Raw genomic sequence first — 111,081 nt, forward strand, 5'->3', positions numbered from 1 at the left:
ATAGCTTAGGGCCCCACTCTCATGAGAGCCTGCCCAAAAATTAAAGGAAAAAACAAACTGGATGTACATTTCCAAATTATAAGTACCAAATAAAATTATAAGAACCAAATAAAATAAAACCTACATACAGCAACAGTGTTTTGTGTTTTGTAGGCTCCTATGATGTAAGTCAGGGGTAGGCAAACTAAGGCCCGGGGCCGGATCCGGCCCAATCGCCTTCTAAATCCGGCCTGCGGTAGGTCCGGGAATCTGTGTTTTTACATGAGTAGAATGTGTGCTTTTGTTTAATTTTTTTCCCAATTTTTTAAAGTGTGGTGGAGTCTCCTTCTTTCGAGGTCTTTAAGCAGAGGCTTGACAACCATATGTCAGGAGTGCTCTGATGGTGTTTCCTGCTTGGCAGGGGGTTGGACTCGATGGCCCTTGTGGTCTCTTCCAACTCTGTGATTCTATGATATCATATCATATCATATCATATCTCCTCTCAGTCTCCTCTTTTCCAGACTAAATACACCCAGCTCCTTCAACTGCTCCTCATACTGTAGGAGGTGAGGACAGGTGACCCCGCCTAGGCCCGAAGTCGTCCCCCCCCCAACCAGGCCTCAAAACGGTCCAAAATTCCTTTTGTCTTCTAAAAATCCACAGCTGAAGCTTTCCTCTGCTTATTCTCGCAAGATGCTGTTGCAAGGCAAAATGTTACTTTTAAAGGCTAATGAATAGACTCTGTCAATGCCAGGAATACTCAGGCCTGAGAACTGAATCTTATCTCACTCTAGTTGCAACATCTTTGGACACGCTGAACCACAAGGCTCCTCAACCCACCCCCCTTTGGCTTCTCACCCCTTTCCTGGGAAGGATGTCAAGAGTCCACAATAGTCCCAAGACAGCTTTCTGTTCATGCTCAGAGGAACTCATGGGCAGGACTCGTGAGGGAGGAGAAAGGGGAGGAAACTAGAAGGGGAATATATACTCTGTGCACATGACTGTGAACTCGTGCATGCTTTTTGTGAACTATCACACTTGCTCCTTCTACCAGTTCATGGATGGTAGAAATAAAAGCTTTTTCTCCGAAACTATTCCTTGAGTGTCTGTTGACTCCCATTTTCCCTTTCCCGGGCTCAATATTTTTCCCACCCGAGGGCAAAGCCTCATAAGGCTACAATATGGCTTGAAGCACTGAAGGGATCCTGGTTCCTTCCAATTGTATGACTTTTACTGGTATGATCTGATGATCGCTCACTGGCGTGCGGCGAAATTTTCCATAGGGGAACAGTTAGAGACAGAAGCATCAGCTTGAGAGGACGGTCAGGGTGGGGTGGTGGTTTGTGGGTGGGGTGTTACAACATCCCACAGGTAAGTATTGTGCCTCCCTCCCTAAACCAGGCAGAAGCTTCCTGGGCTTTGGGAAGGCAGAGTCAGGCCCCTGACAGGATGCTGGATTCAAGCAGAAGTCAAGCATGGCTCTCACACTCTGACTTCTACCTGCTTCCAGCCCAGTTCTCACACACATCTCTCGATTTTGTCTTTGCCCCACCCATTTGCCTTCTAGCATAGAGCAACCATTGCTAGAGCCAGGACCCCAGGGATTAGAAGGGACTCATACACCCCCTCACAACTGCATTGTATTGTCTATTTATTGAAATAACAGCCAAATAAAGCTTTTGATAAAATACTGTTGTACTGTTGTCCATCTGATTCTAGTATGTTTTATATATTAGACAGAGAGTTTTATCACTTGTTTGCTAACCAGGGCTCCTTGGGGACTGGCAGGATATTGAATAGATGACATAATAATAATAATAATAATAATAATAATAATAATAATAATAATAATAATAATAATAATAAAGAGCAAGTCATATGAAGTACTGGTTATGCAGTTAGGGACTGGCGATTAGCTACGTAGTCCAAGCAAAAGGTACAAACAGAATACGGGAGATCTTGGATCTATTTCTCTTTCAGTGTAGGAAAAGACTTGCTGGATAGAACCAAAGTCCATATGTAGTCCAACCAGTCACCAAATAGATGCCTTTGAGAAGCCCTCTGTCTTAGGTGGATTCCCTGCAGGGAGAAAAGGGTTGCCTTGCCTAAGTGTTAAGAGTTAGGGAGAGTTAGGGAGGGTTTTTTTTTATTTCTCAGCAAAAGGATGGTTGGGTGGTTTTGTGGCGTAGCTCTCTCTTGGGAAATGAGCGTGGCATAAGTAGTACAGTACATGGGTTATCTCACAGGAACAAATTTGACTCTGGATGCTTCCCTTTCCTAATCTTTTGTAACTAGAACTCTGCCCGCCTGCCCTACCCGCAAGACTGATGTTTCCTTCTGGAGAGACTTGGTAAGAAAAACAGGTGACAAATCTTTCTTCTTTTTCCTGACCTACAGATCACGGCTGGCACCATGACTAATTATTATAAATGTTTTGTATTGTGCTCAGTTATTGTTTGTGTGGAGTTTGTATACACACATAAAACTCAATAAAATATACTTTACAAACAAAGATAACGAAGGCATTGATGATCCCATTATGAGGGCTATAATAATTGCATTAAGAGTTATGAATCTTGTTTAGTGGAGCTGCCACAAACATTCATTACGTTATTACAGGCATGTCCAACAGGTCGACCACGATATACTGGTTGATTGTGGGATGTCCTTTGTGATCTCCACCCAAGAGGGGGGAAAGCCTGCCCCCCCCAAAAAAAGCTCAATAACTCTGGCTCCCTAAAAAAAGCTGAACAACTCTGGGTAGATCACTGCCAGTTTTTTTTTTATACTGTGAGTAGATCGCAGTCTCTTGGGAGCTGGAATAAAGCATAATGAGTCTTTAAAATCTTATACTAATTTGCAACTTGATGCTATACAAAGTTTGCTCCTTATATTTCTATCATGCCCAATTCAGCAGGTTTCTTCTGTTTCAACTTTTAAACGCCTGCTGAATTTTTTCCTATCCTACCAGGCCTATTCAGGCAATTAATAACACTTCTTTCCAAAATGGTTAATGGATGTCTGATTTAAATAGTTTTATATGGTTTTTTACTGTATGGTTTTATGTACTAGTAAACTTTTGATATATTTTCTTAGAATCATAGAGCTGTAGAGTTGGAAGGGACCCCCAGGCTTATCAAGTCCAACCTCCTGCAACGCAGGAATGTCAGCTAAAGCATCCCTGACAGATGGCCATCCAACCTCTGCTTAAAAACCTCCAAGGAAGGAGAGTCTACCACCTTCTGAGGGAGTCCATTCCACTGTTGAACAGCTCAGTTCTTCGTGAAGTTTCGTCAGAATCTCCTTTCTTGTAAATTGAATCCATTGTTTCGGGTCCTAGCCTCCAGAGCTTGCTCCATCTTCCATGTAGCAGCCTTTTAGATATTTAGATATTTGAAGATGGCTATCTCCTCTCAGTCTCCTTTTTTCCAGGCTAAACATACCCAGCTACCTCAGTCTTGGTTTCCAGACCCTTGATTATCTTGGTTGCCCTCCTCTGGACATTTTCCAGCTTGCCAATATCCTTCTTAAATTGTGGTGCCTATAACTGATTTATGAAATTGTGGTTTATAAATATTTTAATGAATAAATAAATATGGTTTTTTTCCTTAGTTTAAATACTTTGTTTAAAGTATTTCTTAAATGCTGTTCATTTAAAAGTTTTAAGGTGGTGTACCAAAGTATTACCAAAATTATTCACAATCATGTAAGCGTAATAGAGAAAACAGCAACAAATAACTTTAATCATAAGCAACAAGAGGCAGGCTAAAAAAGAGCAGAGTAAAGGCTGTTCCAACTAAAATGTCATCTAAAAATGCCTGGGCAAACAGGAAAGTCAACCAGGATTTTAAAAGACTATGTTGGTGGCACCAGATGCATCTCTTGCAGGAGGGCATTCTGAAACAGTTTAAAAGGGCAAACATGGTTTTTTCTCCACCCCAATTTTATTCCCACAATACCCCTGTGAGGTAGGTTAGGTTGAGAGGCAATGACTGGCCAGAGTCTTGTTACAAATTAATGGTTTACTGAATGGGGTTTTTCATTAGAGTTTCCCAAGTTGTCTAACCACTATGCCAATCTAGGTTGGGTTTGATTGCAGAGAAGTGAAGTGTAGGCATCTGACAACGCAGACCAGAGAGGAAATTCTGAACATTGTTTTCTACTATGAAGTTTTTTGACTTCTGCAATTATGTTTTTGTAGTTTTGAAAGCAGGTAAGTAGTACATACAATCAGGAGAGAATATATGTTAAGTCAAGTCCCATTGCAGAAGCAGTGGATACATCTGGAATACTTGGCTTCACCCCAGATTTGTGGCTGGGGCAAAAAAGGCATCTACTTACACCTTTGGTGGGAATGCCTGTGCAGGAGTTTTGATCAAAGGTATGTCATGAATTTTAATATAATTAGAGGCCCTGTTATGATTATATTTACCCTCTTTGAGGTGGTAAACATGAATATAAAATGTACAGGCTTTTAAAAAATTTCTGTTGGCTGTACCGCAGCCAAACTCTCCATCACACAGAAAGGGGAAGCATCACATATGAAGCATATGGAATATGGAACATTGCTATTTCTAATAAGCACGATTGAAATGTTTTGAAAGGTACAGAAAGACCCAGAGACTTTTTAGTGGAACTTTATTCCATATGTAAAGACTTGCAGTGGCAACAACATCATGCAAAATCTGGAATCCCTGGCAATGCTTCTGGAATAACATCTTTTACTGTTAATTTCAGGTACATCAATATGAATGGTATAAATCTTCACTTATTTATGGGCATCTGGAATACCCTATGAATTTTCTGATTTTGGTATTAACCATTGTTGTAGTACTTTTGTTATTTTAAATTCTTAATACGTTTTTACTTATAATAAAAAAGATGGAGTGGACACAAAGAGCTTAGAGGAAGCTGTCTGAGGCTGAACTCTCATGTGTGATGCCATCACCAAGAAGAGAGTTACTCTGAGCATGTGTTGGGTACTTTGCTTTACTAATGAGTAGCAAAAGCCAGTCCTCCAAAAGCGAGGATTAGAGGAAACAGCACTTCCCAGGTCAGATGTTTCCAGGTCACTGATTTCTCAGTGGACCTGTGCGTTAGTATTGCTTTTTAAAGACATTAATTGCTGTCAAGCCACAAAATGCATTCCCTCACAGTCCACACAGCATATGCTTACTGCTTTTCCTTGTTGTCTTTTTGATTCATACTTTGTGCCCTGTATTTATCTACAGTGGACTGCTTGTTTTGTTCTTTTAAAAAAAGGAAGAGTCATTTAATAGCAGTTAGCAATTGACCCTCAAAGTGTGTGTTTGTTGGGAAGGGCAATCACATGTAGTCAGACAACCTGATGACTATGAATGTTTTGCTCCATGCAGTCTTGCAAGAAAATTTAAGGTTTTTTTAGCAGCCCTAGAATACCCTCTCTCCCGACAGACTTGCCTGGTTTCCTATGTTGCAGACTTTTCAGCACCAGAGAAAGACCATTTTTATTTATAAAGTTTCCTGCATCTCAGTGGCGTAGCGTGGGGGGTGCAGGGGGGCCGGCCGCACCGGGCGCAACACCTGGGGGTTAGGGTTAGGGGGCGCAAATCCACGGGTTAGGGGGCGCAAATTACTTGCCTTGCCCCGGGTGCTGACAACCCACGCTACGCCACTGCTGCATCTAGAATTTGGCACTATTCTCCTATGCTGGATTAAGGCTGGTTCTCTGCTCATTTTATGTTGTTTCTGTGCTAGTTTTTACAAGGACATTGACTTGCTTTTCTGCTGATTTCAGTTTTATTTTTATGTATTAATGTGCTTGAAGTATGCATTTGTGATGTGGCTTAATTGTGCTTTTATACAGTGTTGTAAACTGCTCAAATGACTGTGCTGAATGAGCAGTATAAAAATAAGTAGTGTGCCTGTCTACTGAGAAGTAAATGCCACTGGGTCTCATTCCAAAAAGCCTAACTTCACATATACGTTGGAAAAGATGAGTCTCAAAATCTAACCGTTGGAAACAAAGGCATTGCTTGGAATGAAGCGAAGTTTTGTATGCCATTCTTCAATGTTTATGCTTGTTATCATTTTCTCTTCAGTTTTGATTCAGTTATTTAATCAGGACAATTTTTTTGAATTGCTCTACACGATGGGTATAGATTTTTCTTGGTACTTACTGACATTATTATGGAAATGTGGCATACAAATAAAACATGACGTGAAAGGGCTTCTCCACACAGTACATAGTTACATACCTTGTAGAATTTGCTACAAGATGTCGTGGCGGTTGCCCACTTCTGTAGATTTAGACCACTGATGGCCAAACTTGGCCCTCCAGCTGTTTTGGGACTACAACTCCCATCATTCCTAGCTAACAGGACCAGTGGTCAGGGATGATGGGAATTGTAGTCCCAAAGCAGCTGGAGGGCCAAGTTTGGCCATCACTGATTTAGACAAATCCATAGAAGATGCAGGTGCCCATAGCAGCCTGCCTGTGAATGTTATTGTGGAGCAATACATCCAATATATGTTTATTGTCGGTGTGGTTTTCTTTTACTGAAATGGATGTCAGGTGCTTTATGGGGAGCAATTCTCATGTGGCATCTAACACAAATCAACAAGATGCTGAGGAGATAGTATGGCATACATTTTCCAGAATGAAATTACAGTGAACCAGGCAGAAGGCCTTTTTCGGTGGCCACACCTTGTACTGTGACTTCCCTGCAAGATGCCCAAGAGTTAAAACAACTACACAATTTTTCGCCAATGTCTGAAGGCAGCCCTGTTTGGGGAAGCTTGCACTGTTTGATGCCGTATTTTGTTGGAAGCCGCCCAAAGAAGCTGGGGCAACCTAGTCGGATGCGCGGGGTAAGAGAAATTAATTGTTATTCTTCTCTAGCAAACTCTTGCCACAAACCGCGCGCTACTTGCCCCCAAACCCCTTTTGCCACACCCAAGATGGAGGCGCCCAACCACTCCCTTTCTGAAGGCGAGCAAAGCGAGGAAGGAAACCTCTCCCGCTCAGAAAATGGCCGCCGCACTGGAGACTCCCTTTTATTGTTCACGCGCGCGGCCACACTCAATATGGCCGTCACCACCAGCCTCTTCTCTCCTCAGAAAAGCGTCAGCGCGCCGGCCTTAAAAAAAAAAGGGGGGGGAGAAAAGAGGGGCGGGGCTTGTCGCCGCTCTTCCCCACCCCGCTCTTTCTGGCCCGGCCCGCTACGCCGGCGACGTCAGGCGACGCGGGGTTGCGGCCCGCCGCTGGCTGCGTGCGTGCGTGCGTCGAGGTGACGGAGCGGGCCGGACGCGTCCCTTTGTTGGCTCAGCGGCGCCTGTGAGGAGAAGCAGCAGCGGGCAGAGGCAGCAGCGGCGGGTGTTTGTTATCGGTCCGCCGAAGGGAGGCGGCCAGGCCGGAGACTTCGAGTCCGCCCGTCCCCCCGGCGGCCCGCTGGGGCCGGCCCCGCTCCGCGCCGTCTCTCCCCGCCGCTCCAGCCGCCGCCGCCTCAGCCGCCGCCATGGACTCGGACGAAGGCTACAACTACGAGTTCGACGAGGACGAGGAGTGCAGCGAGGACAGCGGCGCCGAGGAGGATGAGGACGAGCCCGACGACGAGGACGAGCCCGACGACGACAACCTGGACCTGGGCGAGGTGGAGCTGGTGGAGCCCGGGCTGGGCGTGGGCGGCGAGCGCGACGGGCTGCTGTGCGGCGAGACGGGAGGCCTGGGCCCCGGCGGCGGGAGCGGCGGAGGCCTGGGCAGCAGCGGCCTGGGCGGGCCGGGCCCCGGCGGAGGGCTGGGCCACGAGCAGGAGGAGGATTACCGCTACGAGGTCCTGACGGCCGAGCAGATCCTGCAGCACATGGTGGAGTGCATCCGAGAGGTCAACGAGGTCATCCAGGTGCGCGCGCGGGGCCCGGCCGGCTCGAGGGGGCCCCCGGCTTGGCTTGCACGCGGCGGGTGGCGGAGGAGGAGAGGAGCGGAGCAGCCGCGGCTGGAGGAAGCTCGGGGGGAGGAGGCGGGGGAGAGGGAAGGGGTGGGCGCTGCTCGTGCAGGAATGCGGGCCGTGGAGGGCCAGGGGGATCGGCCGCGGCCTGCTCCAGCCACGCCTTCGCACAAGCGCTTCGCCCAGCAAGCGAGCTGCTTGGGAGGCCCTTGCTTTTCCTCCCCCGTCCTCCCTCTCTAAGCTCTTATTTCTGCCTCTTGGCAGGGGCGATGCGGAGGGGGGAGCAGGATGAATGAGGAGCAATGGCTCGGGGTGCCGTTGTCTTGTTGCGATGGGGGGAAGGAAGGGGGAATGTGCTCAAGCGGGTGTTGCCGGCTGTGTTAGTGTGTGTGCGCTCAGGGTTTTCAGTGAACCCGGCGTGGCAGCCGAATGGGCCTTGCTGCGTTAGAAACAGCGGCTTTGTGGAACTTTAAACCAACAAACAAAATAGCCTACGCTTATACGAGCTGGAGTTCCCTGATGCCTAAAGCATTGTTCCCAGTTGGAAGAAAGAGAGGCAGATATATACACACACACTCTTTCTTGTAAGCAGTGGAGGGTGACTAATAGCCATGAAATGCATGTGTATGCATAGCCTGTGACAATTCTCTGTGGACTTTAAATGTGTATATGCCATCCCTATTATCATCAGAAATAATCGATGTTAACGCAGTTATCTTAGACTTTTTAAAGAACTGTAGCCTGTAGTCAGCCAGGAAACCATTGTCCAGAAGGTTGTACCCCTATGATCCCTAGCCATCTTTTAAAAAGCTTCTGGACTGTGAACTTAGGGATTGCACCCAGGCCCAAGAATTGAGCCCCAACAATCCTTTATAGAGTGTGCCTTCTGGATTGTGCTGTTCAGCTTTTCAGTATTGCAAAATAAAAGCAACAAAATAAAAGCAATAAAAGGCAGGGCTCAAGAATGTGTGTGTGTGGAGTGGTGTGGGTCTGGAGTTTTTAGGTAGTGTTGTGGCCTTGTGAGCTGTATGGTGTCTTCTTTAGTCTGCACCCACATGTTTAGAAACACTCGTTCATGTATCACTTTTTGAAGGTAGATACTAGAACTTTATCAGAACTAGGGTTAATCATACTTCAAGTAGTTCCATTGAAATTGATGGACACAACTAGCTTCAGTACATTAATTTCAGTGGGTTTGTGCTGAATAGTTGCCAGGTCTGCTAGAAGGGGGATGAGCCTTCCAAATGCCAAGGGGTCTCATCTGTCTGACATAATGCTTTTTGGCTACAGTAAAATATGAGTTTGGGGACATGGAGATGCCGTTATAATATTTTAGGGTGGTGTGTGTTAAAATTCCACTTCGTGCAAAATAAATTGTGTATTGATTTTTGTGAACAATTTTATTCCTAATAATGGTGATGAAGCTAGATGGTGATTAAATCTTTTTCGTTCTAACCAATCATTCATATTAGGCATCCTTACATGTTGCTATCTTGAAGATTGCTGGTTCTTCTGGTAGAACTAGGAAAATCTCATGCTTTTATCTGAGTATTTTACTGTGCCTTTCAGTCCTCAAGATGACATACAATTGCCTAGGGTGTGTGACCCCGCCCCCTTACACAGATAATAACTATTAAGGTAGGCAAGCAGGCAGTATTCTGTTAGCATCTTCACCATCATGAGCTTACAACCATATTTAATGGTTTGCCTTTAGATAATATACCAGAATAAAACATAAGTGCTCCCCTACACATACTGATCTTGCTGAAAAGTCATTGATTCCTGCAAAATATCATTTGACTTATTCAGGAAAGTTAATGACAGATTAACATGATTCAGGAGCACTCTGTCTTAGGTACTAAAGAAGGTGTTAAGCTATGGAAGTTTTGATTCTAATTTTGTTTGGTTCAAGTTGCTTTTCTTGTTTGGCAACCATGTTACTTCTGGTTGGTAGGAATAATTGTCCTCCCTTGTCTCACAGGTTAGTTGCCATAGCAGGGGGTAGGCAATCAGTGGCTTACATAAAACTCTTTGAAAACTTCTTCCTTAAGCAGCTCCTTTGTTTGGATCAACTAGGAGAGCAAGTTACTTTGATGATAAAAGTACAGGCACCCTTACTTTGCATGGTGTTCACATGGTTGCCGAACTTGGATATAACATAGAAGATAAGTTGCATGGTGCCCAGACTGATTTTGGCCCCATCTGTACCATACATTTAAAGCAGTATCACTTTAGAGGTTCATCACTTCCCCTAAGAATCCTAGGAAGTGTCTTTTGTTAAGAGTGCTGAGTGTTGTTATTCCACAGCACAGTATTCCCCTCACAGAGCTTCAGTTCTCGCAAGTCAGTCCCTCTTCCCAGGTAGCTCTGTGAGGTGAATGTTGGTCTCCCAACAACTTCTCAGCACTTTAACAAATGACATTTCCCAGCATTCTTTGTGTGAATCCATTACTCTTTAACATGATATACCTTAAAGAGTACCTTACATGTATAGTGCAGATGGGACCTTTGTTTTACTGCATGTGTGTGTTGTAACCATTTTCTAGGAAATACTTTGCCAAATCAAAATCTCCCTCCTGTCCTTTGAGTGGAAAAGAGATGTAGTACTGGTATATCTGTCAGGTGGAAAAAGCAGTAGGAGAGGGGGGCAGCATTCTAACATTTATTTTGTGATGAGACAGGAGAGAAGCTAGGATTGGAAAATGCATTCAGATGATGCAGAGAGGCTCTTACTGCCATTCTTCTACATTTAGATATCACAGTGATTTGGCCCTAAACATGACTAAAGAGAAGGGGCAGTGCTTTTTTTCCTGGGGAGGATGCAGGGGTACGCATACCCCTAAACATTTTATTAATCTAAGTTTGGCCTCATTGAAGGGCAGTATTTCAGTATGAGTAGGAAAATGAGAGTACTCCTAAGCATTTTTTTAAAGGAAAAAAGCATTGAGAAGGGGTAACCATGAACCTATTTGGGGTCCTAGAGGGGGTCATTGTGGCCAGAGATTGCTCTCCTATTTCCAACAGAAGACCTGCATGTCAGTTTTATATTGGGCGTAAAACTCTCAGCTTCCAGCCCTAAATCTATAGAGTTAAACTGAAAGCAAACTGAATCCAAACTTTTTTAAGGGCCTTCACTGATGTGGTGAGAAGAATGTGAGAGGTAGTGTACTTTGCCCTGTAGATTGCAGCTGCTGTGTCATTATCTGTTCTTCTTACCCACCCTGTTTGCAGCCTGACAGTTTGCACTTTAAATACAACAAAGCTTTGCATAACAGGGAGGGCTGCAATAGATTCTGACTTCACAGCAAGTAGGAAAATACTTGTGAAGTAACTTGTAGCACAGTTTGTGTACTTTTGTCATTTGAAGTCATGTTGGCTACTTCACATTAGTAGTGAAACTCTTGCTTTTGGGGAACCTTCAGCCTTAAGGTTTAGTCCTTTGGTGATTTTTTTTTAGGCAAGATGAAAAATGGCTGCAGTTTGATTTCAAATTGCAAGGGTTGGGTGGTTGTTATTGCAGAGTGAGCAACAGTGGGTGTGGATGCATTGCTCCTGCTTCAATTCTGTTCAAGTAGACCCTGATCTTAAGCTTATCTCTTCTTAATCTGTAGTGTGCGATATGTAAGAAGTGTGTATCTTGGTATATTTGTGTCTGACACTTCAAGGTCAAACATAAGATTGGAGTTTTATTCAGGGAGCAAATGTGCTTGGTCAACTGGATCTCCAGTCCCAGCCTGCTGCTGTTGGGTTATATGATCAGCTTCCCAGCTCTTGCTCCTCAGGTCTTCAGTTTTTGTGAGGCTGAGCTAGTACATGCTTTTTACTTGCTTAACCACTTCTACCTTATGATATATTGAAGTTGTCTTCAATATATTACCCAGCAAACAGAAACTTTAGAATGAATGCCTTCTGGGTTGTTGGTTTTGTGTGTGTGACAGACACAGGAATGACTTACCACTCTGTAATGATGGAATGAGGTGGGGTTACTTACTCAGTCTTAAAATCTGCATCAAAAGTCTATAATGAGCAGGAGGGAGCAGTTCAGCTAACTTATATAACACCACATGTTCATGTTTACATACTACTTTTGCAAGCATGCAGAATGCTAAGTTATCATTAGTTATTTTGCTGAATTCTTATCCAGGCACCATGGTTCTCAAATGTGAGTTATTTATTGAAAAGTCCTGAAATGGGCTTTGGAAATTATCAGAACACTATTGCATTACTACATGTGTTTCTGAATCTGAAGTGCTTGAGTCCACTTAATGCAAGATATTTTAGTTTTTGGAAAACATACCAGAATACAGAATACCAAGCTAGTGTCAGACAGAGGTAAATGCATGTGTTGGTATTTGTTCTTACGCAAGTGAAAACTAATCCTTTCCTAATTGTTGATTGCTTGTATTTTAAAGGTTAAGTGCACAGACCTAACATTCCTTGAAAATTGAAGCCATTAAACATTATTTCCCTTAGGCTTTGAGCAGAGGGTTAGAGAAGAGAGGAGAAGCTGAACATTAAATGCATTAAATGACTTACCAGTTACCACATAAAATGCTACTTGGTACATTGTAAAATAATAAAATTAACACATTTTGATTCTGACAAATAATATTCTGACAATAATCAGGTATATTTTTGATACGAGAGATGGAACTACAAGCTGCTACAGTCTAAAGTAACTAAGCATATCCCCATGACCATGAAGAAATAAATTCAATTTTTTAAAGACAACTCAAATGAATGAATATAAGTAGGCTTCTGAATAGCTTCTTGCCTAGTGATAAGAAATGCACACAAGCTCTTCTAATAGAAAGATTTGATCTATTTTGCTTTTACTTTGGGACTAGTGATGTTGTATAAAATTGTTATGTTGACATTCAGGCTTGCAACTTGCTTGCAATACTTCCCTATAAAGTAGCTAGTACTGTTTCTCTGTTCATTCTTATTGGATTGTTTTTCTTCACTTTTTCCATATGGGACTTTGCATGGAAGAAGAGAATACTATTGAAACTTCTTAAGTTTTTGAGTGTTATGCCTCAATATGTGTAGTAGGATAGGAGTTTTTGCACATAGATACGTGTTTGCATTAGTGAGAACTCACACAGATACCTGTTGGACACATGCTCTGGCTTACTCCAGAAGGGAGGGGATTGACAAACACCCAGACTTGGTCCAAGAACAGTTCTGGAGCTGCTGCTTCACCAACATCTCCTTGTTTTCTCCCTTTTATGGGCAGCCCTGCAAACAGAGTCCAGATTCTGTTGTGTTCTCTGCCTCCTTACTTGTGAGGAAACTGTATTTGTGGCCCCTGGCTTGAGGAATATTTTGTTCCTTTTGTCCTGAGGTCAGCTGCTAGGAAGACACAGCTACCCATGGCCTCAGTAACAACACTGCTGCTTGTTTCTTTTCTGATTTCTCTTCTCCCCCAAATTTCCTTCACCCTCTTCTCTCACTTTAGACTCCATTCTTGTCCAGTGGGCTTGTGCCACAAATTGAAGTAACAGAATCCATGTGTTTAGCTATCTTCTCATGTTGTATCTGGAACCAATGGGTTATGGCAGTGGTTTTCAACCAGTGTGCCATGGCACCCTGGGGTGCCTTGAATTATGGTCATGGGTGCCTCTGACCTTCTCGCTCGCCTTCCCTTCCTCCCCTGATGCCCTCTTGCATCTCTGCCTCCCAAAGGTTTGTGCAGCTGTTTGATGCAGCAGCCCTGGCTACTAGCTCCCCAAGCGAATGGTGCTTCTGGGGCTGCCCAGTGGTTACTTTCCAGGTTCCTGTGGAACAGTGTGAGGAGGCACCTCTCTTTGGGGCAGGGGGGCAGCTCAGAGACCAGGGGCAGCAACAGTGGCTGCCCAGAGGACTCCCATGGAGAAAGGAGAGGAGGCTGAGGGAACACTCCTTAAGGGAGTGTGAGGAGCTACCGGCTCTGCAGGTAGGGGGTGACATAACTGGGCTCCTGATCCCCACAGGAGTGCTGCAGAAAGAACGTACAGTCATCCCTCTGGTTGCGTTTGCTTCATGTTGCGGATTTTCGGGTTGCGAACACGGCAAACCCGAAAATGTATACTTCCAGGTTTTTACGCATGCGCAGAAGCGATCTGCGCACTTTGCACATGTGCAGAAGCGCACGCGCAGTAGCGACACTCTACTTACGGACTTTTCAGGCTGCAAGCGGCACCCCGAAACGGATCACATTCGTAAGTAGAGGTACCACTGTAGTTAGTCAAGGGAGTTGTCGACCCAAAAAGATTGAAAACCTCTGGGTTATGACACGCTAGCATGCTTTGGAACTGTTATTACATCATGTGATAAATATGATTCTTAAGACCCAAGGAAAGTCAGCATGAAGGTAAAATCGTAATTAGCTCAGAAAAAAGATAAATGTGAGGCCTAGTTCTCACATACAGCTTAACCAGTAGTTAGCCTATCTGGATGTACCACACCTGAGTGCAAAATGATGTTCTTGTGATCCTACACACAGCATGCTATATCAGAAAGGGCCCTGACTCCTATTTTTCTATGGGGAAGGAATTTTTATTTGATATGGAGGAACATTCATTGATGTCACCCCCAGCATGCACTCAGCCCATGTACTGCTGGATCAAGCCAAAAACCAGTCATGTCCAGCAATTTGTTCTCACAGTTGACAACCTGATGTGTCTTACATCATCATCATCATTATTATTACTACAATTTATAACTTGTTTTCACAGTTGACAACCTGATGTCTCTTACATCACCATCATCATTATTATTATTACAATTTATACACCGCCCTATACCCGGAGGTCTCAGGGCGGTTCACAACAAGACTGAACGCAGGACTTGAGGAGTGCAGCGGTGCTGGTCCCACTTAGAATGCCCAGCAGCTGGTATTCAGAAGCATATGGCCTCCAACAGTCGAGTTAGAGCATATAACCACATGGTTAGGAGTCCCTGACAGCCCCATGCTCCTTGAATTTGTCTACTCCTCTTTTAAAGACTGTCCAAACTGGTGGCCATCACTGCTTTTTGAGGGGACAAATTCCATAATTTATGCTGTGTGTGAATGAATACTTCCTTTTTCCCCTGTCCTGAATCTTCCAACATGCAGCTTCATTGGATGGAGTGCCTCAGGTTCTAGTGTTACGAGAGAGGGAGGCAAACCTATCTGTGCACTTTGCTTGCACCATCCATTATTTCATACAACTCTGTTGTGTCTCATTATTCACCTTTTCCCCAGTTAAAAAGCCCCAAATAGTGTAATATTTCTTTAGCTGGTAACATTTCCTCAGGTGGTTCTCAACATATTTAAAAAGCTTCTTTGTAAGTCTTTTTTCAAAACATCTTTAAAAACAACTAGAGAGTTCAGCTGCAGCAAAGTCATCCAGCTTCCTTGACAGGAAGCTTACTAGTCTTGTTGCTTAAACCACCATGTGATTCATATGCATACTTTGAGGAATACTGTTCACTTTAAGATCAACAAAGGCTGAAAAGTGCGAAGAATGGACCAAATGAAAAGCTGCACCATACAAAAAGCCGCATATGCACCCATGATATGAAAGAAAAGCCTAAAGTTATATCATCCCACTTCTCACCTCAAGATCAAAACAAGAGAAAAATAAAAATGATCAGTGCCAAATTTACTATTTTACTATTCCTGTTGTCAACAGCCCTTAATTTTCCTGCTTCAACCTGTTTTCACCTTTCTGTGTGCCTGTGGTGCTATTGATGACATCGGCTAATCTTGTTGATTTACATCTGATGGGAAATGACTCTTGATTCCAATTCCAAGGAACAGAACGTAGAGGTGTTCTTTGTGTCTCCCCAGCAATTGTGAAAACTCCCTTCCCCTACAGGTCTATAAAATTCTGAATCTATATCCTTTTCTGTACAAGCGGGGGGATAACACAAATTGGATATGTGTTATAAATTATTTTAGTTCTAATTCTTACCTTTGGTAAGCTCTTGAAAATGGATTGGACTGAAATTGAGCTCAAATTTCATTGTTCCTTGGACTCCAAATTTATTTGGATTTCCAGGGAGTGGTCCAAAAATACTTACGGGTGTGTCATACTGGAAGATGAAGCTTGTTGGATGTGGCCACACTGCCCTAGTGGTTGTTGATGGAAGCAGAATTGGAGGAAAATTGAATTGGTTTAAAAGTTGGGCATTGCCTTTACCCAGCGTGAAAGGACATGAGTTTGAAGAATTGGAGGAAAATTGAATTGGTTTAAAAGTTGGGCAATGCCTTTACCCAACGTGAAAGCACATGAGTTTGAAGAATAAGAGTGGATTGGCAAGTGTTCATATATGTGAAATTGTTTTATTGAAGGATCATGATCAGGTGTAATGCTTTTTGTTTCTAAGGTAAGAAGCAATAGCACAAAATTTTAATAAAGAAATTTAGGTTGAATGTTAGAAAGGACTCCCTAGTACAGTGGTGCCCCGCAAGACGAATGCCTCGCAAGACGAAAGAGTTTTCCGTTTTGGAGGTGCTTCGTAAAACGAATTTCCTATGGGCTTGCTTCACAAGACGACAATGTCTTGCGAGTTCCTGCTGGTTTCCCCCCCCTTCCCCCCTTTTTCTAAGCAGCTAAGCCGCTTATCAGCTGATCCGATCAGCAGATAAGCCGCTAAAAGGCGCTAATCCGCTAATCCGTCAATGGGCTTGCTTCGCAAGACGAAAAAACCGCTAGACGAAGAGAATCACAGAATGGATTCTTTTCGTCTTGCGAGGCACCACTGTAGTGATGATGATAATAGTATAGCACGGAAAAGATGCCCAGGGATGTTTTGGGATCACTTGCCATTGGCTTGTAAGCAAGCTTTGACATTCTATTTTCATGCATTTGTTGATTTTATTGTAGCAGTGCTTTGTTTTTTAAAAATGATATTTATTGAAAATTTTAAGGTTACAAAGAAATAAGAAGGAAAAACCAAGAGAAAAAAAGGAAAGAAAAAAGTAGATAAAAGTAACAATTAAACAATACAAATCAGTAAAAACCAAAGTCAAAAAGAAAAAAACAAAACACAATACATCAAAATCAAAAAGCAAAAATAAGTGCTTTTAACAGAGAAGCAACTCTTTAATATTAACAATAAATAGAAAGGTTTATATCAGGCTTCCTCAACCTCTGCCCTCTAGATGCTTTGAGACTACAATCCCCATCATCCCTGACCACTGGTCCTGCTAGCTAGGGATCATGGGAGTTGTAGGCCAAAAAAACATCTGGAGGACTGAGGTTGAGGAAGCCTGGTTTATATTCTTTTTGCCATTGGCTAATGGAGGCAGTTGTGGAAATAGCACCACTGCAGGCCCTCATTGGCCAACCAGAATTTGGCTCTTTTACTTCTCTGTTTTTCGAAAGCAGATGAATAGCTACCACTTGTGACAGTGGTAGGAAAAACAAGCCTTTTGATTCTGGGTTTGGTGGACTGTGCTCGTGTAATGTAGTACTGTAGCTAGATTTGTTGGAGAGACCCTGCCTTAAATTCCTGCTTGGCCACAAAGCCTCCTGAGGAGCCTTGAGCTGGTCTCAGCTGAATCTACCTCACAGGATGGCTTTGAGGATAAAGAGAGGGGGGTGTATTCTGCTCTGAGCTCTTCAGAGAAAGGGAAGGATTATAATATAATAGCGGAGCAATCTCCAGCTCTGTAATTGCATCTAGCATTAATTTTGTTTGCAAAACTTCATATATTATCATCGATGTACAGGCTGCCTGTCATTTAAAATGATGCACAGTGAAACCATTGGTACTGAAGAAATGTGAGGCTTTTATAGTCTCTGTTTGAAACCTGGCAAAGTAATTTCATACTTGGAGTATTTTGAAATGTTTCTGAGCCTCTGTGGCTGTAAAATAGATTTGTTTGAAATATTGCTGATATTTCAGCTCTGTGCTAATTGTGGCAGCCATTCCAGAAATGAAGACCATTACTTAAAGCTGTCACTTTCAATGCTTAAGTGACTTGCAGATCCTTGATATATTTTTAACTTCAGGAGGGTTGCCTACTGGAATAGGACAGCTGTTTATTTTGCCACTAGCAGTCTTTGGGCAACAAGAGCACACATGTAATCACCCTAGCCCAGACCTAAGTAGAAAGGGGGTGTTACGTAACATGTTGCTCTCCGAGGGTTTAGAATAAGCTGGCTTGAGTTATGTGGGGTTTTTTTAGGCTGCAAATATTTTTTAAAACATGCGTAACCTGAATAACTCTTGGGGGCCAACAGATCATATTGCTGTGTTTTGAGAATACCTGTGATATTTATTCTGACTTTCCTCTAGATTTTTTTTGGTAGAAATTCAGTAGACTTTCAGCAGTGAAAATTGTATAACATAAACCCAATTGAGAAGACTCCCTCTTAAAAGGGTGGCATGTTGCACTTAGTGACCACTTGATACTAATCTATTCCTATAAAATCTTGATTACAGTGCTGTCCAAATTATTCAGTTGTATTGTATGGGCATTTAACATCTGTCAAATCTGTGAGGACACGTTACACCACCACAGTAAGTGTAGGTGCACTTACACATGGGTACTATGTAAATTTGGCATTTGCAGAAAATGCCCAAGAGACTTGGCATGGCCTTTACTAGGATACGAAAAGCTTTAAAAAAATAAAAATAAAAAAGGCAACAAGCCCTGGTAAAAGCTAGTTTTTCCCGGAATAATGTATTAATTAATCCTTTTAGCAGTACTGTTTAATCAAATGCATATTGTGCTGCTGTGGATTGTTCCATATTGAATATTTAACATAGGAAAATCACCTTATACAAGTCAGACTCCTGGACCACCATGTAGTTACTATTGCCTGTACTAACACCAGTCTTTCTCAGTTTTCAATATGCCAGAGATTGAACCTGGGAACCTCTGCATGCAAACATGTTCTCTACCATTGGACTACAGCCCTTCCCTTAAGGACATCTAACTGTTTAGAAACTTAGTTTTTGAAAAATGTCTGAAATTTTAGCATGAAACTCAAATATCTGGCCACCACAGTGTTTTTGCTGTCTCCTTCAAAATATACTTGCAAATGCCTAACACAAGACATTAATATCCTCGATATCTCTTTTCCACTTTTTCAAATGTGTTTCCTTTTCACTCACATTTTCCTTTGCCATATATCTTAAGAGACCCTTCCTACATGATGGCTTTCACTTGGGCAAATTTTAATATGCCAGGATACTCTGTTTTGTATGAAATGACACAGATGTAAAGCGTGTCACTAAAATATATGCAAACAGAGGTGTGACCTTTTTCCATTCACTGTTCACATTTATTTTAAATGCAAAAATAGAGAATTAGATATGTGGACACGTACTGTACACCATGTCAGGTTAGCATGCAACGAAATGCAACACTTTTCTTAAAAGCAATAGTTCATCCTCCCACTCTCTTCCTTCTTCCGAAACAGATTGCCAAAACTCACCTCCCCTCTGAAAGAATACCCTACTTTTCTGGTAGAATGAAGCTTTGGGTGGAACCATATGGAAGCCCATAGTTCATTCATGAGTAAAGGTAGAAATTTAATAACTGGGCTGCTCTTTTCTGAAGCAATAATAATTTCTAGGGCTTCCCACTTTGCACTGTCAGTTCCTGAAGTGGATACAGGTAAAGTAATTTTGCAGTAATATGGTGGGTTGTACATCATTATACAATAAAACCAAGCATAGGAGATTGTAAACCCATTGTCTCAAATTTCTAGTGTAAAGCTTTTCACTGGAGCGGATTGAAGAAACCACCTTTTCCCTTTCATTAGTTTTCTGGTGCTAGTGTCTTTCCCTTCATTGAGAGCTAGTGTGAAATCCTGGTTAGTTTTTTGAGCTTAGATTCAAGGAGCTCTAGTTTGAATACCCACAAGCCGCAAAACTCACTGAGTGACATTGGGGCAGCCAGTGCATAAAATGTGACAAGCCCATTGATGTATACCACCCTGAGCTTCCTGGAGAAAAGTGGAACAGTAATGTGAGAAATGATGAGTCCGGGCTTCTAAGTACCAAAACTAGCTTCCATTTTAAGCTTCATCATTTGCTACTTGATACCATGCACTTTCAGGTGACGAGTTTTGTGCAGTTGAACGGTTTCTCAGGATTTCAGTGGGAAAGGGTAGGAGACACTTGCTGGCTAAGCATGTAATGAAGCCAGTAGAAGTGGTACATGTACAGAAGTGGAGCCCCTACCTTAAGCCTTGGCCTGTAAGAGAGCTGATGCCATCTGAAATTTTGTGAGTCAAGCGTGTGTCTAATTAGGTAGAAATGATTTTTAAATTTAGCCAGGAACTGTTTGACATGGAACGGTAGGCCGGAATGTTTTGGTAATTTTGAGTTGTGTTTTAGAAATGCTGAATGAAATGCTTCTTCATTAACTAAAATGTTGTGTGTGTACATGCATTCAAAACAAATGAATGAATTGACTGGGCAGTGCTTTTTTACATTTGAACTATGACGTGCCATAGGGAGAGCCAAGAGTTGAGCACTCCTGAAGTCTTTCCACATTGACCACTGTGCCTATCCAGTGCTTGGGTTGCAAGGAGGCTCCTTCCCCAAATTATACTGAATTTTTGCTAGTCTTATCCTGTAGACAGGTTAATATTGCTGAATATCTATTCAGTTTCTCTCCTGCTCTCTCCTTGCCTTCCAAGTTTCTTCCATTTCCCTTGTATTGAACAACCCTAGGGTGTGTAGCCACGAACACAATTCATGATTAAGTACTTTTTAATTAACGTTTAGAATTCATACCAAAAACCGACAAAATCTTGCTTGCATTAGTGCGGCTAGGTAATTACAGTGGATGCTTGGGTTGCGAACGTGATCTGTGCAGGATGCACGTTTGCAATCTGCAGTGGCGCTCTGCGCACGCGCGGGTTGCAATTTGGGGCTTCTTTGCAAAGCGTGATTTAGTGCTTCTGTGCACGCGTGACCGCCAAAACCCAGAAGTAACCTGTTCCGGTACTTCCGGGTTTTGGCGGTCTGCAACCCAAAAAAACACACAACCTGAAGCGTCTGTAACCCGAGGTATGTCTACAGAGCTTGGACCTAAAGTTGTTATTTCCCCCCTCCCCCCTCCAGATACTGTGGGCAAGAGTTTTGTAACAAGCCCAGGGTAGTCAGCAATTTGTAGGACTACAGCTACCTTCCCCTCTGAGCACTGGCCATACAGTGGTGCCTCGCAAGATGAAAAGAATCCGTTCTGTGATTCTCTTCGTCTAGCGGTTTTTTCGTCTTGCGAAGCAAGCCCATTGACGGATTAGCGCTATTAGCGGCTTTTAGCGGCTTATCGGCTTATCGGATCAGCTGATAAGCGGCTTAGCGGTTTAGAAAAAGGGGGGAAAGGGAAAAAACCCCGCAGGAACTCGCAAGACATTTTCGTCTTGCGAAGCAAGCCCATAGGAGATTCGTTTTGCGAAGCACCTCCAAAACGGACAACTCTTTCGTCTAGCGAGTTTTCCGTCTAGCGAGTTTTCCGTCTTGCGGGGCACCACTGTACTGGCAGACAGATGGAAGTTGGAACCCAACACTGTCTGGCGGGACACATATCCCCCTCCCTCGTCTCACTGTATAGGTCTCCAGTGTTACGTTAGTAGTTAAAGAGTAGGGTATGAATGAAGGTGATGTGGGAACTCCCATTAGATGCTTTTTAAAATAATCCATGCTAGTTGAGTTGCAACTTCAAATGTGTTTTGCGCTGTGGGCATACTCTTGACTTTCTTGCAATTGGAGATCAGTTAGATATTGGTCTTCAACTGGTGCTGTGGGACTCATAAATGGATTATATCTCAATCTAAAATCTGAGGATTTTTTTTTTTTTTTTGCATATCCGTTCCTCCCAGTGTGGATCCTGTGTTGTGTGTTGGGATTAAAGGTGGTTTCTGGGTCTAAGAGAATGTTGAAGGTATTTCTATTATAAACAAGCATAACAAAGTTGCTCTTCAGTGAAACTGTTGCATTCTAGTAGGTTATTTGTGTGGATACAAATTCTACAGGGTCCTAGGATTGACAGTTTCCTCTGAGGTAGCAAACCCATAATCTCTTACAACTGTAGCATAGTACTGTAATAGAAATGAAGCGATCAAAGCAACTTGATATTTAAATGCTATGTTGAGAAATCTGCAACTCCCATCAATTCATCCCTGATCATTGATTATGCTTTGGGGGCTGATGGGAGTTGGAGTCCAATAATATCAGGCTGTGTGTGCATGTGTGCCACAAGTTTCCTACCCACCTACCCTGGCTGTGACATATAGTGGCAGATTTCGTGATTTGGTTTATATTTGTAGTGCTGCACATTCATTATAATAGCACTAGTCTTCTGAAGTAACAAATTGTTACTGTAGGCTTTTGGCAACGGTTAGAAACTTTAGAAATAGGTTATGAATTTGGCAGGTGACATATTGAATGACTTTATATTGTCATCTTAAAAATTGCTGTCAAAATCGCAACACTCAGAATTGGGTAGTGTAACTCTTGTTCCAGATAGCAGCTTACTAAAAAAAATCCCACATGTCTGGCCTTTGATACTTGGGGTACTTGAGGTAGTATGTGCTATGAGTCTGAAGTAGTGCTGGATAATTAGAATATTGGTCATTGTGTAAAGTAATGTCTTGTTGGAGCCATTTCTGTCCATGGGTGCTAGAACCAGTGATGTTGCTTAGCTTTGCAACTGGGATGGAGTAGGGTTTAGAAATAAAATAAGCTTTTATGACATGAGTCAAACTACCATTTGTATTTCAGCTGGGCGCATAAAGAAACAAATGCCATTTTCAAGGCTCCCTGCCGTGTGTCACTCTCCCTCCCCAAACCTTACCTTCTAGCAGCAGTAGTGCTTGGGGCCTGGCAACCTACAGTTCTAAGGAACTTCCTGTTTGTAAGTCTTCCTCGCCTTATGAAGTCCTCTCGCTTAACAGATCCCTGTTGCTGAGTGTAAGTTGTAGTGTTAGAAAGGCACCAGGGTGTAAGTGTAAGTTGTAGTGTTAGAAAGGCACTAGGCGCATTTTGCAACTAGTGTGGGTCCAATTGTGATGACATGGAGATCATTGGATGCCAGATTGGCAACTGGGGAAAGGAAAATGTCACTTCGAGAAGGATCTGAAATATTTTCTTTGAAGCCTGAATTTGTTTTATTCTGGGTTGTTTTATTTGATGTTTTAATGTGTTGTAAACTGCTTTGAGATTTGTTCTTTAAAATATAAAGCAGTGTAGAAATTATGATGATGCTAACTACAACAAATTCCACCAGGAGGGCAGGGATGGCACCTAGACATTCCATTGTGGAGACTGTAACCTAGGTTTAAGGTGCCATTTGGCGATTAGAGTATATATCTGATTTTTGAACACTGGCAAGTTGTGTTGTTTTTAGGTGTAGCTAGCAAAATATGGTGGAGGAAATCAGCTGCAGAGAAGTCTGGGGACAGTGAAGGATCTGCAGTTGTCTTCATCTTTAAGAGCTTGGTTTTTCTAAAACCCTTCATTACTTAAGATTTCTTTTAGGAAAACAGGAAACATAGGCACACTGAAATCAAAAGCAAGGTGTTTGTGTTTTTTTAATGTAACTTTAAAACTTGTTTTTACTTGCCAGGGTGGCTAACCTGTGACCCTCTCCCTATTGTGGGGCTCCCATCATCCCAGCCAGCATGGCCAGGCAGTCAGGCATGATGGGAGTTGTAGTCCAGCAATATTAGCAAGGCTACAATTTTCCCACCACTACCATAAACAGAGGTTCACCCATTTGTGACACTGCACTTGTGTTGCGACTCTGAGACACTGATTACCTCCAGAGCTTAGCATCGTGTCAAATCATGTCCGCCAATGTGTGCAGGGGCAATGGAACCCCTGTGCAAAATATTTCTCGACTGTACGGCCCAGAGCTCCTTGGAGGAAGGGGGATGTAAATGTGTATTGGAGCTTTGATGCCTACGCATGTTAAACTTCCTGTTCTTCATGGGCATGCCTCTGTTTTGCTGCTCATTAACTTCTACCATGACATTTCCCCCCCTTTTTCTAGAATCCAGCAACTATCACCAGGATACTCCTTAGTCATTTCAACTGGGATAAAGAAAAGCTGATGGAAAGGTAAGCAAACTGCTTTTCTCCTTCTGGAAAGTGTTCTGGTAACCTGGTAGGTTTAGTATTTCAGTTATCTATACTTGGCGGCAGATTAGCATTCACAATGATTTTCAGAGAGCAAGTTCTCTTAGTGAAGAAAATGGTGTTCAAGCCACCCTGAGTGCTTCATTCTATCTAGACAGTCACCAGTTGCCTATGTTAGAGGCAATCAGATGGCTGAATGCGAGACTTGCTGTGTTTTAAGGTTGTGGTGGCCGAGTGGAGGGGACAAGGGTGGGGTCAGGGAGAAGCCTCCTGTTCCCAAGAGATACATGCAGGGTACTGCCTTTTTATATTGAGTATGCCCGTCTTTTACAACGTGTTCTCCCTGGGGTTTCATAACCCTCAGTGCAAGCGTAAACATGGTCCTGGGTGGTAACTGGAGAGAGTTTTCAAATCTTTAGTTATCCTGGCACTCGCCCTTGCTTGTACCTGACAATACTCATTGTATTAATGTCAGGCTACGTTGCTGTTGACATATATTGAACAACCATATAATGTGGGCAGAGCTAACTGGCTTGTGTCTTGCTGCGTTTAATTTGTAGCTTGAGTGTTGCTATAATAAAACGCTATTTTCAGGAAATGCAGATCTTGTTTCTTTTTTGCAAGTTGTATTTGAACTATGCCAACATGGAAATGTGGAGGTTAAGCAACTGCAAGGAAGCCAAATATTCTCAAATCAAAAGAGTTCCTTCTCTAACTCCCATGAGGAGTTCAGAGTTGGACTCATGGAAATGGTACGCCTTGGCATCAGGCACTTTCAGGCATTCATTGTTGTTGCACTAAATGTCCAACACACTGTCTAAAAAATCTTTTTAAAGTCCCACTCAAAGAGTAGCATGAGAAATATGATACAAGAGGAAAAAGTGATGGCGGTAGGGAGTCTGTGGCTTGTCAGAAGTTGCTAGTCTGCAGCTACTTTCATCCCCAACCATAGTGTCTGAGATTAACAATCTACCCTTCATAGTTGCAAAGATAAATTTGAAGAACCTGGTGCTTTGCTGATTCCTCAACCAAGTTAAAATCTGGCCTTCTTCATTGTGCTCCAGCTGCTTTCAAGATAGAGGAATTTAAATCACCAAGAAAAGATTGTAAATGAGAAATGTGGTTTAAATCTATTTAGAAAAAGCTGGATCCAGCTGTTGGTGTAAAAGAGAAGGCTAATTTATATTTCTTGCATATTAACATTTGGTTTGACAGCTTGTTTAAGATGGGAACCTTAGTTAAGAGAATGGTAAAGTCATATCTGAACTGCCTATTTTTCTCTTGTTTGGAACAGCAGACAACTGAGTAGGGAAATGAGGTTGAGTAATTGTGTCTTACACTTCAGAAAAATTGCTAGTAAGTCGAAAAGTTGTAAATGGATTCATTAAGCTTTTTTTTCATGCTAGAAAATCACATAACTACTGGTGGTCCATGTTTTCACCAAGAATAAAGCATGACACTGGCTGTTTGCATGCATTGTTACTTTGTTTTAAAGAGCATAGCTTTCAGGTGACATAGCAAACACTACCCAGTAGGAAAAATATACATTAGTTGTCTGGCACTTATTCCAGGTGTCCCAAGGAATATTACTGGTAACTTGATTACGTTTATTTAGGAACAGATTCCATTTGTGGTATAGCTTTTCATTCCAGTAATGCTTGTGAATCTATTAAAGGATGCTCTTCCATGTGTAAACTGATGTAATCTGCTATTTGGCTTTGAAATCCTCTTGGGCAAACTATTAGGAAAATCCCTTGCTCTGAAATGATAGAAGTATGCTTCCAGAATATCTTTAATTCCAAATCCTTTGGATTTCCCACTTTTTTCTTCTTCTCATGTCTCATTTCCAATTACACATGATATTGTATAGTAATTCTAGGAATCAGTTTCCGCTTATTATAGCTAGGTTGCTTGATTCAGCATTGATTAGGAATTTAAACTTGTTATACAATGGCAAAGCAATATTTGTCCTTAAAGGTAAAGGACCCTGACCATTAGGGTCCTGACTGGACCCTGACCATTAGGTCCAGTCGCGGACAACTCTGGGGTTGCGGCGCTCATCTCGCTTTATTGGCCGAGGGAGCCGGCGTACAGCTTCCGAGTCGTGTTAAATTTGACTAGACCCAAGACCCCACTAGTGCAGCATTCTGATCTCACCATGTCCAGCCAGATGCATATATGAAGCCCACAAGAAGAAAATTAATACCAGCTGCTGAGAATCACAAGACATGTTGTTTCTGATACTGGAGGTATAGCCACATGGCTTGCATCCTTCCACTAGAAACCGTGTGTTCCGTATCAGCCCAATTCTGTGCAACTTTCTCCTGGCCCTGTTGAACTTCAGGCATTTTGATTAAGCTTTTCTGACTTCTTAGTTAATTTTAACTGAATTTATGTTTTGTATTGTTTGTAAACCCACTGTACTTATAAGCAGTGGTGTTAGGTGGTATGCAGATCGTTGAAATAAATACCGTATTTTTCCATGTATAAGACGCCCCCATGTATAAGACAACCCCTATTTTTTTGAACCCAAAATTAAGAAAACAAAACCCTACAATAGAAGTGAAAATCTGGGTGATTGGCGGCGGCAAGTTGTTGATCTTTTTTGGGGTGATCACCCTCAAAGTGTCCAGCAAGAGGTGCATGCAGTGCACCGTTGTGCAGAAGCAAAGGCAGCCACTGGGGCACCACACACTTCCCCTCGGTGGCAGCTGCTGCTGCGGGGAAGCAGGCTCCTAAGCAGGATGCCAAGGAAGAGCCGGAGGAAGGCAGCGGCCGCTCTGCGTCGGGCCATGCCGACAAGCAAACTAGGCTGAGGAAGGTGGTGAGCGGGCTGGGGGCAAGGTGGGAGTTTGAGAGGGGAAGAGGAAAAAGAGGAAAGAAGGGCAAGGAGAGGTAGCTGAGGCAGCTCTCAGCGGCGGCAGCTCGATCTGCCGCTCGATCCGGTGGTCAAGCCAGCGGGGGCTTCAGGAGGTGAGCCAATCGCTAGCATGTAGCCCGGGGGGGGGGGGGAGAGAAAGGGGGGATGGCAACAGGAGGGCCTGGCGAAGCCAAAATCCTGGACATATGCTTAAATATTTTAAAATTCCCCCAGATGCCCATGTTCCGTGTACAAGACAACCCCCAATTTTTTACTATTTTTTTTAAAGCAGAAAACCTCATCTTATACATGGAAAAATACGGTAAGTGGCAAATGTCTGCCATTCTACTATCAACACGCTCTTCTAAGCAACAGATTAATCTGATGCCTGTACAAAAATGTGCTGAAACACTCTTGTTAATATTTTATGTTACACTGTGTTAGTTGTGTTAGATAATGGGAAATGCCCATCTTGGCATAATTTAAGAGTTCCTTCTTGTTTTTCTCCTGTAAGGAGTTTAGCAAGACCTGTGAGAGGGCAAGTTTCCAACAGCTGCCCCAACTGGGTAAGCTCTTTCCTCCCCCACCTCTCCTCCAGAGTATTCAACGGTTTCCATTCATTCTTTGAGTGGCCTTAAATACCAGGCTATCACAGACCTGACTCAGACACTGCCCATTTATTATGTCAACCGAGAAATAAAGATGGCTGCTGCTTTTGAAATTTCCAGTGGGATGGCTCAAGATCAGGCAGTTGGTTATTCTAAGCAGTGAGAGCAGCAGCTGCAAAAATTGCAAGGATTAGAACCATAGGAAGCTGCTTTACAACAAATGAGACCATTGGTCCATTTAGCTCAACATTTAGTTATACTCACTGACAACAGTTTCCCAGGGCTTTAGATGGGGTCTTTCTGAATGCAATTTGGAGAGGATGAGAACTGAACCTGGCAGCTTCTGCTTGCAAAGCATCTTGTCTGCTACTTGAACTAAAACCATTAGCTGAAGCAGCATAGTTTCTCCTATCTTAATGCAACTCCTGTTTAAACGTAATAGAGGCAGGAAGATCTGTTGCAGAAACTTGGAAGTGGCAGGACATTGCTGTAGGAATTGAAAGCATGGCTTGTTAGAGAAGGTTCTTGAGGTATTAATCTGCACAGGTAGATGGACTTGCTTGCTTCTTCTTGTTGTTGTTTGTTGTTGTTGTTGTTGTGTTAATCGAGGTTTTTAAAAAGTGCACTAAGACAGCACTGGGAATTGGGTGGGGATGAATTTATTATGAAGTATGCCCTAGGCAGCATAACAGAGTGCAGCAATGTTATGTATTTTGGAAACTAGAGTTGCTAAACGGAAGAATTTGTCCAAAGTTTTCACAGGTTACTTCGGAAGAAACCGGAAAGATTCCCCCCCCCCCTGTGAGCAATTGTTGCATAGCAGACCTGCTGTCTGCGCAAGTCCTAATTTACACTCCAAAGGCTAAATTTGAAGATGTTTTGATAAGTTGCCATCTTGACAATCCAAACAACAACTGTTTTATAGTTGTTTTTAAAAATGTCTTGGCTACCTACAGATCTAAGGTTGGTGATCCAAAACACTGCACATATACTAGGAAGGGCATGGACCTGAACTACTCCTTTGATGCAGGAAGTTCTTGAAGCAAGGCAGCCTAGATGCGCCTGTCCTGAACTTTGTAGCCTTTGACTGTTGGTGTTTTCCTAGCTGCAAACATTGCAGGGCTATTTGAGTTGCCTTATCTTCACAGTTTTACAGGGCCAGTACAAATGGCAAGGTGAGGCATAGGTGGTGGAGAAAGAATAGGCACCCTCCCCATTTTAAATAAGGACTGAAAAGCTCCTCCTTACTTACTCAATCTCTAACTACTATTCTCAAGTGAAGAACAGTTTTATTTTGTTGTTTTTAAACATTTGGCTTCACTTCCCTTTTCTGTTCATGCAGGTACTTTGATGGCAACCTGGAGAAGCTCTTTGCAGAATGTCATGTAATTAATCCTAGTAAAAAGTCTCGAACACGTCAGATGAGCACAAGGTCATCTGCACAGGACATGCCTTGCCAGATCTGCTATTTGAACTATCCTAACTCTGTGAGTAACTTTAAAAAAAGGCATTTAAATCTTTAAAACATTGTCTCATTTGACTTCTAAACTCTTATTTTGGATGTCTGCAATTTAGCCAATTTGTATATGGGTTGTTATGGAAGATAATAGCCAGTAGTCTTTCCTATATCTATCTTGGCCTTCATCTAGCTATCTTCTCTCTGACACATGTGTTTTCCCTGCACAGGGAGTTCTTTTGTATAGACTAGAGGAACATTTACTGTAACCTCTTCCTACAGGCTGAAGTGGTACATGGTAGAAACAGGTTTTCCTTATTTGTTGTTTGAGAACTAGGCTTCTTTTTCTTTTAATATAAATATTTCAGTAAAGCTATATATTAGGCTAATAATAAAACTTATTCTTTTATACAAATAGGGAACAGGAAAATAACATGTATTTCAAAACTAATAAGCTTATCATAATGCACTTGTATCAATATTGTAATTTTTGGAATGCAATAAATGATTGCTAAATTTTCCTTGAAGTTTTTATACAGTCTCTTCTTTAAGCATTACTGTTTCATTGTTTGAGCTGTGTAGCACACTTTATTTAACTCTTAATTCATGGTTAAAAGATTTGAAGTTTGCCAGAGTTTTTGCTGTTTGTTTTGGTGCAAGTAATAAATATGAGACTAGTGAGTAATGTGTATTTCTAATGATTCAAGAATAATCAAAAGATATAGCTATTAACCAATAATTTAACTCGATTAAGGCTCATATTTCTAATTGAATATGGATCTTTGACATTGTTCTTCAAATTGTATAGCTTCCAAGTGTTACTCTCATTGACTTGCTTGCCAAGGCACAGCCTCCCTCTTCTGCATTATAGCAGAAGATTTGGGGGAATGTTGTAGGACACATACTCAATTCACATTGGACCCCTGCAAACCTTTTTGAATCTCGGTGTTACTCCATTTGCATTCTCTGTGACTTCCAATGTGACCAACATTTCCAGTATACTCCATATTGAAGATTAACAGTGACATGCAACCTGCCTTTGCAGGGACATATTATTTGATCTTACTAGGGAATCCCAGGGTTTCTCAAACATTTGGAAAATGCTGTTTTGTGAGATTATCCGCTTCTTTTTTCATCTCAATAACGTCTTGATAACATTGTTCTTCTAAGAATTTCATGCAGTCATTTAACTTTGCTTCTGTTTTATGGGATTTCTAGCCAAGTACTTCTGACTTCATGTAATTTAATTTTATAACACGTTCTAATGCCAGTCAGCAAGTAATAAAAATTGAGTTTCCTAAGTAAAATGCAATATCTTCATGTGCTGTCTTGCATTCATTTTTTTTATTGTGTATCCTTTTGGTTCTTATATCATTTGTTTGGATCATTGTGCACAAGTTAAACCATAATTGTAGATATGAATGCTGTCCAACTTCAAGGCAGATTCTCAAATGCTTTTATACTTGCCAGTTGATACTGAGTTACTCCTTCAGCTGGCATACGGTGCATCACAATGTTCCAAAGCATTTGGATCCTACCTGGATGGGTGTTGCTTAAGGGGTGTTCCCCATGAAGCTTTCAATGTAGGGTTCTGGCAAGGTTCAATTTTACCCCCTATGTCAGTGGTTTTCAACCTTTTTGAGTCCATGGCTCCCTTTGAGTCCACCAGCCACTTACACTGGGGTTCTGTTACAGGACACACATAAGTGGGATTTCCTTCCATTCTGCCCTCCCTCTTTTTGGCACCATTTTTGGCACGTCTGTAAGTGGGAGCACGTGTCGGCGGGAACACAAGCAATGCCGCTGCTTTGCAGGGCCAAGCTGACCCACTCCACGTGGCAACCCTAGCCTGCCTTTCCTGAAATTAGAGTGTACATTGGGTTGGGGAGAGCGCAAAACAATATTAAGATCAGAAGTATTTACTTATTGTGGGGAAGGAAACCAAGAAACACAGCACAGGACACACATGCATACATGGCTCTTTCCTGCAACAATCTCCCTGTCCCCATAAAGCTTGGTGACTGTTAAGGAGGAGTGGGTTGCCTGCGGGGAGAGGTAGAGAAGAAGAATGAGGAGGAATGTTGAGGGTAGAAGGAGAGAGAAACACAGAAGACACTCCTCACTTTCAGGGTTATGTTTAAATCCCTCCTTATAGGACACACACACACCACACACCATTGAGCTACTTTGCTGTTTTCTTACATTTCTCAAGTGTAAAACTAAGGAACTGTTAGTTACTGAAGCTGGGGAGAATTTTTTTTTTTTGGTGTTTCCTCACTTTTTTGCCACTGTTTTATTTCGGGAAGATAATGGGCTGCAGGTTAAAGTTGCCAGTTCCCCGAATGTTCCTCAGGGAGAAAAAGAGAGAGAGAATATGCAGGAAGATATGGGGTGCAAGTTAATTAAAGGGTGCCCCCCAAGGCTCCCCTGAATGTTCCTCAAGCCACCCCAGGGTGCCTCAGCACACTGGTTAAAATCCAGTGCCCTATGCTGTTTAACATCTACATGAAACCACTGAAAGGGGTTATCCAGAGGTTTGGAGTATGTTGTCGGCAATATGCTGATGGCACACAATTCTATTTCTCTGTATCTGCAGGTGAGGCAGTGCTTGTGTTGGACTGTTGTCTTGCTTCGGTAGTAGAGTGGATGAGAGCCAACAAACGAGCTCAATCCAGATAAGATTGAGGCATTGGTAGTGCATGGTTCCTTAGACCGGGTGACTGCCTGTTCTTCACGAGGTTACACTGCCTATGAAGGAGTTGGGTATGCAGCTTGGATCCTTGGCTGTCGCTTGAGGCTCAGGTGGCCTCAGTGGCATGGAGTGCCTTCCATCAGCTTGGACAGAGCCAGCCTAGAGCCTCTCTATGTTCTAGTATCTTTACAGCAATGTGTTATACATAGGGCTGCCTCTGAAGATGGTTCAGAAACTTCAGCTGGTGAAGAATTCAGCAGCCAGGTTGCTCACTGGGACAAGACTGCTTGAGCATATTACACCGATCCTGGTCCGACTGCACTGGCTGCCAATTAGTTTCCAGGCACAATTCAAAGTGCTTATTTTGACCTATAAAGCCTTAAACGGCTTAGGACTGCACAAGGACCACCTCTCCCCATATGAGCCTACCCTGGACCCTGAGATCATCATCTGAGGCCTTTCTTTGTGTGCCTCCTCCACGAGAGGTTTGTAGTGTGGCAACACAAGAACGGGCATTTTCTGCAGTGGCTCCCCATTTGTGGAATTATGTGTATAACTGAAACCCAGTGAAAAACCCTGCACAACACCCCACCCCCTTTCTGCTTTTTAGTGATGGTTCAGTGATGTCTTTATGAACACGTATTAAGTAGGGGGCTGCCTGTAAACCAAAGTAGCCTCAAAATTAATTTCTTTCTAAAATTATTTCCCTTTGTATATTTAGTAAACTGTTGTACAAAGGGATCCTTAAATTTTTTTGTTCTAATCTGTTTTGGTCCATGGTGCATCATCCTGTTGTATAGCACTTCCAAATATCCGTTATCCTTCCCTAGCACGTGTTTTTTATAATAGTTTGTCATCTTTTAAAAAAATATTCAACCTGATATTCTTAATGTCCCAAGAGGAGTTAAGCACAGTTAATGTTGGCAGATGGATGAAAAATGGATTTAGGCCCAACTAATCTTTGTGGGATTTTAATCCTTATCACTGATTAGCTACCTTTCGTTAGCAATGTTTTTAAGAAGTGTAGAATAATGAATTAATCTTGAAGAAAATGTGAGGTGATGTTGGGGTTTTGCTAGTGGTAATACCAAAATGCATATCCTTCTCTTGAAGTAGATGAAAATGTATAATTAAACATTAGAGATTCTGTTTTTCCTCTCATTAATTCCAAATTGAATTTTCCCCTTGTCTGTCTTTGCTCACTCCCCAGTGTCTTGTGACCAGGCCGTTGGTGCACAGAGACCTCTGAGTAATGCTATATATGCAGGGGTTAGAAAGAGTTCAGTGGAGCTGTTTGCATAGGATGATGCAGCTTTATGAATATTGCTGTGAGCGCAGATCTCTGCTTGTGAAACAGCAAAATTAGATGGAAGAATACTGATGCTAGAGTCAAAGTTTGGGGCTTATAAAGAAGCAGAGCAGGTGTTTCCCACAGGTAATTGAGAGTGACTGGTGACTATAGCAATAAAAAAATGGCCTTCCTGAATCAGCCCAAAGCCCATCTAGTTCAGTGTTCTGTTTCAAACAAAGTCTAGGTCTTTAGAGGCGGGCACATAGCGTAGTGTGGTGCTGTGGGTTAAACCACAGAGCCTAGGGCTTGCTGATCAGAAGGCCAGCGGTTCGAATCCCTGCAATGAGGTGAGCTCCCGTTGCTCGGTCCCTGCTCCTGCCAACCTAGCAGTTCGAAAGCATGCAGTGCAAGTAGATAAATAGGTACCGCTCTGGCGGGAAGGTAAACGGCGTTTCCGTGCACTGCTCTGGTATGCCAGAAGCGGCTTAGTCGTGACCGGGAAGCTGTGCGCCGGCTCCCTCGGCCAGTAAAGCGAGATGAGTGCTGCAACCCCAGAGTCCTCTGCGACTGGACCTAACGGTCAGGGGTCCCTTTACCTTTACCTTTTACATAGCATAGTGTGTCTTGACGGGGACTGCCTTCTCATGGCAGCAGCTGACAGGGCCTGTGTGTGTAGTGGCATTGATCAGGCCCTGGGCCATGTCCTGATATTTTTCAACCCCACCATGTGAATTATGTTATCCCCACCCTTGACATACATACACTGAGACAGAACTGGTATAATTAATACGGAGGTACTTCCAGCAACCCCTGAGGCTTGAGAGAATAATCTTGTTGTCTGGGTAGCGCAGGACCTCGTTACAAGCTTGTGCCCCAGAGAGGAGGTGCACTCCATTGTCTCTTGAGACAGACGGGTGCCAACAACTACAACAACCAGAGTTGACACGTATGACCCAGAGTGACAGTTGGCTCCACTGGGCAGGAACACTGACTGCAGGGCTGCATGTCGCAGGGACTGGGTGGTAGTAGCCCAGCGGCAGCTCTGATTGGAACTTTTATGTTGCTACCAGGGAGGGCAAGCATGTGCTCTCATATACCGAGTCTGAATGTGCAGAGTCCAGGGAGCAGAACTTTAAACTTGGCTATAGAAATACTTATGCACTTCATTCCACAGCAGAAGGCAGCACAAAACTTGAACTCAAAAACAACGCAGACGAATAAGCCTGGGGTGAGATACCAGAGCTCTTGCAGATTTTACTGGGTTTGGTTGAGCCTTCACTCTTAACTGCCCACTTGCTGCACTGCATTAAACACGTTCCTCTCAGATCTCCTGGTGAGGGTGAACAAAATAGGAGAGATGCTATATAAATAGCTGGCAACAAATATTTCTGAGTGGGGGAGCTTCTCATGCCAATGCTTTTGTCAGCAGCTAGTTGCTAGACCAGGCTTTCTTGCCGTTTCCTTACCTTTAAGTCTGTTGACTAGTCCATAAACGTGATTTAAGTTCAACAAGTTAAGAGGAAGCCCTGAAGAGCAGGCAACAGTGGAGGTTTAACACCATGCATTTAATATCCCTTGGCTTAGCACATTTAGATAGAGGGAATTTATGAGATATATTTGCATTGCCAGTTGTTGTCCTCAGATTTGAAACTTTTGCAGTAAAGTAGCCTAAATTTCATGTGAAGCTAGACTTGAAAAAAGCCCTGGGGTTGTTGGTGGTGCTGGGAACCATCACTTCTTGTCACAAATAGTATGCATGTTTAATAGCTGCATTGTATACTTTAGCTTCCTGCTTCGTCCTGGACAGTAAAAGGCAAAATCTTTCCTACCCCCACTCCAGTGCTGGGATGCAGATGGGTACAAATGCAGCTGTTTAAGGAGTGGGCGGGGATCTGTCCAGCCACCCATACCTCAGTGCTGGAGTGGAGAAGGTTACAAATTCTGACTCTGTTTGTGCCTACCTGATTTGTGAGGCTGAGTGTGTGTGTGTGTGTGTGTGTGTGTGTGTGTGAGAGAGAGAGAGAGAGAGAGAGAGAGATGTGTGTGCGTTTGTGCCAAGGGTGGGGAAATAAAGGCACATGTTTGTTTGGTTTTTTGGGGGGAAGCTTTTTGTGTATGCCCACTAAAGGTTAGGTAAGTTCTAATGCAACTCAGGCTCATAGCGTTTCCCTACCCTGGTAGACTACATTTATTACACATAGGGAATGTCTTTTTGCAAGTGTAGAGAATTCATTGAAAATGATTAATGAAATGCTGTCAACAAGCCTGCGTTCACATCTTTCAGCTTTCAACCCTTTGGGCTACTATACCTGGAAAACTGGGCTGAATTCTTCTTCTTCTTCTTCTTCTTCTTCTTCTTCTTCTTCTTCTTCTTCTCCTCCTCCTCCTCCTCCTCCTCCTCCTCCTCCTCCTTCTCCTTCTCCTTCTCCTTCTCCTTCTCCTTCTCCTTCTTCTTTTCCTCCTTCTTCTACTTCTCCTCCTCCTCCTCCTCTTCTCCTCTCTCTCTCTCTCTGTGTGTGTGTGTGTGTGTTGGTGTTGGGACTGGAAACACTGGGATGTGCAGAAATTAGTTGAGACATGGGAACAGCAGAGGGGAGGGGGCAGTAGAGTAGAGAAGGCAGTGATTATAACTTTCACAGGTTAACTGCCATTCATAAACTCTGCATGTGGATGGGAGCAGGCTTGTGCTTTTGACCATGCCCCTCTGATTATGTATTTCCTCTGTGTCTATGCATTGAGTGGAAAAGATGTGAAGTGTACATGTTCCGCATGATCCAGGACCTCTGCATGGAATGCAGAAATTGGCATGGTTGGGCTTGGCAGGGCATGTGATACGGAAGGGGGCAGTAGTCACAGCCACCCCAGCACAAAAACTATATGTGTGGAGGTTAATCTGTGAAGATTTAAGTCAAGTTGGAGGTTTTGAGAACCAGTGTGATGAAAATAATCATTCAGTAGTGCATTAAATGATGCACAGGAGGCCAATGTTGCTTCTAGCTCTCTCATGTTACAAATCTCATTGTCACAACTTTCTGCCTCCACCTTTATCTTTGATATATCACATAGAAATGGCCCTCCTTGCCTCTCTGAACTCTCCCCAGGCCACATCCCCTTACTGTCCCTGCTTCACATCCTCCTTGAGAGACTTTGCCTGCCTGGATTGTGTCCTTGAACTCCGAGAATTCCCCTTGCTTCTCTTGATGGAGGATAGACGGGTTTGTGAGTGTGAACACTAGGCTAATTTCTATGCAAAGGTAACAATAGGATTGATTGCTCTGCTCAGTTTTGCCTCTGGCCACATCCATCGCTGTCATGTGACACCTCCTCCCCCCCTCCCCCCCAGGTTGCTCAGAAAAAAATAGAACCCACTGCCTAAAAATGGTTCCCTAGTGCTGATTCCGATGATGCCTTGGGCAGAGAACTCCATAGTGCACAGAGTACTATTTTGACATCTGGCATTATTATAAGAAATGCTTTGGGAGTAAGCCCTGACTAAAACTCCATACCTGCTGCCTTGCGGGACATCTTCAGAAGAAAAGGCTATGGAGTAAACCCTACACACATCTGGAATGTAGTCCCTAAGATAGTTGGATAGCACCTAGTACGCCTCCTTCTGACAGCTTCTTCAGCCAAGTTGGTGCCAAATGTATTGCTCTGCTTTCCTATGGACCACAGTGAGGCTGAGAGCATGGTCTTGTCGTCTGGGCAGCCCAGGATTTCGATGCACACTGCCTAAGTTTGTGCCTCAGAGAGGAGGAACATTCCATTGTCTCAAGACAGACGGATGACATCAACAACAATTACTGTAACATGTTTATGATGTATTCGGGTTTTCTTTCTCTTGGGCTTCTGATTTGTGATTTATTTATTTTTTACATTGTGAGAATGAAAGTGGGGATATTTACTTTTTATGTGCTATTTGAACTCTGAAACAAAGGGACTAAGCGCACCATAAGATTTTCTGGTTAAACCAAGTGAGTGCAGTTAGTAGGTCAGTTAATACTTGAAAGAAGCTCTAAAGTAACTGCTATAGCAGTAATGATAGCTAACAGCCTTCCCCAACCCAGTGCCCCTCAGATTATTCAGGACTACAACTCCTATCAGCCTCAGTCTCTAGGTTGATGAAAGTTGTTGTCCAACACAATCTAGAGGACACCAGGTTGGGAAGGGCTGCTCTAGGGGGAAGATGTTGACATTTTGCAAGGTGATGATTCTTTCAGGAAAACCTGCATACAGCTAATCTTGCAGCAGTGGGAAAAGAGTACACAGTACACATAACATTCTCTCTCTTTGCAGTACTTCACCGGTTTGGAGTGTGGACATAAGTTTTGTATGCAGTGCTGGAGTGAATATTTAACTACCAAAATAATGGAGGAAGGCATGGGACAGGTAAAACTTTTTTCCATTATGTTTTGATGTCGGAGAAAGAATTGTTTGATCAGGGTCCGCAACTTTGCTCACCATTTCAAGTGTCTAGGAGGTGTAGAGAGCCTTAGGGTTTGCCCCAACCATGAAGCTGGAGGTGGGCTTGCCCCTCTAGTTATATTGCACTTGGCCAGTTTCCTTCTTGCTCCACCTCCCCTGCTCACAGGTTGAGAGGAAGCCTGAGGATTGTAGTGCTTCAGAAGCGCAGTGCTTAAATGACAAACTCCCAACACTCACTCCAGCTCTGTGCTGAAGGGGTGAGAGCTTGCTGGCTTGACTTTCTTCTTTCAAGGCATTCTATTGCATCAGAAGCACCTCGGAGCCCTGGCTCCAGCTGTAAACCGAAGAGGGAAACTGGATCTTGTTATCAAGCTATGCTTCCATGCAGTGCAAATCCAAAAATGATCCTTCACCTGCCTTCCCAGCTCTAAGCTTGGAGCAGGGAATTGTCCCTCACTCTGTGCTGGATTTTGGAGATTCGGTGCAAGTTCATGGATAAGACACCCACCTGCCTTTTCAAATCTCCCCAGTCAAAAACCAGTCTCTTGGCAACCACAAACCTGCTTGACAACCAGAATTTGTGGACTTTTTAGGTTTTGCCTTGGGAGGGTGTTTAAAACAATCACCTGGGAGGTTTGTTTTATATTACAGCTGATGAGTGTTCAGGGGAAACAGTTAAACTTAGAGCTTAAGCCCTTGTTTGGCCAACCTCTTGTAACCTGTGTTGTGTTTTAGAAGTGCTGCTGAGTGTACACAGTTCTTAGAGATTCTTCACTGCCATTCAAACTAAATCAGATGTTCTTTCTGACTCCTGTTTCCCCCCCTCACCAGACAATTTCATGCCCTGCTCATGGCTGTGATATCTTGGTTGATGACAATACAGTTATGTAAGTATTATAGTTGATACATGACTTCAGTAATACCTCCCTTCCTGTGTTGAGCGCTAAAACAGATCGGTTAAGGATTGACTGGCCCAAAGCTGTGTTTTATCGAAATATAATGGGTCAGTCTTATATGATCATCTTTGGATGCCTTGGGAGAAGTGAGCCTCTTCTGTAGTCTCCATAATGGAAACCAAAGAATGCTTCTGCTTTGCCACCAACTTCACCTTTTTGCTTGCAGTATGTTTTGCTTGCAGGAGCTTTTTGACAAAGTCATAAAATGACTGTTGCTGACGTTTTCCATTGGCTGATTTCGCAGACTTAAAGCAAGAGACCTCTGAACTGCAGTTAGGTCATCTAATAAATTTAAGTTCATGATCTCACAGCCTTACATTAGATGGTTTAGTCAACCTTGTGTAATCCTTTCCAGGAATAAAATCCCCAGTTTGGCCTTATTCACCCCTCATTCTTTGTAGATTGCTTTTAGTGTTAAATTAGTGTTGTGGTCCTTTTTCTACTGTTTCCATTTTAAGTTGGGACTTGTATAAATATGGAAAGTAGGCATAACTGTACTGATTTCATCATGTGAAGCCCATGTAAAAGGTTCTGTTTGTTTTTATTGAGTCTAAAATAATCTGACTAAAACATATCCTTTTTTCTTATTATTAAACTAGTTTTATCTTGTAATACAACATCAGTTGCAAGGGAGTACTTTTGAGACTGTCCTCAAAAAGCATAAAACAAAAAGGCACATGTTTTTAGGTATCCTACCTTTTTTTTCACATACACCAATTACGTATCATATTTTTAATGAGAACTGTTCAGAGAGGAATACTGTGTCAGCAGTAAATGTCATTATCTGTTAGGTCATTGTGTATTGAATCTTTTTCTCTGTCTGACATCCCCATAGTTTTAAATGTTGTGTTCCATTCATTGTCCAATCCTCTCAGAGGCTCACAGGTGGTCTCCAGGTAAGGTACCTGTCAGACCTAGGTTTGTTTTGGTTCACAGAGAATTATACCCCCAATCTCTTGTAGTTGTAATTTGTTTTTATGTTTGTTATTTATTTAAAAGCATTTCTAAATCACTTTTTTAAAAGGAAAGAAAAGCCCTAAGTGTTATACAGAAATACAATATAGAAGCAATAAAAACAGAAATTCAGTTAATAGGGTTCAATCTCATAGGTTCAGGCAAAAAAACACATCTTTACAAAACGCATTAGAAGCAACTGGTGGATGATGCTTCAGGTATGGCACACTTTGACAGAGGGAGATTGCTTTAAGATCTTCAAGGCATCAAATCAGTGCGCTTCTCATGATGAGAACAATGGAGTTATAGGGTGGTGTTCAGCTTTACTCAGAACAGACTCATTGAAATTAATAATATGACTAAGTTGAATTCATTAATTTCAGTGGTGAAACTTAATTGAATGCCATCCATATTCCAAACCATCTGGAAGGCACCAGGTTAGCAAAGGCTGATCTGTACCCTTTAAAAATGTGTGCTTCCCCAAGTACAGGTTGAATCATTTGTTATGCTGCCTAGCAGCCAACACTTTATATCCAGTGCCAGCCAATGAATAAACAAGAGGGTAAACAGCGGACACCATATGCCCCAGGTACATAGTGGCCTTCTGCAGCTTTCCTTGACCCCCCCCCAAAAAAAAGAGATTGTATGTGACCAGCTAATACATTTGTTTTCCTTAGAGTTCACTGATTGAGTGTTTAATATGCTAATGGAAATCCCTAGTTTATGGTGCACATCTCTCTATTCATGGCCATCTGTATGAAGGGACGTCGTCTTTCAAAAGTTTCTTGTCCTATGTCTTTTTAGACAATTGTTACATATAATTTGATCCAGTAGTGCAAAGTGGAAGAGCATCTAGTCTAGTGTACAAAAGTTGGAAATTAGTATTGTGGGTTTTAGTGTGCCAGTGCTCTGGAATATGCCTTAGCATGTGTGGTTTAGCTGGCTTGCCTCCTTGTTCTTCAGACAAGGAGCACAGGGAGGGGAGAGGCTGGAGACAGTAACTCTAAGGTCACCTTAATGCAGTGGTTTTGAAACTTGAATTTTATGGGGATACCCATGTTTCTTCAGAAATGTATTTGGGTGTATCTAATTGAGAAGATGAGTAATGCAGGATAAACTACCCAGAAAGGCTGCTTGCGCACAGTTACCAAAATTCCCCTGCAATGTGGCTGCAGGAAGGGATTTGTGTCTCAATGTGTGTGGTTTTTCCCCCCTCTCTCTCTGTTACACTCAGTTCATATGGGACAGGATTGAGGCCCAGTAGACCTCTCCAAAAACTTTGTGCACCCCTGAACATGTCCCCCAAATCCTCTTCAGTTAAGCTGGATTTCTCAACATGGAAAGTATTTCCTGTAGGTAGAAAGCTTGAAATGGGACAAATCTTTACTCAGTAATGAACAGTGTAATATTAAAAGAATGAAAGTGTACTCTTGGTTTGTACACATAAAGCTCCTTCGTGGGCCATGGAAGTTCTAGTTTCTTTAAGCAGCCCATATGAGGCTAGGTAACATAACAATAACACATTGAAGCAGTGCTCATTTTAAAGAGTTTCAATAGAGCTGGCATCTGCAACCCATTAAATGTTACAGAAGTAATGCTTCAGAGGAAATCTTTCTGGATATATCTGCAAGGCTCCTCCCTCTTATCACCAGGCACCAGCCGTTATATCAGGCTGCAGCAGAGGAGGGGATGAGAAGGGATACCGAGCCACTCGCATTAGTGTAGCTGAGAGACTGGCAACATCTGGTGCCACCTCTGCTTAATCTGTTTCTACTCCAGCTCATCATTAGAAGAACTTGTAATCAAGAACCTGTACATGAATTTGCTTATTTATTCTTCCTTCCCAGTCCATTTGACTTTTATATTATGGCTTTTGTAGACTGTAAGCCTGAGGGCAGGGACAGTTCCTGTTTGTAGTCATTAGTAAGATCCTCTGGGACCTTTTTTGGCAGAACAGCAGAATAAACATAAAGTAATACACCAAAGCAATAAAATGCTATATTGAGGGTTTCTGGACTTAACTTCTGCAGTGAAGATTAGGGGTAAGGCAGGCAAAAAATAATCACCACCATCTTTTGTACCTACCAGATTATTTTTGTGTGTGGACACTTGTAAGCGTGAGGAGGCTTATCAGTATCAGAAATGCAGTTCCTCAACCACAGAACATGATTTTAACTTTGAATAGCTGTCTATTAATGGAAAAGGAATTCTGTTAAATGCATGCCTGCTAGTGTGTTCTAACACGCATTTTTAAAAAGCGGATTGCCTTCCCTGTGCTTTGAAAAATGTATTGTTTTGGGGTTGTTGTTTTTTAGTATTGCTGATACCCTTTGTCAGCTCTGATGGAAGACTAGCTCAGTTTGGCTGCTCCTCTCACTCAGCTATATTTAACTTTACCTAGTGGTGTTTGAATTTTCTTGTTCTTCCCTCACTATACCTTTCCCCCACACTTCTGTGTTGCGTCAAATGGTTAACTTTAAGGCAGGGATTGTCTTTCAGCTGCTTTGCCTTTTGTTGAACGCTAGCAGGAGGCAGCATGTGACACAAGTGTTCCAAGGTTTGCACAAGCACCCTGTTATCTTCTGGGCTACGTTTAAAGTGCTAGTTATTGTTTATATAGCAATTGTGCAGCTTGGCCCCAGTCTATCTTCTTAAGTGCCTGTGCTCATATGAACCCCAGCCTGCTTTTTTCAGTGTCTTCCCAGGAGGCCCAGACTGCCTTCAATATCTGCCTGTTAGGTTAGTTGGGACCAAAGTGTAGCTTTTTGTGATGGCATCCCTGCCTTGTAATTCCTTCCATAACTCATAGAACTGTAGAGTTGGAAGGGACCCCGAGGGTCATGTAGTCCAAACCCTTGCAATGTAGATCTCAACACGCCGTCTCCCATCCAATTTGAAACCATAAGAGACCCTGCTTAGCTTTGCAAATGTGCTAGCGGTTTTATTGCCGTGCCACTAGCTAGGTATTGTCATGCATGTAAACTCCTTAGAGGTTTTATTTACAATTAAGTGGTATGCGAATTCTGATAGATAGATAGATAGATAGATAGATAGATAGATAGATAGATAGATAGATGATAGATAGATAAGGCTTAGCCTGACAACTAAAAATGTTTATTTGGCTGATACCTAGGACTTAACCCAGGACAACATAAAAAACACTAAGTGTACATCTTTCAGAACCACCAAGGGCTTCAGTATGGCATGTACAGGGAAGACCTGCTGCAGGCAGAAATGGCATGTATATTTCCATGTACTTGTCCTTTAAAGCAACAAAAGTATTGCAGGCCATATGCCACAAGATGCCCATTTGCAAAGCTGCTTGAGTTAATCTCCACAGTAAAAATTTTACCTAGTTGATGAAATAAATAGCGCAGATATTGGGAGCTCTGCTTGATCAGACCAAAAATCCAAATAGTTTAGCCTTTTGCTGGAACCCCAGAAAGAGGAAATAAAGCTGATGGTCTTCTCCCAAAGATGCTCCTAGTTGCTGGTACAGTATTTAGTGGCAGATTCCTCCTGAACCTAGAGTTGCATATAGCCATTAGTCAGGAGTTTAAACATTAATGTTGGACAACCATTACATTCCTTCAAGGAAACCCCTTTGTCACAGGCTTCTACTTTCAGATAGAAGTTTTTTTGCCTAGTATACTTGTTTTAGAGCAGAATTATCTAAATAAAGCTGCAAAGCATATGCTAAACATCACTGACGGAGTGTTACTAAATACTAAATTAAAGTTTGATCTTTGTTATGGCTCTTCATTTATCACACGGTGTACTACTTTGGATTATTGCCTTCAATAATGCATGAAACCTACATTAAAACATTATTGTTTTGCAGTATATGGTTATTTACAAAAAAGTCTCTTAAATATTTGATTGGTGTCACCAGAAATCTACAGGTGTCTGTTTTAACTTTTGATGATAGGTTCTGTATGGTATGCATGTTGCACTAGTTAGCGTCCGTTTTTCATTTTGCTTATGACTTTGCAAGTACAGTGTTGTATGTCCATTCACTAATTTACATTGGGATGGAAATCAAGATTAAACATTGCCTTTGTGTTCTGGGCTCTGTGAAGGAAATGGTTGCAGGCATGCCAACAACAGTAGAAATAAGCAAAACATATTATCTGGGGAACAAGAGAGTGAATAAAATCTGGTCACAAAACAGTGGTGGTTTTGGGTTGGGTTTTTTTAAAGCAGGGCATTAATTCTGCTTTTAAAATGTGTGTTTGCCAAGTAAAAATATAGCATGCCTTAAAATTGTGGGGGTAGGGGTGGGGAATTACGCAATCTGCGAAAATGAGTCTCCTTGCTCACGGCTTCTGCCAAGCCATAAAGCTGATGTAGCAAACAATTTCTGGACTGCCAAAAAATGAATGTTCTCAATGAAATGTTTTTTCTCCCTTCTCTTCTTAGGCGCCTCATCACAGATTCAAAGGTTAAATTAAAGTACCAGCATTTAATAACTAATAGTTTTGTAGAGGTGAGTGTTATGTTTCAAACTATGCTGAAGAGACAGGCTGTGATTTGAGGGCTTTCGCCCATCTCTTGTCTTACACAGCAGGCATTGACATGTAGTTTTCATTGGGGTGTGTGTCAGTCAGATTTTGTTCATTTGTTGGCAGAGGTTGCTTCCCCCGCCCCAATTAACAGGGTTGATCTTACATAGGCTCATACTGATAGAGATTGTTAAGCTTTTTGTTAATAGGTGGCATGATTTTAGCTAGAATGCTGCTTTAAATACGAAAATACTTTAAGCTGGAACGTTGCTTTATAGCACAGCATTCTGCAGCAGAAATTTGAAATCCCAGTGCCTAATGTAATGGCTATAGACAGCTGTCCAGGAGATTAGAGAAGGTAATAGTTGTTAAAGGCACATTGCTGATTATGTGCCAGGTATTTCAAGCACTCGATTTATAGTCCTTTGAGAACAACTAGGCACAAACTTTTTGTGTCTTCATCAGAACCTAGAGCAGGTACTTCTGAACTGAATCCAGTATTACAGTAGGGTGCTACTTAAGCAGATCTGTTACAACTTTAGAATTGGTGAACCTTTGAGGAAACACAAAAAAGCCTTGCTTGTTGTCCCCTCATTTGTAATAAAAGGATTTTTGAATTCAATTTGTGGAATGCCGGTGAAGCCTAAGCTGAAGAGGACTGAAGAATCACAATAAGCCACATGTGACCCTCAATTCAATCTTTGTTAATGTGCCTGCACTGGTGTGACGCTAAGCCACAAAACTGCCAGGTTCTCCTGAGCAGACGACACATGGGAGCGATCCATATGTGAACATCACGGACCTTTGGCCCCCTAAAAATTAAACCACTTAACATGAAAGATGAGCCATTTCTAAAACTACCTTGTCAAGCTACCTAGCTTATTTTTGAGCTGAAAGTGAGATTCTTAAAGCTTTGCCAAAGGGAACAAAATACCTTAGGATGGATGGGTGGCTGTCTTTTAGGCTTAGATCATTACCTTTAGAGTATGTTAATTTGCTTTTATCATCAGAATGGATTTTCTTATAGGTTGCATTTGTAGTCTTGGTGACAGTTGGGAAGGTTGGTGTGGGACTACCGTATTTTTCGTCCTATAGGGCGCACCGGCCCATAGGACGCAGCTCGTTTTTGGGGGGAGGAAATGAATAAAAAAAATTATCCCCCCCCGTCGCGGCTGCCGCCCCAAGCCTTGCGCACACCGCCCGAAGCACGGGGCACCGTCCGGAGGGCTCCCCGTGCTTTGGGCGACAGGCTGCCGCCCCAAGCCTCGCGCGCCCGGCAGGACCTCCTGCTGGGCGCGCAAGGCTTGCGGACACTCGCCCGAAGCACGGGGAGCCCTCCAGAGGGCTCCGCATGCTTCGAGCTGCAGGCTGCCGCCCCAAGCCTTGCGCACTCGGCGGGACCTCCTGCCAGGCGCGCAAGGCTTGCAGACACTCGCCGGGGCTGCAGGCTGCTGCTCGCAAGGCTTGCGGATAGCTTCCTGAAGCCTGGAGAGCGAGAGGGGTCGGTGCGCACCGACGCCTCTCGCTCTCCAGGCTTCAGCGAAAGCCTGCATTCGCCCCATAGGACGCACACACATTTCCCCTTCATTTTTGGAGGGGAAAAAGTGCGTCCTTTGGGGCGAAAAATACGGTAAATTGATTATCTGGAGTTGGTTCTATTTAGAAGGTCATCCTGGGCAACATTGGGGGCCCCCATCTCATTTTATAACTGATTCTGTGAAATTGGCTTGGCATATTCTGCTTGGCTGTTGCTGTGGAGGGACAAGGTCTATACCAAAATGAGAATTGTGGCATTTTCCTGCCAAGATGAAACCGAGCTTTGGCTAAAAGGAGACTTCTGGGGAAATGGAAGGGAAATACCACACTTTGATATCTTTAATTCTGGTCAATTTCCAAGTAAGATCTGGTAGCTTTTTATTTTTGCAGTGCAATCGGCTGTTAAAATGGTGTCCTGCTCCAGATTGCCACCATGTTGTTAAAGTTCAGTATCCTGATGCTAAGCCTGTTCGCTGTAAATGTGGCCGTCAGTTTTGGTAAGCAAACATTTCTTGTGTTGGGTTGTAATGATTTTGGATTACTTACCACTAACCGGAAGGTGGTTCCTGTTTCTCTTGAAATGACAAGTTGCCTTGGTAGGCCTATCCGTGCTGACTACCAGCAAGCCAAACACTGACCGTTTGGGATCTGATAAACTTGAGAGTTTTTGCTTCCTGACTGGGATTGAAAAATTGAGGTTCTCAAGTACCCGTCAAGCCACATTACCTTGCTGGTATAATGTTTGGTTTAGTTGGTAACAGTTACAGTTGCTTGAATTAGAGGAAACCTCTAAATTTTAGTGTTGCATAACCATAGACTGTGTAATATGTATAAATCTTTTTATTTTTACAGCTTTAACTGTGGTGAAAACTGGCATGATCCTGTTAAATGCAAGGTGAGTGTCTATGGCAGAGTGCTGGAAAAGTAAACTAGCCTTTCTGCTTAAATATCACAGTTGTAGTGTTGTAAAATACTTTGATGATACTTAGCAAGCTATTCAGACATCTTTGTCATGGTTACCTTTTAGTTTCCCTTAAGTTGTGTGTAATTCACCCTGAACTATTTGACTCTGGGTAACGTGTATGAAAGAATAGTCCATCTTGACTGTAACAACAAAATAAGCACTCCTCCCCTTAGTTCAGATCTTTTATTTCCACCTAGAGGGTATTTGACACAAACATGAAGAAAATCATAGTTGTAAGACATATCCACGATACATAATTATTCAAAGGTTTATGCTGGAATCCTGATGTGTTATCTTGGAGTGTTGGATCTGAATGGGCAAACCTTGCTTAACAGGATATGATGTGTCCAGTTCAGAGGAGCCTGTGAGCCATGAGGTGCAGATGCACATTTCTCTGTGGCCTTTTTCACTTCTTCTCTTGTTTTACAATTCTTTTTTCTCTCTCCTGACAGTGGTTAAAGAAATGGATTAAGAAGTGTGATGATGACAGTGAAACTTCAAACTGGATTGCAGCAAACACAAAGGTTTGGTAACATCACATTTCTCTTTAAAACATGCCATATTGCCCCGAATATAAGCTGCACCTTTAAAATTCGGAGGCTTGGGAGCCGCGGATTAGCAGCGCACCTTTGCCCTGTGCTCCGGGGGGGGGGGGGGGCTTTGCCAGCGAATATAAGCTGCACTTTAACTTTTCACAATCGGAATTTGGAAAAAAGGCTTATATTTGGGCCAATATATTAGATGCTCAAAATTTCACACTTGCAGAGCTGCTTTTCCCTTAAAAAGACATAACTGTCAAATCCTGAACTTCCATTGTGAGTAGTGAGGGGTACGTCCTCCATGTAAATAATGGGCTGTGTTTTCCTATCCCCCCCCCCCACTTCAAAGTTCACAGTGAAGCCAAACATTACCACCAAAAGGTACAACAGGCTTCTGTCTAGCTCTACTTAAAATGAGGCTTTTAGAGCTAAATTGAAGGCAGGCGCCAAATTGGCAAGCATCTCAGTACTTTATAGATTGAGAAGTACTTACATGTGGTTTGCTGAGTATAGGAATACAGAAAATTGCTTTAGGCCAAATCAGACCATTGGTCCTACCTAGCTCAGTATTGCCTATGGAGACTGACTGTGGCTGTCCAGGATTTCAGAGTTTGGCCATTCCCAGCCTTTATGTGGCGATGTGAAGGGTTAGACCTATTACCTTTGGTTTGCAAAACATGTGCTATTTCACTTCACAACGACCCATCCCTTTAGTATGTTCATTCAGTGCATGTGGAACCCAGTCTCACTGGACTTAAATCAGTAGATCTAGAATGTGTTTAATATCAAGTGTCAAAGCTGAGTGTCACACACACACACACACACACACACACACACACACGAAAATGTCCCACTACTTGCAAATGGCTTCCTATCTAAGCTATCCCATGAACTGGAAGAAGTGCAACTTTTCCTGGCATTGATCTGTTATTCTGTGCTATTATATTGCTATAAGACTACCTTTTCACTACATTGCTAAGGCAGCAATGGGAAGCCAGCTGACAGCTGAATGTGTAACCAGAAGAGCCACTATTGCAAATTCTTTGTAACATCACAAAGCACTGTCTGCATCCCTCCCCATTTTTTTAAAGTTGGAAGACACCCACTTTTATTTCTTTCCACCACTCTTCATACCCGTCACAGGAATGCCCTAAATGCCATGTGACCATAGAAAAGGATGGAGGCTGCAATCACATGGTCTGTCGGAACCAGAATTGTAAAGCAGAGTTCTGCTGGGTGTGTCTTGGCCCCTGGGAACCTCATGGGTCCGCCTGGTAAGTTTAAATGAATTCCTCCCAAGCTTTCTTTATGTGTCTAATTGTACTGCCATGTTTTGTTTCTGTACCCTGCAAAAATAATTTCTGTGGGAGAAAAACAAAGAGCAGTAGCTGGTGCATATGTCTATACTTCTTAGGGTGAGAAAGGTCTGGGCTTTTTCTTGTTGAGCCTCTGCTCAAGGTATCAGAGGGGCTTATTATGTTTACAGTTATGTACTGACCAAAGAATACTTGGAGCCTCAGAGCGGCAAAAACAAAAGAAGTTCTGGAAACCACTTTGCTCATAAAAATCTTTTTTTCAGGTACAACTGTAATCGCTATAATGAGGATGATGCAAAGGCAGCAAGAGATGCCCAAGAGGTGAGTCCATAACTCTTGGTGACCAATATTATCAGCTTTAGTAAGATGGTTTGGCCTAGCTTTTCACTGTGCTTGCATTTTCCAATTGAGCACTGCTAGCTTTCAAGCTGAACTCCACAAAACTGTTAGACTTTGACACAAGAGGCCCACCCATTTTGTTACTGGTTCCTGATGTTGTCCTGGCCAACTTGTAAAACTATCCAACTTGAGCACTGGAAGCAGTAATCTCAGTATGAATATGCCCAACCCCATATCCTACCAGCCAAACCCTTCTTGGCAGTTGCTTATTGCTGAAAGAGGTTTTCTACCAGATTAATTTATGTATGGATATCATTTCTATCTAGGCAGTTTATTTCACCATGTTGCACTTGGGCAGTTTTGCCACAGAACCCTCTGCCAATCAGAACTTTCTGCTATGTATTTATATGGAAAAATAAAAATGTTCGTTCATCTCATGACCGGGTATATGCAGCTTATCAGGTCCACAAATGTGGCAAGTAGAGAATTGCAGCAAAATGAAGTATATCCTAAGTCCCTGTTCAGGGCTCATGATCCTGTAGCACTGTTTGGGGATTGCAAGGGACTCTTTGTTTTCTTTTCAACCTGCTTAAAACTCTCTTCTGTGTCACATAGTGCCAACAAGATCAGACTCAAAGCAAAAGGAATACTGTGGGACTTTGAGATAAGAACATTGCCCTGTTGTGGCCACATTTGCCTTGAGGCCCCTCATTTATAGGGCAAGTCAATCTGCTATTACTCTGTTTTAACTATTGATTTTCTTTTTCCCTAATGGGAATTAACACAGCGATCCAGAGCAGCCCTGCAGAGGTACCTCTTCTACTGCAACCGTTACATGAACCATATGCAGAGCCTGCGCTTTGAGCACAAACTCTATGCCCAAGTCAAGCAGAAAATGGAGGAGATGCAGCAGCACAACATGTCATGGATCGAGGTCCAGTTCCTGAAGAAAGCAGTCGATGTCCTCTGCCAGTGTCGTGCCACACTCATGTACACATACGTCTTTGCCTTCTACCTCAAAAAGAATAATCAGTCCATTATCTTTGAGGTAAGGAGAGTTTACCAGACATTTTTTAACCCAGCTGTTTGGTCCTAGCATAGCGTAAGAGTCCTGTAGGATCAGATCAAGGCTTATTTAGTCCAATATTCTGTTCCCACAGTGGCCAACCAGATGCCTAAGGGAATCCCACACATAGAAAATGAGCTCAATAGTCCTCTTCCAATCCTTTTTCTTAGTAACCAGCAATCCAGAGTCTTATTGCCTCAGATTCTGAAGCTAGTTATAGTAGCTGTTGGTGAGTAGCTCAGCTGTATAATTATGGTCCATTGGATGAGTGACTTGTGCAGCTCCTAAATTGGACTTTCTGTAACAACTATGTGATTTTTTTCCAGCGGCTTTGTTCTGAAGGCCTTTTCTGTGATGGCTCCAGAGTTGTGTAGTCCTGTTCGCCACGAACTCTGTATGTGTTCCTTAGTTAAACAAAAACAATTTCATGCAAGTGCCTGGGGTGATCGGCAACATAGGCTTATTAACTTTGTTGATTATTTACCACATCCCACTTTTCAGCAAAAGCATCTGCCAGTTTTACAACTTAATACAATGGCTCACTTCTTTGCAAACTTAAGATGGGGGTGGGCATACATGATGCAAAACAGTGGGTCAGGTGTTAACGTACATACATACATACAGGCATAATTTTATTTGTACGCTGCCTTTCCACGGATCAGACCCTGCTCAAGGCTGCTGACAACAGGAAAAAATACTTAACTAAAATATAAAAGTAGCCATAAACAATAAATAAAACATTAAAAATGCACAACCAAACTGAACAATTTTCACATTAACCATAAGATTTAAAATAAATATACAAAAACAAACAAACAAAGCCACACATCAACAACAGGGGGGAAATTCACAGCAAAACCCCACAAACAGTTCTCCTGCCCAAGAGTCCCTTCAGCAGCCTCAACTTTTTTTAGCTGGAGTCAGTCTGGGCCCCACCCTCCCAGGCCAGGTGAGAAAGGCCTCCAAGGCAGGGAGCAGGTCCTCCAGGACTCCTTGACAATCTGCAAATCACTAGCATTCTACTGATAGAACCTGATTTGTCCGCTTTCTGGCCTGCCCTGACTAGAGACAGAAGTAAGAAGTAAATGCAAATTCAGCTCTCACAAAACTCATGTAATGAAATTATATAATGACCAGGTGGAGGGTCACTGCAGGAGGCAATTCAGAGAGGGGAGGAACACAAAAAGACAGCTGTTTCTAGTTTGTTCTTTGTTTTTATGCACTTTAATTTCACATTGTTGTAAGCCACCTTGCAAAGTGTCCTGTTGAAGAATTCCAATAAACATGGGAAAGGGGTGTTTGTTTGTCTGTTGTTGTTTTTTTTAAAAGTTAGCCAGGAATATACCTATAACTATTCAAAAGTCAGAAGTTGTGGAGTTTCTTCAGAATGGTGGGAATCAAAGTTTGTTTTAGAGATACATAACTTGTCTGTAGAGTCTCCTTGCCTTTTGAATGCCTTCTCTAGGTAGGCCTGCTTGGTACCCTGATTGCTATCATTTAGGAACTAAGCAAAGTGACAGCAACGAAAAACAACTACCAAATTTAGCTCTTTTGTTAATTTGTAGCAGTTTTGATTTTTACTTTCTACTCCGATAAACTTGCTGTTTTAGTTGGTGTCTCTACAGCTTATTTTCTTTTTTATTGTATTTTAATACCTTATTACTTTGTTAGGCACTCTAGCAACATAAACTTATGTTTATATTGGCTGCCATATTGAGTCAACCCGAGATCCCATTGTATCCCAGCATAAACAAAAAGTTGCTTCTTGATCTTAGGAACCATTGTGCAAAATTTGTTCACGGTATCTTAAGAGGTGTCCAAATGCATAGTGAATAGACAAACAACTTTCCAAACACATGCAAATAAATAAATTTCAACTTGCTGTATTACCAAAAGTGCAATATAGGTACGTTTCGGAGTTATAAAAGGAAGTGCTCACCTCTAAATCTTGGTTTATTACCCCTCTTAAGGCTCCCAAACTATTTGAATTCCTTAACTTCCTCAGCTCATAGATATGCCTTTGTAAAGGCAAGATTCAACACCTTCCCATCGAACGTGCTGAGAAATAGATTCTCCAATGGACAGATATCGCTCTTATGTGATTGTAATAGTGGGGCACCCGAATCGTTGCATCACATAATTTTTGACTGTGCTTTTCACTTACCGGCCAGGAGCAAGTTTCTTGCTCAATATCTTAAGGGAATTGCCGATGATACGATTGAAGCCAAACTGAGATATCTACTAATTGATGATGACCCCCTAAAATCACTCATAGTTGCCAGATTCCTGATCAGCGTCCTATCCCTAAAGAAGAGAAACGGTCTCCTGTGTAATTCGGACAACCCCTTTAAACCATGACCTGTGTTTTAGGTGATATCACCATTGTTTTAAACCATGATCTATGTTTTAGGCGATATCACCATTGATATCCCTGATTAATTTATGAGCAGAGGGCGATGTATGGGTTACAAAATTATTGTAATGTATGATGGTGGTTTCTGTTTGTATGATGGTGGTTTTTGTTTTTGTTTTGCTTCGGTTACTGTTTGTCTTTTGTAAGTTTTGGCGATTTTAAATTTGGAGGTTTAAGTATAATATGTCGGTATGGGAAACTGTCGTGTAACGGGCCAATGGCCGTAATAAAGATCAATCCAATAAAAGGAAGTGTAAGCAAATTCACAATTTAACAAGTAAAAATTGCCTCTCATTCCTTCAGCCTTGCCACAAAGGCAATCTTTAATATTAGATTTCATTTCCTGTGGGATATCAGAACAGGAGCAGCCCAAAAATGTCAACAGTGTTGTCCTTGCTACCTCACCAATTAACAAGTGTAGGGGTGGGGCCCACTTCTAGGAAACTTAACAAATGCCACAAATGGTGAGTGGAGTCAGAGACAAATGTGTGTGGAGTAACTAATATAAATTTTACCTTATTACAGTGTTAGTTTTTACATACCCACCCACTATGCCTCCATCCATATGAGCGAGAGGCATTATCAGAACTCAAGGACACATTTGAGTCAGATGAAAACACTCAGTGATGCTGTAAAGCAAGATCAGTGAGAGGCATGAGCTGGTGATAATTTTGAGAGCCAGATAGAAAGGCCTGGTTGGTAAATAGGTTTTTTCTTAGCTTATAAAATGCAAAATAATTAACTGCTGGAGCCAATTATAATATAGCTTCCACCTGACTTCCAAGACAGGAGCAGTGAATTGGTCACATAGATAAATGCCCTTAAGAATTGTGATTTCTTAACGGGAAAGAGTAATGGCTGTTAGTCAGAAGTCATGATTGCCCAGAATAACATCTACAGTGGTGCCTCGCAAGACGAAATTAATTCGTTCCGCAAGTCTCTTCGTCTTGCGAGTTTTTCGTCTTGCGATGCACGGTTTCCCATAGGAATGCATTGAAAACCAATTAATGCGTTCCTAGGGAAACCGCCTTCAGACCAGGTCTGGGGACAGTCTGTCCCCGGACCTCTTCTGAAGGCTGGGGGGGGGGGACAAGGGCTTTTCTTCCCACCCCCAGCATTTTAAAAAACCCCGGGACAGCGGAGGACTTCTCCACTGTCCGGGCGATCTTAAAATGCTGGCGGGCGGCATTTTAAAATCGCCCCGGGACAGCGGAGGACTTCTCCACTGTCCGGGGCGATTTAAAAGCCCCTGGGAAGGCAGGCAGGGGGGACAAAGACTTTTGCCCCCCGCCAGCCTTCAGAAGAGGTCCTGGACCTCTTCTGAAGGCGGGCGGGGGGCGAAAGTCTTTGCTCCCCCCCCCGCCTGCCTTCAAAAGCCCTCCGGGACAGGCAGGCAGGGGGGAGCAAAGACTTTCGCCCCCCGCCCGCCTTCAGAAGGTGTTCCCGCCGCCCGGCTTCGGAGCATCGTTCCGAAGCCGGGCGGCGGGGGCAGGCTTCTCCCCGCCGCCCCTTGCTTCAAAAGAGGTCGGGGACAGCGGGAAGCGCTTCCCGCTGTCCCCGGACCTGGGGCTGCAGGGAGAAGATCGCTTCTTCCCTGCTGTCCCCGGACTTCTTTTGAAGCAAGGGGCTGCAGGGAGATCGCTTCTCCACGCCGCCCCTTGCTTCAAAAGAGGTCTGGGGACAGCGGGGAAGAAGCGATCTTCTCCCTGCAGCCCCAGGTCCGGGGACAGCGGGAAGCACTTCCCGCTGTCCCCGGACCTCTTTTGAAGCAAGGGGCGGCGGGGAGATCGCTTCTCCACGCCGCCCCTTGCTTCAAAAGAAGTCCGGGGACAGCGGGGGGAGAAGATCGCTTCTTCCCCGCTGTCCCCGGACCTCTTTTGAAGCAAGGGGCGGCGTGGAGAAGCGATCTCCCCGCAGCCCCTTGCTTCAAAAGAAGTCCGGGGACAGCGGGGGGAGAAGATCGCTTCTTCCCCGCTGTCCCCAGACCTCTTTTGAAGCAAGGGGCTGCGGGGAGATCGCTTCTCCACGCCGCCCCTTGCTTCAAAAGAGGTCCGGGGACAGCGGGAAGACCCGCTGTCCCCGGAGCTTGCGGGGCAAGCTTCGTTTTGCGAAGCAAGCCCATAGGGAAATTCGTCTTGCGAGGCAACTCGAAAACGAAAAAACCTTTCGTTTTGCGAGTTTTTCGTCTTGCGAGGCGTTCGTCTTGCGGGGTACCACTGTACTTGGTTTGCAACCACAAGATGGTTTTGTCTGCCAGTAGTACTATAGAAGGTGATGGTAAGTTTTCCAGTACGTTAGTGTGTTTTCCTGCCTGCTGTTCATACAACCAAATGAGAGAACCGCAGTAAGACTAGAAAAATATTCAAAGTAGGCTTCAATAAGTATTTGCTAGCAAAAGGGATAAATTCCATTCATGTGGTGATTCTCAATTCAAGGAACTGCTTAAGTTTATTAAAAGTGTGCCTTGTATTTTGCCTGCCTAGAATAATCAAGCAGATTTGGAAAATGCTACCGAGGTCCTTTCTGGGTATCTGGAGCGAGATATATCTCAAGATTCACTGCAAGACATAAAGCAGAAAGTGCAAGATAAGTACAGGTATGTTCCTTGTTCAAAACTGATAGATTGTTAATTCATTTCATGTGCCAGTCTCTTAGGCATTAAAGGGGCTTGACTTACAGGAAATGGCTGAGAGAGATTCTGCTGCTTACTCCCAATATAATCTGTGGTGGAGGGAGGCTAGCCAGCTAACTTTCTGTGTTGGCCTTCAACCAGGTTTCCTCATCGACTGCTGCTCTTGAATCAAGCAGCTGGAGACAGCAGCAAGTTGCAGCACATGGGAAAATCAAGTTAGCATGCCCCATTTACAGGGGCTTCTTGGCTGTTAACATTTTGAATTGTTACCTAGCAAGCAAATCCTTTATTTTTTTGCTGGCTCTTGAGCTGAAGGAGGCCACTGACCTCAGGTTGCATGCAATATGATTTTCTGTTACTTTAAAGGACATGATCTTGCCTTTATGAGGGAATGAGAAATTGACACATGGGACTAGTTTTGTGACACAGTTGTGCCTTAACGTTAAAGGTAAAGGGACCCCTGACCATTAGGTCCCATCGCGGACGACTCTGGGGTTGCGGTCCTCATCTTACTTCATTGGCCGAGGGAGCCGGCTTACAGCTTCCGGGTCATGTGGCCAGCATGAGTAAGCCGTTTCTGGCGAACCAGAGCAGCGCACGGAAACGCCTTTTACCTTCCCACCGGAGCAGTACTATTTATCTACTTGACTTTGACGTGCTTTCAAACTGCTAGGTTGGCAGGAGCAGGGACCGAGCAACGGGAGCTCACCCTGTTATGGGGATTCGAACCACTGACCTTCTGATCAGCAAGTCCTAGGCTCTGTGGTTTAACCCACAGCGCCACCTGTGTCCCGCCTTAAAGGGATCACAAAAGGTAGTTTTTACACCTACAAGGCATGGTTCCTTGGGATTTCCTTGGGATAACATTTTTGCAGATGAGGGGTTTAGTTTAGTTTGTGTCACATGGGAGGAGCACTGTCTCAGCCTACAAAATTCCAGGTTGTAAATATTGTGCCGCCCTCACAGTTAATAGGCTCCACTTTTAGGAAATTGGGCCAAGACCCATGCTTAGCAAATACAGCTTGAGTTCAACTGTCTTAGCATTAATAAGCATAGTGATTATATGGTAATAGGTCCTGCCTTCTCTGCTTCAGCGCATAATCTCTCCCACCTGTGAAATTATCCAGATGGGAGGCCCTTTGTCTTTGTTTCCATTCTGAGCAAGGTAAAGGTAGACATTCCCACTGTGAGCCGCTGTTGACTAAATTATTTCCATGCTGCCTTGAAATGCATTGTGTGCGAAATATTCAGCCTTTGTTTTCTTAACTGTAACTCTGCGCCCTTCCCCTTGCAGATACTGCGAGAGCCGGCGAAGGGTTTTGTTGCAGCATGTGCATGAAGGCTACGAGAAGGATCTGTGGGAGTATATTGAGGACTGAGACTGGCCTGCATAAAACGAACTCTGAAAACCTTTTACCATCTAGAGTGCTCATGCAATTAAAGCAAAACACACACAAAAAGGGGCACTACGCCTATTACACCGCTGGTCTGTAGTACCGGAATTCTGTTTTTGTTAATGGAAAAAAATTTAAGTAAATTATATTGTAATAAAAAAGGTAGATAAACCATTGTACAACAGTATTCTAGGTGGCCAGTAAGTGTGACAGACGCACTAAGAAAAACAAAACAACCCTCCAACTTTAACTTGTAATGTAGCTTCATTCTCCAAGCTGACTCCCCCCCCTCCTTCTTTCTCCTATGCGTATTACAGATAAAACTTAAAACAGTTTCTTGACACTGCTTTTCATGTCCAACCAGCCATTTTGATGTACTTTGGTATGAGATTTCCCCCTCCCTCTCCCCTTCTCTACTCTCCCCTCCTCCCCCCACATGCACCAGTTCATGGGTGACTGTTGTTTGGCTTATTGTAAAGAGGATTTGGGGCGGGGGGAGGCGGGGCACACAGCAAGGAAAAACTTTGTATATGACTTTTAAAAAAACAAAGAGGACAACACAGTATTTTTCAAAATTGTATATAGCGCATATGCATGGACAAAGAGCAAGCGTGGCACGTGTTTGCATAATGTTTAATTACAAAAATATTTATTCTTTAAAAATCTTCAAGATGATGTCTATTTGCTGTGCATTTTTCTTTCATTTTGCTTTTTACCTGAGATTGGGATGGGGGGCAGTGTGTGCTGCTGTAACAAATCTTTCCCTTTCCTTCTCTCTCTCTCTCTCTCTCTCTCTCTCTCTCTCTCTCTCTCTCTCTCTCTCTGAGAGATTTTGATTTCCTTCTTCCTCCTCCTGCAGCTCCTTTGCAACTATTCCATGGTTTGGGTGTGTTCATTGCTGGCAACGGACACCGTCCCATTTGCACTTCAGCTTCTGATGCAAACTGGTTTACCTTGGTGTGTGTTTTTAACGTTTGGAAATGAAAGTGTAGTGATTCTGGCTGCTTTGTCTTTTTGCTCAGAATAGCCATCCCTCTTGTCCATTTCCATGCATGTCCAACATTCACCTTACACCTGGATCATCGTCATACATAGGAAGTGTTAGGAATTTTCCTCTGTGGATTGAAGTGCTCAAATGGAACATTCCTTGTTGCTTTGTCTTGTCAGTTGTGAAACACCGAAAAAAGGGAGACGGAGCTCCTCTGGGTCACGTTTTTGCGGCTTGGTTGTTGGAAAAAGTGCCTGATACAGCAAACACTCATCTAGTTGCAAGGATCTGCAGTCTCTGAAGTCATTGGGGTATTTCCCCTCTCTCCCCACCCCACCCCACCCCATTGAGAGGGAAGAGTGAGTGAGCTTCATCTACACAGTCCTTTTTTGTAATAAAAGCTATGATAAAGCACCACTTGGAAGCAATTTGTTTAAAATCTGCTCCTGCGTTGTGTGGGTACTTTTCCACGATGGCAGTGTTTTACACTTTCAAGTTGAAAGAGAGAAAAAGTAGATCTGCTAAAGTGGTATTTAAAGCCAGTTTCTGCTGCTCGTTCAAGTAGAGATTGTGGCCCGGATCCAAAGATCTGCTCAGCTAGTTCCATGAGTCCCCAGTGATGGTTTGGCTTGTGTTTCCAGAACAGCAGCCTCCTATGTCAGCTGGCAGACTTCTGAAAAGAAAAGGAACTGCAGCAAGCATGTGAAATATTTCTGAGCGCCTGCTCTTGAAAAGAGTAATAAGATTTTGCTGAGCTCTTGGGTTAATCTAATGCTGCCTAGCTTCTTTGTTGAGCGGTACAGTAAGAAGCCGAGCTTTGCATCTGTTCACACGTAACTTGTCTGGCAGGGCTTATTTAGTTGCTTGCTGCCCATCTGCAATGTCCCAAAAGCTGAATCGGACAGAAGCTATAGAGGGAAGAGGAACCTCAGCTTTGACTTGGTAACATTGCAGTGGAAGATGAGTTCTCGCCTTCAGTGGGGTGTGAATAATTATTCAAAGAATTCCACTCCATTAAACTGAGTGTGGTGCAACTGTTGCTTGGATACTTCTCCTTCTAAGGCTTTCTGTCATGTCTTTTACTATGCTTTTGCACACTGCTGCTCAGACTGAACTTCCAGTCTAGTTAAGATTTCTTTTCCATGTTCTTTTAGCATCTTTGCCTAGAACTGGGCTGATTGGAACAGGTGGCCCTGCTGTGTGGGTGTGTAAATTGGATGAATGTGTTCCATACTTTCAGCATTTCCCCCAGATTTTTCTCATTTCTAAACACCTTGCTCTTGCCATACCCTCCCCCCGTCCATTTTTTAAAAAAATAAATCCAAAACTGTATATAAATCTGCTGTATCTTCTGCTCCTGAGGATCGTACACTTAATTTTGGAAAACTTTCTAAAACTCTGTGGGCTTTGGAGTGAGATCACTTGAACAGAAGCTCTTGTAAAGGCTTGCTCATCAACCCTAGACAGTTTTCCTCCTTCTCCTCTCCTTTAAGCAGTCTCTTCTTTCCTTAAAAAGCAAATACTTGGCAATGAAGATGCTACTCAAGCTTTGGTTGGTGCAATATGCTTAAATAATGGTTTGTGTTGACTTTATCATGGGCTAATTGAATGAGGGCCTCTAGCCGCACACAACAGGAGAGCAGAGCATGGTCTGTATTTAGCACCCACCCTCTTTTCTGTTCCACCTAATTCACTGCAGCTGTTTGGGGTTTGTTTTTTTTTGTAGTGTATGTATCAGACAGTCTTAATTTTCAAAACCATTTAACCCTGAAATGTTTTAGTACAACTGCTGTGTTAAAAATCAGTTATTGCGTGAGACAAGAGCAGTGCTCTTTGGAGAACCTTTCCATGGACAGGAGGATTTTGTTATTCAGCACTTGGGGGTTGGTATGACAATCGGACTGGGCTGTGAAGGACTGAAGGCTTGTAATCTTCTGATTTTTCCATCTAGAGAGCACCTCATGCTGTGGAAATAACTGTTATTAGACTTCATTGTAACTGCTGGACTGTTCCGTGTTAAGGCTAAACAGAGGGAGAGAAAGTGTTCCTAATTCTAATAAACTTTTATTTTGTTATTTCATTAGTTTTTTTGTGTTTGCTTGCAGTAATTTTGTCCTCTGCTTCTAAATTGGAGCAGGCATCTCCTGTAACTGCCTGGTTGTTGTTTTTTAAAGAGCTTGCTGGGTTGGGTGCTCCATCTCTTGAAGTCAGAAATGCTGACAACTCTAGATAATAATAATAATAGTAATAGTAATAATAATAATAATAATTTGTTCCCCAGCCACCCTGGGTAGCTTCCAACAAAGGTTAAAAATACATTAAAATGTCACACATTAAAAACTTCCCTGAACAGGGCTGCCTTCAGATGTCTTCTAAATGTCAGGTAGTTGTTTATCTCTTTGACATCTGATGGGAGGGCGTTCCAAAGGGCGGGCGCCACTACCAAGAAAGCCCTCTGCCTGGTTCCCTGTAGCTTTGCTTCTCGCAGTGAGGGAACCACCAGAAGGTCCTCTGCGCTGGACCTCAGTGCCCGGGCAGAACGATGGGGGTGGAGACGCTCCTTCATGTATACAGGGCCGCGGGCATTTAGGGTTTTAAAGGTCAGCACCAACACTTTGAATTGTGCTCGGAAACGTACTGGGAGCCAACGTAGATCTTTCAGGACCGGTGTTATGTGGTCCTGGCGGCCACTCTCAGACACCAGTGTAGCTGCCGCATTCTGGATTAGTTGTAGTTTCCGGGTCACCTTCAAAGGTAGCCCCACTTAGAATGCGTTGCAGTAGTCCAAGCGAGAGTTAACTAGAGCATGCACCACTCTGGCGAGGCAGCCCGCAGGCAGATGGGGTCTCAGCCTGTGTACGAGATGGAGCTGGTAGACAGCTGCCCTGGATACAGAATTGACCTGCTCCTCCATGGACAGCTGGGAATTCAAAATGACTCCCAGGCTGTGCACCTGGTCCTTCAGGGGCACAGTTACCCTATTCAGGATCAGGGAGTCCTCCACCCACTGTCCCCCAAGAACAGTATTTGTGTCTTGTCAGGATTCAACCTCAATCCATTAGCCGCGATCCATCCTCCAACCGCCTCCAGGCACTCACACAGGACCTTCACTACCTTCACTTGTTCCGATTTAAAAGAGAGATAGAGCTGGGTATCATCCGCATATTAATGGACACCCAGCCCAACCCCCCTGATGATATCTCCCAGTGGCTGCATGTAGATGTTAAAAAGCATGGGGGAGAGGACAGAACCCCGAGGCACCCCACAAGTGAGGGCCCAGGGGTCTGAACACCCATCCCCCCACCACTTTCTGGACACGGCCCCAGAGGAAGGAGCGGAACCGCTGTATAACAGTGCTCCCAGCTCCTCTAGACGCTTAACACATTTGTCTGACTCCACAGTGAGACATCTACGGACCATTTTAAGGGGCGGGGGCAGACACAAGTGTGTGATAACAAGGTAGGAAAATGTCCCAGCTTAGAATATGTTTCAGTGAACAGCTAGAGAATGAGCCACATGGTAGTTTGGATTTGTGTGTGTTCCTGGTGGGATGAAGCCACTGTTGATGTGGGTTTGTCGCCCATATGCAAATCTCAACATATCCCCTCACATACATAGATGTACCAACACTCCACATGTCTGCAGCTCCACTTCCTTGTCTGTGCATGACTCTACTGCTTAACCCATATGATTTTTATCTAGCCCTTCTTCCAAAGAGCTCAGATAACACACTGGATCCCTTCCCTGTAGCTCAGTGGTGGAAAACCTGTGGCCTTCTAGATGTTGCTGGACGACAACTTCCATCGTCCTTGACAGTGTCTTGCTCAAGGTTGTCCAATGAACTTGCAAGCAGAAGCTGTTGTAAAATGGCCGAACATCTAGAACCAGCATTGGGCAGTGAGGCACATTTGAGTATTCAGCTATTATAATGTAGTACCTTTGCCCCTTCTATTTTATATAGCAATATCCAACTACATGACATACAAGTGGTATAACAGATCCTTACCAAAGAGACTTGCAGTAGATACAGGGAAAGAAACGAGGAAAGAAGAGATGGGTGAGGAAGGGAAGAATATGCAGTTATTTAAATTACATATACTTTGACAATAACAGTAAAGCACTAGGATCATGAGGGAGTGGCAATTTGAGGAGGAGGAGGAGGAGGGAAGTGGGTAAGAGGGGACACTAGGAATGAAACCGGGAAGGAGGAGAAATGTGGCAGAAATGTGAAGTCTGTGCAACAGGCGTACATAAAATATGTTTTCATAGTAGCTTCCCTCTGAAAACTTTATCTGGAGCCCCCCCCCCCCGCTCTGAAACCTTTCCCACCAATTACAGAAACTGCTCTAATGAAAAGATGCTTGCCATGGTGTTTTGTAATGCATTTTGAGGAGAGGCTGTATACTAACGATGAAGCCTTAGAAGAATGACATCTGTGTCCGCCTTTTTCTAGGCAACTAGCAATTTAACTATGACAGTGTGCTCAGCACAGTTGGGGACTGTTTCCATAGAAACAGAACCCTTCTGCAATCCATCTTGCTGCTCATAAGGTGTTTTTCATCCACCTTTTATCATGAGCTTTTAGTCACTTGTTGCACCCGCAGTTCTGAAACGGACTTTAGGTGCAAAGGTGTTGCATCCTGCCTCTTGCCACTATTGTTAAACAAGAGCAAAATCTAACTTTTATTAGTGTGGTTTAAGAGTATTCGCAATGCAGCCACTGACAAGTATTTCCTTAAAAGCAATTTCCACAAAAGGCTTTAAGTCTTAGTGGAATCCCAGATGTGCTTAATAATTTATGGAATTTAGTGTTTTTAAAAGGCAGTATTTTATATAGATTTAAAATCATTACTTAACCCTTTTAAGTCTGAAGAATACAACTGAAGAATTGTAGATGTGCAAAATTAGGTATCGATCTCATTTTTAAAGTTCCTAGCTTACATTAATGTATGAACACAAGAATTACCAGTGCTCCAGTTCTGTGAGTGTTATGATGGGCATGATCCAACCCACACAGTTGCTGCAGTACAAAGTGGGTGTAGCCAAACGGAATAAAATTTTACTTCACTGCTGATTCTTCCATGTTATATTTGCAGTATAAAATGTGTGCCCCTTTTCTATTAGGTTATGCCATAAGTGTTTTAAAACTGTTCATTTGCTCCATTCAAAACTATATACTCAATTACAAATACCGACAAGCACCAATAATTCAATTTAGCAGTACCAGTAGATCTCAGTACAACTCAGTACCCAATGGGTGGGGAAGCTGTGAGCCTCCAGATGTTGAGCTAGACTAGAGCTCCCATCATCTCTTTTGGCCATGGTGGCTTTGGGGTGATAGGAGCTGGGAGTCTTAACATTTGAAGGGCTGCAGGTGGCTCTTGCCTGCTCTAAAACAATACCGACTTTGTGTTAAAAATCTTACCCAGATACAGTACTTTAATTCAACGCTTTTTTTCCTAAAAGAAAATGTTTAGGGGTACTCGTATTGAAATACTGCCCCTCAATGAGGCCAAACTTAGATTCACAAAATGCTTAGGGGTATGTGTACCGCTGCGCCCCCCCCCCCAAGAAAAAAGCACTGCTTAAATCTACCAGAAATATATTGTGTGTATTATGCATGAATGCCCACGCTTTGCCTGTGTGCATGCACATGTTTTTCATGGGACAAATGTAGCATTTCATAATTTTTTTCCTGCCTGTACAGTTAAAGCTTGATACGCAAACCTGCAAGCTCGCAACTACACTTCATTTCAGGGAACCAGCAACCTGACTGCTCTGCCCTTGTTCTCTCTAGCTGAAAAAGTGTAAGAAACGCCTCAAAGACTATAATACGGTTCACGGCATATGCTGTTGTAGGCTAGAAATCACACTGACGGATGTCTGCGATGAGGCAGTGGGTGGTGAGGAGAGCAAAGTGAAGCCCCAAAAGCCTTATACCGTTCTCTAAAGTGAAGCAGAATAAGATCGTAGAATAGCTTAGGCAAGGAATAGCTTTCCTACGACTCCCTGTCAAGACTGGTTATCGGTGCATATTTTTTCATGGTTTTAATGCTCCTCGAGCCTTTTACACACGCTTCCTCGCCTGCTGTGTTTACCATCCAGCCTGATGGGAAACTCGAAAGCTAGCTCACTATATTGAAATTATGGTTGCGCCAGTAAAGACATTGCTTTTCCCCCTTATGAGTTAAAACAGGCTGCGTACTGTTTCCTTTTTAAAATATCCCAGTGTTGGGTTTTTTTAATAGTCCTAAAAAACCCTCCAATAGTTAGCACTGTAAATAGAAAATTGCCAGCGCTTTCCCCACGTGCACTAGTTTTCTAGCTGCAGGGATGTGGTGAGGTATTATTTTTTAAAAAATGCAAGAGGGGAATTAAAAATATGATTTCCCCCGAAAAGTTAGCACTGTAAATAGAAAATTACCAGCGCTTTCCCCTCTTGCACTAGTTTTCTAGCTGCAGGGATGTGGTGGGGTATTAATTCTTTTATTAAAAATACAAAATGTGATTCCCACCCACTCCGAAGTGGTACAGTCCATTCTACCGCTGCGCGTTCTACAAGGCTTCGCTGGGAAAAGTCCATTTGCCAAAACTGGGAGGGTGGGAGGAGCTTATTATGTCGCGGCCGCGCCTCCCCTCCCTCTTCCCGACAGGCCTCGCGGCGGCCGCATCCTCACTTCCCCTCTCCCGCTGACGTAAAATCCCGTTTCGTCAGGGGGGCGGGATCGAGGAGAGCCATGGTTACCGCGGCAACAGCATCCGGGTTCCTCGCGCGGCGCGGGGGAACCTTTCGCGTCGTCTGGTAACCATAGCAACAAGCGGCTTGCCGGGCCTGGTTGAGAAACTGAGGCGCCATGGCGGAGGTGGCCGTACGACCGGTGAGCGAGGGGGTCCTGTATTCTCGTCTCTTGCCACCTTTGCCTTCACTCCCCGTTCCCCTCACGTTCCCCTTGGGAAGCGGTCGGGGTCCTTCCCTCAGAGCCCGCGCGGCCTGGTTGCTACCAGAAAGCCTGGCTTGGAAACACGCAGGCTGAGCAGGCGCCGCTGCTCCGCTTCCTCCACATCACGTGTAGATATTGGGGTCGGTGAGGGGGGGGTCTTCAGCACCGAGGGGGCTCCCTGCTTGCTTGCCTACCCGGCCTTCGCACCCCCAGATTCCTTCACAACGTGGTATTCCTTCATGGTACGGGGTTGGACTAGATGACCCTTGGGGGGTTCCCTTCCGGCTCTAGGATGTTATAATCCTTACTGATATAGCACTGCCGGTGGCGCTTTGGCGTAGGGATAATAAGGGCTAGGCTGCAAGCTTGTGCGATTTGCTCCGAGCATCAAGAATCAGTGCCGGATTTACGCATAAGCTCAACAAGCCATTAGTTTAGGATCCTCCGGTCTTGGGGACCCCCAAAAAATTAAAAGGAAAAAAATATGGATGTACGTTTCCAAAATATAAGATAAAAAACAAATAAAATAAAACCTTCAATTATTATTTACGTATAAGCTCAACAAGCCATAGCTTAGGATCCTCCGGTCTTGGGGACCCCCCAAAAATTAAAAGAAAAAAATATATGGATGTACGTTTCCAAAATATAAGATAAAAAACAAATAAAATAAAACCTTCATTTATTATTTACGTATAAGCTCAACAAGCCATAGCTTAGGGCCCCTCGGTCTTGGGGACCCCCCCAAAAGAAAAAAAATGGATGTACGTTTCCAAAATAGAAGATAAAACCTTCAATTATTATTTATTATCTGGCCTGGTTCTAATATATCTTTATAATAGCCCTTCAAACTCGGCATCATCTCCATATTGTCAGTGGTGGGGGAAAGAGGAAAAAGAGAGTGAGTGGCCCAAGGTAATCCTCTAAGCTTTGCAGGGATTTGAACAACCAAGTCTTCCGTGCTTATGCTGAATGTTTTAATCCTTACATCAGTCTCGGTTTTCATCACATACAGTTCCCATCAGCTTCTGCCCGCATGGCCAATGGCCTGGGGTTATGGGAGTTGTAGTCCAGAACATCTGGAATGCACCAGGCTACCTTCCCCTTGTATAGAGAGTAATTGAGGGGGTGGGGAATCTCAGCAGTAGCTGCAATTTATTTATTAAAGTATGTGTAGTATGCACCTCATAACAAAATCCTAGGGTACAAGAAGATTTATAAAAGAGATAAAATACAGTGGTACCTCAGGTTACAGACGCTTCAGGTTACAGCCTCCACTAACGCAGAAATAGTACCTTGGGTTAAGAACTTTGCTTCAGGATGAGAACAGAAATTGAGCAGCGGTAGTGTGAGGCCCCATTAGCTAAAGTGGTACCTCTGGCTAAGAACAGTTTCAGGTTAAGAACGGACCTCTGGAACGAATTAAGTTCTTAACCCGAGGTACCACTGTACCCCTAAAAACAATACAGAATGATGATTTTAAAGGTATCTTTTTATGGCAGTGTGCTCTAACATTAGATTTGTTAAAATAACCTCCAGTACATCACTTCAAAGGACATGATTCACTGGTGTTAATTTTTTGGTGGTCACAGCTGGAGAATATAGTTAGAACCAAGATTCTTTATGGTACATTCCAGGAATTTTAGTTGCTCTTTTAATGGTGGTTTCAGCTCAGCATTTCACGTTAGACAGAAGGATTTTGATCTGCAAGATTGTCTTGCTCTATTTTACTACCGTATTTTTCGCCCTATAGGACACACTTTTTCCCCTCCAAAAATGAAGGGGAAATGTGTGTGCGTCCTATGGGGCGAATGCAGGCTTTCGCTGAAGCCTGGAGAGCGAGAGGGGTCGGTGCGCACCGACCCCTCTTGCTTTCCAGGCTTCAGGAGTGCCCCACCACCAGACCCACAAGCTCGGGGGACAGTGGGGAGGCGCAGCGCGCCTTTCCCGCTGTCCCCCAACTTGGTTGGAAGGCTGGGGGGGGGGAGAAGCCTGCTCTTCCCCGTCGCCAGCCCCGCAAACTCGGGGGACAGCGGGAGGCGCAGCGCGCCTTTCCCGCTGTCCCCCGACTTGGCTAGAAGACTGGCGGGGGGAGAAGCCTGCTCCTCCCCGTCGCCAGCCCCACAAACTCGGGAGACAGCGGGAGGCGCAGCGCGCCTTTCCCACTGTCCCCCGACTTGGCTAGAAGGCTGGCGGGGGGAGAAGCCTGCTCCTCCCCGTCGCCAGCCCCGCAAACTCGGGAGACAGCGGGAGGCGCAGCGCGCCTTTCCCGCTGTCCCCCGACTTGGCTAGAAGGCTGGCGGGGGGAGAAGCCTGCTCCTCCCCGTCGCCAGCCCCACAAACTCGGGAGACAGCGGGAGGCGCAGCGCGCCTTTCCCGCTGTCCGCCGACTTGGCTAGAAGGCTGGCGGAGGGCTTCCCCCTCCTCCAGCCCTGCAAGCTCCCAGAGCCATGCCAAAGCTGCACGCAGCTTCAGCATCGCTCTGGGTCCTGTTCTGGGGCCCCGCGCCTGGGGGAGTGGGAAATAAATTTTTTCCCCTTTATTTCCCCCCCCCAAAAAAAAAAATCTAGGTGCGTCCTATGGGCCGGTGCGTCCTATAGGGCAAAAAATACGGTATATTTGGTAGTACAGTGAGAAAGTTTTGATGTCTTGGTTGCAGAATGATTTTTACATTGGATTTTTTTTTTAACCAAAGTACCTTCATTATCCAGCACTGCTACATCATTGCCCCAGGTCGCTATTAAAGTAAATACTTTTGTTTTTCCATTAACTGTTGCAGGCAGTAGTGTTTAAAAGCATCAATTCTAAGAATAAAATAATGTGACATAAAGCTTTCCTCCTGCGCAGACGCACATGGATCATGATGAATAACCTCCTTTGTCTTCATAGCTGTACTCTGTGTCCCAGCAGTTTGCCTGAAAGCTTACAATATTAATTTATTGAATGAATTTTTGTGCTACTCTTCAGGTAAAATCCACAGGGTGGCTAAGAAAATACACTTAAGTACATAATAACAATATAAAATGTCATAAAACATTAGCAGAGGAATTAAAAGCAGATGGCTAGATTAAAGCTTAAAAAGCATGGAGAAATAATAATATCTTTCTTCATTGGGCACAAAAAAGACATCATTATTGGCACCAGCTGAGTCTTCCTGGACAGTGCATTCCAGGGGTCTGAGGGCCACAGCTCATATGACCCTCTTGTGGATCACCACTTGCCTCAGGTCTCTAGCAGAGGGACTCAAAGAAGGGTGTCCAAAGAAGATCCCAGAAATCAGGCAGATGTATGTGTCCAGGTGGTGGTCCTTAATGTATCCTGGCCTTAACCAATGTATGGTTTTAAAGGTTCAGCTAGCATCTTGAACAGAACCCAGATGTTTACTCTGTGAAACTGTTTTAAGACTAGCAACATACATCTGTCTCAGTTAGTACAAAATACAGCTGCTAGGTTACCAACTGTAATTTTTTCCAAACTGTATGTAGGCAGCCCAGCATAAAACTTTAATGCAGCTGGGGCATTGTCACAACATTAAAAAACTGTGGCTGCCTGTCTTTGTCTAGGAGAGGCCATGCATCAACCTTCCAAGTGTAAGATGGTTTGTGCTGCTCCAGCCACTTGGATGTCCAAATAAAAGAACAGATAGTTCTAGTAGGAATTCCAGCCTATGAACCTAATTGTTCTGACAATGTTCCCCACCCCCAGCTTCGTTCTCCAAAATCATGAGAGAAGGTACTCAGGTTACAGCTTGTTCTTTCTGTAGTTTTTCTGGGAAGTGCAAACCAAGGGTAGCTTATGGCACAGCAAATGTATAGTTGTTTCCCTGAAGGAAAATGTATGGATCATTTGTACTAAATGAGCAACGGTTCAATTTCTAGGAAGTTGCATTTTCCTATGACTCAATTCCCCCAACCTCAGTTGGCAGAGGCATAGCAGTTGAAATGCCAGTTGTGACAGAGACTTCCAGGGTGGCGCCATCGGTAATGGCGGATTCCCTCTGATCCAGAGGGACCAGCTCCACGGAAAACAGGTCTTTCCCGCTACGGCGAAGCAGGGACCCTTTTAAAAATCACAGGCGGATGAAGCCTGTGACCATGGGACTCGGCGGGCACCTTTAGCGCCCCCCAACCCGTAAAGGAACCCATTTACGGGCTCCGGAGCGAAGAGGGGGAAGTGGCGCGGTGCTGAGAGTGAACTGCTTCTTCCATGGAGCGAAGCCGCACAGCCGTTGCCGGAGAGCGCTGCCTTTTTCCTGGGACAATTTGGCTTTTAAAACAACTACCCGTGAGTACTTTAATTTCGGACAATTGGACTTTAAATAATGACCTGCGAGCAGAAAGGAAAATTGGACTAAGAAATTCATCTTAATTTGGCACTGAAACGGGAAGGTCTAAACAGGAAGTCAGCCTTCCGTTTCTTGTAGATAGATTAAAGCAAAGACATGGCAAACTAGAGTTCAGAAAATCGCCTGTAAAGGATTAACTTTCATCATTTAAAACTGTTGAACCCCCTTCGGAAGCAGGAGAAGAGGGGGGATTTTTTCCGGACTGTTTAAACCTGCAGAAGAGAGTGTAAAGCAAAGTAATTTTCCACCGTCTTGATCCTGGGAGCGGGGTGTCTGGACTGACGTTCTTTGGGAAGCTCATTGACCAGAGACAAACGTCTTTGACAGATAGTTAAAAGAAGAGAAACATAGTAATTCCATTGTTCGCATTTTAAAGGAACAAATATTGACAAAATATCTGAAAAAGGAAACTTTGTTGTTAGATCTGCCTTTAAAAGAAAAGAACAAATAGAAGTTCTTCCCCTAGAGGGAGCCTGTGAAACTGTTACTAAATCTGAATCGGGGAGCTCTGCAGCTGCAACAGATTACGACCGTGGGAATAGACTTCTGACCTTGCAGAACAATGTATTCAGAAGCTCTGGTGAGTGCTTTCTGCAAAACAAGTGCCCTACTGGAACAGCTACATGAGAAGACGGACTTGATGACTGCTGTGATTAGAAATTTTGGTCGGGTAGTGGGAAACTATATAGAGCCTACCCAGGAACCAAATCAGGAGTGTGCTCTGACAGATCAGATGAGGGAAGAGGATGTTGCTGAACCTCGGGTGGCAGAGATGGAGGGAGCTGTGGCCCAGCAGGAACATGAGTTTTTGGATCTGACAAATGAACTTGGAAAAAGCCAGATTTGGAAAGATAAAGTTTGGTTTGGTTTGGAAATGGGGGGTTGGATAGACCCCCCTATGCAGGGATGTTTGGACTTTTCAAGTCTGGCAATGGGCCGTGAGATGTTTGGGGTTGCGGGGGCTCTTAATTCTGGAGGGACTCTGAAACATGTTTTTAAATACCACATGGAGTTTAGTGTGGAATATGGAAAAGGGACTGATTTGTCGAGAAGGGTCAAAAACACTGTCAGGTTGGAGTTCCCACGAATGAAAGGAGCAGGAGATAAAGTAAAGTACAGGTATAAATATAAAGAAGAGCTACGGAAGGGACATGGAAGAGACTTAAGGGCCTCGGACATAAGATTACCAGGTTAATGCGCTAGATTGATGGGATAGAAAGGACTGACAAAACCCGGGACCAGGAGGAAGAGACGCTGGTTGAAGATTGGAAGAAAAAATTATTTTTATTAGGATTGCTTTATAAAATTGATGAATGTTAGAAAAATGTTGGAATGAAATCATTTGGCTTTAGCAAAAATGTTAAAAGAATTATGTAAGAATATTATGGTTATGAGAAATTGGTATAAATAAGATTTAAGTTTCAAGTTTTAGGGTCTTTTATAGTAAGATAAGGTTAAAATAGACTAAGGTAATGTAATGACAGAATATTATGAAAAATGGAAAGGATTTGCTGTGACAATTAACAACTAGGATACAAAAAAAAGGGAGGAGTGAGGAGGTCAAAGAAAGAAGGTAATGACAGTTAAGGATTTGAGAATATTGGATTTGTTTTTAAATGTTTGTGGCTTATTTTTGTCTTTGATTGTGTTGTGCTATTTTTTGATTTTGATTTTTATCAATTTGTATTGTTTGATTGTGGTTTGTTTTTATTTTGTTTTCTTTCTTTCCTTTTCTTTTTTGTTTTTTTCTGTAATTCTAAAACTCTTAATAAATATCATTTAAAAAATAATAATGAAATGCCAGTTGTGGTGTAACCATGTACTAATGCCACAGACACCTACTGGAACTGGAACTGATTAGTTTTAAAGCTAAATGTAAATAAGTCCATAGTTAGCTTCCTCTGCTACCCCTCTTCTGGTTTTAGTGTAAAGTAAACCCAATCTAGGCAGCAGATACAGTTGTCAAAGCAGGGAGTGGATCACCATGTTGTGGTGACGAGATTCACATATATACTCACAAACATGCATGGCCACTGCTCTCGACAATAGATTTTTTTAAAAAAAATCCAGTTTTTTTCTGTGTGCAAGTCCAGCTTCAGGCCAAAATTTCAGCACTCAAGACAGGCAGCAACTGTTACAACTTTAAAAGTTCTGCACACTGTCAGAATCCATATAATCAATAGCAGCAGCAGCAGGATGGCAGGTGTAAGTAAGTGGAATTAATCCAATTCTGTTACTAATAATAGATATAATGCAGTCAGCAGCTTTGTGGTGGCTTTCTGACTCCTTTGTTGATAACAGAGCATAAGCTGCATCTGTTAGGTCTATAAGAAAAAACTGAACCATTTGGGGCTTTATAGAAAGTTTTTTTTAAAAAAGTGGTGACATGTCAGAGATTGAGAAAAGTAAGCGTGCTTAATGTGAATAGAGAGAATGCCCCCCTTTATTTGGGGACCAACCTGTGAAAATTCAGAACAGTCATAAGGGGGTAGTATTGCATACAGAGCATAATAAATGTATGGAACTTGCTGCTTCAAGATTAGATGGGGGTGAGGGGGCGCCAGCTTAGATAGCTTAAAATGGGAGTAGACAAAGTCACCTGCTATTAACTGTGATGGTAAATGGAACCTTTATGTTCAGAAGCAGTATACATTAGAATACTAGATGCTAGGGGAAATTGGAGGCTGGAGTGAGGAGGGTGGCTGTTTTGTTGTCAGCTCTGCTGAGAAGCAAGACTTCTCTCTCCATCAAGTGCGAACATGGCAGCAGTCATTCCATCAGAAGTGGAAGAAAAGGGAAGCAGTCTCCCTCCCCATTGGTGCTGCAGTTGAGAGACCAGCGATGTTTGGCTCTTCTGTTTCCATCTCAGCTGCTCAACCTTCATCTTAGAACTAGTCAGGACTGGCCCACCTAGCAAAGCGAGGGGGCCACCTTGGGCAGAAAGATTCACAGGGGCAGCAAATCCCAATGCATATATTTATTTACACCCCCTTGTTCCTGATATAGATCTGCGCTCACCCCTTATTCCCTGGCAGAAAGGGGGGCATCATTTTGGTTTTTGCCTCAGCTGCCAAATGTCTTGAGCTAGCCCTGGAACTAAGTACTTGTGTTTCCTCATTTCTTACTCCCTCCCAATCATATTTTCTTTTTGTGTGTTGTGTCTTTCTAGATTGTAAGCCAGAGGGCAGGGTCATTTTGGTTTGTATTGATTTTGTAAGTAAGTAAGGTAGTAAGTAAGTAAGTGTAATGAGTATGGGTTGCTCGTGTGTAAGTTGCCGCCTCTCCTGGCTATGTTGCCTGGTTAAACCTTTCTGTCTGGACAGCCCTTCACTTCGTGGCTGCCTCAGTCGCTAGCAGAATCCGTCAGTGGGCGTTTCTTAAACCTTTTCCAACATAAAAGTTGTTTGACGCCCAGTCTCCTCCTACTCTCCCTGCGCGGAAGTCTTCTGCGCAGGGAGGGCGTGGGTAGCGGAGGACCCATGCTCTCCCCGCTGGTGTCCGGTGAAGAGTCCTGGAGCCCTCTCACCGATTCCCCCATCTGCCCCCCTTTATCCCTGGTGTTGCGCTGATTTGCTTCCCCATCTGTTGAGCTGCCTCTCTCCCTGCTGGGCCCTTCTCCAGCATCATTTAAGAGCCTTCCCTCCGCCTCTAGCTCCGATGTCAGTTCCCTGACAGTAAGCAAGTAAGTGAATGAATGAAAGATAGATAGATAGATAGATAGATAGATAGATAGATAGATAGATAGATAGGCTCTTCAGAAGCATCTGTGTGGCCACTGTAGGAAATAGGATGTTGGAGTGGATGGACCCACCAGAACACTCCCATGCTCTTTTCCATTTAGGTTATTCTTGGAACTAAATAATATTGTACCAAAAGCAGGATACTGCAAATAAAATTGGGAAAATGAGAAGCGGAGTGTTACAGAAAGACTGGAGCAAAATCATAGAACTGTAAAGTTGGAAGGGACCTTGAGGGTCATCTAGTCCAACCCTTTGCAGTGCAGGAATCTTGCCCACAGCCATCCCTGGGTGGGCTTGAACCACCAACCTTCTGGTTAACAACCAGACCCATTGTGTCACTGGGGGCTTATATTTTTTTTGATCCCTCTGCAGTATTTTCCCATTGAAAATTACAGGATTTGGAAGGAAATCGGGGGGGGGGGGGGAGAGAAGGGATAGCTGTGTCTCAAACATTTGGCGTTTTCTCTTAATTTTCTGTGGCAAAAGATAAAGTGGGGCCATTTCTGGCCATTCCATCCCTTGTGGCTAAATTATTTTTGTAGCTTTTACTACACACCTAGCATAAACAAGGCATACCCTGATATACAAGATGTTCAACCCCTGCAGAAATTTCTTCAAAGCATGAGCTTCTTGAAAAGTTACATTAAGTAAATGCTTCTTAAAAAAGATACTATGATATGATATTACAGGCTTTAAAAAAACAGATTTGAAAGCTTCTATTAAATAAAGTTCCCCATTAACTTCCGCAGCCCAAAGAAACCTTCCCTTTGCTTGACTCTCTGCTTCTGTCCCTAGAAAACTGTTTTATTGATCACATGGTTGAATTTTTCAGTCAGCCTGGCAATTAGGCTTTTCTAGAGAGGAGATTTTGCTTCTCAGTTCTAATAAATGTAGAAGCAATGCTTTATAGATTTAGGCCTTGTTCTCACTGTGGTGGTGAATCTGTATCTAGGCTGTGAGCAGTGGGGGCTCACATGACTGAAAGTTCCTTCAATGCAAAATAAAAATAAAAACCCCTGCATGTAGAAACCGTGACAGGGTTTGCTTTTTTGTTGTGATGTGTATATTCTGAAGTTGTATATTGCAAGTTTATCACCTCCGTATGAACAAGATCTTTGATAATGTGCTATCTGCTTTATTAATGTATGTGTATCTTACATTAAAATGTACTAGTGGCCACGAGGACTGGGGCTGATGGAAGTTGGAGTCCAACAAGATCTGGAGGGCCATCCCTGTCATAGTCCACATTTATTAGTGTCTGAACAAGTCTAGGTTGTATTTCATCTCTGGATAATCCTGTGTTATTCATTTTGACACAGTTTTAATGCCTTTTTTGTATTATTTCAGCCTGCATCCTTCCCAGCATCCAAAGAACCTCCAAGAGCTCGCTCAGCAAGAGGTTTGTTCTAGCTTATCTATTTCTATGAGTAAAACGCTTTGTGAAATAAGGGAGCTGTCCTTTTGCAGTTACTGAATTGCTTTGACCCAACCTAGTGAATCAGATCCATTCTACACACACACACACACACACACACACACACCCTGTGATTTACAGGTTGGTGTGGAGAGACATTTCCATATATCATTGTGATCTTGAAAATGATCTATCAGTCTTTCATTTGATATTGGTACCACTTAGCAATGACAAATAGTTTAGGCCCAATGGATACCTGTGGGCCTAACTATCATGCTAGCATCGGATTTGTGTCATAATCAGTCTGCTTTCTCATTAATAATAATAATAATAATAATAATAATAATAATAATAATTTATTTATACCCCACCCATCTGGCTGGGTTTCCCCAGCCACTTGCACTTGCTGTATAGCAGGGGGAGGGGGGCTTAAAGCAGGCAAAACTGGGTGGGGAGGAGATGAACATTCTCACCCCTGCATCACTTCCCCCCCATCCATTTGTTCCTCAGTGGGGCACCAATAAGTACAAATAACAGGAAACTGACACATAACCACATTTTTCAAGTAACTACTATGTGTCCAGGTTCTTTATGCATTGGCTCTCTGAGGATTACTACAGATATGTGCCAGTGGTGTTATGCATGGTACCTAGCATATCAGCTGGGTAGAGGAGTGGAGAATTCTTTTGTTACTCACTGTAATGTCTGTTTTTCTAAGCAATGTCCTATCCAACTAGTTATCTCGTGAATATGAATCCTGCATTTTGTATCTAATGTTCGTCCTTGGGATCAGCTTTATATTACTAGTCCACTTTTGAGTGCATCTTGACCCCCCCCCCCAAATATCCACTAAAGTCCTTGCATCCTTTTCCTTACCATTATTCTGAAGCATAGCATTTCACTTGTGTACTATTCCCTCTCATTCCTAAGCAGGCAAAGAGGAGCAAAGCTAAGCCCTCTTTCTGGAATTTCCTCTGAGGGAAAGGCAAAGGCAAGTCAGAGTTAAGAATAAACTTCCTCACTTTTAAATAATTTAAACCAGATGGGGTGGAAAGGCTGACCCTGCTTTTGCAGAACTGTACAGCATAGCTGCAGAAACAGAAAATGGTGTGACTGATACGGTTCAGCAGCCTTCACAATAAAGTCACAAAAATGTATTAGCCAGCAGGAACAGAAACTGGGACTGAGAGTGGGACTATTCAAAAGGCAATTCATCATTACAGCTGAAATCAATAAGAAGCACAAAACAGGAAGAACTGCAAACAGGAAACTTTTAATTAATGTTGCAAAGGACCTTTGTGACTAAACATTACGGAATGATCTATGCCTTGGGGTAGGGCACTGCTGGGTAATATAGCACTACTGTATATTAAATTCCATATGGCACTTCTGGAAAAGGACATAGCTAGGTTGAAAAGCTCATGCTCAAGTTTGGCGCCTCTATTTCAATTCCATTTCCAGCTAAATATGAAAAAGTAATATCTCAATAGCGCTAAGGGGCTCTGGTGTGGGAGCCATCCTGGACATCCTTCCAAGAAATTAGCAATGTGTCTATGGTAGATGAACACAACAGTGAAACACTACTTTCCATTAAAAACATAATAGCCAAAGGCACCAAAAGCAGAAGAGGAAAAGGTAACGGAATGGAGAGAATAAGGCTTGTCATGAGAAGGAGATAGCAAGTTCCATCCCATCCGCTACAGTTTGGCTTCTGGTGAAACCTACGTTATTCATCTCACTATCTGCGTAAATATGCAATTGATTTCAGTGGAAGGGAAAGATCAAAAACAATGCAGAAAATCATATAATTATTTATGTCCCCATTTGTGGACTAAAAGGGTTGACAACAAATACTGCCCATATTCTGGATCGCAGACGAACATTCAGATTAGGGCAATTTCTGCTCCCATTTAATTTCCAACAGGATTCTTCAACAATACATACTCTTAATGGTGTAGCTAGAAAACACTTGACAAATGATTAGATAATTTTATGTTGTACAAATTATCTTGAACCTTGAAGTCCTTTCCGAGTGAAAGTCCTTGAAGGAAGTAAACCCTTCAGAGCTTTTCTGCATGCCAGGCATTGTTCAGGGACTAACACATTCACAGGGGAAACCTTCATCTCTGCACCCTCACACATTTACTTTACCTCCTGGGTAGACCTTCTCTGAAAAACCAGTTTCCTTTGTTTGTGCCTCAAAATCTAGAATACACTCGAAATAGTTTCTCCCCACCCAGAATCAAACAGTGTTTGAATAAAAGGAGCTCTGCTTCTTGAAGCAGCATGGGGTTAATAATAATCATGCTGTGTCAAGATATTAATCTTACTACTTCATTGTAAATGAATTGGATATTTTCTAAAATGCTTTTCTGGTTTTGAATTAAAAATGTCTAGCTCCAGTCATACCCATTTCCTCTCCCTGAGCATTCCAATCAAATCATCTTGTAGTTAGTGATAGTATCATACTGGGGAAGGCATTTCTCTCTTTGTATACTGCTGGTCGTGTGGAGCAGGACTCTCAATTTATTTTCTTTCTTTGTAAGGAAATGCTCTTTGCATTAAGCCCTGTTCATTAAGTTTATAGAAGAAACATCTCCTGAATTATTTGTTCTGGTGTTCAGTCCAGGTTTTGGGCCAGATTCATTACAGGCATTTTATTGTGGAGAGCAGGACACTAAATGGAATTAAGTCATTTGGATTTTCTTGTGGTGAAATAGACACAAAATAGTGGGAAATGGACTAAGGCCAAGAAAAGATTGAATTTATTGCTGGATGAGCACGAAACAGATAGATGTTTTTCATGAGGAATACTTTTGTTTGCTATGTGCACAGATACATTTCTAGTGTTGCTTTTAGCAGTGGCTCCCACAGCCAACATCTTTCTATAACATGAAATATATGTGTGTATATCACAGTCACATAAAATAATTTGGGCACCATACAGCAGTATTAATACTGCATTTCACCACCTTCTTCAGGTATATTGGACTGAGGCCATTTAGAGCTTTAAAGCAATTATACATGATCAATGATTCTATTCTACCTGTTGAATGTTTTGTCAATTTAGTCCGAAATAGCCTCCCATGGATTCAGAAGGCTGGAGTGTGACTGTTCTTTGATTAAAGAGAGCCTAGAAAAACACGCTTGCCCTATGGTCAGTTATCAGCCATTGGAAATATACTTTGGCAGCTGTGGTGTATGTGAACTGGCCACCCTCATGCGTTTATGCACGCTGGATCCGTACCTTATCCACACAGACACATAACTTTTTGCAACCCTGGCAAGTGAACTGAATCCTGACAACTGGCAACTGGCTCTTATAGTTGTTTTTTAACACAGCATTCCCCAAAGATATAACAGGGATACTGATTTGCCAGAGACAAATACCAGAAAACAGGGCCTGTCCCTACTATCAGGGAACCTGGAAATATTTTTGAAGTGATGGGGCATGCTGGTTCAATATTAAATTTAAAAAATAAGTTTAAAAAGATTCCAACAGTACTGAAAAGAAACAGCTTATGAATGTTAAAGAATAGTAGACAGATACAGGCATCCCCAAACTCGGCCCTCCAGATGTTTTGGGACTACAGCTCCCATCATCCCTGACCACTGGTCCTGTTAGCTAGGGATGATGGGAGTTGTAGTCCAAAAACATCTAGAGGGCCGAGTTTGGGGTTACCTGGATTAGAAGTTCACTGTTTAGGGCTTGGCCTTCTCAACTCCATATCGACTCTGGTCTCTCTCTCTCCCCCCCCCCCTTCTCCTTACACATTCAATACTGTTAGTTGGAGCCCTTGCAGTCCTGATCATCTTCTGTCTGCATGGGAGCATGCCCCCCTCCCAATCTCCCCATAGAAATAGAGGAGGGAGCAGAAAACCCAGTAAGACCAGCACTTGGTCCCATTCTCCTAAATCAAGGTGGTGGTGGTGGTTTTGTACAGAGTTCCATGGTTTTCCCAAGCCACTGTGAGACAAACTGCCTGTTATGCCTACTTTTTTTTAATATATGGATCATTGTCTGGGTCTCTGAAGGAAACAGGATACCTCTAACTCTGTAAACTGGTGTGTAGCTCAGCCTCCACAATGCAGAACTATAAAAAAGCTTCCTGATATTGCCAGTAAATACCCTCATCATTCTTACTGACTAGCGTGCCAAGACTGGGCATCAGTGAGGACTTGTGACTTGCTCAGTCTCAGTTAACCTGCACTGTTCTGATCAGCCATCAGACAAACACGTTTTTAGGTATGCTAATTATAATAGCATCTTGCTTCCTATTTTTCCTTTTGGTTATTTTAAAGGAATCTAGAAACAAGGGAGGTAAAAACTTGTCACATAGTCCATTTTCCACTAGGGGGAGATCTGGAGCCAGGAATGGCTGTTCTATATTTAAACCGCTGTTCTTATTTTTTCAATTTCAATCCAATTTTTTCCTTTTGTGTGTATGGGGACTATTAATATAGAATAGTGAGATGAATTATAGCTTTGTTGCAAGCATCAGAATTGTATATGATGGGTTTTATTAAACCCAGTTGACTGTAAATAACTGTGAGCCATACAGGTTTATTGTTTGATTTAAAGTTGGTTCCAGTGGCTGTTTACAAAAGTGAGCAAAGGGAAAAGAAGCACTAAGCAATGAGACAACAGCTGTGTCTTGGGGAGTAGAGAGATTTCAAAGCTTTCTGTTGTGTGTGTGTGCCAGGAGATGGGCTTATCACCTGCATGTGCTTTTGAGTGTGTACGCAGTGTAGTAAGACACCTTTGTGGTTAGATGAGTTTGTCATGCTTCATCTGTGATTATTCTCAGCCTTTGGGATCATGGATATTTGTAGATGCCGGCCACTATTCTTTTGTTTAACATCTTTAAGCAAACCCTTCACTTCTCCTGTTGCGGGTGTGATCACATCTGTGGAATCCTAGGTGAAAACAGAATCTCTTGTAAAAGACATCTTACACCTCGTGGCTAAGGGATTTTAAACCACTGGCCTGTAAAGAGAAATGTTAGAAGGTCTCCTAGGGCTCATGCATACGTTTTAATCCTCCTCTCTGATCCTTGCTAAAGGGAAGCGATGGCAGCCGACTGGATGTAAGACTTATTCATGCTAGCATACTGCCTTTCATTTTGTGCCAGAATCCTTACTCCTTGCTCTTCTGTTGCCATTGTTTCTTTAGGCCCTTGTTACTGCTGTTTCCCTTGCTTCTTTTAAAGAGGAATTATAAATCCCCTGGCCTGGATAATTCTAAAGCTGCAAAAAATGGAAACAGTCACAGATTTATTCCCCACAGGTTGGCAGTAAACGAGGCAAAACAAATAAAGCCCCACAAATACCAAACCCCACATCTGGAACTGCCTTCCCTAGTAGCAGAAATGGGAAAGCAAACATTACTGTTATTAAAAATTGGAGGTTTTGAGTGTTACCTACTATTTGTTTTGGAAAGTAGTTTGTCTGCTTGTCTATCTGTTCTCTATAGGTTTGGATGCTTCTTGAGATCTCATTGCCAAATTCAGCAGGAGGGTGGCCAAGGTGGGAGCAGCAGTTCTCCTTGATGCTGGGACACCAGCCACCATTTTGAATCAAGATAGCAGACCAAAATGTGACTTTGGCATGACTCTGCCTGCTTCTTTGGTATAGGTTTGGCCACCTCCTGAGATATCGCTGCCAAACTTGGCACAAAGGTTCCTGAGATGGGGGTGGCAGACTGGCAGTCTTTGCCATTGTTTGGATACCAGACATTATTTTGAATCAAAATGGTGGACCAAAACATGACTTTGGCATGACCTCACTTATTCTTGGCATGGCAGGTTGAAACTCAAAAATTACACTACCTTTAAAAACCATAATATGTTTTGGTTTCTTTTAATTCTTGGGCAGTGCCAGGCACTCCCTGCTAGTTGTTAATACTTTGTGCTTAGAACAATCCCTGACATAATCCAATGCATGCATGAATTTGAATTTTCTCACGGCCCAAGAATTGGGGGGGAGGGGAAGACAGAAACAGGTATGTGTCACTGAAGTTCAGGATGTGAGGCAGCAGAGCGGCAAGCCTATTGTGATAGGAGGGGGAATTATTTTGTCATTCTTGAGGCTATTTATACAGACTTATTTCCTAGGAGCTACATACAGTGTGCCCAGATCCTGTTTGGTTTACTGGAGCCAACCAGAAACAGTGTTAGAACAGAAAAAGCAAAACTCTGACCAATGAGCTGCTGGCTAGGACCCTCAGAGAGAGAATGTGCTATTGTATGGGAAAGTGTACAACTTCTAATTGTAATTTGTGAATTGGAAAGAAGTGTACCTGCCTGTGCAACATCCTCTCTCAATCATTTATAAGTCCTGGAGTTCCTGAAGGTATTTTCCATGCACAAGCAGGAAGAGCTAACAGGGTGTGGCAACAGGAGGACAGGACAAGCACCAGCATAACCAGGAACAATGAGCTCTCCGGGACAGCTGGAGCCAGCTCTGCTGATGTGATTTACAGGCCCTAGATCAGATGTGAGCAAATGAGTGAGGCCGTAGTTTCCAGTGGGCAGAGAAGATCAGGCACTGAATCTCAGGGATAGGGAACAATGCCTAAAAAGCCTGTGCACTCATATAACGAATGTACATACATGTCACACTGGCATGCCTGGCTATAAACCCAAATCAGACAGCCAGAAATGCTGTGAGCTTAAGCAAAAGGAACTTGAATAATCTAAAGGATGCCAATCTATCTTCCAGGATTTCAAAACTGGAGAGGGATCAGCGGGGCCTGGTAACAAGTTTGGGTCCAGAGAGATGATGCTTTGGCACTGACTCCCCTTCAGGTAGCTTATGTCACAGTAACTGCACATGGCTTCCACTGGTGTCCCCTCCCTGTGGTGAAGTTATTAAAAATGTCTGCCGACATATCTGGCTGACTGTAAGTATGCTATGTCATTGGCTGCCTATAGCGCTTCATCAAAAGAAGGGCACTTGCCTCTCCTATCTGCTTTAAAAATAAAGTGAGCTATTTATGTGTTTCAATCAAACACTTGACAAAAGGTGTGTTTTTCAGTTCAGTTGGAACACTAAAAAGAAAACTTGATTCAGTCTTCCATGAAGATTCCCATCTCCCCAAACCAAAGTCTCTTTACCTTGAAGAGAGGGCATGCTAGAGACAGGATACAAGCCTAAGTCTGCGCTGGGCAAACTTAAAGAGGGCTTTGCTCTTATTATTAGAAGCGGGGACGTGGGTGGTGCTGTGGGTTAAACCACAGAGCCTAGGGCTTGCCGATCAGAAGGTCGGCGGTTCAAATCCCTGCGACGGGGTGAGCTCCCGTTGCTTGGTCCCTGCTCCTGCCAACCTAGCAGTTCGAAAGCACGAAGTGCAAGTAGATAAATAGGTATCGCTCCAGTGGGAAGATAAATGGCGTTTCCGTGCGCTGCTCTGGTTCATTGGAAACGGCTTAGTCATGCTGGCCACATGACCCGGAAGCTGTACGCCAGCTCCCTCGGCCAGTAAAGTGAGATGAACGCCTCAACCCCAGAGTCATCCACGACTGGACCTAACGGTCAGGGGTCCCTTTACCTTTACCTATTCCCCTCTGAGGTGCTTTCTCTCAAATTCTCACTCCCTACTTCACCACCAACTCGGCGCTCTTGCTCTGGCAGTCTTTTGTCTTTGTTTCCTGCTATGCTTCTCCATCGTGATACTGGCTTGCAGACATTGGATTTTCCTGTTGGTTGCTATGGTTACCTTTGGGTTGCCATAATTTCAGATGCAGAAATGAATTTGATGAACTGCAACTCGTGCCCATTTGATGTGAACAGCGGCTTGTTCTGAAAACTTTAAATAGTATCAGGAAAAGCAGTGTCCATGGTTGCCATTGATTGCATTGTGACTCGGTACTTCTTTAGAGCTTAAACACTGATTTCTCTGCAGTAACTAGGCAATGAGAGGATAAGAGTTGCAATACTGGCTCTGTCCCAAAGTCTATCTTGCAATAGCTAAGCAGTTGCCCTAGGTCTACTCACAAGTAGAACAAGTTCTGGGTTTCATTGGGTTATTGCCTCTAAAGCTCTTACTTCGGGTATGTATATTTAAAGTACAATTCCATATGATCTTGCTTATCCACTCAGATCAACCAGAGAAATCTTGCTCCATCACCTACTGTCAGAGGTGCAGTTGCTGCTTTGTGGCAGCATCCAGGTTGCATAAATCCCTGTCCTGGAAGATCCACGAGGCTCACTTCCAGTACCAAATGAAAACGTCTTTCTTCCAGTGGCCTGTCAGGGTTTTTTAGTGTTGTTTCGTGGCTTATTTAAGGGTGATCTTGCTTGCTGGTCTTGCCTTTATTTTTAACACAAGGCGATAGTCAGCTGCCTTGTACCACTAGGAAATGAGATGGAAACATAGGATATAAATATTTAGTGAATGGGTAATGATCAGCCATCCTTTATTGTTGTGTCCACCTTTCATGGCTCTGCTGCAGTAATAATGCTTAGTATGATGTTTCCTTCCCTGCTTACTTCTTTGTCGCTGCCTCCTGCTGTTTTCTGCTTCATTGGAGCATAAACAACCAAGAACCTCATGTAGCAGGTCTGGTCCAAGCTTCAGCTTCTCTCTGGGTGAAGTACAAAAACTGGGTCTCAAAAGGCATCATCTACTTAGATCTCTAAATGTTTGTTTTGCTGCCTTTTTGCACAGTGCCAGAACTGCGCAGTCTGGAGAGTAGGAATTGGCTGATCCACTTGTACTACATTCGCAAAGACTATGATTCGTGTAAGGTAGGAATATGATATACCCTGACTTTTTTGCACTTTAAATCAGAGGTGGGGAACCTGTGGATCTCTAGATGTTGCTGAGCTCCATTTTCCATCAGCCCCAGCCAATGACCAGATATTATCAGAATTGCAAACCAGCATCTGTAGGGCTATAGCTTTGCCATCAGTGCCTTTTAAGGATAACTTCAGAGAAGTACCCAGGCTTTTGCTTTGGAGAAGGACTTCGGTTCTTCTTGGAACACTTCCAAAACAAGATTTAAAGATAGGGAATATACCAAGGGCTCCTTGTACAGGTTCCTCCACCCTTCTCTGGTTTATTATAGCCAGAGTTTCTTATTAAACCCGAATCAGAGATAGCTATGGTTTACACTAATCAAGATTGCTTCCAAACCATGATTTGAAGTGGGTTTGCATACCCCAGGTCTGGAACAATCCTAGTAAGGGTTAATATTCTTTCTGTTCCCAAAAGCCTCCTGTTAACTGAATTAACTGATTTTTGTTTTGCATTTTGTTGGTTGGTTGGTTGCTTGCTTCAAAATCTAATGAGAGCATGGCAGCATGTTAACATGTGCCATCCTTAGGAACTGCTATCCCTTTACCAAAACTTGTCAGAGTCATGAATGCAGCTAGCCGTTTTCTCCTTTTGAATAAATCTCAGCCTCCTAGATCTCCCCACTCAGTCCTTCCTCACTGTCATCGGGCCTCTGCTGGTGATCCTATGCATGCTTACTCTGGAGTTCAGAGCAGTGGGAGCCCCATCTGCTGCAGCGGGACCCCAGGAATGGAGCCTGAGAGGCACATGGCTGGTGTTGCTGTCACTGCTGGTGGCCAACTGTCTTTATGGCTTGGTGTCCCTCTCCTGGCCAGGCTGGGGGGCAGTGGAGGGCACACTGGCTGGCACCTGTGCTGGGAGAGTTCAGGGCTGCTCTTGCATGACCCGCTGTTGCCTGCTGGCCATGCCACCCCCCCCTGCCCGGTTGTGGCTGTGGTGGGGGCATACTGCTGCAACTCCTCTTTTTGTTGGGCACCTCGGCCTCTCAGCCAGCCCAGGGGTGGGGCACCCATGGGTGTCCCTTCTCTGGCCACAAGGAGAAGGAGGCCCAGTCTGGGCACGGCTTGCCTTCCTGAGGCTCTGGAAGGTGGCAGGAGCTCAGCCCGATGAGGGAGCCTGTTGTGGGGACTCTCAGAAATCTGTGCCCCTCCTGCCCTCCACTGCTTGTGGCCCACTTGGTATGAAAATTTGGACCGCCCTGCTCTAACCATTATGTCACACTGGCTCCTAGAGGTGCAGTTTTCTCTTTGTAGTGAATACAGGAATCTTTGGGAACCTTTGGCTATTTTTGAAAAATAATTTACTGTTGGTGCTGTGCAAAGAGAGTGTTCACTTCTAAGGACCATCAAGGCAGGCACTTAATTTTCCAATAGATGGATAACAGCAATCTGTTCCACAAGTACTTGGGTGGCAGGAGTTTCACTTGTCCTAATGTTACCTATTCAGAGGTCGTTGCCTTAATGTTAACATTTTTTAATGCAAAAGGGTTTTTTATAGTGCCATTAAATGAAATTGAAAGCCTTGCCAATGTCAAAGCCATCAAAAAGCTCCTGCTCTTGGATAATTTGACTTCAGGAGGCTCTTTTCCAGGAAGGACAAATTACCAGCGTGAGAGGTAGCGGTTTCAACAGGCATTTCCTTGCTCTGAAAAAAGGAGAAAATTCTAGGCATTTCCCCCCTCTAGCACAGAGACTGGGAATTTGTGGCCCTCCAGATACCGCTAGGCTACAAATTTCATCTTCCTTGACCCTTGACGAGGTTGGCTGGCCACAGGTTCCTCACCCCTGATCTTTTAGGTACCTTTTATTAATAAATACTGGCTTAATGTTGAGGCTAACTTATTAAAGGGTAGAGTTGACAACATTCTGCCCCTTATCCAAAAAAGGAAAATCTTTTTATTGGAACATAACTTCTTTACTTTGTGGTTCAGATTCTTATAAAAGAGCAACTCCAAGAGACCCGTGGGATATGTGAATATGCAGTCTACGTTCAAGGTAAGCTAAAAGCACCCTCCCATGACTGACATGCTTCTACCTTGTCTGACACATTTTCCAAGAGCAACCTCTCTTTAGGGCTGAAAATAAAATTCTTTCACTGACTCCCTCAGTGAGTTCCAAAAATACTAGGGTGCTTCCATAGTCCACATAATCCTCGTTACTAGAAAACTATAAAAAATGGGACATTTGCCTACTCTCTCACTCTTAGGGGGATGGGAGGGAACATGAAATGTAGCCCAGAATGATATTATAATATTTCCACACCAGCAAGAGAGATAAATCTGATAAACACAGCTCAAAACACACAGGTCACATTAACATAAAAGCGTGGCTTACCATGCACAAGCAAATATCTCCTATTTCATTTTTCCTTGCTCATCTATTTATACTGGGAGGAGACAAACCATGATCCTTGACTTAGCCTTTCACTTCATACAAAACAAACCACGGCCTCTGGTTCAGATGTAATATTAGGCCAGGAACCGTGCTTTGTTACCTCCCGGTGCAAAAAGGGAGGGGAACAATAGCACAGAGAGACACGTTCATGGCAAACTGCTAACTACAGTTTACTGTGACATGATTACTAGAAGTCTGAAAAAGAGGACAGTTGTACATCTCTCTCTCTAAAGTGTGCCCTAAAATATTTAAGGTACTTACAAACTACTAAGAAAGTTGATATTCAGTACACATTTAGCTGAAGATTACTGCAGGATTCTGAGAACTGGTGGTATTTATTTTAGTCGTTCATTAGCTACATTTTCTATCAAATTTCACACGGCATACGATACAAAAAATTACAATAAATCAGCAATACAAACATTCAACACTTATTGCACTCTTATTATGAATTTATTATTATCTTACCCATAGGCCATTCTTCTCCCCTGAGCAGCTTAGAGCAACTTATGTACAGTTCTTCTGTCCAGGCTATATGGGGTCATACCTACTGGAGCTAGTAGAAATGCATCATTTGCCGTTTTTACATTTTTACCGCCCGTGTGTGGGACATAAGGCAGAACTTATCATTATAGGATAAAGATGTGACAGCTTCTATAGTTTCCTTGTTGCTGTGTCGGATGCTAAAATCCATGGCAGAAAGTTGAATCGGGGATTGGAGCTTTGAACTCTTCATTGACTGTGCCTTTGTCTGCTGCGGCCACTGCAAAAGTGCCTTTGTCTGCTGCGGCCGCACACATTATGCCACTGCTGGTGTGTCTAGTTTGTGCCGTGATAACAGACAAAAGCGATCCTATGGCTCTTTTAGGACAAGCGGGCCAGAGAAATGCTAAACTACCCCATGGGCTACGCTTACCACAAAGGAACAGTAGTGCAGATGGCACCATGGTTTCCAGATACAGAACCCACCAGCTGCTAGCTCTGCTCCGCTGTGACCTACCTTCTTCAAAAGCCTGCTGTGGGCTTCAGCTGGGAAGCTGGTGGGGGTCGGTTCTCCTCCTGCACTTCTATACATTTCAGCATTGCCCAGGGTGCAGCTTACTTCCTTGAAAGGACTCCCGATTAACATGCTGTGCATTGTTGTTTTCCAGCTTTGATATTTCGCTTGGAAGGGAAGATTCACGAATCACTTGAGCTTTTCCAAACTTGTGCTATTCTTACGCCCCGGAGTGCAGACAACCTCAAGCAGGTGGCGCGATCGCTGTAGGTGCCATTTTATTCTTCAGATTTTGGGTGTTGCATAAAGGGAGTTGGGTTACCAAAGGCTGTTTTACTCCCGTTAGCCTTCATATTTGCATAGGCGAACTACTTAATCATACAACCTCTCTTGTCCACACACTTACAAACATAAAAGCCCTGCTGGACCAGACCAATTCAGACCATCTAATTCAGCATCTTATTTCCAAGTGGCCAACTGGACACCTCTAGGACATGAAAGCAGCAGCCTGCCTCCATTATTTGTCTCCCGGAAACTGGTATTCAGTGACATACTGCCTTTGAACTCTGAGTTTCCATGCAGCCACCATTCCTACTACTAGCTGTCAATTAATTAACCCCCACAAATTTGTCTGCTAAAGCTGTCTAACCTAGTGGGCATCACCACCGGAGGAAAAATGATGTCTATCTGATCCGGCACTATTAGCACAGCACACACTTAAAAGAGAGAGGAGTCACTATTTTTAAAAACCTCTCCAGTCCCCCAAGCTTTAGGGTGGATAACATTTTAAAAGTTATTAAAAAGAGTTGTAAAAAGAAAGAACAACTGTGAAACTCAGATGGTAGCACCAAGTGGGCAGATACGATCCATATCATGTGACATGACATTATCTGTCCATGCATTAGGAAAGCAAGAAATAGGGAATATCCAGCCTTCTAATAAAGTCCTTTTAACAGGCGTTGCGACATGTTATGAATCCCCAGTATAGTGGACAAGTATTGGATTCTTCTGTTTGACTCTCCAGCACAATAGGCTTCCCTAGAGCTCCCTTTGATCCTCTGACTGACACACAATTGATGGTCCAGTGATACCTTGGGAGGAAAGGGTAAGAAAAATAAGATCTGACATTTTCTTGCAGGTTTCTTTTGGGAAAACACAAAGCAGCCATTGAAGTGTACAACGATGCGGCCCAATACAACGAGAAGGACTGGGTATGCCCAAGGTTTTCTTTGCTACTTGTAAATAGAATGGAGTAGAATTTGAGACTTGCAGATCGATGGCTGACCTATGGGTCAGTTTTGTTCAGCACTTTCTTCTGTGCAAGGACAGCAGCACCAGCCTGTCTTCAGAATGCAGCTTATGAGGAGAGGTGTTAATATGAATCTGGGTCTACACAGACACAGCCTTAATGATTCCTGTGGCAAGTGGAGAAGGTGCTCCTGCAACAGCAGGAATTGCTGCCGCCTCTATTGCATGTACAGTGGTACCTTGTTCCGGAGGGCTGTTCTTAACCTGAATCTGTTCTTAACTTGGAGCACCACTGTAGCTAATGGGGCCTCCTGCTGCTGCCGCGCCACCACTGCACGATTTCTGTTCTCATCCTGAAGCAAATTTCATAACCCAAGGTACTATTTCTGGGTTAGCGGAGTCTGTAACCTGAGGCATATGTAACCTGAAGCATATGTAACCCAAGGTACCACTGTACTGCTCAGTTGGATATGTTTCCCATTGTGATCATGTGCAGTCACATGACCAAGGATGGCTATGGCTGCTCCTTTATAGGGGAAAGTGACTGTGTGGATTAGCTCTTAGTCCCATTGGGAGTCTAGTTGCATTGAAGACATAAGCCTGTTTCATAAATTCCATGATACAGGAAGGAATATACAACCTTCCCACATAGTTGATCAAAACAGAGGAAGCGCTGGTTAGTGTCTCTGCCAGATGTGCACACAGATGGCTTCCTGCTTTAATATTCAGCAGGAAAACAAAACATGGCTTGATACTCGCTCTTGGACCGAATGCCGCATCTTGGGTGGTGAGTCCACCACAGCAGAGCATCAGCATAGGCAAAACATTGTGTACCAAGCTGGATTACCACAACAGACACCAAAATGATCACTGCCAAGGCATATCCATTCATTTATTTGTCACATTTCTTACCCTGCTCTTCAGCCAAGAGCTCTCAGAGTAGCTAACAAAGATATAGAAGCAGCAAAAAGCCTAAGTACAATTAACATGGATAAAGCAGCCAGAATATATCAGTGCCAGGCATGTTTAATCAGAGGTCTTAAAATGTGAGGCTCTAAACACTCGGAAAGTGCTTGAGCAAACAAAAAAATGCTCTTGCCAGGCACACAAAAGACATTGAACTCTGCCCAGGTGAATCTAGTGTTCATTTATTTGTTAAATGCATATCACGCCTTTGTACCCAAATTGTGCTCAAGATGGCTTGTACTTCTGCAGAAGCCTGACAGCATCTCTGTTGTTGAAACGGCACACTGACAAGCCTTATAACTAAATTTATCTTCCTTATTACATGATGTAAATGTATATTGGGCCCGGTATTTATTTTCTGCTTACATAAGCTCATCCATCAGTTTTATATGCAGAATTCCAATGATAGTTGTTAAAAGAAAGATTAACAAATGTGTCTGGCTATATCTTTACTGGGTTTTCAGTTTAATTGTATTTCTGTAGCATCTTTGGTCATAATGGGCTGAAGCTAACATCTCAGATCCATTGAACTTTTCTTTCTGATTCTGGAAGACCAAGTAAGTTACAGTGGCCCCGTTCACACATCATGATAAACCATAGTTTATGGTTTACTGTGAACAATGAACATGCAGATCTGGGCCACTCTGCTGCTTCCCATTAACACACCACAGCAACAAACCATGTTTCTTGGCTTAGCATTATAGCCAGTGTGGTGTAGTGGATAAGAGCGGTAGTCTCGTAATCTGGTGAACCGGTGTGCTGGTCCCGGGGGTAAGGTACCGTGAGTGTAGCAGAGTCCACACGAAGCGGGGTGAGGTCCGATGCAGAGAGACGGGCGGGGAACCGGAACGCTGGAACAGAAGGCTGAGCAGGTAACAGGAACACCGGATGGTCGGGAACAGGAGGCCGAGCAGGGAACAGGAGTACTGGATAGTCAGGAACAGGAAGCCGAGCAGGGATCAGGATCACAGGAAGGTCCGAAGCCAACAACGACGTTGCTCCCGCAACCTGGGGCCGGGATGAGTGGGCTTTTATCCTCTTCTAAGGTCAGGGGCGGTCCCGACCCCCAGGAGCCCCGCCTACTCTGGCCTTAAGGCGAGCACTCCTCCTGGGGGCAACCAGTTCCCTTCGCCTCTCTGCCCTAAGCCTCTGCAGATCAGGAGAGGCCGAAGGGTTACTGGGCCCTGGAGGAGGCTCACCTGTGGCCACTGAGTCTTCCAGCACCTCTGGGGCCAGAATGGCTTCACCTGGTGCCTGCTCTTGAGTTTCCTCAGCATCTAGGCCTTGCCCCAGTTCAGCCGGCCCTGGAGGCGGGGACTCCTGTGCCGGCTGGGATTCCTCCGGATCGCTCTCAGACTCGGAATCCCAGGCCATCACACCATCCCCCCTCCCAGGCCCCCCCTCACTTGAGGGTCCGGACCCGGCTTGCTGGGGTACGCCGCATGAAACTCTCGGATGCAGGCAGGCGCGTGGACGTTGGCCGCTGGTTCCCAGGAACGGTCCTCTGGCCCATATCCCTTCCAGTCAATGAGATACTGCAGCCTTCCCCTGCGGTATCGGGAGTCCAGAATGCGTTCCACCTCGTACTCAGGCTCTCCCTGCACCAAAACTGGCTGCGGTCGGGGACGGTTCGGGTGGAACTCGTCGGGTGGGGCCACCGGACTCAGAAGGGACCTGTGGAATACCGGGTGAACCTTCAGGTGTGCTGGCAACCGGAGACGGAATGCCACAGGCGAGACCTGGTTCACGATAGGGAACGGGCCGGTGAACCGGGCGTCCAGCTTCCGCGAAGGTCGAGAAGGGTGGAGATGGCGAGTGGAGAGCCAAACCAGGTCACCGATGTGAAGTTCCGGCCCCACCTGGCGGTGGCGGTCGGCCTGGGCTTTGTACGCTTCCTTGGCCTGGTGCAGTTGCTCCACCAAAAGCTGTTGCTGGGACTGGAGCTCTTGAAGCCACTCCGTCACTGCCGGGACCGCGGATGCCGGCAGCACCTCTGGAAACAGCCGTGGATGATAACCATAGCTGGCCTGGAACGGGGTCTGCTGGGTGGACGCATTCACCGCGTTGTTATAGGCGAACTCCGCCAATGCCAGGTGGTCGACCCAGTCATCCTGCTGGTAGCTGCAGTAACACCGGAGGTACTGCTCTAGCACCGCGTTCGCCCGTTCCGTCTGGCCATCGGTCTGTGGGTGGTAAGCTGACGAGAGACAGACCTCTGTCCCGAGGGTCTGGTGTAATGCTCGCCAGAACCGGGATGTGAACTGAACGCCCCGGTCGGACACCACGCGCTCAGGTAGTCCATGCAGGCAGAAGACATGCTGAAGGTACAGCTGCGCAGTTTCCTTGGCTGTGGGTACAGATGGACAGGGAGCGCAGTGTACCATCTTGGTGAAATGGTCGGAGAAAACCAAAAGGCAGGTACAGCCACGAGACGAGGGTAATTCCACTATAAAGTCCAACGAAACCGTGTGCCAAGGGCGCGGTGGAACTGGCAATGGCTGAAGTAGGCCGGGGGGTCGCCCGGTAGGACCCTTGGCACGACGGCAGACATCACAACCAGCAACGTAGCGAGCCACGTCAGCCTTCAGGCGGGGCCACCAAAACTCCCGACTGACCAAATGGGTGGTCCGATACCGTCCAAAGTGCCCCGCTGCTGGGGCATCATGGGCCATCCGCTGTAGCACGGTCCGGACATGGCCTTCGTGGCACGCCGGGTCACGGGAGTAAACCAGAATGTCATCCAAGTACACCACCACATACTTGTCTAGCAAGTCCTGGAACACGTGGTTGATGTACCATTGGAACACAGCAGGCGCGTTGCACAAACCAAAGGGCATAACCAGGTATTCGAACTGACCGTACCGGGTCCCAAATGCGGTCTTCCACTCATCCCCGGCGCGGATCCGAATCAAATTGTAGGCACCCCGGAGGTCTAGCTTGGTGAACACCTGCGCCACTTGCACCCGCTCCAGTAACTCCGAAATAAGGGGCAAAGGGTACCGGTCCGGGATGGTGATTTTGTTCAGGGCCCGGTAATCATGGCAAAGGCGGAGCTCCCCACATTTCTTTTTAACAAAGAGCACTGGCGCAGCAGTGGGCGAGGTAGAAGGCCTAATGAACCCACACTCCAGGTTCTTGCGCAAGAAGTCCTGTAAAGCCTCGCGCTCTGGCTCGGTTAACGAGTATAAGCGACTCACCGGTAGAGGCGCTCCGGGCTGGAGGTCTATGCCACAGTCAAAGGACCGATGCGGCGGCAGCTGGTCTGCCCCCCGTTCCTCAAACACGTCGTGATAGTCCCGGTATTCAGCGGGGAGCGTTGCAGCAACCTCCTCAGTGGGCGCAGCCGCTAGCATCTCAGTCTCAGCCGGAGAACTGGGGTCTGGGAAGTGTACAGTCCGTTTGACCCAGTCAATCCGCACATTGTGAGCCTCCAGCCAGTCCATCCCAAGCACCAGGGGGAACCGGGGCATGGAGGCAATATCCAGAGTTCGCATCTCGCGGTGCTGCTGGAGGCACAGGACCAGGGGCTGGGTCTCCTGAGTGACGGCACCCGAACGCAGGGGCCGTCCGTCGATTGCCTCCACCTGCACCGGTTCTGGCTTGTTCCGCAGTGGCACCTGATGCTGGGCAGCAAAAGCAGCGTCCATATAAGAGCGGGTTGCGCCCGAATCCACCAGCGCATGGGTAAGAATCCATGGCCCTCCTGGAGGGTATAGATGTACCGGAACCATAAGGTGTTGTAATTCAATTGGTGCGGCCCCATTCTGTGCTGTTTGGGACCCCCGGTAGCCAGGGCCATCAGCTACTGGGGTTTGGTGGTTTCCCTGCGGCTGGCGTTTCTCAGGACAGGACCTTGCATAGTGTCCGCTTCCACCACAATAGAGACAAAGATTCCCCTCCCGACGCCGCGACTTCTCTGCGGGGGAGAGGCGTGGCCGCACTGCCCCAAGCTGCATAGGTTCCTCCAATGACTTAGCTGGGCCCATGGGGCTGCTGGTCGACACTGGGGCCAGGAACTGGAGGTGCTGGCGGTCCCGAGCCTGACGACGATCCTCCAACCGGTCGTCTATTTGTAGACTCCGTTGAATGAGAGTGTCTAGCGTGGTGGGGCATTCCATTGTGGCCAACTGGTCCAGTACCTCGTCCGAAAGCCCTTCGAGATACTGGTCCCGCAGTGCCGAATCATTCCAGGTCAAGTCCTGTGCCAACAGCCGAAACTCCGTGGTATATGCGGCCACCGTGGACTTGCCCTGTTTCAAACGCCGAATCGCCCGGTTGGCTTGACTCCCTTTCTGGGGGTTGCCGAACGCGGCCTCCAAACGATTGCAAAATCCCGTATAGTCTGCTAGCAAGGGGGAGTCTTGCCTGAGTAGCGGCAACGCCCACTTGGCCGCCTGGTCCTTTAACAAACTAATCAAAAAGTGCACCTTGGTGCGGTCGTCAGGAAAGTTCCGGGCTCGCCCCTGGATATATAACTTGGCCTGGGCCAGGAACATAGGAAAGCTGGCCGGGGCTCCATCAAATTTCTCAGGCAAAGCCACTGGGTACTTGCCAGGAGTCGGGGCGTCGGCCCCAGGAGCCGGTAGGGCTTCTAAGCGTTGCTGAAGTGCCACGACCGCGTCACTGAGCTGCTGCACGGTGTGGGTCAAGGCCTGGTTCTCCTGGGCCAAAGTCACTAGTGCAGCCGCCTGGTCCTCCATGGCCTCTGGCTCTTCCCGAACGCACCCCTACGAAGGGGGAGTGCGGGTGTGGCGGGAGCAAACTGTGCTGGTCCCGGGGGTAAGGTACCGTGAGTGTAGCAGAGTCCACACGAAGCGGGGCGAGGTCCGATGCAGAGAGACGGGCGGGGAACCGGAACGCTGGAACAGAAGGCTGAGCAGGTAACAGGAACACCGGATGGTCGGGAACAGGAGGCCGAGAAGGGAACAGGAGTACTGGATAGTCAGGAACAGGAAGCCGAGCAGGGATCAGGATCACAGGAAGGTCCGAAGCCAACAACGACGTTGCTCCCGCAACCTGGGGCCGGGATGAGTGGGCTTTTATCCTCTTCTAAGGTCAGGGGCGGTCCCGACCCCCAGGAGCCCCGCCTACTCTGGCCTTAAGGCGAGCACTCCTCCTGGGGGCAACCAGTTCCCTTCGCCTCTCTGCCCTAAGCCTCTGCAGATCAGGAGAGGCCGAAGGGTTACTGGGCCCTGGAGGAGGCTCACCTGTGGCCACTGAGTCTTCCAGCACCTCTGGGGCCAGAATGGCTTCACCTGGTGCCTGCTCTTGAGTTTCCTCAGCATCTAGGCCTTGCCCCAGTTCAGCCGGCCCTGGAGGCGGGGACTCCTGTGCCGGCTGGGATTCCTCCGGATCGCTCTCAGACTCGGAATCCCAGGCCATCACAACCGGGTTCGCTTCCCCGCTCCTCCACCTGCAGCTGCTGGGTGACCTTGGGCCAGTCACACTTCTCTGAAGTCTCTCAGCCTCACTCACCTCACAGAGTGTTTGTTGTGGGGGAGGAAGGGAAAGGAGAATGTTAGCCGCTTTTGAGACTCCTTAAAGGTAGTGATAAAGCGGGATATCAAATCCAAACTCCTCTTCCTCCTCCTCTTCTTCTTCTTCTTCTTCTTCATCATCATCATCATCATCATCATCATCATCCAAATTGGAAATCATAGTAGTTTTGTTCCACCCAGTCAGTCAGTTAGAAAGCAAGAAATCATGCTTTGTTTGAAGTAAAACCCATCATAATTCCCAGTTCAGATATAATGCCATGGTAGGGATTGTGGTTTGTTCTTCCCATGAACTAGTGGGGATGAGCAAAGCTCCTCAGATCAGCATGTTCATGGTAAACTATTAACTATGGTTTACTGTGACGTGTGAATGGGGCCAGAATTTGGCTATTTGTAAATGAAGAGATTTGTCAAGCTCTGATCTGGGGCATTTAGTACTGTTAATATTCTATTGAATGAAAATGATTTGTTACCAATCTGAGAAAATGAGATGTTTCAATAGATTGTTCCATTCCTGTTTTTTTGAGCACATTGAACCTGTGGTTTTGCAACTTGTGAGCTTGAGACCAATAATGGCAGGTTCTATCCCCTCATGTATCACATGTGGATTTACACATGTCCCCTTTCCCCTCACATCTAGGAGATCTGCCACAACTTGGGTGTCTGCTACATGCACCTGAAGCATTTCAACAAGGTAAAGGGGGCAGTTGTCTGGCAAGCATGAAAGGTCCGGAGGGTGGCAGCCTGAGAATGGGCATTTTTTTGCAGTGGCTCTGTTTGTGGAATGCTTTCCCCAGGGAGGCTTGCCTGGTGCCTTCATTACATAACTTTAAGCACCAGGTGAAAACATTCCTCTTCTCCCAGGCCTTTGGCTCATTAAACAATCTATGGTCTTTTAAACTGGGGGTAGGGGTGGGTGGGTATTGTTTTGTTGGTTATTATGTTATTATTTTTTTTGAATTTTTATACCAGGGTGGTCGGATTTTTTTAAAAAAAAATGGATTTTTTAAATTTAAATCAGATTTTTTAAAATTTAAATTGGATTTTTAAAATAAAATGCTTTTGGAGGAAGAAATCTTTCTAAAGATAGTTTTCTGTTTAAGTTACATTATAGTCCAAAGGCTATTAATCAGGAAATAAGGATTTGTTTTAAGTTTTTCATGTATGCTGAAACTCAGTCTAAGTTGGTTTTTAAGGAAATTGTTATTAAGGAAATGATTCTTTCATTGGAAAGGATTCTTTTCATGACAGACAGGTCCCCAGCATGCCTCTCATTTTCATGTTAGAACCACAATATTTGTTTTTTCCTAAAACAGCTGCGATGGTCACAACAAGGGTTGAAGGCAACCCTCTTTAGGGAAGTTTTTAATGTTTGATTTATTGTGTTTTTAATATTCTGTTGGGAGCCGCCCAGAGTGGCTGGGAAAACTCAGCCAGATGAGTGGGGTATAAATAAGAAGTTATTATTATCAAATAAGTTATGCACAACTGAAACTTTCCCATAATATTACTTTGTGTACAACTTTGTGTACAACGTGGTAGGATTTGGGTTTGAATTGCAGAAATCAGCCTTTTTGGTGGGTGGGCTATCAAGGACTGACACATAGAGGAGTGGTTGGGGGGAAGCTATGGGGGTATAACAGCCTTGCCCAGACTAGTGCCCACAAGATGCGTTGCACTACAACGTCCATCATCCCTTACCATTGACCATGCTGTTTGAGGCTAATGGGAACTATAGTCGAAAACATCTGGAGGGCATTAGGCTGGAGAAGGCTTGGGTGTAGGATTGAAGTGTGCAGAACTGCTGTTAATAGACAGGAAATTATATGTGGCTGAGCAGCATGTACGTGTATGGCCCCTGGAGTACCTAGCCCATGTTCCTAGTTAGTGAGTGTTTGACAGAAACAGCCCAGACCTCTTCAGTCTCTGCAAAACGTGAGGCCTATTAACTTGCTGTTTGAATGGGACCCTAAATGCAGAATCCTCTGCATGTTAAACCAAATCCACACCACGTATTGGCCGTCAGAGTTTTGAGTGGAAAGCTGGAAGAGCAGAGATACCTGCCTCTCATGGAGTTGTACAGTAGAAGAATCTAGCTGGAAATGCTCCAGAATCCTGATATCTGACAGGACCAAGCCAGCGGCAAACCACACCAAGCAAGTTGGGGTTAGAATCATAGAATCATAGAGTTGGAAGAGACCACAAGGGCCATTGAGTCCAACCCCCTGCCAAGCAGGAAACACCATCAGAGCACTCCTGACATATGGTTGTCAAGCCTCTGCTTAAAGACCTCCGAAGAAGGAGATTCCACCACACTCCTTGGCAGCAAATTCCACTGTCGAACAGCTCTTACCGTCAGGAAGTTCTTCCTAATGTTTAGGTGGAATCTTCTTTCTTGTAGTTTGGATCCATTGCTCCGTGTCCGCTTCTCTGGAGCAGCAGAAAACAACCTTTCTCCCTCCTCTATGTGACATCCTTTTATATATTTGAACATGGCTATCATATCACCCCTTAACCTCCTCTTCTCCAGGCTAAACATGCCCAGCTCCCTTAGCCGTTCCTCATAAGGCATCGTTTCCAGGCCTTTGACCATTTTGGTTGCCCTCCTCTGGACACGTTCCAGTTTGTCAGTGTCCTTCTTGAACTGTGGTGCCCAGAACTGGACACAGTACTCCAGGTGAGGTCTGACCAGAGCAGAATACAGTGGCACTATTACTTCCCTTGATCTAGATGCTATACTCCTATTGATGCAGCCAATGCTGCATCAATAGGAGTATAGGAGTATTCTGTTTTTGCTTATAAACGGGTTATCCGTTTATAAGCAAAAACAGAATCTGCACAGGAGCGTCAGGCCTAATGAGTACAGCAGCTCATCTCTGGCAGGTCTTGCCCCCTTGAAGCAGCCTCAGTCACCTCTCCCTCTGACCACTCATTGTCGTCCCGCCACCAATCCCCTGGCTCTGAGCCTTTTTCCCTTGGGGCTTTCCCAGTTGGTTCCTCTCACCATTCCTCTGCATCCAATCAGCCCGTGACAATATCTGACTATGACCTGCAAGGCCATATTCCATGTGTCGTCGGCACGACAGCGATTTAGAAGAATCCTCGTCATTATATATTTTTCATGGCTGTTTATTTTTACATATTTAAAATTTTATATATGGATGTTTTATGATGGCCTGTACTTGTAATGCCTAATAAAGGTTTGGCGAAGTAAGAAGTACCACGAAAGGGAGCCTCGGACATGGCGAGCACATCACCTGTTTCCTGAGCTGTAGTCTGGAGACTTTCGGACGATCGCATGAAAATGCCTGGGCTCCATGTGTTGTTTGATTGGTTCCCACCATATCTTTAGCATCTGTAGCCCTCCAGATGTCTGCATCAGCCCTTGTCTGCATGGACAATGGTCCGGGATGGTGGGAGCTTTTTGAGTGATGAAGCCAGTTGCAGAAAGTATCCAAGATAGCGATGCTGTCTTTACTGAGAATAATGTAGCCCTCAGGTCAGAGCTTGCTTTACTGTCACCAGTTAGGAAGATGTACCAGTTTGATTCTTGCAAGGCATGAAAATGGTCCATTCTCTCCAGTTTGGGGCACACAAACATTTGCATTGAGGTGTTAATGGGCCATTAGTATGAGAAATTTCCTCCTTCTCACATTTCCCCTTTGCTGCGCCCCGACCGTACACCATGCTGCTTCCTTGCATCGAGTCACATGGGCCTATAAAATATAATGAAGCCTATAGAATGTGCTGGCATTTTAGCTTTTTAGCAATGAATATCCCGTGGCTGCATAATTCTTTTTTACTTTGTCAGCATCTCTCTCCTTTAATGTGCCTGGAAAAAAAGAGAGGAGAAAACCTGCAACCTTTCATTCCAGTCCCACCGGCTGGGCCCAGGGGAGGAAAAGAGGCCATTGCAATCGATGCCTCTCATTGGAGGGGATTAACAATGTGCCCAGGAGGAGCAGTTCTGCTCCTTTGTGCAGTTCAGCAGCCCTCCTGGCTCAGTGCTGGGATAAGCATTTTGTGGAATGATGAGCTGTAAAAGCCTCGGTAACATCCAGTCCTGCCAGTCCACAGATTCCGGCTTCCTAGTGCTTCTAGGCCTATTTAACTGGGGAAAGCACCCAGGAAGGCAGGAGGGGGAGGGGCAAAGCAAATGCAGCCCCACCTTTGAGGCTGAGACCACTGCCCACTTGGCTGGAGCATTCAAGGGGGAAGGAAGGAGGAGATGAACTCTGCTCCTAGCTTGCCTACTATATATAGGACCTGTTTTGGCAGTGGAGGGAGAGAGTTAGAAAAAAGGGCCTATCCCAAGAGCTTCATGCAAGAAATTATATTCCGTCCATAAGAGAGAGAGAAAGAAAGAAAGAAAGAAAGAAAGAAAGAAAGAAAGAAAGAAAGAAAGAAAGAAAGAAAAAGTATCACCAGAGGAGCTCAAGTTGAACCAGCAAAAGGGAGTGAGGAATTAACAAGCAAGGGGAGTTTTTAAAATTGTGAGGCATCCACAGTTGTCCAAAGGGGAGATCATTGGCGAGTGTGTTAGCTTGGTTGCTTTTCTGTCTTTCTCCTATGGGTGTAGCTGCATCATATATGCGGCAAGGGAGTAACTAGCCATTGGTGGGACCAGATACCTGGCATTCCAAAGGTCCCAGGTTCAATCCCTGACATCTCCAGTTCAAAGGGATACAGATTGCTGGACTTTCTCAGCCCGAGAAGGGCAGCAGCCCAGTGGTAGAATGTCCCAGCTTCAGTTTCCAGCATCTCCAGGTGAGGGTGGTAGAAACTCCTGTCTGAAATCCTGGAAAGCCACTGCCATTGAGCTAGATCAGTGGATGGTCTGACTTCATACAATGCAATTGCATAAGCTCCAAACTTATTTGCTCATTATTTTTCTGGGTCATTGAGTCACCCACCATGACCACCCATCACTGCCTTTCTGCTTTCAGGCTTTTGCAGCCACAAAGACTACAGTGGTGCCTCGCAAGACGAAATTAATTGGTTCCGCAAGTTTTTTCTTCTTGCGAGTTTTTCGTCTTGCGAAGCACGGTTTCCCATAGGAATGCATTGAAAATCAATTAATGCGTTCCTAGGGAAACCGCTTGCCAGGCTGGTGGTGCGGAGCCTTCAGGACAGCCTTCAGGACAGGTACGGGAACAGAGGGGAAGGCGCGCAGCGCTTTCCCTCTGTTCCTGGGGCTTGCGTGGGAGGAGGGTTTTTCCTCCCCACCGCAAACATTCAGAACAGCATTCTGAATGTTGGCGGTGGGAAGGAAAACCCTCCTCCCACCCCAAGTCTTCAGGAAAGCCATCCGATGCCGCGCGGCAGCATCAGAGCTTCGTTCCGATGCCGCGCGGCGGGAGGAGGCGTTCCCCCCCGCCGCCCGGCATCGGAGCTTCGTTCCGATGCCGCGCTGCGGGAGGAGGCGTTCCCCCCGCCGCCGCCCGGCATCGGAGCTTCGTTCCGATGCCGCGCGGCGGGAGGAGGCGTCCCCCCCCGCCGCCCGGCATCGGAGCTTCGTTCCGATGCCGCGCTGCGGGAGGAGGCGTTCCCCCCCCGCCGCCCGGCATCGGAGCTTCGTTCCGATGCCGCGCGGCGGGAGGAGGCGTTCCCCCCCCCCCGCCGCCCGGCATCGGAGCTTCGTTCCGATGCCGCGCTGCGGGAGGAGGCGTTCCCCCCCCCCGCCGCCCGGCATCGGAGCTTCGTTCCGATGCCGCGCGGCGGGAGGAGGCGTTCCCCCCCCGCCGCCCGGCATCGGAGCTTCGTTCCGATGCCGCGCGGCGGGAGGAGGCGTTCCCCCCCCGCCGCCCGGCATCGGAGCTTCGTTCCGATGCCGCGCGGCGGGAGGAGGCGTTCCCCCCCCCGCCGCCCGGCATCGGAGCTTCGTTCCGATGCCGCGCGGCGGGAGGAGGCGTTCCCCCCCGCCGCCCGGCATCGGAGCTTCGTTCCGATGCCGCGCGGCGGGAGGAGGCGTTCCCCCCGCCGCCGCCCGGCATCGGAGCTTCGTTCCGATGCCGCGCGGCGGGAGGAGGCGTTCCCCCCCCCGCCGCCCGGCATCGGAGCTTCGTTCCAATGCCGCGCGGTGGGCGGAGGTCCGAGGACAGTGGGGAAGACGCGCTGCGCTTCCCCGCTGTCCCGGAGATTTCCCTATGGGCTGTCGTCTTGCGAGGCAAGCCCATAGAGAAATTCGTTTTGCGAAGCGCCTCCAAAACGGAAAACCCTTTCGTCTAGCGGGTTTTCCGTCTTGCGAGGCGTTCGTCTTGCGGGGTACCACTGTACAAGTATTTTTTAGCCCACTGGCTGCAGAAACACGCTTGTCTCTTCTCTCTCTTGCTATCCTAGTGTAAATGAACCAGTGTTCAGGCTGGCTCTTTGCCAATTTCATTAAGGAGAGATCTAGCTTTCAAAAAGGTGGGGTTTTTTGTCGCTCATCTTTGGTGTTTTATTATATAGGTTTACCATTTCAGTATGAACCACTTCATGAAGTTCACCTGAACAATGGCATATAAATATCTGAAAATGAGTAATACACTCTGTGCTCTGCTCAGGCAAAAGATCAGCTGAATAATGCCCTGGAGCTCAACCGACATGACCTGACATACATGATGCTGGGCAAGATCCACCTGTTGGAGGGGCAGACGGACAAAGCCATTGAAGTCTATAAGAAAGCAGTGGAGTAAGAGCCTTTCTTCTCTTGTTCTGTTGGGGGTGGAGGTTAGGAAAGATGTCTTGTGACCAGGAATTAACCCCATTGTACAGAACTAGAAAGCGTTGAGAAAGGTCTTCTCTCGTGGCCCAGGCAGCCATCTTAGGCACAGTTTTGGATTACTGCTCCCACCTTTCAAGTCCCTTTGAAGCACATGAATTCACACAGGTCTTCAACCCCGAGGCTATAAGCCAGTGTGACAGCCTGCAAATCAGCTTCTTCAAACTATTTCTGAAGGCTGTTCCGATGCTAACACGAGCATTTTCATAGCACTCATGAGGGGAAACAGAATCTGCTGCTGCTGTTCTCACAGTATGAGTCAAGGAGCATATGTCAGCCCCATTTCCCACAAAAGGGGTTCTGTTCAAATAGCCTCTAATAGAATTAGGTTTGTTCATTTTTTGGTGTGTTTTTTTTAAAAAAGGAATCATTTGTCTTTTATTCCTTCTCCGGTTTGTATTTATTTATTATTTAATAAGTGCATTTAGAACCTGCCTTTCATCGCAATAGATCCCAGGGCAGAGTACAAATTGCATAAAAGCACATAAAACAGCCATGCACTGCAAAGCCGACAGGAACGATAAGAACAGCTGTATGGCCTTTTAATGTAAATTGATCAGAGAGCTTTGCTGTGGTGCAGTATGTAAATTGAAAAACAAAAACAAAATATAAACAACACCTCTGGTAGAGTGGGGAAACCTCCTTTGCATTTGCTGCCCCAGACAATTAAAATACGCAGCAATGGCAGCTGGAGGGGTGTGTTAGCCCTGGAATACTTCAGAGGCAAATGTATTTAAGCCTTTCTGTGAGCCCCTTGCTTTCAGCAAGTAAAATATTTCTGCCCGGCATGTCATTTGCCAGTGTCTTCTGCTCAAGCCACACAGTGGGGGCTTGGTAGTCCTTCTTTAAGGCTGATAAAATGTCTCCTTCACATGCAAGATTGGGGCTAGTCCTCCTATTACGCAGGAAGCAGATCACTTCAAGTGGCAAATTTTGGACCACCATCAAAGGGTAGCAACTTGTACGATATTTACTGCCGTTTATTTTTATCACCATAGTGGGGAACATTTGTATCTTCTGCTTCTGGTGCAGAAATGTCATGGGCCATCTCTGCGTGAAACTCGTTTATGTCCTTGCATAACAATGTATTAATGAGGGCACCAGATGCCATAAAACTCTAGGGTCTCTTTTTCTTTGTTTCAGGTTCTCTCCGGAAAACACGGAGCTCCTTACAACTCTGGGCTTGCTCTACCTGGAGGTATGGGAGGTTGCTAATTGGTTAGCTGTTCAGTTTGGTCCAGCAGCTGTTAATGGCATTCATGTTGAGGCATCCCCATTGCCGCTTTGAGACTTTTCTCAAAAAGTTACACCAGTCTATCTCTTCTAAATATGTGCTTTAGATCCTCACAGGAAGGAACCTACCTTACGCAGTTGAGCCAAAGCAGAATGCAGATAGGCTTTGCTTCTATAACCTGCTAGTCCAAGTATATGAAGAAGGAAAAAGTAGCTTTGTGCATTTTCTATATAGGAAAGGACTGCGTATTGGATACAAATTCAGAAATGGCTTTAAAGTTTCCTGGGGATAAGCAATGTCACAGTTTCATGAGTCAACAGTTTTCTCTGTACCATAATTCTGCCAAATCCCTAGCTCACTCCCAAAATGGTTCTTGTTTATGCAACTTGGGCCTCCATTTTTAAATGCTTTCTTCATTTCCTAGCAGCCTCAGTAATGGCCCAAGATTATTAGGTTTCTAGTGTTGATTTCCCAGGAGGAAATGATAGGGCTTTGAATTCTGGGGTGTGATATTTGGGGCTGGTTGACTTTTGAGTCCTTTCTCATGGGAGAGCCAGATTTAGAGCATGTCAGCCAAAGATGCACAGCAGTCCTCTTTAGAGAGTGCGCAGTGGCTTCCTGGTTGCGTTTGATGAACCTCAGAGGGTTGTTTGTTGCAGTTCCTAAAGAACCTGCATGTGGCGTAGGAAGTAACTACGACCGTGCAGTAAAAACCAATGAAAAATGTATCATGATTCAGTTGTTTAAATATTCTACTGATATTTCCCCCCTTTACTTAGCTCGAGGTTCATCAGAAAGCCTTTGAGTATCTTGGGAATGCACTCACGTATGATCCCAGCAACTATAAGGTAACTCAGGGGATGGGAATATATTGAATTGTTGGCGGAAACAGAAGAAAATCAATATGAATGTCACAAAATGGTAACCTAAGTAAACAGCTGGATGAGCTGGTCAGAGTCACTAAAGCACCTTTTCCTTCTTGGCGCTCTTCACATGTTTTGGACTGCAACTCTCGTCAGCCCTAGTTGTAGTCCAAAACATCTGCTGGGCACCATGTTGAGGAAGGCTGATCTTTCTTAGTCCTTGGTCCTGCCTATCCCACAAGGTTCCAGGTATGTGTGGCTTTGGGTGTGTTCCTGATGTGCAAAACCTGTCTCCAGTCATTGCTCTGATAATGCCTTCGCGTTCTTTACTCATTGACAGTGGTGAAAAGCCCTATGATTTGGTTTTTACTTTATTCTGTTCAAAAGGCCATCTTGGCAGCTGGCAGCATGATGCAGACACATGGAGACTTTGACGTAGCCCTCACCAAGTACCGAGTGGTCGCTTGTGCTGTTCCTGAAAGCCCCCCACTCTGGAACAACATTGGAATGTGCTTCTTTGGCAAAAAGAAATATGTGGCGGTAGGTGTGTTCTGTGTCATCTGCCTACCCTGTTACCTGAATTTGCATCCATTTGTGACTGTCTTTTACCCCCTCCTTCCCCTCTCCCCAATCCTCCGGCATGCAGAATTGGAAGTGGGGAGGCAGGCATTTCTTTCAATAGCATTGGTGTTCCTCTGGCTATTTCTTGGCTTCTCCATACCCCAGCATAAAGGAGAGAAATGTCCACCTACCCCTTGGCACAAACAGATGTAGGGTTTTATCTTATTTGCACTGATGTTTGGAAAAGATAAAAGCAGTCAGGGTTTTGTTAATTCCGTCTTATCTAGCATTGGCAACTGGAGAGCAACATCAGTGCTGTTTTTGACCTATAAAGCCTTGAACTGCTCATGACCCCAATGCCTCGAGGACCGTCTCTCCATATGAACCTACCCAGACCCTGAGATCATCTTCCGAGGCCCTTCTTCGTGTGTCTCCACGAGAAGTACAGAGGGTGGCAACACAAAAATAGCCCCTTTCTGCAGTGGCTCCCCATCTGTGGAATGCTCTCCCCAGGGAAGTTCGCCTGGTGCCTTCATTGTACACCTTTAGGCACCAGGTGAAAACCTTCTTCTTTAATCAGGCCTTTGGCTGATTGGCATCTAATGCCCTTTTAAATGTGTTGTGGAAGAGGGGATTATTGGGTTGTCTTTATTTTTATTATCTATTCTGTGCTTTGTATATTTTATATTTTTGTGTTTTGGACCTCTTTGAGATCTACGGGTACAGGGCAGCAAACAAATTTAATAAATAATAAAATAAATGAATGAAGTTCTTTTCGAGAGACGTTATTATTTGGAAGGATCAAGAAAATCGCACCCTTGGCCTCTACCCCTAAAGCAGCCATTTCATAATGCCTTTGCCTTCTCTCTTATTGAACGGAGCCATTTCCCCCTGCAGGCCATCAGCTGCCTGAAACGAGCAAACTACCTTGCTCCCTTTGACTGGAAGATTCTGTACAACCTTGGCCTCGTCCATCTGACAATGCAGCAGTATGCCTCTGCGTTCCACTTCATCAGCGCTGCCATCCATCTCCAGCCAAAGCTGGCAGAACTCTACATGTTGTTAGCAGGTAGCACCACACACACCTGCCACCCTTGCCTGCTTACTACAATGGAAATTCTGTTTCTTATTGATGTTAGGGGATGCTACCCTGGTTGAAATCACTAGTATAAATTTATGTGGTTTTTTAAGCATGTGGTTTATTTGATACTGATGATATCATTTCTTCCCTTAATAATCCCAGTAGACATTATTCCTATTATACAGACTGGGAACTTAGTTCAAGAGACTGACTTGCCTACGGCTACCTCTTATAGTCGTGACTAAATGGGCAGTTCGAATCCAGATCTCCCAGGTTCACATCCAACTTTCTGTTCAGTGAACTAAACTCTGGCTTGAAATAAAATCAGCTGCGATGTAGGTGCAAAAGTACCAGATCCATGGGTAAGGAAGACGGAGGATTCCTATCCTTGGTTAGGATTGATCCTGAACGCATGAAGCAGGCTTATACTTAGACCATGGGTCTATGTAGCCCAGTATTGCCTTTTCTGGTTGGTAGTAGCTTTCCAGTGTCTCAGCCAATGGATCTTTCCCATCACCCAATACTTGAGATCTTTAGCTGGGGATGAAGAACCTCTGACCCACCAGACATTGTTGGACTACAACTCCCCTTATCCCTTGGCCCTTTGCCATTCTGGGTAGGTCATATGGAAGTCGCAGTTCAACAACATCCAGAGGGCCACAGGTTCCCCATTTCTGCTTTAACTGGAGTTGGCAGGGAGTGAACCTGGAAACCTGAGCAGGGCCTTTCTACCTACAGCTCTCCTAAGAAGACTGTTGTTCCCTGTCTCAAACCTGAACGCTTCTCTTGAAGAGGCTTGTGCGTTCTCTCAGTAAGCTTAATGTGTTGTGACCCATCCTTAAGAGCATTGCAAGGGTGGCGGGGAATCAAATTCAAACCCTACTCCACCATCAACTTTCTGGAAGGCAAGTCATTCTCTCAGTCCCTTTCCCAGCTGCAATATGAGAATAAAGACACTGGCCAAAGATGCAGAATTAATTTAGAATTTCTTCACTTTGCCAGCAAGAGTTACCCCGTTTCCCCTTTCTTGATACAGTTGCTTTGACAAATCTTGAAGATGTAGAGAATGCCAAGCTCGCCTATCAAAAAGCTTCAGCGCTGGACACGTACGTTTCTCAGTTTACTTGGGGCAGTTTACTTGTTAAATAGTGCTCTTTCTGCACCTACCCAAGAGTGGCTCCATAGAGCACATATCCTCTCCCATTTCCTCACTAGCTGTACCTTAAGGCTGGCACTATCTGTGAGTTTTCTTGTTTCTTAGGACCACACTTACTCAACTTTTGTTTTAAAGGGAGGTGGTGGTGGGATCAGGAGGTTGTGCATGCATGTTTCTGTAAGGGGGCTCTAGTCCATGAAAAGCGTTTTCCACACTAAATCTCCCTCTGGAACTTGCCATATGAACCTAGTTCCATTAGTCAATAGGTGTGTGCAAGTGTTATCCTGCACAGATTAATCTGGAAATGTACTCTGTAAAGGAGACAATCTTGGGCCTCCAGTGTTTGCTGAGGTTCACTTGCTTCTTTCAAGTGCAATTACATCATTGCTGACCTAAAAACTTAGAAAATCTGCAAGAGTGGGCAGCAAACAGCATCACTTCCGAGGTCCTTAGCAGAGCCAAAGACTACATTAGTTCTAGTGCTCGCAGCTCACCATTTGTAAGAAACCACCTCCACTGTATCTTGTCATGATCTCAAAGATAACGTGTGTGCTACCTGGGAAGGTGTTCTTGGTAGCCACATTATAAAAACCATCTCCTGCCTCAGCTTTTGGGGTGGCTTTTGGAGACCAGCTGGGAGAGGCATTTCTGTTTTTTAAAAACTATTTCCCTTGGGATTAGAGTATTTAACCTCCATCTGCTCCATGTTGTTGGAATAGGCTCAATAAACAGTTGCCAGCTTGCAAGTTCCAGGACTATGATAAGGTGCTTTGCCCTATAACTGCAAGGTATTTTGGGGATAGGTTTCAACATGTGCCTCACATGAGTGAAACGAGTTTCAAAGCCAGTTGGAAATCTCTTGCAGTTGGGGGATTACAACTGTGGCATCTAGGATTGTTTATGCACCAACTATTATCTTGCCTCAGAACTATGGAGCTAATTTTGGTCACATTGCACCAAATCCTGCCCAATCCTGACACTTAAAAGCTGCTGAACTCCAAGCATAAGCACCGCCAGAGGGGGGCAGGGGGGCAGCTGCCCCCCCCAAATCAAGTAAATAAAAATACTTAACTGACCAATTGCACTGCAGATAACTTGGTCCCCCCCCACATAAAGGCTGCCCCCTAAAATAAAAACTGGCTACGCCCATTACCCCAAAGACACAAGTTCAGTGCATGCTCCCATGCACTTTAAAAACTTCAAGATTTGGCTTTCAGCACAATCATTAGACATGCTCTTAGGAACCTTCATTTCCATTTTTAAAAACCCCCAGTTTTTTTTCTTCATTCATATAGTTTTGGAGAGAACACTTGAAAGGGGGTACTAGGATGTGTTAAAAGCCCCAAGGGTCTCTTTGCCTGAGGCTACACTTTCGTACAGCTCCTTGTCCATGTACAGGCTCTCGGTTTTTCATTACTCTCTTTCTGTTTGTTCAGCTAATCAGATCTAATATGTAAGATAAAAATTACCTTTGGACACTTACATCATTTTTATGATCTATTCTTCTCATTTCTGAAAAAAGTAGAATTTGACCTACTAGGTTACAGAACTCTTAATTTTATCTGTACTGCAACTGTTTGTTTTTATATGTGGACTTGCTTTCCTAGATGAACTTATTTTTAACTGTTCTGACACTTTCCTTGTGTTGTGGTTGTAATTTTTTTATATATAACTGTGTATTTTATTGTTGTAACCCGAAATCTAATTCATCCAATTAATAATTTCAGCAAGCAAAAGGCCACTGCCTAAGAGATCTCACAGATGGGTCTTGGTCCTGGCTGCAATACTTGCTGACAACAGTGCAGTTTACCTCCCTTTAGCACCAGTACCATTTATACTACCATGTTGTCTCTCCTGGGTTTCAGGTTCAGCCCGCTGATAAATCTCAACTATGCAAGCCTGCTCTACAATCAGGGGGATAAGAAGGGGGCAGTTCTTCAGTATCATGAGATGAAAAGAAAGGTCCAAGCATTAGTGGATAGCACACCGGAGTTTGACCCTGAGGTATGTTAGTTTAAACCACTGCTTGCAGCTCCCAAACAGCTACGCAGCGAGGGGTCATTTTGTTAGCGGAACTTCAAACAGAGTGTGTGGTTACTGAGACAACTAAGGGGTAGGGGTGGGAGAGAAGAGAGTATAGATGCATCACAAATAGAGCCCTTTAAAATGAGAATGTAACAAAATCCATTTTTAAAAAAATCAGAAACAACTAATACAGTGGTACCTCGTTTTTTGAATGTAATCCGTTCCGGAAGACCGTTGGAGTTCTGAAATGTTCAAAAACCAAAACACAGTATGAAAGCCTAAAAACGGAAAACTCAGTACGGAAACTGCGTGGCATGTTTGACTTCCGAGGCGTGTTTGAAAACAAGCATTTGCTTCCAGGTTTACGGCGTTCGAAAACTGTGAAATGTTTGTCAAATGAGATGTTCAAAAACTGAGGTACCAACTGTATTAACATGGTTGGGATGCCTTCTTAGCAGTCAGTGGACCTAGATAGCATCCCCTGAAATTTGGGGTGGGGAGTTTGGGCACCTCTGGGGATGGGGAGGCAGGCACACAGAAAAAGGGCAAGAGGTGCTAAGGTTCAGGAAGATGAGCACCCCTTCCCCCTCACATTTTGCCCTTAAAAGTAGCACATGGTCTCCATGCAAAACGTCCTAGGTTTAATCCCCAGCCCCTCCATATAAGATTCTTGGAAGCCCCAGAAAGCTGCTGGCAGGCAGTGTAATCTGAGCTTGATGGACCAATGGTCTGCTTTTTGTGAAAGGCAGGTTGCTAAATACCAGCATGGCTGTCCAAGTTGTCTTTTGCTTCAGGATCTTTGGCTGGGTAGGATGATGTACTTCAGGGGAACATATGGCAAGAGGTTATACATGCGTTTTCCCCAAGTTCTCCTTCCTCCTTTGCCTTTTATCAGGGAGAACCTTTGCCCCCCCCCCGATATTGCGGGGCTGCAACTCCCATCTTCCCTGACTACTAGGCATGCTGGCTGGGGCTAATGGGAGTTGTCAGAAACATTGAAGGGCTATAGGTTAGTGCCCCTGCTTTATATGGAAGCAGAACTGGAATGAGATTTGATGGCAATGGTATTTGCTGACCAGATTTTCAATTTCTTCCCACCCCCGTTTCCCTCTTCACACTTGGGCAGATGGTGGATGTAGCTCAGAGACTAGGTGCTGCCTTGCAACTGGGAGAGGTTGCAGTCTGGGCTAAACCTGCTAAAGACTCCAAATCAAAGCAGCGAGCAACTGCATCTAGCAAATCCTCCAGCGCACAGCCTTTGGGCTCTAACCAAGCCCTGGGACAGGCTATGTCTTCTGCAGCTGGGTATGCCAAGACCATGATTCCAGGTATGCCTATCTGCACCATGTCTATTTGCATAGGCAGAATCAATTCCCCTTTTTCATTGTCTGAATGTATAGACAAGCGGGAGCTACACAGTAGTAGTTGTAAGTGTTCACTAGTCATCTGTAACCTCACAGGGAGATTAGCCTTCAAGCAGTTAAACCCAGTGTTGCAAGTGCTCAGGTTAAATGGAGAGGTGGACTTCACTGTGAAAAACTTTTAGAAGTAGTTCCTGTATACTTCTGCAGAAAGAAAGAGTTAACAACTTTCATATAGACACAAGTTATGCTCCAGCAAGGACAAGTTTGAATTTAACGGCAAGGGTGGATCCTCATTCAGATTCTGTGCCCACTACTAGCATATAACTTGCAAAAATAGCAGGTCTCCAGGCAGCTTGGAGACCATGCATATAATACCTAGTTTTAGTCTGTGCTCGAAAATGTTCTCAGGAGGTCTAGGTTCAGCAGTGAGGAGTGTTGGTTTTATGTATATTCTGCCTTTTACTCAGTAAGTGATAGTAGCAGGATAGTGTAGAGCAGGAGCAGAGGGAATAAAGGAGGGAAAAAGGAATCCTCACAAATCTGTACATGATCTCCACTGATCACTCTGGCTCTTAAAAGGCAGGGGCCTCAGGATAGTTTTGCAAAAGACATTATCTGCTGCAGATAAATCTAAGCACAATTATTGAGCATTTGTTTATTTAACAAAATGTATACCATATTTTTCGCCCTATAGGATGCACCGTCCCATAAGGCGCACCTAGTTTTTTGGGGGGAAATAAAGGGGGGAAAATTATTTCCCCCCCCCAGGCTGGGGGAAGCCCGAGCTTCCCCCGACCCCAGCCCCCAAACAGGAAGCTCTCTGCAAGCCGTGGGAGCCCAGCGCTGGCTCCCGCTGCTTGATGAGAGGTCCGCGAAGCCTGGACGCGCTGAGCTCAGCGCGCACAGGCTTCAGCGAGCAGGCAACTCTCCGCAAGCGGCGGGAGCCCAGCGCTGGCTCCCACTGCTTGCGGAGAGGTGCGTGAAGCCTGGAGAGCAAGAGGGGTCGGTGCGCACCGACCCCTCTCGCTCTCCAGGCTTCAGCGAAAGCCTGGATTCACCCCATAGGACGCACACACATTTCCCCTTCATTTTTGGAGGGGGAAAAGTGCATACGATAGGGCGAAAAATATGGTATACTGTTTGATTGCAAATAGAACCTCTAAGCAGTTTCTATCCACTAGCAGATATTGCCCATCTTTTGGGGCCAGAGGGCACATCTGCAAACCAGAGAAACTGCTGTGGGCATCACAGACACCCGGCAGATTTCTTGATATAATGCTTCTTCTGTCAAGCCTAATTTTAGCAGGGGTAATAAAACCATGCGGGCAGTAGAAAAAGCCTCTGTTGGCACGTGTGCTCGCTGTTCAGGCTGACCCATTTTCCCACACCGCCCCCCCAAAAAACCAATGTGCAATAGTTTATTCACGGTTCTAGAAGATACTGGAATGGGAGAAGTCTCCTTCCTCAATCAAGGCCAAAGAGAAACGCTTGTTACTTTAGGCAGACAAAAAAATTCCAGGTTACTTACAATGTGATTTGGTCCAACTGAGCCACAAGGATGCTCATGGAATTGGGCTAACATGCACGGTAAGCAACATAGAAACACTAGGAATTTCACCATCCACCAAAAGCTCTCTCTTGTTTAGAAGAGAAAAGCAAATTGCTGATTTGTGCTCACTTTCATTTTCAGGCGCTGGAACTCAGCTGGCCAAGCCAGCGGAGCCTAAGCCTGCCTCTGATCCAGAGAAAGTTGCACCTGCTGAAGGGCAGGAGCCGCCTATGGAACAAGAAAAGGAAACTTGAGGAGACTACCAGGACAGCTTGTAGAGCTGCAGAACCTGCCCTGCTAGCGAGAGGAGCAAGATGTGTAAAGTTGGTATCACCCAAGCCTTGCTCCAGCAAGAGGTTCTCTCTCCATACTTGAGCCAGCAGGATGCTTGGGAAATGTTTAAAATCTACTTTCTTCAATATTCCAAATTAAAAGGATTATGAAAGATGCCCTCAAGATAGCAGCAAACGAAATTTGGGAGTAGTACTGGAAAAAGTTAAGTTCTTTGCAGCAGGAGAAGTTGGGTTTTACAGTTATTCTTCAAGTTACTGACAGAAAAACACAATTGTAGAGAGGTGCCCTAAAAATTGAGACTGCAGCATTCCTTGTGCTTTTGTCTTGCCCTCTCCTAACATATCTGTACTGATAGTAGCCAGTGGCTAAAGGGCAGCCTGAAACATCTGCTGCTGTACTCTCAAACTAAGTTCTCTGAGGTTGTCAAATTTTGAATGGATTAAGCTACTGCTTTAGCATCCCAGAAAGATCAAGCAGACCAATGATCAGCAGATATCTTGTGTCACTGAATGGTGGAATTTATCACAACAGCCAATTTGGCTGAATTACTTTATATATAGGGGGAGCTTTTTAAAAGATGTAAATAGAAATATTTAATAAAAGGATTGAAACGATTCTATTTAACTTGTCCCATGTGTTACTTGATTCCTTATTAACTTTGAAGTGAGATTACGTTTGTTATCTTTTTACCTGGCACATATATATCTTAGTATTGGAAATCAAATACAAGAAGACAAGTCTCAGTTGCAAATGAAATAAAAGAGCAATGTTACCTAAGGTTCCAGAGTAGATACCTGAGAAATGAAGTTATCAGAGCTGGGCAGGGGCACGTCATGGAGGAAGGGCTCAGCCAGCTTCTCAGTTTCAGTTTGACAGAGGCAATCCCAGCCCCTAGTACTAGCTGTGCATCTAGAAGCAAAACTCAGTAAGGGGGACCCGGCTGTGAAACTGC

The 111,081-nt window shown here is 44.5% G+C and overlaps 2 protein-coding genes across 2 annotated transcripts; both read left to right on the plus strand.

The window, feature by feature from the left end:
• The first annotated feature begins 7,245 nt into the window (after positions 1-7,245).
• Positions 7,246-58,981, plus strand: ARIH1 (ariadne RBR E3 ubiquitin protein ligase 1). Its single transcript, XM_081169213.1, has 14 exons — positions 7,246-7,859; positions 23,890-23,957; positions 28,786-28,930; positions 37,179-37,271; positions 38,139-38,194; positions 43,637-43,703; positions 45,646-45,752; positions 46,108-46,150; positions 46,672-46,743; positions 47,902-48,032; positions 48,338-48,395; positions 49,201-49,461; positions 54,376-54,488; positions 55,819-58,981. Exons 1-14 carry the CDS (start codon positions 7,476-7,478, stop codon positions 55,901-55,903), a joined length of 1,683 nt encoding a protein of 560 aa, XP_081025339.1. The 5' UTR covers positions 7,246-7,475; the 3' UTR covers positions 55,904-58,981.
• A 4,648-nt stretch (positions 58,982-63,629) lies between these two features.
• BBS4 (Bardet-Biedl syndrome 4) lies at positions 63,630-110,748 on the plus strand. The gene is made up of 16 exons (XM_081169216.1): positions 63,630-63,784; positions 73,277-73,328; positions 82,012-82,091; positions 84,071-84,134; positions 85,685-85,796; positions 86,669-86,741; positions 93,880-93,933; positions 99,785-99,912; positions 101,146-101,200; positions 102,016-102,084; positions 102,487-102,639; positions 103,558-103,729; positions 104,778-104,847; positions 106,763-106,901; positions 108,049-108,250; positions 109,977-110,748. The coding sequence occupies exons 1-16, from the start codon at positions 63,761-63,763 to the stop codon at positions 110,087-110,089; spliced, it is 1,560 nt and encodes a 519-aa protein (XP_081025342.1). The 5' UTR covers positions 63,630-63,760; the 3' UTR covers positions 110,090-110,748.
• Positions 110,749-111,081: the final 333 nt, after the last annotated feature.

The sequence above is a fragment of the Podarcis bocagei genome, assembly GCF_964188305.1.
Source record: "Podarcis bocagei genome assembly, chromosome: 14".
In the NCBI taxonomy this organism is placed as follows: domain Eukaryota; kingdom Metazoa; phylum Chordata; class Lepidosauria; order Squamata; family Lacertidae; genus Podarcis; species Podarcis bocagei.

Excerpts from the sequence above, each read along its gene's own strand:
- ARIH1 (XM_081169213.1), top strand. The coding sequence starts at position 7,476 with ATGGACTCGGACGAAGGCTACAACTACGAGTTCGACGAGGACGAGGAG. Across the intron at positions 23,958-28,785 it reads AAAGAAAAGCTGATGGAAAG|GTACTTTGATGGCAACCTGG; the intron begins GTAAGCAAACTG and ends CTGTTCATGCAG. Across the intron at positions 37,272-38,138 it reads TGGAGGAAGGCATGGGACAG|ACAATTTCATGCCCTGCTCA; the intron begins GTAAAACTTTTT and ends CCCCCTCACCAG.
- BBS4 (XM_081169216.1), top strand. The coding sequence starts at position 63,761 with ATGGCGGAGGTGGCCGTACGACCG. Across the intron at positions 93,934-99,784 it reads ACCTGAAGCATTTCAACAAG|GCAAAAGATCAGCTGAATAA; the intron begins GTAAAGGGGGCA and ends TGCTCTGCTCAG. Across the intron at positions 99,913-101,145 it reads GTCTATAAGAAAGCAGTGGA|GTTCTCTCCGGAAAACACGG; the intron begins GTAAGAGCCTTT and ends TCTTTGTTTCAG.